We start from the raw sequence: 144,179 nt of genomic DNA, 5'->3' as shown, positions 1-144,179 counted from the left end.
TTTCCTAAAGCTAACGCATGGATTCATTAGCCCATACAACCCCTGTTGACTTAGAAAGAGTTCATGAAAACTGGGTAGCTGCCCACTCAGAAATCATCACCGAAATTGTATTAGAGCTCATGCATGGATTCATCAGCGCATACAACCCTTGTTGACTCAGAAAGAGTCAAGGAACACTAGGTTGTTGCGCACTCAAAAATCATCATGGAAACTGTTTCCAGAGCTGAAGCAAGAATTCGACCTCGCGCATTGCCATTGTTGTCTCAGAAAAAGTAAAGAAAAACTACTTCGCTGACGGGATAACCTAGGGGAAAGAAGGGGAATGATGCCACATGGGTGGTTGTGGATCAACTGACAAAAATCTATTTTGTTTTTACCTATGAAAACGACTGATTTGGTGGATAAGCTAGCAAAATTATATGTAAATGAAGTAATTAGACTTCATGGAGTGCTAGTGTCGATTATATTGGATTGGGATCCAAGGTTCACATCGAGATTATGGCCTAGATTAAGATGAGCATTGAGGACAAAATGGAATCTAAGCACAACATTTCATCCTTAGATGGATGGTCAATCTGGAAGGACCATTCAAACTCTTGAGGATATCCTAGGCTCTTGTGTGCTGGAGTTTGAAGGGAACTAGGAAGATCTCTTGCCATTGGTGGAGTTTACTTATAATAATAGCCATCAAGCTACTATTGGTATGGCTCCATATGAAGCATTGTATGCAAGGAAATGTCATACCCCAATTTGTTGGGAGGAAGTAGGGAAAAAAAAAAGGGGGAAGCTTTTGGGACATGAAATGGTGCAACTGACAACTAACAAGGTTAGGGTGATCAGAAAGAGGATGAAGGTCGATGCCCACTCATAAAGCATCACCGAAATTGTTTCCAGAGCTTACGCTTGAATTCGACAACATAAATCACCTCTGATCTCTACAAAAGAATCAAGGAAAACTAGATCGCTGCCCACACATAAATCATCACCGAAATTGTTTCCAGAGCTGACGCATCGATTTGTCAGCCAACACAGCCCCTGTTGAATAAAAAAGAGTGAAGGAAAACTGGGTCGATGCCCTCTTAAAAAGCATCACCGAAATTATTTCCAGGATTCGACGATGCACACATCCTCTATTGTCTCAGAAAGAATCAAGGAAAACTAGGTTGCTGCCCACTCATAAAGTCATCACCGAAATTGTTTTCCAATGCTAGCACATGGATTCCTCAACCTACACAGACCATGTTGAGTCAGAAAGAGTCAAGGAAAACTGGGTCGTTGCCCACTCAAAAATCATCACCGAAATTGTTTCCACACTTGATGCATTGATTCGATAGTGCACACAACCTTTGTTGTCTCAGAAAGTGTAGAGGAAAACTGGGTTGCTGCCCATTCATTAAATCATCACAGGAAATTGTTTTCCAATACTAGAGTATGGATTCCTCAGCCCACACAACCAATGTTGACTTAGAAAGAGTCAAGGAAAATTGGGTCGTTGCCCACACAAAAATCATCACTGAAATTGTTTCCAGAGTTGACGCATGGATTTAACAGGGCACATAGCCCCTGTTGACTTAGAAAGTGTCATGGAAAACTGCATCCCTGCCCACTCAGAAATCATAACTAAAATTGTTTCTAGAGCTAACGCATGGATTCGACAGTGCATAGAGCCCCTGTCGACTTAGAAATAGTCAAGGAAAACTAGGTCGCTGCCCACTGAGAAAGTGTCACCGAGATTAGTTCTAGAGGGACGCATGGATTTGTCAGTGCACACAAACCCTGTTGTCTCATAAAGAGTCAAGGAATACTAGAAATCATCACCGAAATTGTTTCAAGAGTTGATGCATGGATTTGTCAGCCAACACAACCTCTGTTGACTCAAAAAGAGTCAAGAAAAACTTGGTCGCTGCCCCCTCAGAAAGCATCACTGAAACTGTTTCTAGTGTTGACACATGGATTTGGCAGGGCACACAGCCCTTGTTGACACAAAAATAGTCAAGGAAATATGTGTTGCTACCCACTCAAAAATCATCACCGAAATTGTTTTCCAGTGTTGATGCATGTATTCATCAGCCCATATAACCTTTTTTTTACTCATAAAGAGTCAAGGAAAACTGGGTCGCTTCCAAGTCAAAAATCATCACCAAAATTGTTTCCAGAGTTGACGCGTGGATTTGACTGTGCACAAAGCCGCTGTTGTCTCAGAAAGAGTCAAGAAATATTTTTCCAGTGCTGACGCATGGATTTGTTAGCCCACACAACCCCTATTGACTTAGAAAGAGTGAAGGAAAACTAGGTTGATGTCCAGTCAGAATACGTCACTGAAATTGCTTCTAGAGTGACGCACGGATTCATCAGCCCACACAACGCATGTTGACTAGGAAAGAGTCAATGAAAACCGGGTTGCTGGTCACCTAGAAATCATTATCGAAATTGTATCCAGAGCTAATGCATGGAATCGGCAACGCACACAGCCCATAGAAAAGGAAATTTGGGTTGCTGCCCATTCAGAAATCATCACCAAAACTTTTTCTAGAGCTGACGCATGGATTTGATAGCACACATAACCTTTGTTGTCTCATAAAGAGTCGAGGAAAATGGAGTAGCTACCAATTCAGAAATCATCTACAAAATATTTTTCCAATCCTGACGCATAGATTTGTCAACCCACACAACCCCTATTCACTCAGAAAGAGTCAAGGAAAACTGGGTCACTACCCACTTAGAAAGCGTCACCGAAACTATTTCCAGAGTTGACAGACCAATTCGTCAACCCTCGCAACCCCTGTAGACTAGAAAAGAGTCAAGGAAAACTATGTCGCTGCCCACTTAGAAATCATCACTTAAATTGTTTTCCAGTGCTTGCACATGGATTCGTCAGCCGACACAACCCCCGTTGACTCATAAAGAGTCAAGGAAAATAGGGTCGCTACCTACTAAAAAATAATCACCAAAATTGTTTCAAGAGCTAACATATGGATTCGATAGCGCACATAGCCATTGTTGCCACAAAAATAATCAAGGAAAACCGCGTCACTGCCCACTCACAAAGCGTCACCGAAATTGGTTCCAGAGCTGACGTATGGATTCGACAACGCACACTTCCCTGTTGTCTCAAAAAGAGTCAAGGAAAACTAAGTAGCTACCAACTCAAAAATTATAACCGAAATTGTTTCCAGAACTGACACATAGATTCGTCAACCAACACAACCCCTGTTGACTTAGAAAGAGTCAAGGAAAACTGGGTCGATGCCCACTCAAAAAGCATCATCAAAATTATTTCCAAAGCTGCCATATGAATTTGACAGCCACACAATCCCTTTTGACTTAGAAAGAGTCATTGAAAAATTGGTTGCTTCCCACTTAGAAATCATCACCAAAATTTTTTCCAAAGCTGACACATGTATTAGTCAGCCCACAAAACCCCTATTGATTCAGAAATAGTCATTGAAAACCAGGTCGCTACCCACTCAAAAAACATCACCGAAACTAGTTCCAGAGCTGACGAATGGATTCGTTAGCACACATAGCCCCTGTTATCTCATAAAGAGTCAAGGAAAATGGGGTTGTTACCCAATCAAAAATCATCATTGAAACTATTTTCAGAGCTGTCACATGGATTCGATAACGCATACAGCCTTTGTTGTCTCAAAAAGTATCAAGGAAAACCAGGTCGCTGCCCAATCAGAAATCATCACCGAAATTGTTTTCAGTGCTGACGCATGGATTCGTCAGCCCACACAGCCCCTGTTGACTCATAAGTAATCAAGGAAAACTAGGTCACTGCCCACTCATAAAGCATCACCGAAACTAGTTCTAAAGTTAATGCATGGATTCGTCAGCGCACACAGCCCTTGTTGTCTCATAAAGAGTCAAGGAAAACTGGGTCGCAGCCCACTTAGAAATCATCACCAAAACTATTTACCAATGTTAACACATGGATACGTTAGCCCACATAGCCTTTGTTATCTCATAAAAGGTTAAGGAAAACTGGGTCGCTGCGCCCTTAGAAATTGTCACTGAAACTATTTCCAAGGCTGACAAATGGATTCGATGGCGCACTCTACATCTATTGTCTCAGAAAGAGTCAAGGAAAACTGGGTCACTACGCACTTAGAAACCATCATTGAAACAGTTTCCAGAGCTGACGCATGGATTTGACAGCGCATACTTCCTTGTAGTCTCAAAAAGAGTCAATGAAAATTGCATAGCTTCCCACTTAGAAATCATAATCAAATTTGTTTCCAGTGCTGACGCATGGATTCATCAGCCCACGCAGCCCTTGTTAACTCAGAAAGAGTCAAGGAAAACTAGATCGCTGCGCACTCTGAAATCATCACCGAAACTATTTCCAGAGCTTACGCATGGATTCGTCAGCGCAAATATCCCCTGTTGTCTCATAATGAGTCCAGGAAAATTGGGTCCCTACCCACTCAGAAATCATCACCGAAATTGTTTACCAGTGCTGACACATGGATACGTTAGCCCACACAACCCCTGTTGTCTCATAAAAGGTTAAGGAAAACTGGGTCCCTGCTCCCTTAGAAATTGTCACTAAAACTATTTCCAAGGCTGACAAATGGATTCGACGGTGCACATTGCATCTATTGTCTCAAAAAGAGTCAAGGAAAACTAGGTCGCTGCGCACTCAGAAACCATCACCGAAATAGTTTCTAGAGCTTGTCCTTTTCCCAAGGCCACAGGTGGAAGACAGTTTGTCTTAGTAGCTGTGGATTATTTTACTAAATGGGTTAAAGCAGAAGCTCTAACAAAAATAACCACTAGCAAAGTAGTTTTTTCTCTTTTAGAAAAACATCATATGCCATTTTGAGCTTCCTAAAGTGTTGATCACAAATAATGACATACAATTCAATAACCATCAAATAAGAGAACAATGCCAAAGACTTCATATTAATCAACATGTTTCCTCAGTATCACATCCTCAGACAAACGATCAAGTTGAATTAACTAACAGAGGTCTATTGAGTGGACTGAAGAAAAAGATTAAGGAAGCCAAGTTAGATGGGTAGAATTGTTGAATGGAATTTTATAGGCCTATAGAATGATCCAAAAGACATCTACTGGCGAAACACCATTTCTCCTCATGTATGGAACATAATCTATGATTCCAGTTGAAAATCAGGTGTCCAAGTCATCGGGTAATTCATTACACCACAACAAGCAATGAACAAGGTATTAGAATTAATCTTAATTTTCTAGAAGAATCATATATAACAGCTGCAATTAGGAATGAAGTCTATAGACTTAAAACCACTCAGTATCATAATCTCAAGGTTAAGAATAGAAAGTTCAAATATGGAGATTTAATACTCAAAAAGTTAGAGGCCACGAATAACAAAGAAGGCAAAGGAAAACTACCCTCGAAATGGGATGGTCTTTTCAGAATTATAAGAGTGATCAAGGCCAGCACCTACCATTTATAGGAAATGGAAGGTAAAAATATTCTTCATGCCTGGCAGTCAGATCATTTAAAAATGTATTATAATGCATAGGAATGTAACTTTTCATGTATGAATATTTTTTTATGTTATATGTACTAATCTCCAAGGTATGGATGGAGTCTTTCTAGTGTTATATGCACCAATTTCTAAAGGATGGACGTAGTCTTCTCAATGTTATATACATATTTACTTACTAGAGACGATATAATCTCTCTAAAAGTAACAATCCCAACATGGTGTTGTACAAACAAACAATTAAGAATTGTCCCCAGAGAAAATAGAACATTAAAGAGGGCCAATAACCATAGAGTGCGAAAATATATGTTATTATTATATAATATCCGCTAGGTATGTAAACACCTTCCGCCTTTTATCTTTAAAGGGTGATGAGACACTTATTGGTAAATTGTCAACTCCACTCTTTTAAGCCTTTAAATGTAAAATAACATATTAAAGGCTTGAGGGGCAACTAATGAGCCAATTTGATTTATTTATTGTGAAGGTATGGATTTGGCACATATGTCGAACACAAAGCACTTGGACTTGGCAGTTAACTTAGTCTAAGGTGGTGTAGGTGCTTGTATGCCAGACTTAGTATGCTTGGACTTGGCTGTATGCGAAGTCCTAAGTAGTGTGGCTTTGGCACACATGCTAAACCCAATACACTTGGACTTAACAGTTATTTAAGTCCAAGGCGTTTGGACTTGCCACTACGCCAAGTCCATGGTAGCATGGATCTGGCACGCCTACCAGACCCAATACGCTTGAACTTGGTGGCCAGCCTAGTCCAAGGTAGCATTGGTATGACATGTATGCCAGACTCAATACACTTGGAAACGACAGTACGCCAAGTCCAAGGTAGCGTGGGTTTGGCATGCATGCCAAATAGAATATGCTTGGACTTGATAGTGCATTGAGTCCAAGGTGGTATGGGTGTAGCATGCTTGCCTGACCCAATACGCTTGGACTTAGTAGTACGCCAAGTCCAAGGTAGTGTGCCAAACCAAATATGCTTGGATTTGGCAATGTACCAAGTCCAAGGTAGCATAGGTTTGACATGTATGCCTGACCTAATACGCTTGGATTTAATAGTGCGCCAAGTCCAAGGTAGCGTGGGTCTAGCATGTATGCCTGACCTACTATGCTTGGACTTAATAGTGCGCCAAGTCCAATGTAGTGTGGGTCTATAACGCATGCTAGACTCAATACACTTAGACTTGATAGGTAGCCAAGTTTAAGACGCTTGGAATTGGTAGTACACTAAGTCCAATGTAGCATGGGTCTGACATGAATGCCATATCTAGTATGCTTGGACTTGGCATTTAGTGAAATCCAAGGTGCTTGGGCTTGGCAATGTGCCAAGCACAAGATAGCGTAGGTGTGGCACACATGTCAGACCCAAAGCAATTAAACTTGCCAAACAGCCAAGTCCAATATAATTGTTGTCCTCCTATGGCGTATCTAGAGGAGTAATCGACTAGTCTATTTTGTTTTTGACGTCTTAAACTCTACTCTCTTTACTAGCTAATTGACGTCTTAAAATCTAGTCTCTCTACACATTTTTAGATGTATTGGAGTCCTTAAAGACCCATTATATTCTTATAAAGTAGAGATATTTAACCCCCCCTTACAGTACCATCAAGAAAATTACATTGCATGCCTTTCTTTTTTATATAAAGACAAGAATTATAGGCTATAAGTACATCATCTTAAAAGCTTTTTAAGAAAGATTCACTCTTTTCCAATTCTCTACTACTTGGATATTTTATAAGACATTGACTTTATTATTAGAGGATCTTAAAGCTCTCCTAATTTGGATTGTTTCTCTTATAAGTATTCAAAACCATCTTAATGAATTTAGAATTCTTTTAATTGAGAAGAAATCCAAATACTTAATATATTAATCAATTACTATCTCAAAACACCAAATAACCTTTTATTTTATTTTATGTTTCTTTAGTTTTAAACATCATCACTTTCAACACTAAGGAGAATTAATGTTTTTTTCTTAATTAATATGTTAAAATAAGAGAATCCTTTGAACAAGTTAAAAGGTCATATATTCAAGTATAAAATAAAAATAAACTCACGAGTGAGCTTGCTTTATGTACATATGCTGGATCTAATTTAAAGATGGGTTTTTTTTTTCATTTTTTTTCCTACCTTTAAAAATATTTTCAAAATCTAGTGTACTAATAAGCCTAACCTATAACGTGTCAACTATAATCAAATCATAAGCCAACAAAACAAAAATTTCAATGGCCAGGCTCATAATTTAATTCTCCTAAAAACTATGCGGGGTTGTCTAAGCAAGAATATAGTTTGGGGAATTTATTGATAAAGCATCGAAACTTGAGGGAGAAAATTGAAATGTGTGTCATATATTTTTTATGTCAGAGATTAAGATCGACCTCTCAAATTGCCAGCTCCTAAGAATTCTCAATCTGCAAGAACGAAAGAAGACTCTCTCTCTCAGAGCTTCTTTCTCATGATCGAGAAATTTCCCAATTCAGAAGTTACAGGTTATGTCTCTATCCCCTTTCTTTCTTTGTAAATCCTTTATTATTGTTGCTGAATTTGCATATATCACAACATCTGAAGGGCCGGAAGAGAGGAGAGGAGAGGAAATGGGGGCGAAATCAAAATCTGAGAAATTTTCTGCAGAATTTGTAATCGGAGGAGCGGCAGCAATAGTATCAAAGAGCGCTGCAGCACCAATTGAAAGAGTGAAGCTTTTGTTGCAAAATCAAGGAGAGATGATTAAGAGAGGCCAACTCAAAACACCTTACACGGGGGTTCGTGATTGTTTCAAAAGGGTTTTTAGAGAAGAAGGTCTTTTTTCGTTTTGGAGAGGTAATCAGGCCAACATCATTCGATATTTCCCTACTCAGGTTCTTCTCTTTCCTTCACCATCTTTTTCATTGATACTCACTTTTTCTTTCTTTTTTGAATTTAATAGATATAAAAGACAATGTAGAAACCTTTCTTACCACAAAACCCAACATACTCCTTACACTTCTGTACTGTGAGGCTTGAACCTTCTTTTGACAGTTGATACTTCAAAGTTAAAAGGGCAGCAATTTTATCAAACTTCTATTAAGTTTGGGTTTATAGCTATAATTATCATACTTAAGTGCCCCATCTCTGTTACTCGATGCTCATACTTTAATTTAACTAACTCAAACCATAAGAGGTTATGGCTCAGTTTGATAGCTAGTGGCAGTGTAATGGACTGTTACACTAGATATATCTTGGAGGAAGGGAATTTTGTGCTTTCTGAAAGCTTATGACTGCTGGTGGCTCATTTGTTGAATGAAAAGACTCAAGTCTGTTCTCTTTCTAACTATGACTGATGTATATTTTTGAAATTTGATCAAACTCTTTACAGTTTGTTTAAATGAGTTGAGTTGAGTTCAGTAAAGTTTATGGTTTCTGCTTCCTTGGTGTGGTTTTATCCAATAAAGATATAAAGTGCCTCCATGGTGTGGATGAGATTCTTTGTGTGAAGAGGCAGGCCTGTATGATTATAAATAAGCCATGGATAAGAACTGCATCCTTCAACTGCATTTGGTATTCGATGTTCTGCTATTAGACATTCCTCCTGTTCTACCATGTGAAAGTGATGCAATGGGCCTCAAAGAAGAACCTCCATAAAATCCTTTTCAATTTAACCAAAGAAGCTATATTCTCAGAAAATTGCTTAATTGTTTGCAAGGATAAAATGGTATCCAGAAGATTGATGAACCGAGGGGTTTTACACCAAATAGATACTGTTTTAGTTTTCATTTCCCCAAACTGATTCTATTTTAGTTATTTTTATAGCATTACATGCACATTCTAAGATCTTCTTAAGATGACTGAATTTTGATTTTTCCAGTTTGTCTGTCTTTTAGATCTAAACTGTGTTTGGGTTTCCCTGTTATTCTTTTTTTCAGCAGGTCATCGTGCGCATCTTGTTTTAGTTTCTCCATTTTATTGCTGAAGCTTAGACCCTAATTCTTCGATGAGCATCTTGTATTTCTTAAAAAAATGGCAATATAATCCTGCATAATTCCACCCTACCCAACAATCAAGCATTAAGAGATTTTCAGATGCAGATACTTATCACCAAAGATCCCAAACATATCATACGATTCTCTCTCTTGAAAATACACACTTTCCATACTCAAGACTACTTGACACCAAATTGAAGAAGAAAAAAGACCTCATAACATCATTTCAATTTTCTGTATCATTGGTTTTTAGATCTTGAGATCAAAACAGGCTTATCTTGCCATTTATACGCTAATTAGTAATCACTATTGTTTAATGCTAAGTTCATGTTTGAAATTTTATACACTGAATTAAAACACTTTAAGCATGACTGCGTTAACTTTTGTTTTATGGTTGTGCTTGTGACTACTGAAATACCATATGCAGCTTTGTGCCAAACATTCATATCAAAAGGATTGAGTGATTTAATTGTTTTCTACTGAAGTTTGCTGACTTGCACTTTTGTTTAAGATTTTTCTTATATCATAGTTTCTTATTTGCAATTTATGTTCCTGTCTAATTTAATTACTGAGAGATGTTCGATTATCCATAGGCTTTCAATTTTGCATTCAAAGGTTACTTCAAGGGCCTTATTGGATGCTCAAAAGAGAAAGATGGTTACATAAAGTGGTTTACCGCAAATGTTGCTTCTGGAAGTGCAGCTGGGGCAACAACGTCATTGTTTCTGTATCATTTGGATTATGCACGTACCCGTCTAGGAACTGATTCTAGAGAGTGCCCGATAAATGGTCAACACCAGTTTAGAGGGTTATTTGATGTATACAGAAAAACTTTGTCAAGTGATGGAATTTTAGGTCTGTATAGGGGATTTGGGGTTTCAATAATGGGAATTAGTCTTTACAGAGGCATGTATTTTGGTATCTATGACACCATGAAGCCAATCATTTTGGTGGGATCTTTTGAGGTAACACATCTGCCTTTGCTTGTGGACCTAGCTAGGGTGTTCTCTGTTAGAAAATGGACTTGATTTTCATGTCACCTTTGAATTTTAACTGTGTTTCTAGATTTTGTTACATGAATTGATTTTTTAGCATTGCAGGATCATTAACATGTGGTGCTAGATAGTGTCCGTGCTGGACATTAAAATTTTTAATGAATCATGATTCCAGGCATCTGATTGAAAGCTATTGGCAAGTTCTTCATAAAACCTCATCATGCTCAAAACATCTAACTCTTCAGTGGGTTTATTTCCTGATGACTAGTAATAATTCTGCTTACAGTTAACATATCTATGAATTTGAGGGTGTACATGTGATGCTATTTCTTGTCAGCTCATGTAATTAATTACATCTGAGTACTATGCTTATTGTTGGTGTATTTTTCAGGGGAATTTCTTTGCTAGTTTCTTGTTAGGTTGGAGCATCACCACTGTTTCTGGAGTCTGCGCTTATCCCTTTGACACTCTGAGACGGAGAATGATGCTTACTTCTGGAAATCCCGTAAAGTATCGCAACTCCATGCATGCTTTTCATGAGATCATTCGTCTTGAAGGTTTTCAAGCACTATACCGAGGAGTTACTGCAAACATGCTTGTTGGAGTGGCAGGAGCTGGAGTACTTGCTGGGTATGATCAGCTGCACAGAATTGCAGTTAGATATGGCTATGTTTTGGAACCACGCCAGAATACCATGAAGTAATCCTTCGCATGCTATTTGTACACTGCTGTAGCCTCATTCGCTGATTCTCATGGTAAATAGTCATTGACAATTTTGAGAAGAAAAGGATAAAATAGGGGGGGAAAGATGCTTGTAAAATAGACCAGTGAAATTGATTTGTTGTTCAGGTTTTGCCCTGAACGCCTATGGAATATGAAGGGATAGCTTCCATGATCATCATCTTGAAAACCAAAATGAGCCGAAGGGGAAGACAATGGCCTGGATTAAACTAAAGGATCATATGGTTCCATCAATGTAATAAATATATCAATCATTCAAATTTTAAGGTCTTGCTATTCAAGGCTTAATGGCCGAAGGGAAGAAACTGTTGGCCCCACTTTTTAAAGAAATCCAGCTGGACCTTTTATTATTATGCATTCATGTATATGATATGTACGAGTTATGTTTATATATTGGACATTTGATATATATAATTTATATTTTATTCATAATTTAATATATATAAGTTGATTTTTTATCTCATTTTTAAAAAATTCAAAAAAAGCAAAACCAGTTCAGAAAAATGAGTTTTCAATTCATTTTTGTCTTTAACATGATTGTTTTTGTAATTTTCAATTATTATTTGTTCTTGTTGATTTCTTTTTTTTAAAATAAAATTTTAAAAAATATGTTTTTATCGAATCTACATAAACATTATTTTTTCAAAAAATTCAAAATACAAAAAAAAGATTAAAATACAAAGAAAAAAAACAAGGGGCTGAATTTGTAAAAAGAAAAATTAGAGATCAAAGTGAAATTGAATAGGAAATCAAGTAACTGAAAAGAAGACAAAATTTATAGGTTATAAATAAATAAGTGAATTATAGAGAAAATAAAGGGGCTGCTTTATATATAAAAAAAAAAAATCTTATTTATCATCTTTTCCACCAAAACCCTAACTTCTATAAATATTTTTAGAAAATGGAATGTGAAAAAATAAACTCTAAAAAAACAATATTCATATTCTTATACCTTTCTCTAATAATAATAATAATCCATGACTTTATTTTTCGCTCTCTCAATCCAAAATTTCTTTCTTTGATTTATGTCACCTTTAATTTTTTAGAAACCTTCTATGAAAGCCTGTAATTAATTGAAACTAACAACCTCTGCACCATCTTCAATCAGAGAGAGAGAGAGAGAGAGAGAGAGAGAGATCTTAAAAATTTTCTCTAACCTCTAAACCATGCAAGATCATTGTCATATTTCTTCTCTTGAAGAATCTACACACCCATATAAGCCCAATGACTGAAGAACCTCATTGTGAGCCAATCTTAAAGTTAGAAACTAAACTAGTAGAGCGAGAAAAAAACTATCATAGTTTTCCTATGTCAAAACTCCCCCACTTGTGGGAGGTGGCCTACACTGCCAGTACATAAAGAAGGAGGACGACCTGACACATCCTATGATCTCCTCCAAGTGTTGATCAAACACTAGTGGCATGTGGAACAATGTCCTTGTTATTATCTAATTTTTGATAAATTTTTGAAAAAAAACCAAAATTAGTAGAAAACCAACAAAAAAACTCAAAAATATATTTTTGATGTATTTGAATCGATTGCGGTGACTTTTCAAAAGAATTTTTTTTAAAAAAAATTACATTCAATTTTGTTTTAATGATCTAATTTTCAAAAGAAAACTTGCTCACCAAGTAACATATTTTTTTAATTAAATGGTGTATAATCAATTCTCTTAATGTAATGATTTTTTTTTTTAATTTTTTCTTCAAGTTAGTAAATGAATAGTTGTGATTTATTCTTAAAATTTAATAATTAGTTTTGGTTTGTTTTGCATTCAAGCCAAAAAAAAATATTCACCTAAATAAGTGGCGAATACAATTGAAGGGGGGATTTAATTAAGGGGAGAGAGGAGAGGAGAGAATTCTGGGACGAGCATTAGCCTAAAAGAGAGGAATTAGTTAGAGAGGCTAAAAAACAAAACACCAAACCCGTGAGAGTGAAGATAGAAAAATAATTCACTCTACATCTAAAACCACAAGCCACGGCAGCAAGGGCATTACAAGCATTTCATCCAGCTCCTTCAGCCCGCGCCCCCTCACCACCCACCAAAATCCAGTGGTGTAGCTTTTCCAGCAGTGCAACTTCTTCTTGCACAAGAGCCGTGAGACTCCAGCATTCCAGCCCTAGCAGCTCTTCCAGACCGTGAGCAGCAACATCCAGCAGTCCTTCATTGAAGCAGCTGCACATGATCTTCCAACACGAGCGACTTTTTCTTCTCGGTACAGCACTATGAGCAGCATGTCTGCAACTTGGCACCATGAAAATCCAGCAGCCCTCCATTGAAATAGATGCACCATCAACTCGGTATTTGATGTTGTTTAACTGTTTTGATGTGTTTAAATTTTTGTATTTTGACTTATTTTATTTATGCTTCCGTATATTTTATCATGCCCATATGTATATGTTTTCATGCATCATTAGTTTAGTTTTTATATATCACTCTATGATGAGCACATGGAAACTTCAGGTTAGGTGAGGGGAGTAACGACTTACCCTATGACTTTTAGTTAGGGTTTAAGTTTGTGAAACCATCCAGCTCTTTGTCGAGTGCTTGTACTGGTAGTGATTGATATACGAGCTATCCCTCTACCTATGAGCCCTCATATTGCCTTCACAAAGGTGATCATTGGGACAATAAGAGATCTATATTAGAGACCAAGTAGTAAACCTACCATATATCTCATGTAAAAGGATTAGAACCAGCTTTTAGGATGTATGCTCCCTACACATTGTTTTGCATCAAGGTAAGCCCTTCTTGAAAAATCTTGAATTGAAGATTTATGGGTGACATAATGACCATCACTTAGGAAATTTTTGTTGTAGAGTTCGGGCAAAAATCAAAATTCTTATTCATTGATTAGTACTTAAAAGTGCATTTTTATTAAGGTTTTATATCATCATTTTGCACTTGAAGTACCAATAACTCCTTAACTAAATCATGTTTTATAATAACAAGTCCGATACTATAAGATACCTTTAATTTATGGTAAATATTCATCTTAAATGTAGGCCTATCACATAAATCAAAGGATTGATTGAGGAGTTTAACTATTGAAATTGAGAAGACAAAAAGATTAGAAAAGAGATGCTGGTTCAGTCCAAATTAGAACATTGTTCAATCATTGGATCATAATTGGAGTTGTAGAACTTGGATTTATGTCTGCTCTATATGGATGGAAAGATAAGACATAGGCCTAAAAAATTCATAGGATTCCAAGACCTAATTCTGTTGTTTGGAAGTCCAAATCTTAGCAACAATAGAGAAGTCAAAATATGTCCTGCAACTCAGACACTGTTAAATGTTCAGCCCATATCTCAAGTTCTAGAAGTCCAAATGACCTCATTCTTGTTTTGTTGGAAAGCTGAGACAATTCCCTAGAACTTTCATGAAGACTATCTATTCAAATTATGATGTTAACAATGACGTTTTCAGTAGACAAGAAGATAAGAATGGTTAGCAAGTCAAGAGGTGGCCACCCACTCAACAATTAGTCATCAAATCAATAGTTCTGAATTTTGGCCTATAAAAGGAGGTATTTGTCATGCATTTAGACATCTTAGTGTTCAGATCAAGAACATGCTCTTGCTCTCTTTCTTTGTATTTTGTAATGTTCAAGTTTTATTTAATATTATATTAATCTCTTGTTTATGCTTTTCATTTCCTTTCTTTTACTTATATAATTATATTCTTATCTTGTTTATTTATGTTTCTTTCTTTCATTATGTTTAGCTAAATTTATTATCTCAAGGTGAAAAGGTTACACTAATGGTGTAAGAATAAGTATAATATAAACTCAACATGGATTTTAATGCTTGATACTAACATGTTTTATATTTATTGTGTTGCTCACTCTTAATACCTTACTTGTTAAATGGTTAATCTAGATTTGTGTTGAACAACCCTTGGTACAACAAATACTTGGCAATTTCATAGCCCAACTATATGGCATAACTGACACCTGCGTTATGAAAGGAACTTGATTTGTTGTTAACATAAGTTATCACCATGAATACCTGATAATATTTACAAGTATTGGCATTACTCGAATAAGATAATTAATGTAATCATGTTAACAATTTATAATCCGATTGGAACCTCCTTTGTGTGTGGTTTCCAGTTGAGTAATAAGAGTTTATATTATACTTGTTTGAAATACCATTAGTGGATCCTTTAACCTTGACAATTGTTTTTATCATTGTTTAATCCTTATATCAATATCACATCTCAAAGCTCTCTTCAACTTATTATTGTTGTTGTTGTTTTTATTTATAATTTATATAGTTAACCTCATTGTGGTTCGACCCCGGTCTTGCTGAGTTGTTTATTACTTCGACACTCCTGCACTTGGGAGAAGACATCAATCTTTTGGTCGTGTCATTCATCAAACAAGCATTACGACCATATGTCACCCTTTTAAGGGCAAGTTCATCATATAAAAACATGTTCATACATTTGACATGCATGTATCGTTACATGCATATATCTTTAGAAGGTACGTAGGTTCCTCACCTAAGGTTTACAACACCTGAATGAGAGAAAAGATAGAAAACAAAGAAAGGGCTCAGATAGAGGCTCATTATCAAAAGGAAATTAAAAGCATCAAAGGTGAAGTAGCTAGACTCATAAATCTGCTCAAACAAGCATTGAGTTTCTGTAAACACCTAAAAAAGAAGAAGAAGAGAGAACTAAAGCCGAAACAACTCTACCAATCGCTACCAATTTCTGAGTCAACAGCGGCACAGGTTTTGGCTACCAATTTTTGAATTGGCAGTGGCACAATTGGCTGTTAATTTCTAAATCGACAGCGTCGTAGTTTTGCTGCCAATTTCTGAATCGATAGCATAAAAGTTTTTGACTACCGATTTCTGAATCAGCAGTGACATAGTTTTTGGCTGTCGATTTCTGAATCAGCAATGATGTAGTCTTGCTGTCAATTTCTAAATTGGCAGTGGCAAAGTTTTTGGCTGCAGATTTTTGAATCGACATCGACGTAATTTTTATTGCTGATTTTGAAATCGACAGCGACAATGTAAGACCTAACAAAAATTAGAATTGGACTAGCCTATCCTAGGGGTGAATGGGAATAGAAACCAACCCAAGATAACCTAAAAGAGGGGTAAGGACAACCTTGGTCCAAAACACCCCAGCACACTTTGGGGGCTATAAATACAAGGAGACAGAATCAGAAAAACTAAGGCTTTGGATAGCAAACATAGACATGCTATGCTGATAGAGCATCAAAGAGGGGGCCTACATTTCAAACCAAGTAAGGATGCATTCATGTCATCTAACCTTAAAGTATTGCATAAATATTTTTAAATTTTTATAGAAAAAATCATCAATGAAATCCAATAAGATTTTGAAGAATTTGAGTGGATAAAGAAAGAATTATTGAGCTAATGATATCAAAGGATCATAGTTTTGACCTTGGAATAAGATGAAGATGAGATAAACCTTACCATTATAAAATTCTCAAGAAAATAAGAAGATCAACCCTGCCATCAGGAAGAATCTTCAAGTTAACCCTGTAATTAAGAAGCACCAGGTTTTCAAATCCCATGATCGGGAAGTATCAAGTCAACCATGCAATTAAAAAGCACTGAGTTTTCAAACCCCACGATAGAAAAGTAACATACATTTTGGTTCTGGTAAAAGGAGATTGTTAGATTCGGATCTCAGGTTAACTTAACCGAAGACATCATTTTGATTCTGGTTAAAGAAAATTGCTAGATTGGGATTTCAAGTTAGCCGAACCATTGTTTACATTTGAATTCTGGTTAAGAGGTATCGCCAGATTAGGATTTTAGCTTAACCGAAATGTTTTTTTAGATTTTTTTGTTCTGGTTAAAGGAAATTGCTAAATTGAGATTTCAAGTTAGCCGAGTCATTGTTCATATTTGAGTTTTGGTTAAGAGGGATCGACATATTAAGATCTTAGGTTAGCCGAATTGTTTTTAGATTTTTAATTTTGATTAAATAAAATTGCTAGATTAGAATTTTAGGTTAGTCGAGCTGTTGTTTAGATTTGTATTCTAGTTAAGGGAATCACCAGATTAAGATTTTAGGATGACCGAGGTGTAAATAGTTTGGTCGTAGTTCTCTTTAAAAAGGATTGCTACGAAAATAAAGTTTTAGGCCAACCGAACTAGAAGCTTTGAGGAGATTAGCTTTGGAAGAACAGTTCGTTTGTCTTTACAAAATTTATAGAGAAAAGACTTTTTTTGAATAGGGTAGGTCACCCATGAAAATAAACCAGTTTTTGAATTTCTGAAAGGGAAGGTCACCTATGAAAATAGACTAGTTTCTGAATAGGTATGTTGCTCATAAAAATAGACCAGTTTTTAAATTTTAGAAAAGGGTAGGTTGCCCGTGAAAATAGATTAGCTTCTTAAAGAGGAGGTCACCCATGAAAATAGATTAGTTTTTAAATGTTAGAAAGGGGCAAGTCGCTTATGAAAATAGATCACTTTTTGAATGGGTAGGTCGCCCGTGAAAATAGACTAGTGTGTGTGTGTGTGTTTGGGTAGGTCACTCATGAAAATAGACTATTTTTCTAATTGCAAAAGAGACAGCTCACCCATAATAATGAGATAATGTTTTTTTAAAAACAAATTCTTTGGATGAGTGCATCACCTAGCAAGCGGGCCAGACTCATTTTTCAAGCTCACTATACAAAACATTAATGAGGTTTTGCTTCGTAAACAATGTAAAGAGGAAATGTTTGTTGCTACCCAATTTTGACCAAATTTTTAATAAATTTTTGAAAAATAAAAAATATAAAAAAACAACTAAAAATCAAAAAATATATATTTTGATGTATTTGCATTGTTTGCAACATCTTTCCAAAGAATGTTTTTTCAAAAATACATTTAATTTTTTTTAGTGATCTAATTGTAATTGTGGAAGGGTGAGGATCAATTTGAAAATTGAAAACCTCTCACCAAGCAACCCATTTTTTTTTAATCAAATGGTCTACAATCAATTCTCTTAATTTAATGGTCTATTTTTCTTTGTTTTGTCTTCAAGTTAGAAAATGAATAATTATGATTTATTTTTGAAATTCAATGTTTAATTTTAGTTTGTTTTATCTTCAAGCCAAAGAAATTTTTTACCTATTTACATACATTTAAAAGGGGGGATTTGAGGGGGGGGGGTTTGGGAGGAGCATTAACCTAAATAGAGGAATTAATTAGAGAGGTGTAAAAAAATAAAAAACCAAAGAAAAACACCAAACCCGTGAGAGTGAAGAGAGAAAAATAATTCACTCTTATTTCCCAGCACTCTTCCTCCAACCACCACAAGCCATGACAGCAAGGGCATCACAAGCATTTCCATCCAGCTCCTTCGGCCCCCTACGCCGTAAACAGCAGCAGCGGTAGAGGTGGTTATCCTTCTGCACCAGCGACGACCAAACCAAAATCCAGTGGTGTAGATTTTCCTCCTCCAGCGGTGCAACTTCTTCTTGCACAAGAACCGTGAGACTCCAGCATTCCAGCCCCAGTAGCTCTTCCACACTGTGAGCAGCAACATAGCTCCACAACACCGTGAACATCCAGCAGTCCTCCATTGAAACAACTGCCCATGATCTTCCAACACTAGCGACCTTTTCTTCTCGGTCCACAACTATAAGCAGCAAGTATTCAACTCGGCGCCGTGAAAATCCAGCAGCCCTCCATTGAATCAAATGCACCATGACCTCTATTAAAGCACCAGCAGCACCTTCTTTGTTCCAGTTACAAGTCCTCAGTTTAGCACCATGCTCCACCAGCAACTCTTCCTCCTGCACCAGCAATATCCAGCAAGCAGTCCAATAGCATTTTCTCTATTTCCAACACTTTGTCTTCTCCTATTCTAACTGAACACAGCAACGACAGCACAGCAGCTCCCCAGTGCAACTTCTTCATCTCCAGGAGCTTCAACCGTGGACTACCACCAGCCCCAGCCCCTCTTGGCTGAACCACCACCATTAGCAACGATTTCCCGAAACCAGTAAGTGCAACCGTGACATTCTAGCGTAGGTAACCTTCATCTTTGTCATGTTTCTTTTGCATGTTGTTTTGATGTAAATAATGTAAGTAGTGGTGGGAGAATGGGAATGTGGGGAATGCAGACGCGGTATGGCTTTTTTTTTTGGGTTTAATGGGTCATGGCATGTTGGGCTAAATGCAGGCAATGTTTCGTTTGTGCAAATTTTACAAGGAAGAAGAACATGTTTTAGTTCTTTAAAAAGCTAGCAAAAAAAAAAAAAAAAAAAAAAAACGAAAAAAAATTATTATTTGAAAATAAAAAATATGTTTTATTAAATCTCTTAAAAATATAAAAAATTATATTGTTAAGTATTTCCATATGAAAATTTAAAATATATATTTGCATGCATTTTGGGATTTACTGACTAATTTACTAAATCCATGAGAATTTAACCAATATTTCAATAATCAAAATTTTAATTCATGAGAATTAATGGTTAATATTCTGGTATAGAACACTAGACTTATATGTGAGATTAGTATTTTAAATATCAGAAGTTGACTAGAAAATTCTCGGAATTATTCTAAATATTCATCAATTTTAATTGAGAGTATTTCTCACCATAATACACAAATTACAAAAAAATATTTTTATAAGAGTTTATTTAGATACTCGAGCCCATAATAAATTCTCAACACCAAATTTATTCATACGAATAAATCTCAATCTTAAACCACAGATAGACTACCGATTAAAAAACCATCAAAACCTCTAAATCACATCAAACTACACAAAGCAACTTACCTCAAGTAGGGTGCAATGAGGGTGCTAATATCTTTTCTAGCCACAATCAGTCCCTTACCTTTGAATCTCTAATAAAATCAGTATACCCGGGTTTTCTGGTGGCCTTGAACTAAACAACTAGGTGGCAACTCCAACGACCCCCTTGACGTCGTATATCGATGTGCGATAGTGCCAAAGCTCACAACTCCCTCCTAGCATTTGGCAACCAAATACCACACTAATTTAATTTTTCCAGTAGTATTGTGGCACTATTTCAGCCCCTTTTGGTTATCATGGATCATCCTAGAAGTTCCTTTTGAAACCTCTCTTAAGAAATTATCTTACTTTATTGTTAATTTTTTTTATGTGTTTTAATATTGAGGTTTTGAACAGGCAATGTTAATGGTATGAGTACTAATTTAATACATTCTCTTATAAAATCTTCATAAATACTCATCGTTCATAGTCCAAATCAATTTCGGGTTCATTAGCCCTTACCATAACCATTAATTGTATATTAGTTTAAATATGGATTTATAAATATTAAATTTCAATCTCAACAAGTATTATACCAATTATAACTCATCCATATATTTGTTTTTCTAATCTCAAATGTTTTCTTATGCCCATTTATGGCTTTTTTATATATTTTTTTCATAAATATTTCTTATGCCTATTTATTGCACATTCATATACTTTTGCATCTCAACCCACCATTATGACCGATTCAAATATCACATATAATTATGAAGAAAAAAATATATTAAATTCTATCTGATATCTCTTATTAAATTCTACCTTCACGATCAATTCAAATATCACATATTAAATTCCGCCATTGTGAACAATTCAAATATCATATATTAAATTCTACCATTACAGATTCTAAACACCAAAAAAAGAAGAAAAAAAGAAGTTAAGTCGAGATGACTCCACCATTACTGTCGATTTCTGAATCAGCAACGACATAGTTTTTGGTTGTCGATTTCTAAATCGGCAGCGACGCAGTTTTTGCTGCCCATTTCTGAATCAGCAATGAAAAATTTTTTGGTTGTCAATTTTTGAATCGGCAAAGACACAGTTTTTGGCTACTGATTTCTGAATCGACAGAGACATAGTTTTTATTGCCGATTTCTGAATCAACAACAATGCAGGCATGCAGTTTTTGCTATCAATTTTTGAATAGGTAGCGATGCAGTTTTCACTGTCGATTTCTGAATCAGCAACAATGTAGTTTCGCTGTCAATTTCTATCTCAGTTTTCGGTTCTGATTTTTTATTCGACAGTGACATAGCTTTCGCTGCAGATTGCTAAATCGGCAACAACTGAGTCTAATTAAAATTTTAGGAAACAAACCAGATTGTCTTAAAGATCTAAGAGGGAGGGGTAAAACTGGTTTTGGACAGACCAAAACAGGGACAAGAACACATCTAAACCAACCTCAAACACCCCACCTTATTTAATGACGAGTATAAATGCAAGGAGAGAGAGAAGGTGACCCTTCCTCTTCTCAAAGCTGTTTGCAGCAACGACATGTTGCTCTTCTCTTCCTCCTTCCCAACAGAAACATAACCAAACCAGCAGATAGTGCCTTGTGAATGTGTGAGGGAGAGTTGAGATCCTAAGAGAAGATTGGACAGTTGCCTAGAGGGAAGGGAAGAGGGGCCAAAAAACATGAGAGGAAGAAGGAGGAGAAGAACTAGCAGGAGAAGAGAAAGAATACTATCAAACCTTCCCCAAACGTATTTAGATTTGAAAGGTATGGGCCATGAAACTCCCTTTCTCTTGTTCTTACGACCCAGAACCAAAAATGAAGAAGAAGACCCTAAGAAAATTGACATAAGACCTAAGCTAGTTGTGAAGGAAACTAAAATTAACTAAAAGGACAAGGAAACAGAAATGAAATGAGGCTAATTTCCAGAACATCAAACAAAGAAAAATGTATAAAAGGGAAAGAACAAATTATGGTAGAGGATCAGTCTTAGCTATGGGGTTGGACAACATGCATGTGTGTGTTATACTGGGATTTATTGAAAGATTATATGTTGGAATCGATGGTTTCAATGTGTTTGTTTTGCTAGAATTTGATGAAAGATTATGTGCTAGAAATGATTATTGCATGTGTGTATTCTATTGAATTTAGTGACAATTTATGTGCTAGGATTGATTATTGCATGTGCATGTGTGTGTTCATGCTGAAATCATGTGACCTTGCTGGAACCTAATGAAAAATTATGTGTTCTGCAGCAAATTTGTGATTCGCTATCAAAACTGAGTTGTCTGCAGCGAATTAGCATTCGCTACCTAATTGAGTGTTCTACAACGAATTTATGATTCGTTGTCGAAGTTGTATTGGTTACAATGAATTTATGATCAGGTGCTGAAATTGAGTTGTTTGCAGCGAATTAGCATTCGTTGCCGAATTTTGTGTGCTACAGTGAATTTGTGATTCACTGCCAAAGTTGAGTTGTCTACAGCGAATTTGTGATTCATTGCCAAAGTTGAGTTGTTTACAGCGAATTTTTGATTCACTGCCAACACTGAGTTCTCTGCAGCGAATTAGTATTCGCTGCTGAATTGTGAGTTCTGCAGCGAATTTGTGATTCACTGCCAAAATCGAGTTGTATGCAGTGAATCAGCATTCACTGCTGAGAGTGTGTTGACTGTAGTGAATTAGCATTCGCTGCTGAAGTTGAGTTGTTCTGCAATGAATCAGCGTTCGCTGTTAAAACTGTATTGACTGCAATGAAATTGCGATTCGCTGTCTAAATTGAGTTCCATGCAGCAAATTAACATTCGTTGTTAAAAGTATGTTGGCTACAACGAAGTAGCATTCGTTGTTGAAATTGAAGTGCCTGCAGTGAATTAGTTTTTGTTGCCGAGCTGTGCAGCCTATAGCAAAGCAGTTTCGCTACCGAATTGTGTGGTTAGTAGCAAACTAGTTTTCACTGCCGATATTCTACAATAGAATCCCTAGTCATAAATAATTTAAATGCTTGGAACAATTTCATTGTATGAAGGTGTAAAATGTGGAACACTTGAATGTGGACATATGGATTCTTAAAATAAGTATGATGATGAATGTGATTTGAGGATGCAAATATATTGATTTGGCATTGATGTCTTAGGTGGTGTGGCCGGGATTGGACCATCATCAGAACAAGGACAAATTGTAGATGGAACAGGTAGGTGGTTTCTACCTTTTTCTCTTATGATGTTTATGTTTCGAAATGATTTACTTATGATGATATTTTATTAAATCCTTGTTGAATGAAGATACAACAATGGAGTGTTTGATTGAATTCTTGATGATTGTTACGACCATGAAATGTTGATCAAGTTATTATTAAATGTTGAAACAATAATGAAAATGTTAATGTTCTGAAATGATCTGTTTCAGATGGATATATTATTGTGTTGTGATGAATATTAAACCGACTATGAGATGTTGATTGGGCTATTATGAATTCGGATTGCTGATGAATGGTAGTATGAGTATTACAAAGGATCTACTGTTGTATTTTATTGGATGTAATTGTGACAAATAGTTGTATGAGTATTATGAAGGATTTATTATTGTGTTTATTGAATGTTAAACTATTATGAAACACCTGTAAGAGTATCATGAAAGGTCTGCTATTATGTTGAAGTGAATGTCAAGTTGTTATGAATCGTTTGAATGAGCAATTCAAGGGATATTACCATGTTATAGTGATTTCATAAATCACCTCTGGAACATTTGATTGGATGATGATTAGCTTTGGCTAATGGCATCCAAAGGGATGTCCGGGACATATGATTGATTAGCTTCGGCTAATGGCATCTGAATGGATGACCGGGACAAATAAATGATTAGCTTCGGCTAATGGCACCCGAAGGGATGACCGAGGCATCCGAATGGATGACCGAGACAAATGATTGATTAGCTTCGGCTAATGCCATCTGAATGGATGAATGAGACAAATCATTGATTAGCTTTGGCTAGTGGCATCCGAATGGATGACAGAGACAAATCATTGATTAGCTTCAGCTAATAGCATCCAAATGGATGGTCGGGACAAATAAATGACTAGCTACAACTAATAGCACCCTAAGTGGATGACTGGGATAAACAAATGATTAACTATGGCTAATGGCATCCAAAGTGGATGTCCGAGATGAATAAATGATTAGCTTCGGCTAATGGCATCTGAATGGATGACCGGGACAAATAAATGATTAGCTTCGGCTAATGGCACCCGAAGGGATGACCGGGGCATCCGAATGGATGACCGAGACAAATGATTGATTAGCTTCGGCTAATGTCATCTGAATGGATGAATGAGACAAATCATTGATTAGCTTTGGCTAGTGGCATCCGAATAGATGACAGACACAAATCATTGATTAGCTTCGGCTAATAGCATCCAAATGGATGGTCGGGACAAATAAATGACTAGCTACAACTAATAGCACCCTAAGTGGATGACTAGGATAAACAAATGATTAACTATGGCTAATGGCATCCAAAGTGGATGTCCGAGATGAATAAATGATTAGCTTCGGCTAACGGCATCCGAATGGATGACCGGGACAAATGAATAACTAGCTTCGGCTAATGGCATCCGAAGGATGACCGGGACAAACCATTGATTAGCTTCGGTTAATGACATCTGAATGGATGACTAGGATAATAAATGACTAGCTACAGCTAATAGCATCCTAAGTGGATGACCAGGATGAACAAATGATTAGCTATGGCTAATGGCATCCAAAGTGGATGTCTGGGATGAATAAATGATTATCTTCAGCTAATGGCACCATAAGTGGATGACCATGATTTGCTAATGGCACCCTAAGTGGATGACCAAGATGAATAAATGATTAGCTTCAGCTAAATAAATGACTAGCTTCAGCTAAATAAATGACTAGCTTCGGCTAATAGCATTCTAAAAGTGCATGTTTATCAAGGTTTTATATCATCATTTTGCACTTAAAGTATCAATAACTCCTTAACTAAAACATGTACTATAAGATACCTTAATATATGGTAAATGTTCATCTTAAATGCAGACCTATCACATAAATCAAAGTATTGATTGATGAATTCAACTACTGAAATTTTGAAGATAAAGAAGGGTGAAACTTAGAAAAGAGATGTTGGTGCAGTCTAAACTAGAACACTGTTTGGTAATTGGGTCATATCTCGAGTTTTAGATGTCCAAATGATCTTAAATTTTTACACAGATTTGGTAAAACATAGGCCTACAACTTTCATGTGGACACCAAGATCTAAGAAGGCCGTTTTCAAGTCCAAATTATAGTAACAACGGAGAAGTCTGAATCTATCTTGCAACCCAGACATTGTTCCGTGTTCAGCCCGTATCTTGAGTTCTAGAAGTCCAAATGACCTCAACTTTTTTTTCCTAGAAAAATAAGAGAATTTCCTAGAACTTTCATGCGTACATATGGTTCCAGTTCTAATGTTAGCAATGACGTTTTATTCAGACAAGAAGATAAGGATTTTTACCAAGTCAAGATGTGACCACCCACTCAACAATTATTCATCAAATCAATAGTTTCAAATTTTGGCCTATAAAAGGAGGCATTTTCCATGCATTTAGGCATCTTGGTGTTCAAATCAAGATCATGCTCTTGCTCTCTTTGTATTTTGTAATGTTTAAGTTTTATATGATGTTATATTAATCTCTTGTTTATGCTCTTCATTTCCTTTTCTTGATTTGTATAATTATGTTCTTATCTTATTTATTTATATTTCTTTCTTTCATTATGTTTAGCTAAATCTATTATGTCAAGGTGAAAAGGGTACACTAATGGTGTAATAATAAGTATAGTATAAACTCAACATGGACTTTAATGCTTGATATTAACATGTTTTATATTTGTTATCTTGTTCACTTTTAATACTTTGCTTGTTAAATGGTTAATCTAGATTTTTGTTGTATAACACTTGGTACGAAAAATACTTGGCACTTTCATAGCCCATACTATATGGTATAACCGACACCTGAGCTATAAAATGAACTTGATTTGTTGTTAATTCAAGTTATAATCATGAATGCCTGACAACATTTACAAGTATTAGCATTATTCGAATAAGACAATTAATGCAATCATGTTAACAATTTATAATCTGATTAGAACCTCCTTCGTATGTGGTTTTCAAGTTGAGTAATAAGAGTTTATACTATACTTGTTTGAAATACCATTAGTGGATCCTCTAACCTTGACATTTGTTTTTATAATTGTTTAATCCTTACATTAATCTTCCATCTCAAAGTTCTCATTAACTTTTTCCTCTTCTTCTTCTTCTTCTTTTTTTTTACTCCTACTACTACTACTACTACTACTACTACTACTATTTACATTCTTGTTATATTTTATATACATTAAGTATGCTCTGTGTTTGATCAAGGATCCTAACATTATTGGTCTTGCCTTGTTCATTCACATCAGAAATCTGTTTATATTATATAATATATCTCTTTGATCTTTTCATAAAATCAATATATAGGCTGGAAACCTGTAACCCGATCTTTTAGATCATTCTCAAGTATAACAATGCCACGTACTAAGTATTATTATTATTATTATTATTATTATTATTATTATTACTATTACTATTACTATTATTGTTATTATTGTTGTTATTGTTGTTGTATTGTTATTTATAATTTATACAATTAACCTCTCTGTGATTCGACCCTGGTTTTACCGGGTTATTTATTACTTCAACACTCCTGCACTTGAGAGAAGACATCAAGCTTTTGGTCATGCCATTATACTCAAACTTGAAATCAGAAAAATGTTAATGGGAATTCGGTATACTTAGCTTAAAGGTATATTTAGGTTAATATTGATCGAAGGGAGTTAATGGATAAAAGTTGGCATGAATTTGTTGTTAATGTTGAAAGGGGTGTGTGTTTGCGTGCTAATAAGATGCTATCGTGATGATAAATAAATGTATTGTAATGAGAAAATGAAGTTAAAGCAAGGCTTACAAACTTAAACATGTATGAATGAACATATATTCCATGTTTAAGATTTAAATAATATGAACGATAGTCCTAAAATCTAAATTTGTATATGTGACAGATGAATAGAAATAAATGTGAAATTAATGGGTAAATAAAGAAATCAAAAATTGCCTAGATGGCTAAAATTTTCACAAGTGAAAAAAGAAGAAAAATGTTATCATTCTATATGAAAACTACATTAACAATTCATGTTAAATGATGATGCAACATATATAATAAAGGTTGGAACAAATAAAGAAGTGAATTAATGTGTAAAAGTATTCTCATAACAAAAATTGATTTAGAACATTGATATTTAAAAGGTTGTTGTTATGTATGAATGAGAAAATGTTATGGTGTTAATTAAAAATATATTTGGGATAGATGAATAAACATGGGAAATACAACTGTAAACATGAAGGGGTTGTGTTTGCTTGTGAAATTATCATGATTTAAAGGTTATGGATTATATTGAATATGGAACTAGGATGTAGGTCTTGAATCAAATGAATGAGTTGATAATGAGTTGAAATCTTGTTGTCATAAGGGGTTTTGAGAGCGAGATTGCAGTCTGGAGCAGTGGAAATGTTGAAACTTTTAAGTAGTTTGCACCTTATTTTATGCAACCATATTATTTGATTGCTTTACCCATAATTACCTAGTATTTTCCCTATATTTTATATATAAAATGCATTGATATTCCCTGTTTTATGTTTTGAAGGCATTTTTGGATGTAAGATTCAAAAAGAAGTAAATTGGAGGTAATTGACAGATTCGACCTTCAATTGATGTTTTGTGTAGAGCTTGAGCTCTAGAGGTCGAAATGAAGTGATTCCAATGGCATTAGAAAGCTTACATCCATATATTTATGTACATGTATGGCATGAAAAAAAAGATAGAGGATCGAGATCGCAGCCTTCAAAGACAAATCTCACATTCTGCTAGTATTGACCTTTGGCCATTCTGACTTGAATATCTTGAGCTAGAGAAATCCATTTGATGCAAACTCAAAGATTCCTGACTTGAAGACCTATCATCATGCCAAATTCTAGCATACAATGAGCTCATATGAAAGAAATATGATTTTTCTAAGATGCCACATGAATTCTACCAGCAAATAGATTTTGTGAAAAAACAAGTCCAAATTACTTCCCAAAGCATCCAAACCGACATCCAAATCTTTATTTCATCAATTTAGCTCCTCTAAGTAACAAGTCAAAGCTTGAAGATTTTAGAAAAATAATTATTGAACTACTTAAATGTAAATTGTCTACCTAGGAAATGACTATTTTGTAGAAAAGGGATTAGGGTTTCCTAGGATATAAAATGAAAGAGAGAAAGTTAAGAGAGGGCAGCTAGCCATGAGAGCAAAAACGCCCCTTTCCTCCACAAACCTGAAATCATGCATTTTTCTTTCTTTTTGATTAGTTGTTTAATAGATATGCAAGGCTAAACTCTTTTTCTTATGTGCAAGGACACAGAAACCTTCGGATTTCAAGAACTATAAGATTTATTTTACCTTTTGTTTTTAGTTTATATGATGAATAAATAAGTTTGTTCTCCTATGCTTATTTTCTATGATTGTTTATTTTAATTGTTAGAGAGGACTCTAAGTTATTATTGTGACAATTTATTGCTAAGTTTGCTATCAAAACCAGAGTTATGGTAAATAAACTTGTGAAAGAACTGAGATTAATAAATTATGGGTGATCCAGATTAGTAATCTTAGGAAGAACATTTGATCGATTGAATCAAACATGGACCGTGGACAGTTATGTTATCTAAATTAATCCACTCATCTAGTTTTTAAGGCTGCTATTAAATTAAATTAATAGCGCGGACACTGTGGTTATTTGATTGTTAAGATTAATTATACAATGGATCTGTTAACTAATAAACATAAGAAAATATAGATGTTCGGAGTATAAATTGACGTTATGTTTTAATAATCAGTTTGGATTTCTGTAGGTGGATGTTTACTTGCAACCAAGGTTTGTTTTTCTTGATAAATTTTGTTTTCTTTGATTTAGCATTGATTGTTTCTTTCTGTTTACTATAGCCATAGATAACTTCACAATTTCCCCCCTCTTCAATTGCACATCGTATAGCATAAAAATCTGAACTAAAACTTCCTTGTAGGATCGACCCTTTGCTTTCTCTATACTATCTTATTTATTTAAGTTAGGGTAATTAATTTGTGCTACCACGACATTGTAAAAAATTCTGGCGTCGTTGTCGAGGAAGTGATTTTTGTGCTGTGATTTTTATTTGTTGTGATTGTTATTTATTTTGTTGAAAAAAAAAGAAAGAGAAACATTTTTTTTTCTTGTGACGGTACTATACAATACGATACAATTACTGTTCAAAACTAATTTTTTTTGCTTAAAGGGAAATGACGTTCTATATAGGACTAGTGGCCTCTGGCCACTAGTCAAACCATAGGCTAAATTCCATTGTTTTTTAGGGTTTTAGGCAGTTTTTTGTTTTTAGCGTACGATTTTCGTTCAATTTGTACTAACTTTAATCTCTTATATGGTTGGTTTCTTTTGAGTTTTCTTGGCAATTTACGCTTATAACCCGTTCTACTAACCAGAGACAAGTGCATATAGATCTTGAAATAGAGAACACTTTACGAAGGTTACGAAAAGAAGCTCACGTCAACACCATGGTTGTTGCACGACAACAGACACTCAAGGAGCTCGCTGCTTCTAACATAGAGAATCAACCATTATGCTTAAACATGGACAACAATGTCAACTTCAAGCTCAAGTCTGGTTTTATACTAAAAGTATTTCCCAGCCTCTCGAGACGCCAACATAAGAAAATAAATATGTGGTATTCAACAATCTCATGACGAGACACTCTCCGAGTATAGGGAAAGATTTGAAAAACTATGCATTCAATGCCCTCATCATCAGATACTTAATCAGCTACTCATTCAATATGTCTATGAAGGACTAATGCCTACTAACCGCAGTATCATTGATGCGGTAAGTGAACGAGAATTGGTAGATAAGACACTTAAGGTTGCATGCCAATTGATCTCAAATATGGTAGCCAACTCCAAACAATTTGGCACTCATGGAGACTTCCCAAGCAAACGAGTAAATGAGGTAAGTATTTTTAACCTTGAAAATAAAGTTAATGAGCTTACTTTTTTTGTGTTATTTGGCTTGTGGAAATGTACAACAGGTGAAAGTTTGTCGCATATGCTCCTTATAAGGACATGCTTCGGATATGTGCCCAACAATGCTTCAGATAATGCAGTTGATTGAGCATTCAATGGACAACCCCAGCGTAAGTATGATGATCTCTTTTCCAACGCGTACAATCCTGGATGGAGAGATCATCCAAACTTACACTATAGAAACCTGCATCAACAAGGCAATCAAGGCCGATAGTTCCATAGATTTCAACCCCAACAGAATTATCAAGCGAGATAGCCCCCTACATTAATAAATTTCATTGTTATAGGTCATCAAATAATGATCTTCATGAGATGATGAAAACTTTGGCTTTTAACAAAGTGACCTTGTAACAAAATGTCATGTCTTTGCAATAGGAAACAAGGTCAAGAATTTACAACTTAAAGAAGCAAATGGAGCACGTAGCTTTAAGTGTAAGGAAATTAAAGGCATAAATGAATGGAAAGTTGCCCTCCCAAGCATTGAATCCAAAAAAAAATGTTAGTGTGATCACACTGCGAAGTGGGAAAGAACTTGAAGAGCAAAGGTCAAAACAAACTGAAATGGAGGAAGAAGAGGAGATAGAAACTAAATTGAGTATAAAGAAGAAACATCCTCTTCTTTCACGAATTGAAAAAACAACCAACACTCCAAAGGTAAGTACTAACTCATTGAATTCCAGTTTTAAAACAATTCCACCCTTTCATTTGAGTTCTTCTAAGTCTAAGAAAGAGGATAATAAATAAGAGATTTTTAGAGGTTTTCAAGAAAATGAAACTTAACATTCCTTTGATTGATGCTATCAAGCAAATTTCCAAGTATGCCAAATTCTTGAAGGAGTTATGTACTACCAAGAGAGCCAAAAAGCTAAAAGGCCATGAAATTGTAAGTACAGGTGAAGTTGTATTCGTTGTTGTTCAAAACAATATGCCTTTGTAGCAAAAGGACCCAGGGGCATTTACTATCCCATGTGTTTTTGGTAATGCTAGTTTCAAAAGGGCCTTGTGCGATTTAGGTGTATCCATTAGTGTTATGCCTAAACATGTTTATGATCCTCTTAGTCTTTAGCCTTTGAATAAAACTAGCATTGTAATACAATTTGTGGATCATAGCTTTGTTTACCTACTTGGTGTGATAAAAGATGTCCTAGTCAAGATTGATAGTTTGGTCATTCCATGCGACTTTTCTATTCTTGATATTGAACATGATTCTTGCGATTCATCAAACAACACTCCTATATTGTTTGGGAGACCATTCTTGAAAACTGCCAATACAAAAATTGATTATGGTAAGGATATTTGTCCATAGAATTTAATTGATTGTGGTAAGATTGAATTTAATTTTCATGATGCAATGAAATATCCTTACAACAATGTTTATTCTATCACATGTTATGACCAAGTTGATAAGTGTGTGCAACAAGTTTTTGATTTTGATTATAAGGATGGATTAAGCATGGCTTTGAGCTATGGCTATGATTTTATCAAGATATAAAAGATGGAGAGGCACATGTGTGTTCCCCAAAACGTGCATGAATCAACATGATGGTAATGTCTTTGTTGATTTAGTATTTTCATATAAAAAGCTTTTGTCATCTATTTTATAGGCCCTGAGTTAGAGTTGAAACATTTGCCTGATAATTTAAAGTATTTATTCATTAGAGACAACAATACACTTCCTGTTATCATAACAAAAGGTTTGACAAGTGCGTAAGAGAAAAAACTTGTGAAGTTGTTGTGCGATCGCAAAACAATCATTGGATGGACTTTAGTCGGCATCAAGGGCATTAGCCTCTCGATGTGTATGCATCTCATATTATTAGAAGACAATGCAAAACCAGTGAGAGAAATGCAAAGGAGGTTGAATGCACCTACGATGGAGGTAGTGAAAGCTGAAAATTTGAAATTATTAGATGCAAGAGTCATTTTCCTCATCACGGACAATAAATGAGTGGCGCCTATCCATGTGGTGCCCAAAAAGACATGAATCACATAAAGCATGGACATGCGATGTGTCGAGCCAATGACATAAAACAAAAGTGCTTATTGGGAGGCAACGCAACACAAAAAGAAAAAAAAATCAAATTTTCTTTCTTTTTCCCTTATCTTTTATTTTTTGCATTTTACTTTATTTTTGTCATTCTCTGATATTCCTTTTCTTTTATTTGAACATTTAGGACAATGTTGTGTTTAAAGTGTGGGGGTATTAAGAGAATTTCGGTTTTCTTTGTTGTTTTTCAAAAAAAATAAAAAGTCTTAGTTTTATCTTTTGAACTCCCATTGGTTTATGAGAATATGAATATTATGTATGAGAATTAGTGAAGAGAGATGAAAATATAGATTGAATGAATAAGTGCGCATGCAAGTTTTAAAGTTTAATTAGTTTAGGGATTGACTTTGAAAATATACCATGTTAACTTTATAGGATTTTATCAATGCAAGCTTTTGAGCCTTTAATATTATATTCTTTGATTGTGCATTCTTTCAATGATATGTATCTCTATAGCTTACTTCATATCTTGTTGAGATTACATTCACATTACATGTGTACATGAAGATGATAAAGGCATTAGGAATTTTAACCACTTAAGCCAAAAAGCCAACCTAAAGCATATTATTCTTAGTTAGTTCCTTTTGAGCTTATTTATCTTTTCTTTGCTTTACCCATGTGTAAGCCTTAACTTTTTATATGTTTTCCTATTCCTCTAGCCAAGGATTAGTAGAGCATATACTTGTTGATATCTCATGGATTATGGTTGGAAATTATGTTAAAAGAAAAAAAAAAGTGATGCTTGATGAAAAGATGGGCAAAGTTGCCAAAGGTGAAAGAAAAAAAAAAAGAATATAAAAGAAAAGTGTTCCTTTGTGTTCTTAAGATTTTATGTTGATGGAGCTTGAAATCAAAAGAAGTTAAGCATTGGTGATTAAAGATGAAAATTTTGTGTGCTTGATGGGATATCTTGTTTCAAAAGATCAAAAAAAAAATTTAATGCTTTATTTCCTTTGATTTTAGCCTTTTCTTTTCCTTTCTTTTACCTCACCTTAACTTTAGCCCTATTACAACCAAAAAGTAAGATCTTTTGATTCATGCATTACTTGTAATATTTTAGTAATGGAGATGAGATTGAAAAGCAAGCTTATGGTGGAACATATTCATTGATTGAATTTGAGAGATCTAAACACGTAAGCCCTAAACACATGTGTTGGAGTGTATATCAATGAGAGGACCTATTACTTTGTCATGACATAGATTTCATTTAAATCCCAATGATTAATTGAGTTTTGAAGTTTGCATGTAAATAAATTCATGAAAATTAATGTTCTTTATCCTTTTTTATTGTATTCTTATTTATAATGTTTGTACTCTTGGACATTGATAGGAGATTAAGAGATTAGTCATAGTTATTTTACTTATTTAATTTTAGTTTGATTTCATTTATCCTTTCATGAGGACGAGCAAAAGCTAAGTGTGGGCGTATTTGATGCAACCATATTATTTGATAGTTTTACCCATATTTGCCTATGTTTTTATATATAAAATGCATTGATATTTCTTGTTTTATGTTTTGGAGGCACTTTTGGATGTAAGATTCAAAAGGAAGTAAATTGGAGATAATTAACATATTCGACCTCTAATCAATGTTTCATGCAGAGCTTAAGCTCTAGAGGTCAAAATGTAGTGATTCTAGTGGCATTAGAAAACTTACATCCATACCTTTCTGTACATGCATGGCAAGAAAAATAATAAAAAAAAAAAGATAGAGGATCGAGATTACAGCCTTCAAAGACAAATCTCGCATTCTACTAATATTGACCTTTGGTCATTCTGACTTGAATATCTTGAGCTAGAGAACTCCATTTGATGCAAACTCAAGGATTCCTAACTTGAAGAGCTATCATCATACCAATTTCCAGCATACAATGAGCTCATATGAGAGAAATATGATTTTTCTAAGATGCCGCATGAATTTTGCCAGCAAATAGGTTTTGTGAAAAAACAAGTCCAAATTACTTTCCAAAGCATCCAAACCAACATCCAAGTCTTTATTTCATCAATTTAGCTCCTTAAATCACAAGTCAAAGCTTGAAGATTTTATGTAAGACTATTTTTTTTTTTTTAGGAAAATAGTTATTGAACTACTTAAATGTAAATTGTCTACTTAAGAAATGAGTATTTTGTAGAAAAAGGATTCGGGTTTCCTAGGATATAAAATGAAAGAGAGAAAGTTAAGAGAGGGCAGCCAGTGATGAGAGCAAAAAGGCCACTTTCCTCCATAAACCCAAAATCATGCATTCTTCTTTCTTTTTTATTAATTGTTCAATAAACATGCAAAGCTAAACTCTTTTTCTTGGCTGCAAGGACACAAAAACCTTCTGATTTCAAGAACTGCAATATTTATTTTACCTTTTCTTTTTAGTTTATATGATGAATAAATAAATTTGTTCTCATATGCTTATTTTCTATAACTGTTTATTTTAATTGCTAAAGCGTACTCTAAGTTATTATTGTAAACAATCTATTGCTAAGTTTGCTATAAAAACCAAAATTATGGTATATAAACTTGTAAAACAACTAAGATTAATAATTATGGCAGATCCAGATTAGTAATCTTAGGGAGAATATTCGATCAATTAAATCAAACATGGACTGCGGATAGTTATGTTGTCTAGATTAATCAACTCGTCTGGTTCTTAAGGCTGTAATTGAATTAAATTACTAATGCGAACACTATGGTTGTTTGATAGTTAGGATTAGTTATACAACGGATTTGTTAACTAATTAACATAAGAAAAGATAAATGTTTAGAGTATAAATTGACGTTTCGTTTATATGATAAGTTATGATTTCTATAGGTGGATGTTTACTTGCAACCAAGGTTTGTTTTTCTTGATAAATTTTGGTTTTCTTTTATTTAGCATTGATTGTTTCTTTATGTTTACTATAGCCATAGATAACTTCATAATTCCCCCCACCCCCCAATTGCACATTGTATAGCATAAAAATCTTAACTAAAACTCTCGCGTGGAATCTACCTCATGCTTGCTCTATACTATCTTGTTTATTTAAGACAGGGTAATTAATTTGTGCAACTACAACATCACAAAATTATTCTACCTATTGATTTTTTTCTACTTGCAAAACTACAAATTCTTTAAATGTGTGTGTGTGTGGTGTTGATAAGGAATGAGAATTTTAACTAGTTACTTTTAGAGGAGCTAGTGGCATCGGTACGACTGACATGCCAAGTTATTATTGAACAATTTAGGGAAGAACTTGATAGTTATGTATAGGAATAACATTATGTGGTAGTGAACAAAATGTTTGTTTTAGATAATAAGGTGAAAGTGTTAAATATAATTGGGTTGTTTTCATTGAATTATATGTTAGAATAAAAGATTAATTTGATTAGCTAACCTGTTTAGGGATAGTGGCATCAACGAGGTTGATAACCGAGATTTTTAATTTGACTAGTGATCTATTTGGGGCTAGTGACATAAACGAGGTTGATGACCAAGATGTTTAATTTGGCTAGCTAACATTTTTGGCGCTAGTGGCATCAACTAGGTTGATGACCAGGATGTTTAATTTAACTAGCTCATTGTAAGGGGTTAGTGCCATCAATATAATGGATGACTAGAACATTAAATTGACTAACTATTATATATAAAGTTAGTAGCACTTGGATATGTGTCTATCAAATGTTGTAATCAATAATCATAAGGAAAGATATTAGTGCCAGCGTAGTTGACACATTGATATTATTAAGGGAAATTGCAAAAAAGTTAGGAAATTAAAGGAAGAGACAAGATAAGATAAATCAAAGATTAAGCTGATGGCATAGATGAAGTCAAATTAAGTATAAAGATGATAAAATTCTAGTTGATTTTTGAGTTCCAGAAATAATGAAATTATACAAAGAGCTTTAAATGAAAAGAAGAAGTTCTAGAAGATAATTATTAGCATCATGCTTTACATTTTCATTTCCTTTATTAAATGTAATGCATTATAAATGTTAAATTGTTTATTTTAGGTACTTCACAATTGATTTCAAAGAAATATGTGGCATATGGATATTATATCTTACATTTGGCATAAATAGTAAATACTATATAATTTATTATTCTAGATTGTAAGTAAATAGATTTATAGATTTATGTTTGTGAACTAAGTGATGTTATTTCTATTACATATGCAATAGCTAGTTAAGGTTTATTTAGTAGGTATAACATTATCTATAAACTTTAATGTAGATTTTCCTTATTAGTTGTTTATTTTTTTAAGGTTGAGTTTAACATCAATGCTTATATGATATGAGGAAAATCTTATGGAGATGATGTTGGGATAGTGAAATATGATCTAGGAAGGTGAGATGACATGACCAAAAGATTAATATATTCTCCCAAGTGCAGGAGTGTCGAAGTAATAAATTACCCGGCAAGACCGGGATCAAACCACAAGGAGGTTAATTGTATAAATTATAGACAACAATAATAAAACAACAAAAATAACAAGAACGACAATAACAATAATAATAGTAGTAATAATAGTAATAATAATAAAGAAGTTGATGAGAACTTTGAGATGGAAGATTAATGTAAGAATTAAACAATGATAAAAACAAATGTCAAGGTTAGAGGATCCACTAATGGTATTTTAAACAAATATAATATAAATTCTTATTACTTAACTAGAAACCACATACAAAGGAGGTTCCAATCGGATGATTTGTCATTAATAGCTCACTATAAATTGTTAACATGATCATATTAATTATCTTATTTAAGTAACACCAAACTTTTAAATATTGTCGGGAATTCATGATGCCAACTTATGTTAAAAACAAATCAAAGTTCCTTTCATAGCACACGTATAGGTATTACCATATGGTTAGGCTATGAGAGTGCCAAGCATTTGTTGTACCAAGTGTTATACAACACAAATCTAGATTAACCATTTAATAAGGAAGGTATTAAGAATTAGTAAGATAAAAAGATAAGACATGTTAATATTAAACATTAAGGTCCATATTGAGTTTACACTATACTTATTCTTACACCATTACTGTAACCTTTTCACCTTGACATATAATAAACTTTGCTAAACATAATGAAGAAGAAAAATATAAATAAACAAAATAAGATACAAGTTAACTAGGTAAAGGAAAGGAAATGAAAAGCATAAACAAGATATTAATGAAAGCAAAACTTAAGAATTAAAAAATATATATAAAGAGAGAGAGCAAAAGTAAGTTCTTGATCTGAACAACAAAGCTCTAAATGCATGACAAATGCCTCCTTTTATAGGCCAAAATTTGGAACTATTGATTTGATGACTAATTGTTGAGTGCGTGGCCAACTCTTGACTTGATGAAAATCCTTACCATCTTGTTTGAATAAAACATCATTGCTAGCATCAGAGTATAACCACTTGTACCATGAAAGTTATAGTAAATTGTCTTATCTTTCCAGGAAAAAAAAATTGAGGTCATTTGGACTTCTATAACTCGAGATATGAGCTGAACACTGAATAGTGTCTGGGTTGCAGGACAGATTTGGACTTCTTAGTTGTTGCTATAATTTCGACTTGAAAACGATCTTTTTAAATCTTGGACACCACATCAAAGTTGTAGGCCCATGTCTTACCTTTCCATCCATATAAAGTTATAACATTTTGAGTTTACACTATACTTATTCTTACACCATCAGTGTAACATTTTCACCTTGACATAATAAACTTAGCTAAACATAATCAAGAAGATAAACATAAATAAACAACATAAGAACATAAGTATAGTAAAGGAAATGAAAAGCATAAACAAGAGATTAAGGAAAATATAACATGAAATAAAACTTAAACATTACAAAAATATAAAGAAAGAAATAAAGAGCATGATCTTGATATGAACAACTAAGATGCCTAAATGCATGGCAAATGCCTCCTTTTATAGGCCAAAATTTGAAACTATTGATTTGATGACTAATTGTTGAGTGGGTGGCCAACTCTTGACTTGGTGAAAATCCTTATCTTCTTGTTTGAACCAAACATCATTGCTAGCACAGAACTAGAACCACCTGTACTCATGAAAGTTATAGGAAATTGTCTTATCTTTCCAGGAAAAAAAATTGAGGTCATTTGGACTTCTAAAACTCAAGATATGGGCTGAACACTGAACAGTGTCTGGGCTGCAAGACAGATTGGGACTTCTTCGTTGTTGCTATAATTTGGACTTGAAAAAGGCCTTTTTAAATCTTGGACTCCACATGAAAGTTGTAGGCCTATGTCTTACCTTTCCATCCATATAAAGTGATAACATTTTGAGTTTACACTATACTTATTCTTACACCATCAGTGTAATATTTTCACCTTGACATCATAAACTTAGCTAAACATAATCAAGAAGATAAACATAAATAAACAACTTAAGAACATAAGTATAGTAAAGGAAATGAAAAGCAAAAACAAGAGATTAAGGAAAATATAACATGAAATAAAACTTAAGCATTACAAAAATATAAAGAAAGAAATAAAGAGCATGATCTTGATATGAACAACTAAGATGCCTAAATGCATGGCAAATGCCTCCTTTTATAGGCCAAAATTTGAAACTATTGATTTGATGACTAATTGTTGAGTGGGTGGCCAACTCTTGACTTGGTGAAAATTCTTATCTTCTTTGTTTGAATAAAACATCATTGCTAGCATCAGAACTAGAACCATCTGTACCATGAAAGTTATAGGAAATTGTCTTATCTTTCCAGGAAAAAAAAATTAAGGTCATTTGGACTTCTTAAACTCAAGATATGGGTTGAACACTAAACAGTGTCTAGGCTGCAAGACAGATTCAGACTTCTAAGTTGTTGCTATAATTTGGACTTGAAAATGGCCTTTTTAAATCTTGGACTCCACATGAAAGTTGTAGGCCTATGTCTTACCAAATCTGTCCAAACAATTGAGGTCATTTGGACATCTAGAACTCGAGATATGATCCAATTACCGAACAGTGTTCTAGTTTGGACTGGACTAACATTTCTTTTCTATGTTTGGCCATCTCTTTGTCCTTTCAATTTCAATACTTAAACTCATCAATCAATCCTTTCATTTATGTGATAAGCCTGCATTTAAGATGAATATTTACCATAAATTAAAGGTACCTTATTAGGTTAGGGAGGCTACGAAACCAAACTTATCTATATTTTTATTTATTTATTTAATTACATTTATTATCATTTTTTTTTTTTGAAAATTATATATTATTCATTTTCCTTAGTTGTTACCTTTAACAAAAGAACATAAATAAAATGTAATAATCCAATGTGGAACCCACAATCATAAGTTAAAGTATGTGTGAAAATAAAGGTTTAAGAATAAATTTTAAATGAGTATATGAGCAGAGCCAATTGATAATAATGCGAGAGTTTGTAAATCTAAAAATTTCAAGATAAGTATTTGATAGACCTTGTTATGAATATTGCAAATAACCATTGGAAAATATTTACTAAGATGCGTCTCAAGAGTCAATAAAATTCTCCCTTACTCTACCATCCTAGTAATAACAATTTTGTCAAATGGTTTTAATAATAGCAAAAACAGTTAGTAATTTTTTTTTTTAATGTCAACTACTAGCCTCCCCCCCAACCAAAACAAGACATTGTCCTCAATGTCCTAAGGTAGAAACATGGGGTTTAGAAGACTTCACCTAAAACAACGAACATTGACAAACCTGAAACACACTTAAATAAATATAAGAAATAACAAAACAAAATAATATGCTATTAACAAAACCAAAAGACATAAGGTTTCACAAACGAAGGCTCAAATCCAATTTAAGCTTTTTACAGCTTTCCGTACTTGACCAATTTATGCGACTTATGGAGGGATCAATTGCAGGGATGAAAGATTGTAGTTGGTCAATCAATTGTTCAGCGGTAGCAGCAGAGATTATGATTTGTCGTGCTGATAATAGAAATTGTTGTTCCACAGCTTGATCAATAAAAGACAACAAATTATCATAAAAACCATTAACATTTAACAAACCTATAGATTTATGATGAATGTACAGTTGGGCCCAAGAGGAAATATGAAAGATCTTTTCCAATGTGCCCAAACCACCTGGTAAGGCAATGAAGGCGTTAGCATGGTTAAACATTGTATTCATTCGATCAGACATTGTGGAGACATGTAGTTCCTCTCCAATTGTTTTTCCAATGATGTCCCCTTTTGCTAAAGCTTTGGGGACGACCCCCAAAACTTGACTACCTCCTAAGAATGCAGCTATTGACACACTCCCCATTAAACCAAGGTTGTCTCCCCCATATACTAAATGAATCTTTCTCTTAGCTAGTATTTGACTAAGATGATTTGCAAATTCTACAAACTCCTTTTCTTTCCTAGGACTAGATCCACAAAAAACACAAATATTTTTTATTTTAAGAGTTGAGGATCCTGCCATTTCAAGACTTGTCTATGCTTGTAGAATGTATGGGTTGAGTAAAAATGAAAGGAAGAAGAAGGTTTTATAGATGAGAAAAAAGAAATGCAATCATATCACCTATATGGAAGCCAACTGAAGTCTCTCTCTCTTTCTTCTTATTTTTTTTTTTGTTCTTTTTTTTTTTAAAAAAAAACATGTGTATGTACAGGTAGTTGTGATTGTGGCTCACATCTTCCCTTGGTTTTACGTCCAAGAACGGCTTAAACGCCCTCTATGGTTCGGGGATAAGCTTCTCATCCAGTTTTCTTAAAAACTAGTCAACAAGGTCTTTTTATTAGTCAGATTCCCAACACTATGATGAGCATGTTCTTTATGAAAATTAAGCCATAAATCATGAATTACACGATGCACATCTCCAGTGTGATGAGACTTAAGAGTCAATAGAAGATTATCTAAAGACTCTATGTTTTGAAATAAATCCCACCTTTTGAAAATTTTCACAGGTTTTGCAGAATGCATATGAGTCCTTCAACATGATGGGCCAGTAAAATCCACTTTGTAAGATTTTTGCAGTCATCTTTTTTGACGAGAAGTGATCCCCACATGCGTTAGAGTGACAAAATTTAATGGCACTACTTAACTCATTGTCAGGAACGCATCTTTGAAATATTTGATTAGGACAATATTTGAATAAGTAAGGGTCATCCCAATAAATGTTTTGCATGTCGCTCAAAAACTTTCTTTTACCTTGGTTATCCAAATGAGCTGGGAAAAATCCTGAAGCAAGAAAATTGCTATTTTTAGCAAATTAAGGCATTGAACTAAGAGAGGGTAAAGATTCATCAGGAAAGTAATCATTGATTGGTGTGATGTCGGATGTCTAATATATTGTCAACTTTGACAAATGATCCGCAACAACATTTTTTGTGCCTTTTTCATCATCAATTGCTTCTTGTTTGGTCATGGCATGAGGAAATGGAAGTGCTGGTGGGGAATCAGTCTTTTCTTTGCAATGTTTAGATTCAACCCCTTCCTTACCCTCAGAGATTGACTCATCATCTTTCTCACAAGTTTCAAGACTGGGTTTTTCAATAGCCTTACCACTTCGAAGAGTGATGACTGATTTGACTTGATCCATGTGTTGACTTCTGGAACTACTTGCATTTGCATTGTATTTCCCCTTTGGATTTTGCTGTGGTTCAGATGGAAACTTACCATTCTCTTGAAAACTAAGAGCAGATGTGAATTTTGCAAGAGCATCTTTAAAGTCTATCATGCTTTGAGCAAGTTGAATGTTGATTCTCTCTTGCTTTTTAATGAATGCATGCAATGTTTCCTCAAGATTTATTCTAGAAGGTGGAGCATAATTTGGTGCATATCCATGAGAATTTTAGAAATTATAGTGTGCTTGAAATGGTGGCTTAAAAGTTTGTGCATTATTGTTATCACTCTTCCAACTGAAATTTGGGTGATTTTTCCAACTAGGGTTGTATGCTTGCGAGTATGGGTTATGATTGGGCCTTTGGAAACTATTTAAAGCATGTGCTTGTTCATAGAGCCATTCCTTAAAAGAAGGCAAAGTTGGATAGTCATTGGTTGCATGTTCATTTGTTTCACTGATTTGACACACAATGTCTTGAATAGATTTTAATTGACCATTATTTTTACATTCAAGTGCCTCGACTTTTCTAGCTAAAGATGCAAGTTTGTCATGGAGGTCATGATATTGCCTAAGGTTGTACATACCTCCACTAGATGTATGAGGTTGAGTTTTACCCGGTGCCTTATCAGTGCCCGTAGTGTCCTAATTTTGAGCATTTTCAGATAGCAAGTCTAGGCCTCCATTGCTTCATTGGGGTCTTTTTCTTCAAAAGTTCCATTGCACATCAATTCCACCATTTGCCTATCTTTAGGTATTAAGCCTTTATAAAAATGTGAAACCAATCTCTATGTTTCAAAATCATGATGAGGGCAAGTATTAAGCAAGTCTCGATACCTATCCCAATATTGGTAAAATGTTTCTCCTGGTTTTTAAGTGAAAATGGTGATTTATTTTTTAAAAGAGTTTGTTTTGTAAGATGGAAAAAACTTCTTTAAAAATTGTTGTTGCATTTCATCCCAAACACAAATGGATCATGGTCTCAAATTTTATAGCCATGTTTTAGCTTTATCTTTTAAAGAAAAAGAAAAAATCTTTAATCTGATGGTGTTTATGCTACAATTTGAGTCATGATAAGCATTACAAACTTGTTCAAATTCTCTCAAATGCAAGTATGGATTTTCTAGATCTAAGTCATGAAAAGAATGTAAAAGTTGAATAATACCTGGCTTAAAATTAAAATGAGATACATCAGGAGGAAAAAATATACATGATCGCGCAATTGTTCTTGTTGGATTCATGTAGTCTCTAAGTGTTCTAACCCGATTATTCTCATTATAAAGCTACTGATACTCTTCAGCCATGTTTTCTTAAAAAGATGAGGATACCCTACAAAGTCTATCATTTTATGTATGTGACCAAACTCTCATGTACGTGTAAGAAGAGAATAAAAAGAAAAAAAGAAAAAGAAAAAAAAAAAAGAAAAGGAGATAAAACACAAGAAACAAAAGTTAGATAAAAGAAAAGTGAAAGGAGAAAAATATAACAAAATTTATAATTTGTACAGAAATTTACCTCCCTGGCAACAGTGCCACAAACTTGATACGATCAAAAGATTGATGTCTTCTCCCAAGTGTAAGAGTGTCAAAGTAATAAATAATCCGGCAAGAGCAGAGTCGAACCACAGAGAGGTTAATTGTATAAATTATAGACAATAATAATAATACAACAACAACAACAATAACGATAAAAATAACAATAACAATAATAATAATAATAATAATAATAATAATAATAATAATAAAGAAGAAGAAGTTGATGAGAACTTTGAGATGGAAGATTAATGTAAGGATTAAACAATGATAAAAATAAATGTCAAGGTTAGAGGATCCACTAATGGTATTTCAAACAAGTATAATATAAACTCTTATTATTCAACTGGAAATTACACACAAAGAAGGTTCCAATTGGATGATTTGTCATTAATAGCTTATTATAAATTGTTAACATGATCATATTAATTATCTTATTTAAGTAACACCAAAATTTTAAATATTTTAAGGAATTCATGATGCTAACTTATGTTAACAACAAATCAAGTTCCTTTCATAGTACAGGTGTAGGTTATACCATACGGTTGGGTTATGAGAGTGCCAAGCATTTGTTGTACCAAGTGTTAAACAACACAAATCTAGATTAACCATTTAACAAGCAAGGTATTAAGAATTAGTAAGATAAAAAGATAAGACATGTTAATATTAAACATTAAGGTTCATGTTGAGTTTACACTATATTTATTCTTACACCATTAGTGTAACCTTTTCACCTTGACATAATAAACTTAGCTAAAAATAATGAGGAAGATAAACATAAATAAACAATATAAGAACATAAGTATAGTAAAGGAAATGAAAAACATAAACAAGAGATTAAGGAAAATATAACATGAAATAAAACTTAAACATTACAAAAATATAAAGAAAACAAAATAAAGAGCATGATCTTGATCTGAACAACCAAGATGCCTAAATGCATGGCAAATACCTCCTTTTATAGGCCAAAATTTGAAACTATTGATTTGATGACTAATTGTTGAGTGGGTTGCCAACTCTTGACTTGGTGAAAATCCTTATCTTTTTGTCTGAACAAAACATCATTACTAACATCAGAACTTGAACCACTTGTACTCATGAAAGTTATAGGAAATTGTCTTATCTTTCCAGGAAAAAAAAAATTAAGGTCATTTTGACTTCTAGAACTCGAGATATGGGCTGAACATTGAACAGTGTCTGGGTTGTAAGACAGATTTGGACTTCTTCGTTATTGCTATAATTTGGACTTGAAAATGGTCTTTTTAAATCTTTGACTCCACATAAAAGTTGTAGGCCTATGTCTTATCGAATCTTTCCAAAAACTTGAGGTCATTTGGATATCTAGAACTCGAGATATGACCCAATTACCGAACAGTGTTCCAGTTTGAACAGCACTAACATCTCTTTTCTAAGTTTGACCATCTCTTTGTCCTTTCAATTTCACTACTTAAACTCATCAATCAATCCTTTTATTTATGTGATAGGCCTGCATTTAATATGAACATTTACCATAAATTAAAGGTATCTTATATTATTAGATATGTTATTATAAAACATGTTTTAATTAAGGAGTTATTGATACTTCAAGTGCAAAATGATGATATAAAACCTTGATAAAAATACACTTTTAAGTACTAATCACACCCCCTAACCAGCTTATTACTAGTTCCTAGTAATCAAAGCGTTAAAATAAAAAAGTAATTTGCAAACACAAAGCAAGGCATTCATCATTCAACTTCAATTAATCTATCCAAATAAATAAACTCTATTTAACTTCATATATCTACTCAATACCTCTTAAATAAAATATTAATAATCCTTTCTTTTTATGTGCTCAATGTATGAAATCATAGATAATGAGTAATGAGGCTTTTATTGAAAGAAAACAATATTTTGTTCTAATGTTTAAGGTTAACTTCCTTGGGTTGAGATTATTATCTTTTTTTTCTTAATATATATTCATATAACTTAAAACACAATGCATTTTTAACCCATGTAACAAGCTTTTGGCTAATGACTCACAGACTAGTTGGTCTTAGGGCATTAGCTGTTGAGACACCCCTACGAATATTAAAGGTTCATGTTTTTGGATTTTTATTGTTTTTTTTTTTTTTTTCAAAATTGTTTCCAGAATAGGGTAAAAAATTGGGTAGCAACATGATGAATTGAACCTAAAATCAAATATTATACATTGCAAAATTATCATATGACAATTTAGTCAGCAAAACGTCATTAAATCTTTTAACATTTTCAACACATGTTAATACACCTTCCATCATATCAGAACATTTTTATTAATTTTATAGTCAACCTTTAATATTCATTCCTCTTAGATGTTTAATCATCTGATGAATTTGTTCTCTTAATCATTATTTGAACTCCATTGGGTAAACCAAATTAATCCCACCAGGTCTATTATATTGATGCCTTTATGTTTATTCAAGTAACTAACCATTATTTTACATACAATATATACATTTTCCTTTCTTATAATTTTTTTCACACCAAAACTTACTAAATGCCATCAATCCTTTAACACTCATAATCACCCATAACTTAGGTCAACAATATATGCCACTACCATTTAACCCGGTATCATTAGCATCTACTTTCTTGATACTAATTAATATATGCCGATACCATTATTCTGTTATCATTTGCAATCACTTTTTGGATACTAATCAAATACACACACACACTAATACCATTTAACCTGGTATCATTAGCATCCACTTTCTGGATACTAATCAACTTGCTAAACCATTTCTTTACTAGTGTAACTCCACTGGCCTCGTCAGGCTTCATGGCTAGAGTTGGTCATCTAATCCATATGGCTGACAATATCAACTAGTGATATCAACCCTTGTCTTGTTCCGAGAGATTAACCATTTCCATCAATCATATCACCGACAATGCCAACAAAACTTGTTGGTATTATTATTCCCTCGCTTACCTTATGAGAATAACCATTTTCATCTTTCTTTCTTTTCTTTCTCTTTATTTAATTCTTTCAATCATTTTCCATGAGTTTACACATTTCAGGGAAATCACAAATAAAATAAGTTAATAAAGCAAATAAATACACCAAGGTGTGGAACACCTACCTACAACGTGTGACGTACTCGTACATGTCTCGGGATTTGGTCTAGTTACTAAGATACCCCCTTTCAACACATGATAAACTCATTATCATTAATTTTATAAAATTAGGAATTATGCCTAGGTTCCAAAATACTAATTGCTAATTTAATTTAATTTAATTCTTAATCAAATTAGCCCAACCAACCCCTAACGTTGTTTAGTGTTTTGATCATAACCGAAGTTTTAGAACTCATTTTTGGTTGTGTTTTATCTCTTGAGAAACATAAGACATAAATATAAAACTTTTATGAAAGGAAGAAACACCCATTTCTGGCATTTCCAAGCCTAAAATCACTCATTACAGAGTACACATAATTTGTCCAGAAGGTTTTCGTTAAGACCTTTCTTTAGTTTAACTCATATCTGGAGTCTTACAACTCTAAATTACACAAGACTGGTTTCATTTGAACGCTAACTAATTAATACTTAAAAGTGCATTTTTATCAAGGTTTTATATCATCATTTTGTACTTGAAGTATCAATAACTCCTTAACTAAAGCATGTTTTATAATATCATGTCTAATACTATAAGATACCTTTAATTTATGGTAAATGTTCATATTAAATGCAGGCCTATCAAATAAATAAAAAGATTGGTTGATAAGTTTAATTACTAAAATTGATAAGATAAAAAAAGGGTTAAACTTAGAAAAAGAGATGGTGGCTCAATTCAAACTAGAATACTATTGAGTCATTGGATCATAACTGGAGCTGTAGAACTCGGATTTAGGTCGAGATATGACCCAATTACCAAACAGTGTTCTAGTTTGGACTGCACCAACATCTTTTTTCTAAGTTTGCCCCTCTCTTTGTCCTTTCAATTTTAATACTTAAACTCATCAATCAATCCTTTCATTTATGCGATAGGCCTGCATTTAAGATGAACATTTACCATAAATTAAAGGTATCTTATATTATTAGGTATGTTATTATAAAACATGCTTTAGTTAATGAGTTATTGATACTTCAAGTGCAAAATGATGATATAAAACCTTGATAAAAATGCACTTTTAAGTACTAATCATAAAGCATACCTAAATCCAAGATCTACAACTTCAGATATGATCCAATTACCAAATAGTGTTCTAGTTTGAACTGCACTAACATCTCTTTTCTAAGTTTGGCCCTCTCTTTGTCCTTTCAATTTCAATACTTAAACTCATCAATCAATCCTTTCATTTATATGATAGGCCTGCATTTAAGATGAACATTTACCATAAATTAAAGGTATATTATATTATTAGATATGTTATTATAAAACATGCTTTAGTTAAGGAGTTATTGATACTTTAAGTGCAAAATGATGATATAAAACCTTGATAAAAATGTACTTTTAAGTTCTAATCACACCCCCAACCAGCTTATTACTAGTACCTAGTAATCAAAGTGTTAAAATAGAAAAACAATTTGCAAATTCCACAAAGCAAGGCATTCATCATTCAACTTTCATTAATCTATCTAGATAAATAAACTCTCATTAAATCCATATATCTGCTCAATACCTCTTAAACAAGATATTAATAAACCTTCTTTTTGTGCTCAATATATCAACACATAGTTATGAGACTTTACTTGAAAGAAAACAAATTTTTTGTTCTAATGTTTAAGGTTAACTTTCTTGGGTTGGGATTATTATCTTTTTCTTCTATATATATATTTACACACACACACACACAACTTAAAACATAATGCATCTTTAACCCATGTAACGAGCTTTTGGCTAATGACTCCCAGACCAGTTGGTCTTAGGGCATTTGGTGTTGAGACACCCCTACGAGCTTAGCAACTCGGGTTGCAGATACTGATACGTAGATAGTGCAATGTTTGATTCCCTTAAGCTTTTCTCCTCAACCCATGTAACAAGCGTTGGGCCAATAGCTCCCAAGTCAATTGACTTTAGGTTATTAAGTGTTAAAACACCTATTCGAACTTAATTGCTTAGGTTAGGGAGGCTACGAAACCAAACTTATCTACATTTTTATTATCATTATTTTTTTGTTTTTTTTTTTTTTTGCAAATTATATACTATCCCTTTCCCTTAGTTGTTACCTTTAACAAAAGAACATAAATAATGTAGTAATCCAATGTGCAACCCAAATTCTTATGTTAGAGTGTGTGTGTGAAAATGAAGATTTAAGAACACTTGTTAAATGAGCATATGAGCAGAATCAAGTGATAACAATACGAGAGTTTGTAAACCTGAATATTTCAAGAAGTATTTTGATAGACCTTGTTAAGAATGTTTACTAAGATGTGTCTCAAGAGTCACTTTAACAAAAGAACTCATTTTACTATGTCATCCTAGTAACAACAGTTTTGCAAATAGTTTATATAATAGAAAACACAGCTAGTAACAAAAAAACACAATAATAACACCAAAAGACACAAAGTTTTTACAAATGAAGGCTCAAATCCAATCTAAGCTTTTTACGATTTTTTTAGTTGACCAATTTATGCGACTCATGGAGGGATCAATTATAGGAATGAAAGATTGTAGTTGGTCAATCAATTGTTCAGCAATAGCGGCAAAGATTATGATTTCTCATGTCGAAGATGTTAGAAATTCCTGTTCTACAACATGATCAAGAAAAAACAACAACTTATCATAAAAATCATTAACATTTAATAGACTTATAGGTTTATGGTGAATGTGTAGTTAGGCCCAAGAGAAAATATGAAAGATCTCTTCCAATGTGCCCAGACCACTTACTAAGGCAATGAAGGCATTAGCATTGCATTCATTTGATCAGACATTGTGGGCACTTGTAGTTCATCTCCAATTGTTTTTCCAATAATGTCTCCTTTTGTTAAAGCTTTGGGGACGACCCCCAAAACTTGACTACCTCCTAAAAATACAGCTATTGACACCCCCCATTAACCAAGGCTTCCTCCGCCATACACTAAATGAATCTTTCGCTTAGCTAGTACCTGATCAAGATGATTTGTTGATTCTGAAAACTCCTTTTCTTTCCCAGGACTGGATCCACCGAAAACATAAATATTTCTTATGTGATGACTTGAGGAACTTGCCATTTCTACACTTCTATATTTGATGAATGTATAGGTTGAGTAGAAATGAAGGGAAGGAAGAGAAGAATTTATAGATGAGAAATTGAAAATGCAATCATACCACCTATATGTGGGCTAGCTGTAGTCTCTATCTCTCTCTCTCTCTCTCTCTCTCTCTCTCTTTTAAAAGTATATGTATGTATAGGTAGTTGTGATTGTGGCTCACATCTTTTCTTGGTTTTACGTCCAAGAATGACTTAAACACCCTCTATGGGTCGGGGATAGGCTTCCCATCTATTTTTCTTAAAAACTGGCAAACAAGGTCTTTTTTAGTCAGATTCCCAAGACTATGTCTAGCATGTTCTTTATGGAATTGTGGCCATAAATCATGAATTGGACAATGCACATCTCCATTAGGGTGCGTCTCAAGAGTCAATAGAAGATTATCTAAAGACCCCTTACTCAGGCCATCCTTAATGAATTATATTTTATCTTCATAATTTATAGATATCATTTCTAAAGAACAACATGTCACATTACAAGTCCATCTGACACATCTATGTTAGACTTTCAGTCGTTTTGCACGATGTTTCTTCGTAAAAGTGCTTTTACTTGTTCCATGCATGTATAAAATGAAACAATTGAAGGACTCACCTGATAATCGAACCTTTGCTTCAATCAGCCAGCGAATATATTAAGGAATTCCATTATTCATTAACAACCTCCATCTTGCACATCTAGCATGGTAAATTCTTGTAATCGCATTTTGAGGCAAAGCGGGAAAATACTTTTTCAATTTTTCAAGAGTGGTGTCCATTTTCAAATGAGAATTAGTGGAGATATTCAAAGAAAGGGGAAAGAACAAAGAATTGCACAAATATATATACAGATATCAGTTATCATGGAAAATTAAAAGAACCGACTTAAGAGTCACGGAGTACCGTTATCCACCATTTGACCAAGGTGAGAGAGACTAGCAAAACAAAAGTCACACCAAAAAGAAACATAAAAACAATATGAGAAAAAGAAAATCAATCTTTATATACATGATCACTCAATTCAATAAAGTCATATTCAACTAAAAAATTATCAAAGTAAACTTTCAAACGATATCCATTTACCTTGAAAACATTGTCATTCTTTGGATTCTCAATATTAGAGGCTCCATATGGATACAAATGTTTCACAATAAAAGGACCGCTACATCTTGATCTTAGTTTTCCAGGAAATAAATGGAGTCCAGAATTATAAAGCAAGACTTTTTGACCAACATTGAATGTTTTTCTCAGTATTTTCTTGTCATGAAACTCTTTGATTCTTGCTTTATGAATTCTTGAATTTTCATATGCATCATTTCTTATTTCCTTAAGCTTATTTATTTGTAATTTTCACAGCTGACTAGCATCATCAACGCTTGAATTGAAAGCCTTAATAGCCCAATAAGCTTTATGTTCAAGTTCTACAGGCAAGTGACAAGGTTTTCCATAGACTAGTCTATAAGGTGACATACCTAATGATGTTTTATAAGCAGTTTGATAAGCCTAAAGAGCATCATTAAGTCTTCAAGACCAATCTTTCTGATTAGGGTTCATTATTTTCTCCAAGATCTGTTTGATCTCCCTATTAGTAAGTTCTACATGTCCACTCGTCTAAGGGTGATAAGGGGTGGCAACTTTGTGTGTGATTCCATATTTCTTCATTAAAGACTCAAATGGCTTGTTGTAGAAATGTGTTCCACCATCACTTATCATGGCTCGAGGGATTCCAAATCGACTTAAAATATTTTCTTTTAAAAACTTTATCACTGTTTTGTGATCATTGTTTCGACTTGGAATTGCCTCTATGCATTTTCAAACATAATCTACTGCGACTAATATGTACAAGAAACCAAATGATGGAGGAAATGAACCTATGAAATCTATACCCCAACAGTAAAAAATTTCAATGACAAGAATAGGATTTAAAGACATCATGCGACATTTTGAAATAGATCCCAACTTTTGACAATTTTCACAAGTCTTGCAGAATGCATGTGAGTCTTTGAACATGGTGGGCTAATAAAATCCACTTTGTAAGATTTTTGCAGTTGTCTTTCTTGATTAGAAATGACCCCCACATGCCTTAGAATGAGAAAATTTAATGACACTACTTACCTCATTGTCAAAAATGCATCTTCGAAATATTTCATCAGGACAATATTTGAATAAATAAAGGTCATCCCATTAAAAGTTCTTCACTTTATTCAAGAACTTTCTTTTGTCTTGGGTACTCCAATGAGCTAGCAATTGTCTTGAAACAAGAAAATTAACAATATTAGCAAACCAAGGCATTATAGAGACATAAAATAAAGATTCATTAGGAAAGTAGTCTCGATTGGTGTGATGTCAGATCTCGAATCGGTTGTCAATCTGGACAAATGATCTACGACAACATTTTCGGTGCCTTTCTTGTCTTTGATTGTGATATCAAATTCTTGAAGTAACAAAATCCACCACACCAATCTAGCCTTAGAATCTTTCTTAGAGAGAAGATATTTCAATACTGCATGATCACTAAAAACGACAACAGGTGAGCCAACAAAATAAGATATGAACTTGTCACATGCAAATACTACTGCAAGTAGTTCTTTTTAAGTGGTAGTTTAATTCATTTAAGCACTATTTAAAGTTTTACTTGTATAGTAAATCACATAAGGTTTCTTATCTTTTTTTTGTCCCAAGACAGCACCCACGGCATAATCACTAGCATCACACATTAGTTCAAAAAGTAATGACCAATCAGGAAGTTGAATGACAGGAGTAGAAGTAAGCAAGATTTTAAGTTTAACAAAGGCTTTTTCACACTGTTCAGTCCATTCAAAAATATTTTCCTTTGTTAGAAGGTTACACAATGGTTTATATATTACACTAAAATCTTTTATGAACCTTCTGTAAAAATCAGCATATCCTAAGAATGATCTAACATCTTTAACAAATTTTGGTGTTGGTAAGTTGGCAATTAACTCGATTTTAGATTTGTAAACCTCAATTCCTTTCGATGAAACAATGTAACCAAGTACAAGGTCGTTCGTTACCATAAAGTGATATTTTTCCTAATTCAGTACAAGATTCTTCTCTTCACACCTATTTAAAACCTTTTCCAAGTTAGTTAAACAATCATCAAATAAATCACCAAAAACAGAAAAATCATCCATAAAAATCTCAAGGAAATGTTCAACCATATCACTAAATATCCTAAGCATGCATCTTTGAAATGTGGTTGGTGCATTGCATAATCCAAAAGGCATTCTTCGATATGCAAAAGTACCAAATAGACATGTGAAAGTAGTCTTCTCTTGATCTTCTAATGCCATTTCAATTTGGTCATAACCTGAATAGCCATCTAGGAAACAATAAAATTCATGACCTGCAACTCTTTCTAAGATTTGATACATGAAAAGTAAAGGGAAATGATCTTTTCTAGTCATTGAATTAAGTTTTCTATAGTCAATGCACATGCGCCAACTAGTAATAGTCCTAGTTGGAATTAACTCATTTTTCTCATTTGTTATCACAGTGACTCCAGACTTCTTGGGTACAACTTAGGTAGGACTTACCCATTTGCTATCAGAAATATGATAAATGATTCCATTATCTAGAAGCTTATTGACTTCATTTTTCACTACTTTCATATTAGGATTAAGCCTTCGTTGCATTTCTCTAGAGGGTTTAGCATTTTACTCTAAATAAATCATGTGTGTGCACATCAAAGGGCTAATTCCTTTTATGTCAGCTATAGTCCATCCTAATGCATTTTTGTGCATTTTCAGAGTCTGTAATAACTTACCTTCTTGACGTGCATTAAGTTTGGAAGAGATTATTACCAGAAAGGTTTCATTTTCTCCCAAAAATAAGTATTTAATGTTGAATGGTATCGGCTTCAAATCAGGTTTTGGTGGTTGAACACTTGAAGGTACGAACTCAATTGATCGTGGTGACAATTCTTTAATTTGTGGTCTCCAATTCTTTGACTTTGATTCTTCCTGAAAATAGACCATTTGTAAATCGTCAAGTTCATCAATCTCAGTTTCACTGAAAGTGGTTTTGAAATTGATCATGAACTAATTTTTCAATAAAGTCCACTTCCTGTAAATCATTTTAATCTATAGGTTGCTTGCAAATGTTGAAAATATTCATCTTCATATCATGTTTCCAAATGATAGCTTCATCAGTCCATTCCTATAATTAATCAATGTATCAGAAGTTGTAAGAAATGGACGTCCTAAAATAACATGAATTGAATTACATGCTTCAACAGGTTGTGTATCCAAAACAACAAAATCTACAGGATAAATGAATTTATCAACTTGTACTAACACATCCTCAACTATTCCTCTAGGTACTTTTATAGATCTATCAACAAGTAAAAGAGTTCTAGAAATTGGTTTTAACTCACCTAGATTGAGACTTTGAAAAACCGAATATGGAAGTAAATTCACACTAGCTCCAAGATCAAGTAAAGCTCTTTCAATTTTATGTTCTCAAATAAAGCAAGAAATTGTAGGACAACCAAGGTTTTTATATTTCAAAGCATTATTTTTATGAAGAATAGCATTTACTTGTTCGGCTAAAAATACTTTCTTTTTCACATTCAGTTTTCTCTTCACAGTGCACAGATCTTTCAAAAATTTAGCATAGGAAAATACCTAATTAATAGCATCCAACAAAGGTATATTGATCCTTGCCTATTTGAAAGTTTCAAGGATTTCAGAATTGTGATTGACTTTCCTTTGTTTGGTCATGGCATGAGGAAATGAAAGTGTTGGCAGATAATCAGTCTTTTCTTTACAATGTTCAGATTCAACCTCTTTCTTACCCTTAGAGATTGACTCATCATCTTTCTCACAAGGTTTAAGAATGGGTTTTTCAATAACCTTATCACTGCGAAGAGTGATGACTAATTTGACCTGATTCAAGTGTTGGCTTCTAGAACTACTTGCATTTACATTGTATTGTCCCTTTAGATTTTCCTATGGTTAAGATGGAAACTTACCTTTCTCTTGAAAATTGAGAGCAGATGTGAATTTTGCAAAAGCATCTTTAAAATATGTCATGCTTTGTGTCGAACATCACCCGCGCAACGATCGGTTTTGGCGATTTTTTGTTGTCTTGTTTGATTTGGTTCTTTGGGAGTCGCCACCTAATATTTAATTAAAGGTTACTAGGAAACCTGGATATACTGGTCTTTGTTAGAGATTCAAGGGTAAAGGAATGGTTGTGGTAGGGAAGGTATTAGCACCCCTAGCGCACCCTACCTGAAATAAGTTGCTTCATGGTTTGATATGAATTGAAAATTTAAAATATTAATCAAATTTTTAAAGCTTTAATAAACCAGTTATTAAATCCCAAAATATATGTAGAAACGTGTTCTTACATTTTTCACGGGAAATACAACATGATTTTATTTATCCTTCAAATATTTAACCATATACAAATTAAAATATCTAATTATTTTTCCTTTCTTTTTGTATTTTATAATTCAAAAATATACATAAAAGAAAAAAATACAAACGCACACACACACACACACATCTCTTTTTCATTACTATGCTCATTCTATTACATTTTTCAGAATAACACAAACTAAAAAAAAAAACATTTAACAGAGATTTAAATACATGTTCAAACATCTAAAAATTACAAAAAGGTCCCTAAAGAGTCCAGGAATTGCAGAGTAGACCCTCAGGAACTGTGGAGTAGTGGCGGCGCGTTTCCCCACGCGCGGCCGTCACTAGTGGCGCGTGGGTTTACGTGTCGCCGTGAAATCCAGGGAGATTTGTAATGGCTTCCTTCCCTCTTCACCCTCTAGTCAGCTGTGAGCAGCGCCGTTACTTGCAAATCACCCAAAAACGCAACAAACCAGTCTGTTTTAATTTTGTTTTCAGATCGACTCCTCTTCCTTTTTTTAGATCTGTTCCACTGCAGATCTTTCTTTGGCTTACGTCTTCGTCTCCTTCACTTCAAGTGGCCGGCATGTAACCAAAGGTTGCTGGTCTATGGGCGCTGCTGAGTTGTTGCTGCCGCTGGAGGCTGTTCGACCGAGGGAGGGGGAGGCTTGTCCGGTGCTCTCTGGTTTCTCTGGCTGGCTTCGTTGTGGAGAAGAAAAGGTGTGCGGCTTGTGGGGAAAGGCTGGGTTCTGTAGGGGAAGAAGAGGAAATGAATGGGAGGGGAGAGGAGAGCATGGGCTGTAATGGCTGCTCTAATGTGTGGGAGATGGGGAATAGTGGGTGTTGTCTGTGAGATTATAAGAGCCAAAATCCTAAAGCAGTGGGCGGCTCTGTTTTTTTTTCAAAGGGAAGGGGCGACCAGAAGGGGAAGATGGGGACCAGTTCGTTTTTTGGAGGAGAAAGGGAAACTGGTTGTAGCCAAGAGAGGGAGGTTTCGGAGAGAGATGAAAGCTTGGGTTTTTTTCTTTTCGGGCGGCTACTCGGGGAGCCCGGTTTCTTCTTCAGGTTTCTTGTTTTTTCAAGGAAAGGGGGGGCGGCTGCAGCGTGGAGAAGATTAGGTTCTTTTAGGGTTTACTTTTCTTCTCCCTCGTGTAAATTTCTTCGTTAGTCAATTTTTTTCTTCCCCCCTTTTCTTTTACTGTAGACTAGTATTTATAGGTAAAAGTTTGCTATATTTTCAAACTAGTCCCTCAACTTTTCTTTTTTCTTTTTTCTTTTCATTCTTTTTTATAAATTTTGATTTTTTCTTATTTTTTGGTATTTTTGAAAGGGAGCAATATCAACATCAACTCAACAAGAAAAATCAGTGATTGTAAAATTTACATGTTAAAAGTTGAATGTGTTCAAAATACCTTTGAAAATTTAGATTCTTTTGAAATGACGTTGAAAATGCTAAAAATGATGCAAATATATCAAAAATAAATTTTTTAGGTTTTTTGTTGTTTTTTTTTTTTTTTTTGCTATTTTTTATTTTTCTGAAAATTTATCAAAAACATGAGTAAAAAATTGGGTAGCAACACTTTGAGCAAGTTGAGTGTTGATTGTTTCTTGCTTTTCAATGAATGCATGCAATGTTTCCTCAAGATTTATTCTAAGAGGTGGAGCATAAGGAAGTGCATATACATGAGAATTTTGAAAATTATGGTGTGCTTGAAATAGTGGTTGTGAAGTTTGTGCGTTATTATTATCACTCTTCCAACTTAAATTTAGGTGGTTTCTCCAACAAGGGTTGTATATTTACGAGTATAGGTTATGATTGGGCTTTTGGAAACTATTTAAAGCACAGGCTTGTTCATGAAGGCATTCCTTAAAAGAAGGCAAAGTTGGATAGTCATTGGTTGCATGTTCATTTGTTTCACAGATTTGACACACAATGTCTTGAATAGATTTTAATTGACCACTCTTTTTACATTCAAGTGCCTCGACTTTTCTAGTTAAAGATGCAAGTTTGGCTTGGAGGTCATGATTTTCCCTAAGGTTGTACATACCTCCACTAGATGTATGAAGTTGAGTTTTACCCGGTGCCTCATTAGTGCCTGTAGTGTCCCAATTTTAAGCATTTTCAGCTAGCAAGTCTAGGTACTATTGCTTCATCGGGGTCTTTATCTTCAAAAGTTCCATTGCACATCAATTTCACCATTTGCCTATCTGTAGGTGCTAATCCTTTATAAAAATGTGAAACCAATCTCCATGTTTCAAAACCATGATAAGGGCAAGTATTAAGCAAGTCTCGATACCTATCCTAACATTGGTAAAATGTTTCACCTGGTTTTTGAGTGAAAGTGGTGATTTGTTTTTTGAAAGAGTTGGTTTTGTAAGATGGAAAAAACTTCTTTAAAAATTGTTGTTGCATTTCATCCCAAACACAAATGGATCATGGTCTCAACTAGTAGTAGTAGTAGTAGTAGTAGTAGTAGTAGTAGTAGTAATCAAGAAGAAGAAGAAGAAGAAGTTGATGAGAACTTTGAGATGGAAGATTAATGTAAGGATTAAACAATGATAAAAACAAATGTCAAGGTTAGAGGATCCACTAATGGTATTTTGAAATAAGTATAGTATAAACTCTTATTACTCAACTAGAAACCACACACAAAGGAGGTTCCAATCGGATAATTTGTCATTAATAGCTCATTATAAATTGTTAACATGATCATATTAATTATCTTATTTAAGTAACACCAAACTTTTAAATATTGTTAGGAATTCATGATGCTAACTTATGTTAACAACAAATCAAGTTCCTTTCATAGCACAGGTGTAGGTAATACCATACGGTTGGGCTATGAGAGTGCCAAGCATTTGTTGTAACAAGTGTTATACAACACAAATCTAGATTAACCATTTAACAAGCAAGGTATTAAGAATTAGTAAGATAAAAAGATAAGACATGTTAATATTAAACATTAAGGTCCATGTTGAGTTTACACTATATTTATTCTGACACCATTAGTGTAACCTTTTCACCTTGACATAATAAACTTAGCTAAACATAATGAAGAAGAGAAACATAAATAAACAAAATAAGAACATAAATAAGATACAAGTTAACTAGGTAAAGGAAAGGAAATGAAAAGCATAAACAAGATATTAATAAAAGCAAAACTTAAGAATTACAAAAAATATAAAGAGAGAGATCAAGAGCAAGTTCTTGATCTGAACAACCAAGCCCTAAATGCATGGCAAATGCCTCCTTTTATAGGCTAAAATTTGAAACTATTGATTTGATGACTAATTGTTAAGTGGGTGGCCAGCTCTTGACTTGGTGAAAATATTTATCTTCTTGTCTGAATAAAATGTCATTGCTAACATCAGAACTGGAACCAACTTGACTCATGAAAGTTGTAGGAAATTATCTTATCTTTCCAAGGAAAAAACATTGAGGTCATTTGAACTACTATAACTCGAGATATGGGCTGAACACTAAACAATGTCTAGGCTGCAGGACAGATTCGGACTTCTTTGTTGTTGCTATAATTTGGACTTGAAAACGGCCTTTTTAAATCTTAGACTCCACATCAAAGTTGTAGGCCTATGTCTTACCTTTCCATCCATATAAAGCAGACCTAAATCTAAAATCTACAGCTCCAGATATGACCTAATTATCGAACAGTGTTCCAGTTTGGACTGCACCAATATTTCTTTTCTAAGTTTGGCCCTCTCTTTGTCTTTTCAATTTCAGTACTTAAAGTCATCAATCTATCCTTTCATTTATGTGATAGGCCTCCATTTAAGATGAACATTTACCATAAATTAAAGGTATCTTATATTATTAGATATGTTATTATAAAACATGCTTTACTTAAGGAATTATTAATACTTCAAGTGCAAAATGATGATATAAAACCTTGATAAAAATACACTTTTAAGTACTAATCATGAGATCAGGGATTGTGAAATGATTTTGGATGTACACAGGTTTATGTAGATAACTTGGTACCATTCAAGTATAGGAAAACTCTACTAAATTTTCAGTAGAATAATTAGTAATATATTAAGGATTGAAATATGGTATTGAAGATAATTGTGATTATGTGTATACATCTGCTTATGATGTGATTTTATGTATTAGATGGCCATAAAAAGTGAGGGCGTTACAGAATCTATCACATAGCCTTCATTCAAATGACCAACTTAAATCATTTTATCATATCCATCGTTATGGTTTATTGGCATTTACACATTGTTCTTTGATGTTGCAATCGATTATGATTTATCTGAGTCTATTGTTGTGGTCAATTTCAAATCATATAAAACTATCATCATTGCGATTAATTATACATCATATACACATTACCTATTGGGATTAATTACTAATCACATATAATTTATCGTTGTATATGTGAGAAGTATTATTTGAACACAAATTCAAACATTTATTTATTTAGAGTTATGTTGTATTTTTTTTGAATATTTTTACCCCAATCCACAAACATTCTCTTCGAAATAATTATTTTACCTAATTGAGGAATTTACATAATTTATCATTGGGCTTATATTTTGTGTATTGATTATTACTTTATTTCATCCAAGATTTTAGTTAATTTACTAGGGGTTTTCATCCTTAATCATAATAATTTTTTCCTTTTAGTTTATCATTTTTTTGGTTGGGGATTATTCTAATTAACATTGGTTTACTAGTTTGGGGCCAAGGATTTTTACAAGGTGAGTATTTTTTAGATGGTTACTTTATTGTCAAACCCAACTTGAAACCTACCCGAGCCTAACCTAAAATATATATTTATATTTATAGATATATTTGTAGAACATTTATATGTTTTAATACAATATATATATATATACACACACACGTACATATTTTCTTAGTCGATGGGTAATAGATAGGTTATGAGTATCAAGAAATCTATCCCGCAACTATCCATTGTCATCCCTACTTTTGAGTTTAAGAAGACTCTTGAAAATATTTATGTGATTTTAAAACCCAAAGTGCTCTCACAAATCTTTCTTTTAAAGACTCGGATAACTTTTGCAAATTTAAGTCCAAAGCATTGCTCTTACAAATCCGAGTCCTTTATGATTATTTTTTTTAAGTTTCAATTCTTAAGGTTTATCACTTCTCAACTTGACCACCTTTCAAATTTTTCAGTGTCCCATTTTTTGCCTTCTTTTTTAACATATTTTCAAGAAAAAGCAAACAAATAAAAAAAATAAAAAAAAACAAATGTATTCTCAACTCAATTTGGCCAATCCCCACCCATTTCATGATTTTTTTACCTTTTCACTTAAGGTTTCATATCAATGAATTTTAAAAAAAAATGATAAAAAATCACAAGAAAGAAAGAAAATTAAATCAAAGAAAAAAAAAGTTTAGAGAGTGGAATAATAATCAAGTAAGAATAGAAGGACCAAGAAATTACAACTAGGTGATAAGAAAGAATAAGAATATTATTAGATAAGGTAGTATAAAATATTAGTGAATGATAGAGAAAAAAAGATGGGTGCCAAAGAAATCTTAGCCATAAATTGGGGGGAAGAGAAAGAAAAGTGTGTAAAGAAAAATTTTGAGACAAAGGAAATAATAAGAGGACGTGAAAGAAAAAGGAGAGGAAATTTTGGAGAGGAAAATATGAGAGAAAAAGTGGGAGGAATTTTTTGAGTGAAAAAGAAGATTTTAGGGGAGAAAAAAAAAGAATAATTTTAAAAACCTCATGGCCATAAGAATTATTGACCTACCAAGCAGCCTCATCTTCGATGACAACAATCCCTCCTTCTTCACTAGCCATGACAACTCAACTTAACTTAACTCCACCGACGGCAATAGTTGCTCTCCTATTTTTCCAAGCATAGAAACCCATTACCCTCAACCTCTTTTAACCTAAACTATCCTTCAATCAACCTGTGATAGTAGCTTTGTACCACGTTGAACCAAATCTTAATCGGAAACCATAGCCATCAATTGAAAACTCTAACAATAGAAAAACTAACTCAAACATGAGCTAGCCTCTATGCTACAACAACACTCCAAACAAAAGCAACAACAATTGAACACGTAGAGAGAGAGAGAAAGAGAGAGAGAGAGAGAAAGGAAGGACAAAGAGAGAAACAAAGTTGAATGATGATAATCAATAAGAATCACCAAAAGATCCATCCATTATAGGTGCCAATTAGGTCTAGGGGTGTTCATGGTCCGGTTCGGTCCGGTTTTAACATAAAAATTCAACCGAACCAGAAAATATTATTCCTTGTTAGTATAACCCGAACCGAACCGAGAATCAGTTCAAACCAAACCGGTTTTGTTCGGTTCGGGTCGGTTTTTTAGCCTTACAAACCAGAAAAACCAAAATCAATCAAATAATTGGCTCTATTTTAGTCCAGATCCGTTCTCAAATTTCTTTTTTTTAGATCTGTGACCTCTGTCTTCTTTTTTCTTCTTGGCTGGCTGTTCTTTCTTCCTGCTGGTGACAGATCTTGCGAAGGTAGCTGAAGCTACGATTGAGATGTGAGTGGTTGTCCGGTCGGAGGGGATGAAGAGGTTGCTGGCTGCTACTGTTCGGCCACCGCTGGGGGGGAGCTTTGTCGCGTCTGTGCTGGTGAGGGAGACCGTGGCCTGCGGCCGGTGGAAGAGGGAAGATTTGTCAGCAGCGCTCTCGGTGGCTGAGAGAAGCACCGCTGGGAGGGAGAAGATCTGGTACGTGGCTGGTTGTTCGGGTGTGTCGCTGGAAAAGGAAAATGGAGCTGCTGTCTTGGAGAAGGGGAGAGATCGTGGCTGAGGGGAGAAGACCTGGGAGGCAAGGGGTGGCTGGAGAAGGAAATGGCCAGAAGGGGAAACGGCTGAGGGAAAGGGAAGAAGAAGATGGGGCTACGGTGGAGGCTGATTTGTGAAGGTGGGGAAGATCGGCTCGCGGTTGGTTGAAGGAGAAGAGAAAAATCCATTCCAACGGCTCTGGAAAATTATTGGTCTTTAATTTCTGCCATGTTTGGAAATAGTACAGTGACACGCAGACCCACAAATCCCACCTTTTGATAATCTAGAGATTGATTTCAGATGGTCTTGTATTTAATTATAGTCACTGGAGAGTAAACTTAACTTTAATGTTGACACATTCTGCTAGGCATTATAATACAATTTGTAGTTGGAGTAGATGACAAAAGAAAAGTTAGATTTTGCCTTATTTTCTCTGCCCACGCCTGCAAGCGTGCATGTGAATTTCCAGATTTCTAAAATGTAAAAAAACCACCCGGTCCGGTTTGGTCCGGTTTAATCGGTTTAAGCCTTTTAAAACCGGAACCGAACCAGACCGGGTGGTTTTTTTAATTTTTTTAATCGGTTTATTCAGTTTTTCTATCGGTTCGGTTTTTTTGGTTAATTTTTTCTTGGTTTTTTCGGTTTAATCGGTTGGTCGGTTTTTTTGAACACCCCTAATTAGGTCTATTGTAAGGTCAAGAGCTAAGAAAATTAAAGAGGAATTTAGTGGGCTATTTCAAGATATCTGAGCCTTATTTCCTATAAGACTTGCGAATTGGACTTATTTTCCTAATATATTATTTTATATTAATGAAGATGACTTTTGATTTGACCATTGGATTGGATTGAGATTTTTTCAAAATATTCTAAAGACTTGTTTTCCTATATGTATAAAATCTCATAATGGCCAAACATTAAGAAGGACTTACAATAAGGTCTAAAAGTTATTGTTTGAAATTTACAATATTTTCTTAGTTGATTTAGGATTTTTTTTTTCCCATTTTATTTAGAAATCTTTTGTTATTTTTTGTGCCTTTTTTAGGATCTTTTGCCTAGATTAAATATGGTTATTTAGCTTGTGTTTAGAGATGGATTGATTATTTATAAATAAAATTTGTGTAAGAGAGTTCACTCTTACTCTTGATTTTTCATAAAATGTTCAAAAAGAATTAGCAGATATTACTTCTTTGTGACATTCATCCTTATATCTTTAGTTTTTATTTCATTATAATCAATTGGTCAAAGTTGTCATCCTTTATACCTTCAGTTATTGGTTCATTATAATCAACGAATTAGGGTTTTTCTTCTAATAACTATGGCCTTTTAGTTTAGATAATCATTTATTCGAGTTCTTTTTAGCTTGATTTTAGCTTTCTTAGGTTACATTCAATTTTGATTATGGGTTCTAGGGTTCTTACCCTCCTGGTTCACATCATTGAAGTTATCCCTCATTGATCTCCTTTCACAGGTGATTGTGAGTCTCATCATTGATACAAAAGTGAAAAGGAGAAAGCAACATTCCTTATCTACCTCAAAACGTAGTCTAGTAGTGGTAACATGTGATTACCCGTGCCACCAATGTCAGGGACATATGAATTCATGTGCCAACATTATCTAGAATTGTCATTGCCATTATAGTAGCTCCTCAACCAACCCATCTACTCTCGAAGGTCAATTTAGGATCCAAAATTAATTTTTTACATAAAATTCAATATATTGTTAATTTGCATACGTATTATTATGGATGATTATGAAGAGTTTAAGTGTTGTGGCAACACTAGAGGTATGATGCCACCGAGAAATTTATATTTTTCGATGGAATAAGGCTAGAATCAATACCCTAAGATGGAGTTGGGATGATTGGGTTGCAATAGGTTTATCTGAGGCGTGATGGTTTGGTCTTAATGTGAAATTTATATGTTGATGTTGTTTTTTAATTGTTTGGTCTTGGTGTGAAATTTGATGTGTGTTAATGTTATTTTTGAATTATGAAATGTATGTGTTGATGTTTTTTTTCTCTAAATTTTTAATTTATGTGTAGGCATTTGATTTTCTTGTGTGTTTAATTTTCTGGCATGAAGTGTTTAATGTGTTGATGTATGAATATGCATCGTGAATGTGTTTAATGTGTTTTTAAAAAATATGATAAGAGTGTTCTTAAATAAAAAAAAAAGGAAAACATTAAAAATATAAAATAAAATGTGTGCTATTTTGATTAATAGTTGTTTTGTTCTCAAAAGAAATTATTTTGTTAAACATGAACATGAATTGATAAGTTGTAAGTTGTCTTTGTCAATATCCTTTCGATAATATATAAACAAAAATATTTCATTTTTGTTTATATATATATATAAACAAAAATGGAAGGTTACTTTTTTCATGTTTATTTGTAAATATGTTTTGATCATTTTTATGTGTTACAACATCCCTATTGTTGCGAGTAGACACGGGTTGGGTCAAAGTGACCCTTATTGGTCCAATGAGTTTGAGTTGTGTTGTTTGGGCCCATTTTGGATATGTTTAAAAGAGTTAGGCCAAAGCCCAGTTCTTACCATACATATGGGTCCAATATTTGTTTCACAAATGATCAAATTGACAAGTCTTATATTTTTAGACATGAACATCAATTTTTTCATGAATGGTCTTATCAATGAATCTTTAATTTTTGGAAGCGCAAGTCAAATGTTTCGCAAATGATCTAATCAATAAGTCTCTAATTTTTACAACACCTTTACACATCCAATAATATTATACATGGAATCCTTCACTACCTAGGAACCTTACCTCAAATCGATTTTGTAATGGTAGAATAAGTGAAACCATAAAAACAATAGTAGGTTAAGTGCTAACATATGTGTGATCTTTAAGCAAGATATCTTTTATGATGGGGTGGCTAGCACTTTATCTCTCAACCCAGTTATTTAGGTTCGACTCTCTATGTGCTGGTTAGCCTTGATTTCTCTAACATTTATTTTAGGTATAATCTTTCTAAAATATTATTGTAATCCACCCAGATCAGAAACCACAAAATCTCGTAATGTCTCCAATGTCAAAACTTGATCCATCATCAATTATGAAAACATAAACAATAATATTCTCCAAGAATCATTCATATTAATTATTGTAATAGGCAGTGAAATTTTAAAATAAAATTCCTTAATTAAAATCTAGGATTCATATAAAATTGATATAAATGGTAATATTTGAATGGAAAACATGATTTCTTAAATCTAAGGCTATAATATTACATGTAAGCAATTATTTAATTATAAACATGAACAATCAAATAGTATTGGAACTACCTATACTCTTAGAATTTTATAATTTTTATATTCAAATAATTATTATTTCTTCTTTTTTAAAAAAAAAATGAAAAAAGAAAAAAGTATACCTTAATCCATAACAAGTTATTTAAGAGAATAAATTCTAAAAGAATTTGATGAAGAAAATTATGTTTTTCTTCTGGGTCTCTATTATTTTCATAAATGTTTTAAATTAAATAAAATGTATAATTATACGGTAAAGAGATGATCAATTTTATAAATAGACTCCTTGTATATCACATATTTATCAAGTGTGCAATTATTAAATAAAAAACAAGTTCTTAAATTAATCAATTCGATTTTAACATTAATAACTATTTAAAAGCCTATTATCTCATTCACATGAAAAAGTTAAAAAAAAAAAGTGACAAATATTTTTTAACATAGTTAATAATAACTTGTTTCTTATAATTCAAAAAAAATTAATTACTCTGACACGATCAAAGAGTTGATGTCTTATCTCAAGTGCAAGAATGTCAAAGTAATAAATAACCCGGCAAGACCGGGGTCGAATTACAGAGAAGTGGACTATATAAATTATAAATAATAATAATAATAATAACAACAACAATAACAACGATGATGGTGGTGGTGGTGGTGGTGGTGGTGAGTTAAAGAGGACTTTGAGATGTAAGATATTAAACAATGATAAAAACAAATGTCAAGGTTAGAGGATCCACTAATAGTATTAGAAATAAATAACGTATAAACTCTTGATAAATAATCAACATGATCATATTAATCATCTTATTTACATAACACCATACTTATAAATTTTATCAAGTATTCATGATGCTAACTTGTTGACAACAAATCAAGTTCCTCTCATAACAATGATGTCGGCTGAAGACTATGAATAACCAAGTATTTGATGTACCAAGTGTTATACAACATAAACCTAGATTAACCATTTAACAAGCAAGGTATTAAGAATTAATAAAATAAAAATGATAAGACATGTTAATAGCAAGTTATTTAGGATATAAGTATTAAAGTTCATATTGAGTTTATATTATACTTATCCCAACACCATTAGTGAAACCTTTTCGCCTTGACATAATTAACTTAGCTAGACATTATGAAAAATATAAACATAAATAAACAATTTAAGAACATAAACATGATATAAGTTAACTAAGTATAGTAAAGGAAATGAAAAGCATGAACAAGAGATTAATGATTGCAAAACTTAAGCATTAAAAAAATATAAAGAGAGAGAGAAAGAACATGATCCTGATCTGAAAAACAAGATGCCTAAATGAATGGCAAATGCATCTTTTTATAGGCTAAAATTCAGAACTATTCATTTGGTAATTGATTATTGATGTAGTGGCCAACTATTGATTTAGTGGACTTAGTGGACAACAATACTCAAGCATTTTGGCTGGATCAAATGACATTGATGCAATTAAAATTTGGCAAAGTGTTCTTCATTAAAGTTGTTCTAAATTGTCTTGTCCTTCCACCCACCTATTTTTAGAGCATTTGGATCACTACAACTCGAGATATGTCTAAAATAATGAGTAGTGCAGCTGGTGGACGTGGTGGATAGCCCTCAAGCTCTTGTTTGGATGAAATGTCATTGCTACCATTAGAATTTGAGCATGTCTTCTACATGAAAGTTGTTGGAAATTATCTTTTCCTTCCACCCACCAAATTTCACATCATTTGGCCTTTCAAAACTCTATATATAGGTAAAATTTTGAGCGGTGTTTGGGCTGGATTGCAGGACAGATTATGACTTCTCTTTTGTGGCCAAACTTTGAATTTGAAAACGGCAAATTTAGGTTTTTCCCTATTCATTAAAGTTGTAGGCTTATTTCTTATATTTCCAACCAAATAAACTATACTAAAATCCAAGATCTATAGCTCCAGATATGACCCAATGACTAAACAGTGTTCGAATTTGAATTAAATCGGCATCTCCTTCCTAAGCTTAGCCTTTTCTTTGTCCTTTCACTTTTAATAGTTAATTACAACAATCAATCCTTTGAATTGTGAGATATACCTGCATTTAAAATAAGTATTTTCCATAAATTAAAGGTATCTTATAATATCAGACTTGTTATTATAAAACATGCTCTAGTTAAGAAGTTATTGATACTTCAAGTGCAAAATGATTATATAAAACCTTGATAAAAATATATTTTTAAGTACTAATCATACACTTTATAATTTTAAAAATTATTAGTTATTCTATATATGTTTATATTAATTCAGAACTTAATTCTTTTTAACTATTTCACATTAATTTTTATTTTATTTTAATTTTTGAAATAATAAATAAATAAATAAATAGGGTTAAAAGTTTGACAAGAAAAACTAAATTTGAAAACAAAATATTATTAATCACAATTGGTGGTGATGTGAACCCTATAATCACGTGGTTATGCAATCCATAATAAGATTGACAATAAATCCCAGAAAGTCAAAACAAATCTAATAGGAGTTTCACATAATAAAAACTTATTTCAAGGTACTAGCACTATTGAAATAAGACCCCCCACCCAATGAATCTCAATTTACAAACGAAAAGTATAACAAAAATGCTAAGAAGTTAGTTAATCTTTGATAAGTTAAATTTGTTCTTTGTCCCGACAAAGAAAATGTGTTGCATCACGCAAAACATTAGTTTATTTTATAAATTTATGGTTGCTAAAAATTTTAGCTTACAAAACCTTATATAATAGTTCAACGGGTAACCTTAATGGACCTAAAACTTGTGGGCTAGTATTTATCAACTTACAATAAACTCAAAGTATATTAACTAAGCTCAAACATGAAAAGAAAAAAAAAACAATAAATCTAATATGAAATAAATTTATTACACCTAATTAAACAAAATAACCTATAATAGATAAATTTTCTAATTTAAATAATGTAATGAATGAAATTTTCATCCTAAAAACACTAGGATTTTTGCTACCACCTTTAGATGTTAAGAATAAGTTAGAAAATTGATTTTTGAATTTGTCTTTCCTTTAGTTTCCTCATTTGTCAAAGATAATTAATTATAATTTTAAAGAATCCTCTCAAAACATGAAAACTCATATTGTCTTCTTTTAACTTTCTTTGAAGGATTAGGAACTCCCTAAAATTAGCTAATCAATTTGTTATTAAATATTATCAGTTATTTTTTTCTTGTATAGATAGGATGAATAAGAAGTTCTTGTAAAATAGAATTAGGAAACTCTCTATAATAAGCTAATCAATCTGTTATTAAATATCATCAGTCTTTTTTTTTTTTTTTGTAGCTAGGATGAATAATAAATTCTTGTAAAAAAAAAAGGATTTTGTAACATTAATGGATCTTTTTGATGCCTAGAAATTATATTGCAACCCATTAAAGATTCTTGTAGAATTAAAATTTTTTTAAAACAAGATGTCACATCCTTGTAGGAAAAAAAACTCTACCAAATACAAAGTCCACGAATAAAAAATAAATAAATAATAAAATTCATATAGCTTGTTTTGATATATATTACAAGACCTTCCCGAACTTCTATTGATCTGAAATTGTATCTCAGCATAGAACAATATATAAAAAACTCATGTTAAAATTTTCAACTCAATCCAATGATCAAGTTAAGAATTATGCTCGATAGTGTAAAACTGAATAATATAAAATTTTATGTCAAAATCTGAATTTGACCTTACTTCAATCATATTAGTGGTTAATTATAATTTATATTATTGAAATTAGTTTATCATAATTATAAAGATTAAATTATAATTAAGTTTTTTTTAATAAAATCTTATAGAAAGAGGATTTGATGTTTGAATTATCAACTCAATTCATAGTTGTGACTATAGGTCACATAAGGATACAGTACACTTAAGTCCAAACCATCAGCCCCATTGGACCATCCTATAGATAATAGCATCTGTAACATTGGCATTCTTTTTTATTTTTTTATTGACGTAGATATTCAGGTCAGCTTTTGTATACCTTAATTAATTTTATGAACCCTAAAATTAATGGTCATATAAACTTTTAGTGGCCATAAAAAAACTTAAACTCATGATTATTATAAAATAATTTTAAAACTAGTTAAGTTCCCTCTCAAGCTTCAAATCAACTCAACTCCCTTTGTATCTTAGAAATGGTTGAAAATTTTAGCCGAGAAACCGTGAGGATCATAATGAGAGAACGACCGACTTAGTTTCTGTATTAGAGACAGGGGCATTCAGAAACTGCTGCTAGGCGACAGTTGGATGAGATTTGTGAAGCCTTTTTAAATCGATCAGAATTACCCCCAGTAAAGAGGGTAATCGGAAGCTTAATATCATCATTTCTTCACAATAAAGACGCACGTCGACATGTCTAGTATTGATTAGGAAAGAGATTAACACCTGCAATCAACACATGTCAATATAAAGAATGGTTCACTTTCTTACGTCCATGGTACATTGCAGTTAGTCTTTCTATTTATGGATTTTATTACACAAGCAATTTAGTGATACATTACAATTATAGATACATAGAGATACATTACTATCATGGAACTGCTAGATAATTCCCAAGTATCAAGCAACCGATCCAACATTTTCGCTTCATCAGACAGAAAATGGATTTACATTTCCATACCCCCACGTCTTGGTGTATACAAATAGCGCAACAAGGAGTTGATTTGATTCTTTTATTCGTTGAGGTAGCGAAGCATCCAAGCAGGCAACAGTGCGTTGGCTCGATGTTGGATTGGAGTGGGTTCTTCCTCATTTCCCGTTGCCAGGTGGCTGCTACTGCATTGTATGATATGACATATCCTGCTTTAGTTTCTTAGCACGCACGGAGATGATGCAGAAACATAGCGTGCTTCAAGGTATTGTAGAACAATTATACATACATCTCATATTACATTTTACTGTATATTTTCTATGAAACACAGTGGTTCAAGTGTATGTCATGTACTACTGCATGCACATGAGAGAGAGAGAGAGAGAGAGAGAGAGAGAGAGAGAGAATAACCTTATGTTTAAGGGCTGCATTGGTTGTGGCCGAAGAATTGTAGATGAATCCAGGTCAGGATTTTGCTGCTCCCATGGTGCTTGTTGAGCTATTATTGCCTTCTCCTTTTCCTTGACCTAATTTCGATTCCAAAAATTAGATGCGCCAAAAGCGACCTAAATGAAGTGGTAGGCGCAAATTGCTTTTTGGAAAAGGAAGGGATTATCTTTTCTGAACATGCTATTGAAAAATGATAACATTCCATACCAACAAATTCCACGGAAACTTTTTATTTTAAAACTTTAATGGTGATTGATAGAGTCAATTAATAATAACTGAATGATTGTGTTAAATAAATAAGGCAGAAAGAAACCTTTTATAAGACCATGTATGGCACTATTAAAATAGTTATTTTATTTTATTTTTAGCTTAGTGAAAAAAAAAGAGTTAAACACAATGGAAAAAATATTTAAGGATATAACATATTTTAGTAAATCATAAATGGCATGTGTGACTCACGTATCAGAAATGATATCTACGACTCTCATGTCGCAATTGAGATCTAAGGGTTTTAAGCTTTAATTTTGTATGAAGCCACAAATAACATCTGTAAATTATGTGTCGCTTTTGACATCTACAACTCGTGATTCAAATGTCATTTGCAACACCATATAAAATTAAAACTTAGAGCCCTTTTCTTCCTCTTTCTTCCCCTACCCCCCTCCCCCCTAAATAGTTGCCCCTCCCCTTTCCCAACCATGAACGAGCACCCTCTCTCTCTTTATCCCTATCATGAAACACATCCAAAACACGACAAGATCACCTCGTCTCTATCTAGCTTGAAATCACCACTCCACTCTCTCCACCACAGGTCAAGCTATTTCCAGCCAAAACTACAACCATCAATTACAACCACCACCCACATTCTACACTTAGAGGTATATTCAACACTTTGTTTTTGTCAATTCGATATAATTTATGTTAATATATGTTAATATTGATTTAAAAAAAATATTAGGGTTTAAAATTAGAGACTTTAAGATAATTAGCTATGAAATACATGAGTTGAGTTAATAATTTTGTTATGATAGTGAAATTTGATTAATTTAGGTTTTCACTGACTAATTTGATGTTTTTAGGTATTTGTCACTTATGTTACCATTATGATTTTATTCATAAATTATAGACCTTGATTAACCTCATGATATTAATAAATTTGGTTCTGTTATGTTGTTTGGCAATTTCTGGTAGTTTTAGAATACTATGCTTCCATGGTGGTACCATTATCAATACCGAGATCACCTATAATGGAGAAAGTCATGAGTTCTTAATTGTTACATTAGATGTCTCCTAACAAACTATTTAGAATATTATGTAATCTACTTGGCTAGAATATGCTTGAAATAAAAGATGAAATTACTTGGAGGATATTGCAAACTAAGGTTAGTCAAGCTCATTATATCGGTGTATCAATTTGTAGTGATGGAAGTGTGAATTCAATGTTTGAGTTTTGAGCATTAATAGGATTAATATGCTAAAGCTCTACTTCAATAGCAGAACTAAACAAGAAAACTCTTCTAGTATGGAGTTGACTCGGGTTCCAAGTAACTGTTAGAGGATCACATAGGCATTATGAGCAACTGGTCCATATAGGTTAGGTGGTAATGCAAAAAGAAAAATATTTGTATAGAAAATTAATATGAAACCTTAGGTATGATATTTGCTCTATATTGCTATAGAGAATCTGAACCATGTGACGATGAAGATGATCATCACATTGATAGAGTTGAGGTTAGGGAGAAAGATAGGAAAGATAAGGATATTGAGTTAGTTAAGCCTATAAATCAATACATGGAACCTCCTTCTAAATTTGAGGTTGTGAGTGGGCATGACCAATACGGATGAAATAATTGGTCTAACAGTCGTAGGTATTCAGGCTTATCAGTTGATGAATTGGAGGTTTGACAATAATTCATAGACAAATCTGAATATATTATTGTAGTTAAGCGGTGGCATATCAAGAATTCATTATGAATTGATGAATTGAAGGTTGGACAAAAATTCATAGATAAAAATCTGAATGTATTATTATAGTTAAGTGATGGCATATCAAGAATTCATTGCAATACAAGGTTCATTGTTCAACTAAAACTTATGATCAGTTGCAATGCGTTTATAAACCAGGATGTAGATGGCATTTAAGTAGGGGATATCACTAGATGTCTAATTCATGGGAAATATCAAAATTAAAAGGGTTACACACATGTTGAAACCCTCTTGTTCTACAACGTCATCATCAAATTGACTTATATCTCATTGCTAAAGTGATATTGGAAATTGTGAAAAGAGATATAAGTATGAGTATTGCAACGATTCAAGGTAATTTGGAGAGGAATTGTGAACATGGCATCTTATATTGGAAGGCATGGATGGATAAGCTAAAAACATTAGAGCATTTATTTGGTATACACAAAGAGTCATTTCAAGACATGCCTAGAATACTACTAGCCATTAAAGATTAAAATCCATGAATAATCTTCACTTAGGGTCATAAAATGGTTACTAGCACTAAGACAATATTTAGTACAACATTTGGGGCATTTATTGCTTCAATTGATGGATTTTAATATTTTCATCCTTATATTAATATTGATGAAACTCACCTTTAAGATAAGTACAAGGTAAAGTTGTTTCAGTTGTTTATGATGCAATTAATAGAGTTTATCCATTGTGTTTTGCTTTTGTTGAAAAAGAGATAAACAATAATTGAAGTTGGTTTTTAGATTCGCTTTGTCAATATGTAATTAGTTATCCCACAGGGTTGTGTATTATATTAAATAGACATGCAGCGATTAAGAATTTCATAGCTCATATCTTTCCTGAACCTATTGCATATCATCGGTATTGTTCATGATACTTTGTTCGTAACTTCAACACCAGGTTCTAAAATATTACCTTGAAAAATATGTTGCATAGAATGTGTAAAAATCCTTCAAAACAAGGAGTTTGACATTTATATGATGATTTGGTGGAGACTAATAATACGATCAAAGCATGGCTAGAAGCTAAACCAACAAAGACTTGGACACTCTTATATGATTTTGGTGGTCGCCATTATGGCAATACAATGATGAATTTGTCAAAAGTTTTTAATAATATTTTAAGAACTATCCATGACATGCCTATATCAACTATAGTTCAATGCATACAACCTTTTCTGATGTAATAAACATTTTGTATAATGTAGAGCCGAAGTTGTAGAATTTTTAAGTATTGATGTATTGTGGCCTCAAAAAGTCTTATATGAATTGCTTGCTAATACGACAACTTCTAGATCACATATGGTAACTTTATATGATCTTACAATAGGTTATTTCAGTTTAAGATTCACAAATAACTGATGTTGCAAAAGAATTTTGAAAGACAATTAACATCAATGAAACAACCTGTACTTATGGTAAATGATAATTGTATCATCGACCATGTTCACACTTAATTGAATGTTGCACTTTACAAAATGTGTGCAATTTGTTGATGATTTTAACTCCTACTTGTCATACAAAAATGCACATAGTCAATCCTTGCCTGACATGCCATTGTGATATGCATATACTAGTCCAAATATATATGGATGTCCAACTATATGGTGAATGGATAAAGATCAAAGAAAATTCACTTGTCTGCATAATAAAATAGATGATAAGGAGGGGTGCTTACTAAATACATATGGTATATACGATCAAATAGGTCATAATAAAAAACTTTTCAAACTAGACAACACATGTTAATAGCTGTATTTGTTTCAAATTATGTAAACTTTGATTATTATTTTTAATTCAACTATATTGATGTTCAATTGTAATGCAATGCTAATAATGTTTTGTTACAAGACCTCCAGGGAGCTATGGTTTATACTAGAAGAGGTTCATCTATTTATAGAAGTGTCAACAAATAGGATCACTTGGTTATTGAGGCAGGTTTAAATGATAGGTCAATTATATATATATGTATGTATATATATATATATATATGATCAATATCATTCCAATGATATTTGAAGGTGAGAGGTCAAATCTTATTTTAATAACATTTTAAAACTACTTTAATTGATATTTTATTAACTAAATTTTAACTATTTAAATTATTTAAATAACTAAATTACTTGATTTTCATAGTGATGATCTTGTAACACCTTGACATCATACATTGATAGAGTTACATGAGTGTGTCCGCCTATTTGTTATTAAGGCAGGTTTTTATAAAACTAGTCAAATATGTATATACATCTTAATCATTCATTGATTGCAGTTTTGGTAGAGTGATGGAGGAGCAAGACACACTCATACTAAAGGACGTCGTTATGTTAACTGACCTTCTAATAGATGAAGCCCCAATAACAAGCAATTGACGGTTGACTAACAAAGATGTTTTATGTGATCGTTTATTAGAATGAGTATCTCAGCCAGTACTTACAGGGTTGAATCTATTAAATTGACATAATTGGACATAAATTTTTAGACCGCTCACTAGATGCGATATATTTTATGTGATCGCTTAGGCATACATAATACATATGTTTGGTAGTTTTATTTTCATGTTACTGCATGCAATGCAGTACCAGTGCTCTTTCTGACATTGCTTAAGAACTTTCTCGGTCATTCCTAATTATAGCTAGGGAGCATGCTTGCATATCTTTACCAATAACTATGTAAAGTTTTGTGTCTAAAAAAAAAACATATTGTTAGGTGTCTACTATTTTTCCTTGTATAAATTATTTTAATACTAACTTGATACTGTCAATGTTAATTAATATAGTTTTGGTTTTGAGAGCATATATTTATATTAAATGTCTAAAGAGTTAGGATAATAATATGTTGGACATTGTCACTTTGATGCTACTATCCATTTTATTCTAATTAATAATAAAATAAAATTGTTTCTAATCAATATGTTATTTATATAAATTGAATATAAAAAATATACTAAATTTGTGGCTTGTCATGTTAGATGGTGTGAGGCTAAACATTTTACGGTAAATCTATTAGGTATGAGTTACAAATTTATTTTGGTTTTTTATTATCTAAACATGGATTTTTTAGTACAAGTCAATAAAGTATACTATATGTTTAAATATTTTTTGGCTTGTGTTGTTTTATAAAAAATGTTTATTGTGCTACGGTCCCAAAAAACTCTAAATAAAAATATCTTTATCATACAATCATGTCTCAATTGAATTGATATGCAATCAAATCTCTCTTATTTTTATTTGTTTAAAATAAAAGTTTTAATATTAAAAATTATAAAAAAAATATTTGTTTTGAGGTTTTTGTTTTATCAGGCGATAACATCTTATGATTATATGGTATACAACTACGAAAATATAGGACCCATATTATTAATGTCATCCTTTTTTTTTTACTTTTTTTCCCATAAATAAGATATTAATACCTTTATAATTAAATTATCTTATTGTTACATTAATAACAATAAAAAAATTACGATGATGAAAGTATGTGATGGATGAGAGAAGAGGGTTTTTCTTTTTGTTTGTAAATTGTTATCCATGAAAGAAAAAAAAACCCACATAATTCTTTGCTTTTCAAAAAAACAAAAATATCATGTGTCAAAAAAAAATTAATATACATTAAGGGTCTTGTATTGTTTTTTTTTAGATTAACATGGATGTCCTGGTCAACTTTCGTGCACCTCGACTAATTCTATAAGTCTTAAAGTTAACGACTATGTAAATCTCCAGTGGTCTTGAAATTCATGAGACTCGAATTAGTGATTTTTAAGTAGCAAACTCAAAACCTTACTAATAAATTTTGTATTTTTTTATTTGTATGCAATGTATTCAATCGTACCTCGACAGAAACTAAACAAACATTTACTTGATGGTTTAAGGTTCATAAAGTTAAAAGATTAATAAAATTCTAAACATTTTATTTGAAGAAAAATAAAATTAAAACTCTTAATAAAAAGATTCTCACCTTCTTTGCAAGCATGTTGTTTTGCTCCTGGAGCGCCTTGTCCTGTAAAGGAGAAGGGATAAACGGTCTCTATAATTAATTGCACAATCCTATAATTTTGTACAGCCATCAAATTGAAAATAAAATATATAGACGTTAACAGCGTTGGAGAATAGAGCGAAATCCACTGAAACAAGTCAGACAAGATTAATCATTGAATTTGATTCACTTAATGCTATCAGCTGGGATATTTGAGAGACAAGAGGATCGGCCGGCCGTGAGTATTTTCAATCGTATCAATGCTTTACTTAGGCAGCTGCATCATGTTTACTTAGAAAACGGCAACTTAGTAGCAGATTCTTTAGCTAAACAAGCTTTGCATAGAGAAGAAGATTATGAGTTCATCTTATGATAAAAATAAATCAAAATAATTTTAAATTAGAAATATGTTGGCTAAAAATGATTTAAATTAACATGAAAATATATTTGGTAAATATAAGTTAGAACCACAAGTTAAAAAATCACAACTTCTGATTTTGATTCAAATTTTATATTTAAATAAAAAATTTTAAAAAAATAACTTAAATCAATTTATAAAAATCATAACCTATAGTGCTTCGATACAGTTGCTAAACTCCTATTATATTTCGCTAAAGCCATTATCTCATTGGCTGGCTAGTCTCTAGTCAAATCATTCTGATTCTCATAAAAAGAAATAAATATATAAATAAAAAGGAGACAAAAACAACTGACTATCTAGCTCTCTGTGGTTGGGAGGGTTTTTAATCCGGGATGTCCGGACCAGCTTGCACGCACTACAACTAATCTCCAGATTCACTGAACATCTTACAAGCCCAATGAGCATGTAAGGCACCGCGGGGATGATAGACGTACACAAGTGGGGCTTGAACCCTGGTATAAAAAAAGAGAACAAATTCCTTTAACTACTAGATAACAACCCCCGGAGGGTCTAAAGTCTTGCTCGTAAGTGGGCGAAGTTCCGTATTATTGTTTTGATTTCACGGAGGCAAGTTTTGGAAACCTCTCTCTTATGGAAGATAAAGAGGAGGACCTTGTGCTAGAGGGAGTTAGGGCTGAGGAGAGAACCCAATCATATAACCCATGTCTGGTTGGAAGATTTTTCACAGAAAAAATGGTGTAGATTTATATTTATTATATATAAAAACAAAAATATATTTTCATCAAATTTGATTTTTTTTTCAATTGAATACATAGATAAACTGTAATTTTGTAAACTTTATATTGAAAACAAGAAATTTTAAGCCTTTTGGCATCACAATCACATCCCTTTAAATTTCAAAAAAAATTATCAGCTACAATGTTACTATCATAAATTTTCCTTTGTAAACACCCTCTGGCAAGATAGCATAAAGAAGAAAACTTTAGTTAAATAACGCACTTAGTAAAAAATACGTGATGGATAATCGTGTTTTAAAATTAAAATTATGATTCGTATTTATATCTTTAAATAAAACATGAGAATATTAATTATGTTTTTTACCAAACTCCAAATTAAATCTCAATCCAAACCAAAACTTCTTTAACTCTAAACTTATCCCAAATTAACCCTGAATGAATTTAAAACCAATCCTAACTCAAAACTAATCTCAAACCATGCTATTTTGTAAATATTTTCTTTAACCCAATGTTATTTGGGTAAAATATTTTTTGAATAGTATTATTATTAAAAAAAATCATATATATATATATATATATATATATATATATATATATATATTACATGTAGGTTAATCCTTATCTTACTTGAAAGTCTGCTTAAAAATGTTGTTGCGATTGTTTTTCTAAGTATTTTTTTATTTAGAAATTTATTAAAATAATTTTTTTTTAGTTTTTAAAAAATTATTTTTGATTTTATATATTAAAATATTTAAAAATATCAAAAATATATAATTTATAAAAAAATTAATTATTTTTAAATATTTTAAAAATATAAAAACAAATAAGTATATGTAGTTGTGGACACCATGGAAAAAAGTATAGGCTTTCAGCCAGGTTTCTGACAACAAATTCAAAATCCAATAGCCCTTCACTGCATGCTATCTTGTTCACGTCCGGTGTAGGCAATCAAGCTAGCTAGAGACACGACATCTAAGCTCAAAAAAAATTAAATCTGTATTATATTATTATAATTGTGTATTCGAGAGTATAATAAAAATTATTTTTAAAAATATAATATATTAACATAATATTTTTTAATTTTTTAATTTTTTTTTTACATTAAAATAATTTTAAAATATAAAAAAAATTAAAAAAATCAAAATCAAAATATTGTTGTACCTCAATATCAAATAAAACATAATTAAAGAACAATCCAAGAATTGTGTTAATGTAAAATTCATAAAATACAGCAATTATTCTATCATAAACCAAGAGTATGTTTGGAAATATATTAGAAATTATTTTTTGTTTAAAAATATATCAAAATAATATAATTTTTTTATTTTTTTTAAATTTATTTTTAATATTAACACTTCAAAACAATCCTAAAAAACAAAAAAAAATAATTTAAAATTTAAAAAAAAATAAAAATTTTAAAAACATTATTAAACTGCAATGCCAATAAAAACTTAAAAAGTTGCATATAATTATATTATCACATTCATTCTTTTTTTTTTTCCCCAATTGCATCAATAATGCTATCACAATTAAAAAAAAAAAAACTATGCTATTTTTCAAAAAACAAAATTCCTGTGCTATTATCCTGGTAAATTTAAGCAAGCTAGTTTGTATTAAAAAAACTCTAAGATTCATCATCACTATACAATTAAATAAAAATCAAATTTAAATATTTAATAAGCATCTTATAAATAAAAATAAGAAGAAGAATATGGGTGTGCTCACAATTTAGAAGAATACTGAAAGCTAAAAAGGTAGAGACAATATTAAAGAACATCGTTTTGCTAGATTATTAAAACTTAGTCAATCAACTTTAGTGAAGCTTCATTTTTTTATATTTATTATTCAATTTTATTATGAATACATATAAACTAATTGCATCTCTTTCGAATCTGGTTTATCATTAGCTTTGCTTTAACAAGAACTTGTGTGCTTCAACTACATGAATCATGAGTTCTTACAAAATATGCCCTTTTAATCAGGATTCCAATTATTTCGATTGAAACAGTTGGAATAATATTGATTGATGAATGAAGTCAAGAAGAAAATGTGAAAAAAGGTTATATTTCATCCGAAAGTTCATAAAGTCAAGAAATATTAATAAGTTAGTTATTATCAGTCTCATCTTGCGAACTTTCATTATTAACGATCAAAAAAAGTTATTAATAAAAGTGCATCCTAGAAATACTTATTTATTTGTAATGTTATAGGTGTATCATGTATTAAAATTTATACAATAAGTAGGCTTAAGGTGATTTAAAGTTCATTATTGTTCAAACTCAAATTTGGCATCCATATTTTATTATAGCTATTATATAGACTTGAATATGAAACTGATCCAAAAGAGAAATCTAGGTTATCATCTGAGTGATTCAACCTTCAAGCCACCAAGCAAACCCGATCAATTATTCTTACTAAAATGACAGTGTTTTATACTCTCTTTTTTTACATGATATTGACCCAATTAGGTTTGGACTAGATTTGGCTAGATCAACGAGATCACATAAAACCACACCATGTTGAATAAGTTTGATAATATCATTGTCTTGTTCAACTATAATAGAAACCGGACCAAGGTCAAGCTCTAATTTCAGGTTTCTCGAGGCAGCCAACTGGGTTGGATCAAATTTAACAAATATTCAACTATTCTTTTCCTAACTCTTATGAACTATTATAATTGCTTTTGTTTTTTTTTTCTTTCATTCTAATTCCTAAAGTTCATTTGCATTTTTTTAGTTCCTCAATTTTATTATGGAGGGGTGAAATTGAGAAAAGAGAAACAAAGGAGCAAGAAGTCGAGAGAGATAACCTTTTAGTCATTCAGGAAAAAAATAATGTGAATATGATAGCCATGAAAATTCAAGTTTATTGATTTCCTTGAAAAACTCTTTAAATTACAAACCAAGATTGAATTTGGTTTCAAAATTTTGATTTTATTTTTAGAAGATTTTAAATATTTTTTAAAGTAGAAATTGATTTAAAGAGGTTTAGAAGGATTATTTGTAAGTTCTTTTTTTGTGGACATCAATATTTTGAAAATGTAAAAGGTGTTGAAAAAACAAAAAAAAAATCGAACATGCTCCATTCATTTTGTTAAGAAATATAGGGTTATTTCGTTTTATTTATTAAGAGTAAAATAATATTATTTTTTTCAATTTAGCCTATATATAATCTCTTTGTACTTAGATTAAACCCGTTCTTTTATATTATTGTGATCATGCAGTATCAATAAAACTCTATCCTCCTCCACTCTTAATTTTGTATTTCTCTTTATTTCTTTGGATTGTTTAACATAGTATCACGGCATGGTTTCATGGAAAGAGGCTTAATCTCATACACACCTTTGAGAAGATATTTGTTCAATTTTTACAATCTAGTATCTTGTTTTTCTTTCCTTTGTGTTCTGGTTTTTTTTTATTATTATTATTACCATTAAAAGATATGATTCACTTTAGCATGTGAGTATGAGGTTAGATAGAAAGATTATTCGTATCGAAGTTATGTAATGAGAATTTTTTTTAAAAGGTAAAAGGATGTGAGGATATATTAATGCAACTTTTATGATACCCATAAATACTGGTGAGGGTTATGTTACTTTGATAGATGTTTTGGAAGCAAACAATGTAAAAATTATTACTTGGATTAACAATTATGTTGAGCATTTCATAAGTACACAGTTTGCAAAGTACAAGACAATAAAGGGGGTTTGAGATCATCTACAAAGGTTGTTCACGTAATCAAATTTTGAATAACAATATCAATTAGAGAATGGCATACGAGTTCTTCACCAAAAAAAGATGAGTATTCAAGATTTTTATTCTGTTATAACAAATTTTTTGGATCAGTTGACTCTTATAAAATCAATAGAATTAAAGGCATATGGTGCTTATATTGCTCATAGAGAGTAGCAACAATTGGTACAATTTTTAACGGAATTTCAAAGTGATTTTGAAAGATTTAGAGGTTTAATTTTGCATCGTTCTTCATTACTTTTTGTTGACTCAATTGTCAATGAGTTATTGAATGAAGAAATACATCTTCAGTCTTATTCTTAAAAGAGAATTCTTTATACTTCTAATCCTTTTGTGCTAGTAGTACCTTCTAAACCATTTTCTAATAATTAGAATAAACCTTACACAATACTTGTCTTTGACGAATGTTGTTTCTGTAAAAAGAAAGATCATTGAAAGGCTTGATGTTCTAAGTTGAGACAATAAAATCAAGCTTGGAAGTCTGGCAACCAATCACAATCTAATGCTCATAGACCACCTCAAAGCTACAAACCATCACACACCACAATACAATAACAATAGTTTCATCAGGTCCTTTCACCGTTTCTAGTACTTTGGCCGAGCAATTTTAGAAGTTTCTCTCCTTACAGCCACAAGGTATGTTCATTTTTTTTTTCCTATAAGTTACCTCATAGTTCTTCAAGTATGTCACATTTTGAAAAAGTCTTGGATTCTGGTGCTTCACATCATGTCTTAAGATTCTTCATCATTTGTTTGTGTCCCCTTGGCCCTTAGCAAGTGTGGTTCTGTTGTCATACTTCACTTGTCTCCCCCTGATGTTTATTTTATTCTAAAACTTACATTGAATCTTGTTTTTGTTGGCTAGTTATTTGATTCTGATAATTATTGAGTCATCTTTTCCCCTTCTTTTTGTTGTGTACATGATTTGTAGTCTTAAAAGCTAATTGAGACGGATTTTAGAAAGAAGGGGCAATATATTTTGGATAAGTTAAAAGTTTCAGTTACTATTGTTGCTGCTACTAATGTTGATTTATCTTCTTTTCGTTTGAGTTTTTCTAGTTTTTATTTATGGCATTCTCGTTTAAGTTATATTTTGTCCTCTTTTTTGAGATTTTTTTGCATCCATATGAGTTATAGAAAATTTACAAACTTGTGATATTTCTAATTGTAGTGGATGTAAACTGACATAATTTTTTGCTTTACCTTTTAAGCGAAGTATTACGTTTCTTATTCTCCATTTGATTTGATTCATTCTAATGTATAAAGACTTTCTTCTATTGCCACAAAAAAGGTCTCAATATTATGTTTTTCTTTATTGATGATCGTACTCATTATTATGGGGTTTATTTAATGAAACATTGTTCTCAATTCTTTGAAATATATACAACCTTTTGAGCTCTTGTCAAAACTCAGTATTCTGTTGTTATCAAATTTTTTAGGTGTGATTCGAGTGAAGAATACACCTCTAATAAATTTTGTGAGTTGCTTGTCTTAAATGGAATTATTCACCAAACTTCATGTATAGATACTCCTGAGCAAAATGGTGTTGCTGAAAGAAAACATTGGCACATTGTTAAAACTGCTTGTTCTCTCTTGTTGTCTACTTTTGTTCCTAGAGTGTTTTGGAGAGAAGTTATATTGACTATTGTAGATTTGATTAATACAATTTCATCTTCTCATATTTCAAGTTTTTCTCATTCTAAAAAGTTGTATAGGTATGCCCCTGATTATTCATTCTTTAGAATTTTTATTGTACTTGTTTTGTTTTTCATCCTCATGTAAAACACAGTTAGTTGTCCTTTCGATATGTTATTTGTCTTTCTTGGTTTTGGTGAAGGTAAAAAGAAGTATCGTTGTTTTGATCCAATAACTTAGAAACTTTATACGTCTCGTCATGTTGTCTTTCTCGAGCATATACTTTTTTTATTTTATTCCATCCATTTCTCATAACTTGACTAGATTTGATCTTATTTGTATAGATTCTTTTTATAAGAATTCAAATAGTTTATAATCTCAGGTTCTTAATACTTCACATACCTCTTCTAATGGTCGACCAATTTGTACTAATCATTTTGCAGGTACTGATACTTTATTCTCTGGTATACTTGAAGCTTCTTTTTTTATAGTCTCTCATGCTCTGTCTGAGATTGTGGATCCACCTCCACATCAATCCATATGCATTGTAAGTCTACAAAGTTACCAGATTTTGTCTATTCTTGTTATTATTCATTTTATATTTTCTTTTTAGCTTCTATTCATTGTCTCTCTGAATCTCCTTCCTATAAAAAGATAATTCTTGATCCTCTTTAGCAACAAGTTATGGATGAAAAACTTTATACTTTGCACAAGACAAATACTTAGGATTTGGTTCCTTTACCTTATAATAATAGTGTTGTTGGTTGTCGTTGGGTGTAATGATCAAGATTAATTCTGATGGATCTATTAAGCGATACAAAGTTAAATTGGTTACAAAAGGATACTCTTAATAATATGATATGGATTATAAGAAGACATTTGCTTATGTTGCAAAAATGACAATTATTCATACTCTTATTGCAGTAGTTGCAGTTCATTAGTGACATATCTATCAATTTGATGTTAAAAATGCCTTCTTAAATGAAGATCGTCAACAAAAAGTTTATATGGCATCCCATCCTAGTGTTTCACATAACTTTAGGTATGTTTGCAAGCTCAAGAAAATGTTATATGATCTTAAACAAGCATCTTTTGCTTGGTTTAAGAAATTTTCTATTGTGATCTCTTTGGGATTTGTTTCTAGTAATCATGACTCCGCTCTTTTTGTTAAGTAAACGGATGCAAGGCGTACCATTCTATCTTTATATATTGGTGACATAATAATTACTAGTGATGACATTGATGGTATTTCAATTCTGAAGACAGAGTTAACTAGACAATTTAAAATGAAGGATTTGAGTTCTTTACTATATTTATTGGGTATTGATGTAGCCTAATTATCTAGAGGTTATTTACTTTCTCAGTCAAAATATGTTGCAAGTATTCTTCAGCGGGCTAGACTTACTGATAATAAAACTGTAGATAATGAGGTTAATGCAAAGTATTCTTCTTTTGATGATTTACCTTTGTCAGATCCTACTTTATACTGTATTATTGTTGGGAGCTTGATATATCTCATTATTACTCGTCCAGATATTGCATATGTTGTTCATGTTATTAGTTAGTTTGTTGCTTCTACTACTATTCATTAGGCAGCTATTATTTTTATTTTATGATATCTTCAGGGTATAGTCTTTTAGAGTATTTACTTTCATCCGCCTCTTCTTTGGAGGTGCGTGCATACTCTAATGGTGATCATAGAGGTGATCCCACAGATTTCAAGTCTATTACTGGGTTTTGTATCTTTTTAGAAGATTTTATTATTTCTTAGAAGAGTAAGAAACAAACTATTGTTTCTCAATCTTCAATTGAAGCATAAAATCATACCATGATATCTATTACCAAATAGATTATGTTGGTTACTTGCAGGTATAGAAATTTCTCTTTCTCATCTCACTCCTATGTATTGTGATAACAAGAGTTCTATTAGATTGCTCACAACTTAATTTTTCATAAACGAACTAAGCACATTGAGATCGATTGTTATCTTACTCATCATAGTCTCAAGCATAACAACATTACTTTACCTTTGTTTCTTTTTTTTTTTTTTTTTTGCAGATTGTAGATTTCTTTATCAAATCAGATTCTATTTCTCATTTTTGTTTTCTAGTTGGCAAACTATCGATACTTGTAGCTACCATATCATGAGTTTGAGGGGAGATGTTAAGAAATATATGGTTATTTTATTTTATTTATTAAGGGTAGAATAATATTTTTTTTTTTTCAATTTAACCTATATATAATATCTTTTATCTTTGTATTTAGATTAAACTTATTTTTTATATTATTATCATTATGATGCAGTATCAATAAAACCCTAAACTCATCTTTATTTATTTTTATATTTCTTTTTTATTTTTTTAGATTGCTTCACACACACACACACACACACACACATATATATATATATATATATATATATATATAATGTAAATCTTAGACCAATTGGCGTTGCTTGTGAGGCCTAGAAGCCCCACTTTTGGGATTGGCTTCTTTTTCAAAAAATTGTTTTTGTTTTTGTTGATTTAACATTTTTCTAGATTCACTGATTAATTCTTAAGCCTCATTTTTTTATATTCAACTTTATGATATTATTTATGATGTATTCCAAAAGATGCACTTCCTTAAAAATTTAGGTAGTTTAAAAATTACTTTTAAAATTGCAAAGTGTCAAAATAATAATAAAAAAAATACATTAAGACCTCGTGATCATAATTAAATTTTGTTTTGAAATTTATTATATTTGTATTTAACGCAACATATAATAATAGCTTGCAATAGATATCATTAAGAATTTAGACTTAACTTTCAATCAATGTAGTATGTTTGATTTATAAAAAAAAATTTAATCATTAAAAATCAAAAAGTTAAAATATTAATAATATCTAACAATATCTTAAATGTAAACAAACCAATCTTATTAGTTCGAGAGTTGTCCGTATTTAAAAGATTTAAAGTTTCAGATTTAAAAAATATTTACTTCTCATTATTAGAATATATGTTAGAATAAAAAAAAAGAATTAATTTTATTGGGCACTATTTATCAATTTAATATTCGTTATGTGAGAAAAGTATGTTTTATTTATGAGATTCGATCCTTAATAAATTTGGAAGCCAAAAAGTTATCCCATAAAAGCATGACGTGTTTATCAACATTGAAAAATTTGTGAAATCACTCGAAAAGTATAAATTCACTAACCAATTTACTCAAAAAAAAAAAAAAAAAGGCATTCACTAGGATATTCACTTAATGATTAATATTCCATCCCCATATATAATTTTAAAATTTAATCCTAATTAGTGAGGTTGGGACATATTCACTTAATGATTAAGCCAACCTCTAAGATATTGACAATGATAATCCTGGAAAAAACAAGATTCTATACAATCACAACATCAAACAACCTTCCAGTTGCTAGGAGAACACAAAAAATAAAAAATAAAAAAAGGATCAGCCAAGGATTACGTACCTTCTTTTGTAGCTCTGAAATGGATTCATACATCAACTGATTCTGCAAAATGAAATGGCAACATTGATCAATAACATGGTCCTAAATTATCGAAAAGTTCAAGCACGGACATTACCTTTCTTGATCTCACGTGCTTAAGTGCTGAATCAATCTGATGCTCCAAGTTTTGAAGCTCTTTGATGTTCAAGGAATCAAGATCTTCTCCCATGAAATGCCTGCATGCCAACATACATAATTAATGGTAATAAATTGGTCTTACTAGCATTAGTTCTACCAGAAGATTTGCATTTCATTTCAAATGTTCATACCTTTGGTTTCTTTGTAAAACATCTACCCGAGCTTTGAGCTTCGCATATTCCAAAGTCCAGCTACCCTGGAAACACTAATGTCATTTCCTTATATACTATATCATTATGACATGTTATTTTGTTGGTTAGATTAATTTTTTTAACATAAGAAAATATTTAGGTGTTTCTAATATTTTTCTAATAAAAAAAATTAACCATATAAAATTTGATTTGATGTGACTTGGTTACATTGATGGGTTCAAAAACAACTCTTATAACCGGTAAAAACATACTTAGTTTAACTCAAAATAAATATTTAAGGAGGAGATTTTTTTTAATAAATATTAAGATGATAACATATTAAATTGATTCGAATTAACTAGGGTTAACTTACCAATTCGCATACCTAATCATAAGATCAGGATAACCCCATAAAAAGCAAAAAAAAAAAAAAAAAAAGAATTGCAAAGCTCAATTCTAATAAATCCAATTGTAAAAGATGAAACTGAATAAAAAAAAATTGTTTAAAAAATGACCCTAAAAATAACCCGAATCAACTTTTCAAACATGTGATCTAAGTTATGAAACCGAAATAACCTTAAAGAAAATGAATTTAAATAAATTATGAAGCACAATTCTCAATTAACCTAATGTTGAATGATAAAACTAAAAACAAAATTAATTAAAAAAAAAACACAAAAATAACTCGAGTCAACCAAGGTTAACCTGTCAAACTCGTGACCCGAGTCATGAGATAATGTTAATTTTTAATCACGAAGATGAAATATAAAACGGATCAAAATAAAACACGAAACCTAATTCTCAATTAACCCAATATTAAAGTATAAGATTGACAAAAAAAATCAATTTAAAAATAAAAAAAAAAACTCGAGTCAGCTTGTTAAACCTACAAGTCAGGTCATGAGCATGGAGTAACCTTATAAAAAATAAATTTTAAAAATTCATGAAGTCAAGTCCTTAATAAACCTTGAAGGATAAAATTATATATATATATATATTAGAAGAAAAAAATTCAAATAAAAAAAAAAGAATATTATTTCAGTAAATAGTATTATGTAAAGAGGGGTACAATAAAACTCCCTCCTCCTTTAGTTTTTTTTTTTTTTTTAATTTCATAACCATATTATATTAAGACAAAATTTAAAAAAAGAAAAAAGAAAAAAAGAGAAGAAAATAGAAAGGGAAAAGGTTGGTATTCTATCTCATCTTCCAAGACATACCAAAAATTCCACTCTCTAGTTTTAATGATTTCTTTTTTCTAGTTATAAAAGAAAAGGTTTTGGATTCTTTTTCTAATATAATGAAATTTTTTCATTCAAAATTAAAAATATAATATCTAATGAATAAACAAATATATGAAATAATAGATTGTAAAAGTGATTATAGTTGATCAAATATTAAAATGAGAAGTTGATCTTTTCTTATAAGAAATAAAAGATATATACAAGAGAATGCAAGTATTTGATCTTGTGTTGCGAAGCATTTTTTAAATTTTTTGTTATTTAAAATATATGAAAATTAAAATGGATATTTGTAAGAAAGTCAATCATTTAAGTTTTATAAAAAAAATATTTTTTATTCTAAATTCACAAAAACATATATTTTTTTAACAGTAGTATGGTTTATTGAATAAGAACTGAAAGTAATTAAAATGAATATTCAAAAAACTTATAATGATTTGAAATTAAAAAAAAATGTATATGTGGTTAAAATCTTCTTTTTTTATTCACGTGTTTTTATTTCTATAAAAGCATGTTTTTGTTATTAGAAGCATTTTTTTAAAATAAAAACTTATCATAATCTTAAAATAAAGTCTTAATAAAAAAAATCATGAGATGTGAACGTATTAAAAAATTAAAATAGATATTTTTTTATATATATTGAATATTTATGAGCAATATTTTAAAAACATTTTGCACATTAGGTTTATGAATAATTATTCAAAAAATAATTATTAATATTATAATAAAAAGCTTGAATATTATTTAAAAACTTCAGTATAATTAGATAATTAATTAAATATCATTAAAAAAAAGTCTTATTATAAATTGAAAAAGCAATTAGATAGATGACATACATGGTTTTCAGGATCATCATTTGCAAGAAGTTGTCTCTCAGCATATGAATATCTTTCATAACGTTCAAGGATCCTCTCCATGCTGTTACCATATAAAACATGTACATTAAGAGAATTTAACTTTATCCGAATCCAAATTTTCGATGACAAGAGAATTAAAAGCACGAGACAAACAAAAAAATCGCCATAAAATTTATCCTTGATAACCATATGATACATTTACATTAAAAGAACATTTCTCTGTAAGTGTATCATATTTATCATGTACGTACGGGTTTGGATTTTTAATATGCTGTAATAACAATAATAATCTCAAGTTCAAAACCTATTAAATTCACTCTTTTAATTAATCAAATTTTAGCAGATGAACTCGTAAATTTTAAATTCTAAAGGCTTTTAATTAAAAGAATTTATTAAATAATAATATAAAAACACTCATTAAACTTTATCTAATTACTTAGTTTTCATTGTAATAATTGTTTGATATAATACTAAAACATTATAAATATAAATTCTGCTACCTACGTTTTTCTAATTAAACTAAAAGAATTTAGCATAAGATAATGATGTAGATAATAAGTTTCAAGTTTAAAAGATTATTTGTGTATTAAAAATTAAATATAAAATCTTTAATGTGAATTTGCCAAATAATTTCAAATTTTGAATTGAAATAAGATTAAATGAAAACCCAAATAAACTAAATTTATAATTCATTCATCTTCTATATCCTCAGGAAGAAAAGGAAGGCCACAATTTGTTGAAAGTAAAGTGTAAAGCATGACATATATACACAAATAAAAGATTCACAAAGAAGTTCCCAGGGAAGAATTCGACATGGTCCCAACAGGTTCTATGGCCTTCAGCACGAATAAAGGGCACAGCGAAGTCAAAAGGACATACATATTTCAAACAAAAAATTCAAACAAAAGATACACAAACCGAGTAATGCTACATGCAAAACCAAATTACAAATCTTTGACCGTTGAGACCGTTCTACGGTCTCACATGATTGTTGCAATTACAAGTGCTTAAATGTAAAAGCACCTGCAATTGTAATACAAAAAATCAACGCAAGAAATTAGTAGCAGCCTTGGCTTGTAAAGAGTATTAAGAATTTCCCCTTGGAACCAATAAATTCCATCTCCTTTTCTATTTATTAATCACTGGATTCTATTACGCTGTCGGCTTGAACCTCTTAGTTGAGAACAATGGATCGACACCATTGGTAACATTTCGTAAAAGTAGATGGAAATAGCAACAGTGGAAAAACGGTACAAGAGTTTTGTGGAAAAAACCGAAAGAGGACAAGTCTCTATATCTTATCATCTGATTATTGTCCCCTATCTATTCATTTGCCTCCTAGTGGCCTGACCATGCATAAGCAAAGAAATCAAGCATAACTATTCTCGACTTTGAAACTAAACTGATGTCAAATTTCCATCCAAATCGAACCCCACCTGAAGCCCGGTACCAGTTTGTACGTAGGAGCTCAGGCGACCATTAGGCCACCGTTGTTACTTGATGAACGCGCGGGGGGGGGCGGCGCTGGCATATCTTATCCCTCACTAGTATTAGAATGCACAGATAAGCCAAATCCAATTCCCGAACTGACGCCTGACAAGACTAGTGATGAATAATCCGGTTCTTATCAGGAGCTCTCTTTTTCCACACACGAGAAAAAGACAAACTGAAATCTGTATAAGCTGTTCAGAGAGAGGGGACCGGGCGAGGATGGACTGCTAGGGAAATGCAAACAACAAAAATAATCTTAATTACATTGTTACTCCTAAATCCTCTGGATAAGATGCACGATTATCCATCCCTGATTAACTAGAGGCTGATCGAGCATCAAATTGTTTAATACACAAATAAAAAGAGAGATATCGAAAACCAAAATTAATGAGTTGATTAGGAATTGGTAATCATTAGTTTAATTATGGTGGTAAATCACTGGCTGCTTTGGTTCAAACTTCAAACCTAAAGACATTGACTTTGCTAAGACAACATGTTAGAACATGAGGTCAAAATTTCATGTATTTGCACAACATCCTATCCAAGTTAGATCATATGTGTAACATGCAATCCAACCTTTCATTACAGCTCAGCACAAAATCAATGGTTTCAGATTCTATGATCTAAAGAAACATAAAACCACATATAAATAATCTGCGTCCTCCATCTGCATCTATTGCATTCATGTACAGTCTCGTTAAATTTCTTTTCTGTACAAAGTAACATGTTGCTTTGCATTCAGTGTACCTCAGAAAGCAGTACCCATAAAACTCACTACTCTCTCTCTCTCTCTCTAGAAATATATATATATATATATTATTCTAAGTATAACAAAAAAAAACAGAAATATATTCAGAAGAAGGGGAAAAAAAACACAGATGATGTATATTAAATCCCAAGATCCATGTACTGAATTGGTTTTTCCTTTTTCTCTCTCTCACGCACACACGCTCTCTACTGCAGAGACACACACATGTAGTAGTATTTTTTATTATCTTTTCTGCAGAAAAAACACAAGTAGATAATGAAACATGATCATCCCACAAACATTCACTGACAATTTAAGCATCAAAACCAAAAAGAGATGCTCACAATTTCTTTTTCATTTAGCACCTCATTGTACTATCTCGTTAAAACTAGAAATACGAGTATCAAGAAATAATAATACTATATGGAAAAGATCAGAAAACAAAACAAAGAATGATATACGAACTCAACACAAATCATAACTGTAAAGCACATAATCAGTGTTGTCCCAAACAAGCAAAAACAATAAACGTATTCAAATACTCAGAATGAGATTCACAGAGAGAGAGAATGAGATTCACAGAGAGAGAGAGAGTAGTGATAAAAAAGAATAAGCTGATGGATTGTACGTACCAGGAATCAGTAGCGTATTCAAAGAGCTTCCCTTTTGTGGAGAAGACAATCAAAGCAACCTCAGCATCACAGAGCACAGAGATCTCATGGGCTTTCTTCAACAAACCAGACCTTCTCTTTGAAAAAGTCACCTGTCTATTGATCTTGTTTTCAATTCTCTTCAACTGAATCCTACCTCTCCCCATACTATATACCAAATTTACACAATCAATTCAGCACGAGAGAGATCAAAGGAGTTTTATTTTATTTCTTTGGTATAATTTTCTAGTAGAGCTATCCAGGAAGCAGGTCTCCTTTTGTTTTATTTCCTGGGTAAACGCTCTTATTACACTGACGTTTGTGTGGGAGGGAGAGAGACACTACATACAAAGAGAAAAAGAAAAGTACGCAAACTACTTTGGGAGGGGAGAGGGAAAAGACATGAGTGGTTTTAGAAAACAAGTGTGGTTTCGTCAAATGCGTTGTCGATATTTCGTAGGCTGGAGGTTTACTGTTTTTGGAGTCTGCTTCACTTTTCAAGGATTCAAGCCAAAATGTCGCTATCATCCGTACATGGAAAATTATATTTTCTTATAGCTTTCTTAAAAAGAAAAGAAATTGCTTTCTTACATAGGTAAGGGTAATAACCTTATTTATTTATTTCTTAACCTGCAATAATCATTTCCATGCATTGGATATATTAGTGAATTGCAGGTGTCTGTCGCTTGACGGCGCTATTTCCTTCCCGTATTTACAGGTGTTATTATTTACACCACCCAGGACAGGTGTTTTTTTTCCTTAAGCATGTCAACACCGCACCTGCCATTCGCCATGAACCTAATGTGCTTTGCCTTATTCCGTGATTAGTCACAACGGGAAAAAAATCTATTTTTTTTTTAAGCTTTGGCTTAAATATCATGTTTTTGACCGAAACGCAAAAGTAGATTGAAGCTTATTGTGAATTAATTTTATAAGACCAGCTCTAACTCAAGTGCTAAAGGAAGAGTCAAAAATTAAAAAACAAAAATAATATTTTCATGCTCTAATAGAAAAGATAAACAAAATGTTATTTTAGCATTGCTCTTGTAAAAATATTATTTCTATACTTCATGTCAAAACATTAAAATACTATTTATTGAAATAGTTTTTTTTTTCACTAGATTTTTTTCCTTTAGATTTTTTAGCAAGTTCACCTAAGTTGACCCAGATTAAATTTTTTTATTGATTTTTTAAATTTCATCCTATAATATTAGGCTAATTAGAATCGTTTAGGTTGTTTTTAGACCCGTCAAGTCAACCGGGACATGTCGTGTTATTAAAATAGTTGTATCAAATATATTGAAATATAATTGACTCTTCCAAATGGCCTTTTACCATTAGAGTGCGTATAAGCAAACAAGAAAAAAAAATCATATACTATAAGATTTTACAGTTTTACTGACGGATCAAATCCGTTGGTATGAGATTCAGACTTCGTTGGTAATTTTTTTACCTACTAAATCACTGACGGAACATGTTCATTAGCATGTCTTTCATCAGTAATCCCACATTTCGTCCCTAAGTCTGTCGGAAAAAAATTACTGATTGTTTTACAAACGAAAAATGCGCACAAAAATAAAACTTTTCGCTAGAAATATATCGACGGATATATTATGTCGGTGATAGTGGCATATCTAGTCAATATTTTTCCACTCTTGGTACAATGCTAACGAACTCGATCCATCTATGAAGACGTCGATGATTGTGGTATTTTCAGTAAATATTTTTCAACTCTCAGTAAAATATTGACGAATATTATCCGTTTATAATCCGTCGGTAGAGTTTTTTAAAAAAAATTAAAAAATTATTTAGAATAAATAATATAAAATTATATAAATTAATAGTAAAAAAACCAATTATGCAAACAAAATTTTATTAAACATAAAAAAAAAGTTAAAAAATATTCATTACAAATTTAATATGTTTCCAAAAATATATTAAACTAGAACAATGGCGTAGTTGGAGGAGGAGGCTGGTTGTTTCCGGGGCCATGCGGCCAAAAAGAGGGCGCATATATATCACCCCTCTGTGATGTAATGTTCATGACCATTTGACGAAGTTGTTCATAATTCGTCGAGAGTTGCTCGTATTTTTCAGTAAGATGAGTCGTGTGTTGTTTCAAGGCCAAGATCTCCTCATATTGGATGCTCGATACTGATTAGAAGCTTCCAATGATTGAGACACTATGAGTCGTCTGCAAGTTATCAATTGTAGTGTTGGACAGCCCATGCACCTGATTTTTTTATCATGTCCACCAGACGATCCTACCTTCATCCACAAATCTGGATCGAAATTCGGATGGGTCGAAGGATCGTCCCCATATCTCTCCCTCAACCAGCTATTATAGGTCTCCTGAAAATAAAATAAAAAATCATCATATTCAATTCAATAAAAATAATAACTTATGAAATAAAATGGTTGAACGAACATACCACAAAGTGTTGATCGTGGTTGTCAACGAACTATTGCTCCCTACTTTGGCAGTCTTCACTCCACATGTGCGTCTCTACAAGTAGCTCCATTGGGCTCGACTTACGTCCAAGAGACGTAGCCTGTAAGAAAAAAAAAATTAAGTAACAACAAATTAATTAATGATATATTTCATTTAAATTAATCTGACCATTTATTTCGCATGTGTAGTAAACAAAACGGAGTTGTTAGTGTGCGTTGTCACCGAAACATGAATTTGCTGGTTCTGGTTGCCAGCACCGGACTGTGAGCGTTGTGTGAACCGCTCAGATGTCACATGCTCATTATGTTGCGGCCATATATCTCCCGGGATGTATAGCGATTTGAAATCCCTCCAAACCCCTACGTTGTTCCAGCCTTAGAGACCGTTATCTCTCATTTTTTTTTTTTTTTTTTGCCATTCTTTGTGCTATATACCAAAAATCACGCAACCTACTCCTATAGTGAAAAATTAGATTTTAAAACAAAAAAGTTTTTTTAAAAATATTGTATTGTTTTTTATGTTACTTAGTTGCCGCGTGATTTCTCTACACCCTCCTCACCACATTGTCAAATGCATTATCCCAGTCGAATTTGTGTTGTGTATAAATAATTTATTTAAAATAAAAATAATAATTTATTTACAATTATAATAATAATTTATTAAAAATAAGCTAGAAATTAGAAATTAACACCAACCTCAAAATTGTCAAACCATGCATCGATATAAGGTGTCCATTTAGTATGTCTGGAAACTTGACCCTATTGAAATAATGGAATCTCCATCGAGGATTAAACGTCGATGATATTACTTGAGCAACCTCAATGTTTGTGAACCTAAAAAAAAATTAAATTAATGAAATATTGATTAGTTGTTCATAAATTATGTTATAATTAAAAAAACTAAAACTTAAATAAACTTACATTGAAAGGTCATCTTTCCAATGTGCCTCATACTTGCGGGTGAATTGATTTCGTTGTGAAGGCACACTATCTCTGTGCTATTAAACCGCGTTAGAAGAGGCAACATCGCGTGTCGGCGCAGGTGCCTCTTCTTGATCGACACATATTGACATGTCATCCTCACTGCTAGAAGAACTAATTGTAACCATATGTAAGCGACGAGCTGTTGATTTCGTTATACACATCTACACAATTTTATACGAATAATTACATAATTAAAGTTGATTACTAAAAAAAATTCAACAGCACCTCCCCTATACTGGAGATTGGCCAAAGTTTTAAAACCTGCAAATATTGACAATGACCATAACCAATTGACCTCATTCAAAAATCTTATATATAACCTAACATTTATACAAATAACAATTAAAATCAATGGAAATAATTAAACACATTGTAATAGCCCGACCCAACATGTCGTATATTGTCTGTTTTGGGCCTTACTACCATCACAGTTTTGTACTTGGTGACGCGAGCACACTTCTGAGCCTGACGCCCTAAAATACGTATAACATATTAGCAACCAGCACTACTAATAAGGCTAGCTACCAAACCCTCACCCATCGATGTGGGATATTACAATCCACCCCCCTTAAAGAGCTCGAAGACCCCATTAGCACAACCAGACAGTCAATGAGGTTGGCTTTGATACCAAATATAACAACCCAGCCCAACATATCATATATTGTTCGCTTTGGGCCTTACCGCTCTCACGGTTTTGTTCTTGGTGATGCGAGCCCACTTATAAGCCTAATGCCCCAAAACGCGTACAAGATGTTAGTAACCAACACTACTAATAAGACCAGCTACCAAACCCTTACCCACTGACGTGGGATATTACAATGCACCCTCTTTAAGGAGCTTGACGACCTCGTCGGCACAACCGAACAGCTAGTGAGGTCGGCTCTAATACCAAATGTAACAGTCCGACCCAATATGTCTTATATTGTCTGCTTTGGGCTTTATTGCCCTCATAGTTTTATTCTTGGTGATGTGAGCTCACTTCTGAGCCTGACGCCCTAAAACACGTACAACATGTTAGTAACCAACACTACTAATAAGGCCAGCTACCAAACCCTCACTCGCCAATGTGGGATATTATAGCTTTTCTATTTTAAGTTTGTGATGTTGATCTTTTAAGTTTATTGATCTTATATGGTATTATTCAATTTGAATTGATTTTCTTTCAATTTCATGACCGGTTATGGCCAAGGTTAATGATGGATATGTATTCTCTAGGATATAAAAAAAACAATTTCATGCTATTATAATAGCGTTCCATTGGTTTTAATGTGTGACCAAATATTATTTATGTGAGGGTGCTACATAGAAGATATGATATATATGGCTACAAATATGGAACTACAACCCAAAAGAATGGTAGTTCACACTGTAAGTTCAAAATTTGAGTTTTTTTTTCATCACCGATGTTTAATTGGATGAAGGATAAGATTGTCCAAACTAAGCCAATTGTGAGTAATAAAACTGAGATAACTAAGGTTAAGAAATAAGTCTTCATCGATAGTAAAGGTAAATCTAATTGTCAACATTTTTTAATCATAATATTAAATTTGTTTTATTCTTTAGGAATAGTGATACAGTTCAAGAAAAGGGTTGAACAAGGAAATTCGGATTCTAGCATAATTGTCTACTGTCCAGTTTTACAATAACAATCATAATTCTCAATTCAATCATTGGATTTAGTTCAAAATTTACACAGAGTTTCTCGAAATATTGTTCTATGTTGGGGTAAATTTTAGGTCATTCAGATTTCAGGAAGGCTTTGCGATATACGTCATAACAGGATGTGCAAAGTTTATTAATTACTTTCTTTTGACTTGTGGACTTCTTATTCGGCAAAGATCATTTTCCTATAAGGCTGAGGTATCATTTTCCTATGAATAAACTTGTGTTTTGTGTGATGCAACAATTTATTTTATTAGGATAAAGAATGAATTGACTTATCAAGGTATAATTGACCTTGTGTTATCTTCATTATACTTCTCATTCGTGAATTAGTATTTGTTGGGCAAAGGTTTTTTATTTCAATAGTACTGACAAATTTCTATTATATCAGACTCTTATCTTACCTAATTTCTTTGCTTTACAGGAGTTATATCATCTACATTGTGGGTTACTTGACCACGTGATCAAGAGGTTCACATCATTTGGTATTAGAACTTGACTTAATTAATCAAGTTATATCCTTTTATTAATTTCATTTTTTTTTATCTTGTTCTACGTTAAATCTACTTGTTTCTAACCTTCCTTTTGTTTCGAGTTAGTTTTCTCTAGTCCTTATTGTCTTTTTTTTTTCTATCTAGTTTGAAAACTTAGAGTAAGAAAAAAAATACAAAGGGAGTATTACAATGAAGAGGAGGTATCTAAAAGAAAGGTGGTATCAAAAGGGAGAGGAAGAAATATATTGGTGTTTTTGATGAAAAATGGAAAGATCTATCCCAAAAATTTTGGGTTCTAATGAATGAATTTGATAAATTAAACGCATTATTCTATGAATGACAAGCTTCAGAGAGAGAAGAGCAACGCCACTAAAAGGATGAAAGATGTAAGATAAGAGCTACTACTTTTATACAAAATTATTGGAGGTGAGTATTAGCAAGAAAAAAGCTCTAATAGCTTAAATAAGAGGCTTGTGAAACATCTATTATACCTATTGGTGATTCTAGGATGAATCATCTTGAAGAGAGAGGGAATGATATGATCCAAGAAAGGGTTAAAGAATAAAATTCAGATTCTAGTGTAATTGTGCCTTTGTCCAGTTTTACAGCAACAATCATAATTCTAAATCCAATCATTGGATCGGGTTGAAAATTTACCTAGAGTTTCTAGGAATATTGTTCTATATTAGTGTAAATTTAAGGTCAATAAGATTTGGTGAAGGCCTATCAATTTACATCAGAACATGATGCATAAATTTTGTTATGTACTTTCTTTTGACTTGTAGTCTTTCTATTTAGCAAAGATTTTTTTTCTACAAGGATGTGACATCTTGTTTTTGGATTTATGAAATAAACTTGTGTTTTGTGTAATACAACACACTTTGTTTGCTGAGAAAAAGAATGAATTGACTTATCAAGGTATAACTGACCTTGTAGCATTTTCATTAAACTTCTCATTCGTGAATTGGTATTCGTTGGGTAAAGGTTTTTTTTATTCCAATAGTGTTAGTACCTTGAGATAAGTTTTCATTGTCTCACACTCCTATCAAACCTGATGTTTTGGCTTTTTAAGGGTTGTATCATCTTTGTTGTGCATTGCTTGACCATGTGATCAAGAGATTCACATAAGGTCACATAGCTTTTCAATAAAATAATAATAATAAAAACTATGATCTTGCATATCTATTGGGAGGTGGAAACCAAAAATGATAGCGATGATGAGAAAAAGCTACCATTTAAGGATACTAGTGATGACGAGGTAAAGAATCTGATTGAGGGTGAATCATTTGTGGTTAGGCTTTTATTAAGTGTTTAAGTAAAAAAAAGATAATATAGAACAATAAAAAGATCATATTTTCCATACAAGATGCAACATCAGTAATATGGTATATATGATTATGGAGGAGGGAGTTGTGTTAATGTAAGTAGTACTACTCTTGTGTAAAAGTTAAATTTACCTACTATAAAACATCATAGGCCATATAAGTTATAGTGGTTGAATGAGTGTGGGGGGAGTAAAGGTGAATAAATAGATTTTGGTCTCATTTTTTATTTTGAGGTACAGTGATATAGTTTTGTGTGATGTTATTCTTATACATGCAATACATTTATTTTTGGGGAGACAATAATAGTTTGATAAAAAGGTTGGACATGATGGGTTTAAGAATAAATATTCATTTATAAAGATGGAAAATCTACCATTTTTATATTGTTATCACTAAAACAAGTTTATGAGGATCAAATGACATTGAAAAGAGAGAGTAAAGTTGAAGGGAGTGAAAATGGTGTTTTGACCAAATACTTTGACATGAGAGAAAAATCAAATTATTAAGAGGAGAGAAAAGTCAGATTCAGCCAAGAGAGCGGAAAATAGAGAGTTGGCAATGACAAGAGAAAAAAAATGAGAAAAAGAGAAAATGGAGTCTTAAGAGAAAAACAAGGAAACAAATGAGTTTTTATGTAAAAGATAGTAAGGTCAAGAGGCTTTTTTATATTAGCCATCATATGTTTGTACTTTTTTTTTACAAAGAGAAATGTTTTAATACCAACAATCTTAATCCTTCTATTTCTAGTGTTGTTGTTTATTTATTTTAAGAATTTAAGGATGTGTTTCCCGAAGATGTTCCTAATGAGTTGCCACAAAAGAAATAAAATATCAAATTGATCTTGTACATAGAGTTGTGATTCCTAATTGTTTAGCCTATATAAGTAATTCCTAAAAAGACAAAGAAGCATCAAAGGCAAGTTGAGGAGCTGGTGGCTAAAGGGTACATAAAGAAGAGCATGAGTGCATGTGCAGTTCAATGTTACTTATGCCATAAAAGGATTGATATTGAAGGATATTTGTTGATTATCAGGCTATCAACAACATTACAGTAAAGTATATATTTTTTATTCTTAGGCTCTTAACACGACAAAAAGATTGATGTCTTCTCCCAAGTGTAGGAGTGTCGAAGTAATAAATAACCCGACAAGACCGGGGTCGAACCACAGGAAGGTTAACTATAATAATAATGATGATGATGATGATGATGATGATGATGATGAGAAGAAGAAGAAGAAGAAGATGTTAAAGAGGACTTTGAGATGTTTGATTAATGTGAGGATTAAACAATGATAAAAACAAATGTCAAGGTTAGAGGATCCACTAGTAGTATTTCAAACAAGTATAGTATAAACTCTTATTATTCAACTGGAAACCACACACAAAGGAGGTTCCAATCAAATGATTTGTTAACATGATTATATTAATTATCTTATTTAAATAACACCAAACTTTTAAATATTGTCAGAAATTCATGATGCTAACTTATGTTAACAACAAATAAAGTTCCTTTTATAGCATAGGTGTAGGTTATACCATACGGTTGGGCTATAAGAGTGCTAAGTATTTGTTGTACCAAGTGTTATACAACATAAATCTAAATTAACCATTTAACAAGCAAGGTATTAGGAATTAGTAAGATAAAAAGATAAAACATGTTAATATTAACACTATACTTATTCTTACACCATTAGTGTAACCTTTTCACCTTGACATAATAAACTTAGCTAAACATAATAAAGAAGAGAAACATAAATAAACAACATACGAATATAAGTATAGTAAAGGAAATGAAAAGCATAAACAAGAGATTATGAAAAATATAACATGAAATAAAACTTAAACATTACAAAAATATAAAGAAAGAAATAAAGAGCATGATCTTGATCTGAACAAGCAAGATACCTAAATTCATGGCAAATGCCTCGTTTTATAGGTCAAAATTTGAAACTATTGATTTGATGACTAATTGTTGAGTGGGTGGCCAACTCTTGACTTGGTGAAAATTCTTATCTTCTTGTCAGAACAAAACGTCATTGCTAACATCATAATTGGAACCAACTATACTCATGAAAGTTCTAGGAAATTGTCTTATCTTTTTAGGAAAAAAAATTGAGTTCATTTCGACTTTTAGAACTCGAGATATGGGTTGAACATTGAACAGTATCTGGGCTATAGGACAGATTCGGACTTCTCCGTTGTTGCTATAATTTGGACTTGAAAATGGCTTTTTAAAATCTTGGACTCCCATAAAAGTTATAGGCCTATGTCATACATTTCCATCCATATAAAGCAGACCTAAATCTGAGATCTACAACTCCAGATATGACCCAATTACCGAATAGTATTCTAGTTTGGACTGCACCAACATCTCTTTTCTAAGTTTGACTCTCTCTTTGTCCTTTCAATTTCAGTATTTAAACTCATCAATCAATCCTTTCATTTTATGTGATAGGCTTGCATTTAAGATGAACATTTACCATAAATTAAAGGTATCTTATATTATTAGATATGTTATTATAAAACATGCTTTAATTGAGTTATTGATACTTCAAGTGCAAAATAATGATATAAAACCTTGATAAAAATACACTATTAAGTACTAATCAGCTGTGTGACATATTAGATGAATTACATGGTTCGTATGTTTTTACAAAAATTGATTTGAAAACTGGATATCATCAAATTAGAATGGAAATAAATGATGAATGCAAAATTGCTTTTAAGACTAAATTTGGTTTGTATGAATTGTTAGTCATGACATTTGATCTTACCAATGCATCGAGTACACTTATAAGATTGGTGAATCATGAATTTTGTGCATTTATAGGCATGCAGGTATATGATAGTCTATTTTGATGATATATTGGTTTACAATAAAAACTTAAATAAACATGCTAACCATTTGTGTTTTGTGCTTAATGTTTTGAGAAATGAAAAATTGTATACCAATTTAAATAATTATACTTTTTGCATGGATAAAGTTATTTTTCATAGCCTTGTTAGTGCAAAATGTATAGAAATGGTGAAGAAACTTCATGAGTGTTTGGTGACACATAAAAAGAAAGAATGACCAAAATGAATCTAAAGCTAACAAAGGTCATAGGTACTTGGTTTCTGAACCTGGTGATTAGGTTTAGCTGCATATAAGGAAGGAAAGATTTTCATCCTATAGGAGATCTAAGTTGCATCCTAGAAGGAATGACTCATTTTAAGTTCATAAATAGGTCAGCAATAATTAATATAAGTTGGATCTTCGAGTTAAGTATAACATTAGTACTATATTTAATGTTTCTAATCCTTTCTTTTTAATACAGGTGATAGATTCAAGATCAAATCCTTTTGAGGAGAAGGTGGGTGAAGAGAATTAACAAATAACACCACAAAATCCATTACATATATTGATTGTTCTAATTACAAGGGCAAGATCCAAAAGCAAATAGGCATTCAATGAGTTGATTCAAGACATTTTGGCCGAGTAAGATTAAAAACTCCCTTCTAAAATGGCATCAAGCATGAAGTTGAGTTTAAAGGATGATTAAGCTTTGACCAATGTGATCCAAATAAGAGATGAAGTTGTTTAGCATATTTTAGAGCTTTACCACATATCTTTCTGTTAATGGTGATAACTTTCTATTCAACTAATGGATTGGGCTAAAATCTTTCTAGAAGATTTTAAAGGCTCTATATCCTTTATGGTATGAATTTTATTGTGATCAGACATCATAAATGCCTTTTGATGAGGCCTATAAGTTATTATATGGATTGGACTTTATTTATTAAGATTTTAGCTTTGTTATTTTATTTTAAAAGTACTTTTAAATGCATTTATATTTAGGTTTTAATTTCTTTCTAATATTCCAATAGGGTTTATCTTGTTAAACTATAAATACTTTAATTTTGTTTATAAGTTAGGAATATGGTTTAAAAGTTTTGATGAGTTTCTAACCGGTGGTCTATCTATAGCTTGAGGTGAAGATTTATTAATGTGAATAAATTTGGCTTTTCGAATTTATTATGGGCTCATGTGTCCAAATGAATTCTTATAGAGAGGATCCATGTAGAAGCCCTAACAACATTCACCTATAATGGAAGGCAAAATGGTTTTTCACAACTCGTGTGTTGTGATGAAAAGCTCTCCCAATTAAAATTGATGGATATTTAGAATAATTACAAGAATTTTCCGGTCAACTCCTAATATTTAAATACAAGCTGACTTGTAGGTCCAATATTTATACTAAAATATTGACCATTAGTTCTCATGAATTTAGATTTTATGAGTTATTGAAATATTGACCAAATTCTTATGAATTTAGTAAATTGTTTATTAAATAAAAAATGCATATTAAAAAAATTAAAACATGCTATGTATTTTAATTTTTAAACAAGATATGATTTTTTTTATATTTTTAAGAGATTTGACGTATGTTATTTAAAATAAAATTTTATTTTTAAAAGAAAGATTTTTTTTAATTATTATTATATATATTTTTATTTTTTTAGCTTGTAATTAAGAGAAAGGTACAACAGACTCTAATGCAATGTAATAATCCAAACCTGACTTTAAAACCCATAAACTCATTAGCCCAAAAAATCGCAAATATCATATTTGATCCAAAAACAAAAAAAAACCATCCCGTGTAATCTTGGATTATAGGATATGTTTAAACATAAACATAGCCCAAGCACACATCTTTACATTGAAGTCCAATTTACAGACCCACAACGCAGACCCACAACTCAGCCTAAAAGGGAAAAATAGCCCCAAAAAATGATTGGGCCCGACCTCCTTTTGTTCTTTCACAAGCTTGGCCCAAAAACATTATCTACTTGAAATGCATGTTATTTGGCATCAAAATGATAAACAACAGTTATTTTGCCAAGAAATTACATGCACAACATGCCTTTTTCTAGTTACAATCTTTATTCTTATATTAACATACCATTTCTAGTTTCATGCAGCAATCGGAACTAATCCTAAAAGAGCATATAACTTAAGGAAGTAGAAGAGAAACCTTACCTGGCGTCGGTCTGGTGTTGAAGCCAACCCGTCAGAGTGTTATTGAGCTGGTTAAACCCTTGCTGCCTGCGAGAGTTTGCTGCTACTCAGGAGACTCTACTCATGATTGAAGCTACTGAAGTGGCCGAGGAAAACAACCACTGCTACTTGAGAAGACGAGAGATAAGTTACAGGAAGGAGAAACTGCCATGGCTTGCTGTTGTTGTTGGAAAGGTGGTTGCCATGGCTGACTGAGGCTCACGGCGGACAGAGATGGCCGAGGCTGAGCTGCTGCTAATCCTGACCGAGTTGTGGATGAGACTCTCAGCTAGAAGCAAAGTTGTTGATGCTTGAGGATGGACTCCTACTGCTGTTGGCGTGAATGAAGCTCATGGTTGACAGAGGTTGCTTGCTGCTGAAGGAGGATAATGGTTGTGCTGGTGCAGAGCTGCTCTTCTATGAAGATTTAAATGAAACCACGAGCAGTTGGGGAAGATGTCAGTTGCTACACTGATGAGAGGGATCCGTTGCAGATCCGGCTGCAACGCTACACTTTGTTGCTCTTTCAAACAAATGTTGCAGGAGGATGCGTTTCACGACTGAGGTCACGGTGGTTGTGCTGGTATATGAACAAGCCGTTGTTGCTGGAGAATAAGAAGTCACAGTTGGCCAGGAGAGAAGAGTGATTAATTTATCTCTTGCTCTCATGGGGTTTGTGTGTTTTTAGGAGGTCAAGGAAACCTTTTCTGTGTTTTTGTTTGTTTCTTTCCTTCTCGTGTGAGTGTGCTGGTGGGTAGGAGAATGTTTTATGTTATGTGATTTTGTATGCTCTAATTAATTCTCTTTAAAATCCATTCTTCTTGTGAAATTCTCTCCTCAAATCTCAACCTCGCTTTTTGTGTGTGGTATAATCATATATTTATAAATAACTAAATTTATTATTTTTAATTATTTGGTCTTCAAAGTAAACTTGATGAACATGAAACTTAAAAATAATTTAGCCCCTCAACTTTTATCTATTTACTTTTAGTTTTCTTTTCCACTTTGATTTTTTTTATGTTTTGATTTTTTTGAAAAAAGATAACATCAACTTCGACTTAAAAAAAAGTGTTAACAACCAAACACATATAAAGAAAAGTCATTGCAAGTGATGCAAAGACGTCAAGAACATATTTTGTTTTTGAATTTTTATCGTTTTTTTTTTGTTTTTTTCAAAATTGTTTCAAGAATAGGGTAAAAAATTAGATAGCAACATGATGAATTAAACCTAAAATCAAATATTATACATTGCAAAATTATCATATGACAATTTAGTCAGCAAAACATCATTAAATCTTTGAACATTTTCAACACATGTTAATACACCTTCCATCATATAAGAACATTTTTATTAATTTTATAGTCAGCCTTTAATATTCATTCCTCTTAGATGTTTAATCATCTAATGAATTTGTTCTTTTAATCATTATTTGAACTCCATTGGGTAAACCAAATTAATCCCACTGGATCCATTATATTGATGCCTTTATGTTTAATCAAGTGACTAACCATTATTTTACATACAATATATACATCTTCCTTTCTTATAATTTTTTTCACACCAAAACTTAGTAAATGTCACCAATCCTTTAACACTCATAATCACCCATAAGTTAGGTCAATCATATATGCCATTACCATTTACCCGGTATCATTAGCATCTACTTTCTTGATACTAATCAATATATGCCGATACCATTATTCTATTATCATTTGCATTCACTTTCTAGATACTAATAAAACACACACACACACACACACTAATACCATTTAACCTGGTATCATTAGCATCCACTTTCTGGATACTAATTGACACGACCAAAAGCTTGATGTCTTCTCCCAAGTGCAGGAGTGTCGAAGTAATAAATAACCCGGCAAGACCGGGGTCGAACCACAGAGAGGTTAATTGTATAAATTATAAATAACAACGCAACAATAACATTAATAACGATAATAATAACAATAGTAGTACTAGTAATAGTAATAATAATAATAATACTCAGTACGTGGCGTTGTTATACCTGAGAATGATCTAAAAGATCGGGTCACAGGTTTCCAGCCTATATATTGAGTTTATGAACAGATAATAATAATAATAATAATAATAATAATAATAATAATAATAATAATAATAAGAACAACAACAACAACAACAACAACAACAATAATAAAGAAGAGAAGGAATAAATTAATAAGAACTTTGAGTTGAAAGATTAATGTAAGGATTAAACAACGATAAAAATAAATGTCAAGGTTAGAGGATCCACTAATGGTACTTCAAACAAGTATAGTATAAACTCTTATTACTCAATTGGAAACCACACATAAAGGAGGTTCCAATCAGATTATAGATTGTTAACATGATTACATTAGTTATCTTATTCGAATAAAGCTAATACTTGTAAATGTTGGCAGACATTCATGATTATACTTTTTTATTAATAGCTCATTATAAATTGTTAACATGATCATATTAATTATCTTATTTAAGTAACACAAAATTTTTAAATATTGTCGGAATTCATGATGCTAACTTATGTTAACAACAAATCAAGTTCCTTTCATAGTACAGGTGTAGGTTATATCAATAACTCCTTAACTAAAACATGTTTTATAATAATAAGTTTGATACTAAAAGATACCTTAATTTATGGTAAATGTTCACCTTAAATGCAGGCCTATCACATAAATAAAAGGATTGATTGATGAGTTTAAGTATTGAAAGTGAAAGGACAAAGAGATGGCCAAACTTAGAAAAGAGATGCCGGTGCAGTCCAAACCAGAACATTGCTCGGTAATTGGATCATATCTGGAGCTCTAGATCTCGGATTTAGGTCCATTTTATATGGATGGAAAGGTAAGACAAAGGCCTACAACTTTCATGCGGAGCCCAAGATTTAAAAAGGCCGTTTTGAAGTCTAAACTGAAGGAACAACGAAGAAGTCCGAAGCTGTCCTGCAGCCCAAACACTATTTAGTGTTCAGCCCATATCTTGAGTTCTAGAAGTCCAAATGACCTCATCTTTTTTTTGTTGGAAAGCTGAGACAATTTCCTAGAACATTCCTAAGGATTCTGGGCAAATTATGATGTTAGCAATGACGTCTTGTTGAGACAAGAAGATAAGGATTGTCACCAAGTCAAGATGTGGCCACCCACTCATCAATTAATTAACAAATCAATAGTTCCAAATTTTGGCCTATAAAAGGAGGCACTTACCATGTATTGAGGCATCTTGGTTTCCAGATCAAGATCATGCTCTTGCTTTCTTTCTTTGTATTGCTTATGTTTTGCTTTCATTAATCTCAAATTTATGCACTTCATTTCCTTTCCTTTACTTAGTTAACTTCTTTCTCATTTATGTTCTTATCTTGTTCATTTATGTTTCTTTCTTTTATTATGTTTAGCTAAGTTAATTATGTCAAGGTGAAAAAGGTACACTAATGGTGTAAGAATAAGTATAATATAAACTTAACATGGACCTTAACGTTGGATACTAACATGTTTTATATTTGTTATCTTGTTCACTTTTAATACTTTACTTGTTAAATGGTTAATCTAGATTTATGTTGTATAACACTTGGTACAACAAATACTTGGTACTTTTATAGCCCATACTGTATGGTATAACCGACAGTATGAAAGGAACTTGATTTGTTGTTAACATAAGTTAACAACATGAATTCCGACAATATTTAAAAATTTTGTGTTACTTAAATAAGATAATTAATATGATCATGTTAACAATTTATAATGAGCTATTAATAAAAAATCATCCGATTAGAACCTCCTTTGTGTGTGGTTTCCAGTTGAGTAATAAAAAGAGTTTATATTACATTTATTTTTAATACCATTAGTGGATCCTCTAACCTTGATATTTATTTTTATCATTGTTTAATCTTCACATTAAACTTACATCTCAAAGTCCTCTTTAACTTATTATTATTATTATTATTATTTGTAATTTATATAGTTAACCTCCTTGTGGTTCGACCTCGGTCTTGTCGGGTTATTTATTACTTCGACAATCCTGCACTTGGAAGAAGACATCAATCTTTTGGTCGTGTCACTAACATTCATATCTACAACTTTCATGAAGAAACAAGCCTAAAATGCCATATTTTTCAAGTTTTTATTTCATCTTAAAGCCAGGGCAAAAAATTGTCTAAATTTCTACTACATAAGAAAAAAAGTTTGACAAGTGACACGACCAAAAGCTTGATGTCTTCTTCCAAGTGTAGGAGTGTCGAAGTAATAAATAACCCGGCAAGACCGGGGTCGAACCACAAAGAGGTTAATTGTATAAATTATAAATAACAATAGAACAACAATAACAACAATAATAACAATAATAGTAATAGTAATAATAATAATAATAACAATTAGTAGTAATACTAATAATAATTATAATAGTAATAATAATACTAGTAGTAGTACTAATATTAATAATAGTAATAGTAATAATAAAGAGAGCTTTGAGATGTAAAAAAGATGTAAGGATTAAACAATGATAAAAATAAATGTCAAGGTTAGAGGATCCACTAATGGTACTTCAAACAAGTATAGTATAAACTATTATTACTCAATTGGAAACCACACATAAAGGAGGTTCCAATCAGATTATAAATTGTTAACATGATTACATTAGTTATCTTATTCGAATAAAGATAATACTTGTAAATGTTGGCAGGCATTCATGATTATAACTTATGTTAACAACAAATCAAGTTTCTTTCATAGCTCAGGTGTCGGTTATACCATACAGTATGGGCTATGAAAGTGCCAAGTATTTGTTATGCCAAGTGTTATACAACATAAATCTAGATTAACCATTTAACAAGCAAAGTATTAAAAGTGAACAAGATAACAAATATAAAACATGTTAGTATCCAATGTTAAGGTCCATGTTAAGTTTATATTATACTTATTCTTACACCATTAGTGTACCCTTTTCACCTTGACATAATTAACTTAGCTAAACATAATAAAAGAAAGAAACATGAATGAACAAGACAAGAACATAAATGAGAAAGAAGTTAACTAAGTAAAGGAAATGAAATGAAGTTCATAAACTTGATATTAATGAAAGCAAAACATAAGCAATACAAAGAGAGAAAGCAAGAGCATGATCTTGATCTGGAAACCAAGATGCCTCAATACATGGTAAATGCCTCCTTTTATAGGCTAAAATTTGAAACTATTGATTTGTTGACTAATTGATGAGTGGGTGGCCACATCTTGACTTGGTGACAATCCTTATCTTCTTGTCTGAACAAGACATCATTGCTAACATCATAATTTGCAAAGAATCCTCAGGAATGTTCTAGGAAATTTTCTCAGCTTTCCAACAAAAAACAAAAGAGGTCATTTGGACTTATAGAACTCAAGATATGGGCTGGACATTAAACAGTGTCTGGGCTGCAGGACAGCTTCAGACTTCTTCGTTGTTCCTACAATTTGAACTTCAAAAAAGCCTTTTTAAATCTTGGGCTCCTCATGAAAGTTGTAGGCCTATGTTTTACCTTTCCATCCATATAAAAAGGACCTAAATTCGAGATCTAGAGCTCCAGATATGATCCAATTACCGAGCAATGTTCCGGTTTGAACTGCACCAACATCTCTTTTCTAAGTTTAGCCATCTCTTTGTCCTTTCACTTTCAATACTTAAACTCATCAATCAATCCTTTCATTTATGTGATAGGCCTGCATTTAAGATGAGCATTTACCATAAATTAAGGTATCTTATAGTATCAAACTTGTTATTATAAAACATGCTTTAGTTAAGGAGTTATTGATAGTTCAAGTGCAAAATGATGATATAAAACCTTGATAAACATGCACTTTTAAGTACTAATCACTAATCAACTTGCTAAACCTTACCTTTACTAGTGTAACTCCACTGGCATCGTTAGGCTTCATGGCTGGAGTTAGTCATCCAATCCATATGTCTGACAATACCAACTAGTGCTATCAACTCCTCTCTTGTTCCGGGAGATTAACCATTTCAATCAATCATATCACTGACAATGCCAACAAAACCTATTGGTATTACACTATCAGAAATTCGCTTAATAACAACGGATTTATCGACGGAATATTTCTATTGGCAATTTGAGGTCAAAATTACCGACATACATTTTTCGTTCATAATTCGGTCGGTAACTACCGACAGACATACACCTTTTTTTTTTTTTTAATCCTGAACTTTCCGTCCGTAATTCGGTCGGTAACTACCGATGGAATAGAAGGTCTATTCCATCGGTAGTTACCGACCGAATTACGGAGGGAAAGTTCAGGATTAAAAAAAAAAGGCGGGTGGCTGACGTGAATGTTTTGGTAGGGAGGTTTTTTTTTTATGGACGCAAAAGGACGGGCCCGTACAGTGACGTGACTGGTTCACCGTTAAACTTACCGACGGGATCACCGATGGATTTGAAATGACTGATCCGTACGGTGACGTGTCTATTTTACCGACAGAAACACCGACGGATATTTCCGTCGGTGTATCCACCAGAAAAAGTTAATATAATTCCCTGCTGCCAACCCTCTCCTCCCCTATTTCTCCTTCTTCTTCCTAATCCCAACTCTCCCCATCTGCAATCAGCCAACACCCAAGCAAAAATCTCCCTTATCTTAGCACAACAAGTTATATTTCTTGAAGTTTCGTGGTCACAACATCCGTGTTTTGATTTTCTGATGGATTTTATTAATTTTTGTAAGTAATTCTCGTTTTTTAAATTTTAACATTTAAATGTCAATTTAATTTGTTGTTTTTCTTAGTATATGTATGTTTTTAGTAGATGTACATGTTTTATTGTTATTTCTGAAAGAAATTAACTTGTAGTATATGAATGTATAATTTTATACATATTATGGTTTGTTTTAGTTTTTGCAATTAGATTGTGTTTGTTTGTAAATCGTTTAAACTTTATGAAATTACCGAATTACATGTGCTGTTTTAAAATAATGAATAGCTTGGTTAATGGGTTCGTTTTAAGTTTTATCAATGGTATTGCGGTGTGGTAATTTTCGTAAATTTATATATATTAATTTGTACGTATGGACGTTAAATAAATTATCATAATGAATATTTAATATTTATGAGAAGTTGTGATTGGTTCGTTGGATAATCTCGAGGTAAAGTAATATTTTTGCAAGTTTATTTACCTAACTTAGTTAATTAATACATGATGTCATCATAATTTTATAGAGGTTCGATATATATAAGTCATGGATGATCGTTCATGGATGTATCGAGATTCATCCCAAAGATTGCGGAGGATGGATTATTGTAACGGGGTTCAGGGTTTTATTAATTTCACAACATCTATTCCCAGAAATTTTACTAGAGGCGGTATAAGGTGTCCATGCATGAAGTGTCAAAATAAAAAGTATTTGCATCCAGATGTTGTAATGATGCATCTTCTACATAAAGGGTTTATGAAGAATTACCAGTGTTGGTATGCACATGGAGAAGTATTTGTTAGTAAGAGGAGAATGAGAGAAACGGTGGTTGGGTCAACTTCTAGTGCTAGCAACGTGCATGAAACGACAAATGACAACACTAATCCTTACAGAAATATGGTTATGGATGCAATGAGAATAAATCAAGGTAATGTCAGTCAATGTCCAATTGTAGAAGAAGAACCTAATGCAGATGCAGCTAGGTTTTTTGATTTATTGAAAGATTTTGATGAACCATTATGGGATGGCTGCACAAACCACAGTAAATTATCGGTCGTGGCACAGGTGTTCACCATCAAGTCAGATCACGGGCTGAGTGAGGCCGGGTATGACAAAATTATTGAATGGGCAAGAAGCATTTTACCTGAAGGGAACAGGCTGAAAGAGAACTTCTATGCTGCGAAGTCTATGATGAAACCCCTTGGTTTAGGATACCAAAAAATTGACATGTGCCCTAACTTCTGCATGTTATGCTACCTTGAAAATGCTGAGATGACCAAGTGCATGACATGCAGGCATTCCCGTTATAAACCCATAACTGGCATGGAAAAGACTCTAGTGGCCTATAAAAAACTTAGATACTTCCCGATCACACATAGAGTGTAGAGGTTATTCATGTCACCAAGGACTGCTGAGCACATGGCATGGCACCAAGCACATGATGCGATTGATGGTGTGATGGTGCATCCTTCTGATGGCAAAGCGTGGAAACGCTTTAACAGTGTGCATCCTGACTTTTCAGCTGAATCAAGGAATGTGCGTCTTGGGTTATGTACAAATGGATTCAACCTATTTGGGTCATTTGCTACTCCTTATTCTTGTTGATCGGTTATACTCACAATTTATAACTTGCCACCGGGAATGTGTATGAGGCCGGAGTTCATGTTTTTATCTACTGTTATACCCGGCCTAAGCAGCCCGGGCAGAATATAGATATTTGTCTTCGGTCGTTGATTGATGAGTTGGCGCAGTTGTGGTCCTTCGGAGCTCTGACTTATGATATATCGAGGAAATAAAATTTCCTTATGAGGGCGGCTTTGATATGGACTATCATTGATTTTCCAGCTTATGGAATGCTTTCTGGTTGGAGCATGCATGGGAAACTCGCATGTCCATACTGCATGGAAAACAACAAGGCATTCACGCTAGCAAACGGAGGTAAAGCTTCTTTTTTTGACTGTCACTGTCGCTTCTTGCCACTTAATCATAGGTATAGAAAGAACAGAAAAGATTTCTTTGTTGGTAGAGTTGAAAAAGATGTTGCATCCCCGCATCTTTCTGGTGAAGAATTGCATGATGTTGTATCCGAGTACGGTAACATTGTGTTTGGCCTTCAATCAGGTAAACAAAAGTTTCCTGGTTTTGGTTTGACCTATAATTGGGTAAAGTGAAGTATCTTTTGGGAGCTTCCTTATTGGAAGACCAATCTGCTCCGCCATAACCTTGACGTCATGCACATTGAAAAGAACGTGTTTGAGAACATTTTCAACACCGTCATGGATGTGAAGGGGAAGACAAAGGACAACATCAAGGCTAGATTGGATATAACTTTATACTGTAACCGTAAAAATATGGAGTTGGTTTATGATGAGTCACGAGTCGCAAAACCAAGGGCAAGCTTCATGTTAGAGAAAAACGCACAACTGCTAGTCTACAAATGGCTTAAGAGTCTGCATTTTCCGGATGGACATGCATCGAACATATCAAGGCTAGTTAATATAGAAGACTGCAGATTGTATGGAATGAAGAGTCATGATTGCCACGTGTTTATGCAAACACTCATCCCATTAGCTTTTCGTGATTTGTTGCCAAATGAAATATGGGATGCACTGACGGAGATCAGTCATTTCTGCAGAGATATATGCTCCAGCAAGTTGAATGTTGAGCACATTGCGAGGCTTCAAACGAATATCATCGAGACACTATGCAAACTTGAGATCAAGGTTGTCAAAAACGCTTTTTTGACACGACACAGAACATTCAATTTAAACTCGACTCGTAAACTCGAATCGTAAAATCGTAAAATCAGAAATAAATTTTTTTAACTAAAATTGTAAAATCGGAAGTAAAATATTTTAAACAATACAAATGTCCAAACATATTAAAATACATAATTGAAATAAAACTAAAATAAACAATACAAATGCCTCCACTAATAATTTTCTGACAAAACTTGCACTGCACTTTTCTTGAATTCTTGTCAACATCTATGCCATATTGCCATCCCATGTCAAGTCTATTGCCACTTGTATTTTTTTTAGAAGCCATGTATCCTACAGTTCAATACATTATTCACAATGAGAAAGCTACGGGTATGCTGCAAACTTTGTAGCAATCACAATTCACAGTGTCATTTCGCAGAATGACACAAACAGAATGCAATTAGTGACAACCATTCAACCAAAACAGCCTTGGTGTCAATCACAAATTCACAATGAGAAAGCTACAGCCTACGGGTATGCTGTAAACTTTATAGCAATCACAATTCACACTGTCATTTCGCAGAATGACACAAACATAATGCACTTTATGCAGATTATAAAATGAGCTTTAATATCACAAAGGCACAACGCCTCCTTTTCTGTTGGGAATTAAGCTTTCAATGCCTTTTATGCAGTTCAAGCTTCACAAAATGGCAATAAATTCAATGATCACAAGATGGGTATCAGGAATGGGGAGAATCACAGAAATCAAAAGCACGGTTATTCATCAAGCCCGGTGATCAAGTCACAGCAAAGCAAGCAACATCAAATAGAAAAAAATTCACACTTCACACTTCACAAATTCACACTTCACAGTTCACAGATTGCAGAACTTCAGCATGCCCAATTGCCCATTGTCCAGATCAAACCAAAAAAAATTCCCCCGACAGAAGCAAACCACTTAATTAAGCAAGATCACAGCATACCCAAACAATTTTTTGTCTCTAATCACTTAATTAGACAGAAAAAAAAACAAAGCTTGGGATTGAGAATCATTGCTTACCTTCGTCTGGGACTCTGGACGACGTCTACGACTTTGGACGATGGAGGCAAGGAGAGTGTGAGACAAGGAGTCAGGGACGATGATGAAGTCACAGACTCACAGGTGAGGAGTCTAGGGGACCATGGGGTGACCTTGAGACAGTGACGAACCGACAAAGTCGCAGGACTCAGGAGGGTGGTCGCCTGGTCGGGGACTTGGGTGGGAACTGGGAATTGGGAAAGAAAATAGATTAGTTAGTGTTATTGCCTTAAATTCCTAATGCCCTGAGCGGCTGAGCCCCTGAGTTAAAATCTGTTTCATTTCTAATTTTCCATTCACGCCGCGTGACATTGCATCTAACTCGTGGAATCGTAACGTTTTTAACGATTTTGTGCGATTTTACGGTTTTGTGCGAGTTTGACCTGGTTTTGTGCGAGTTTGACCATTTTTGAGTTTTGCTTCCGGTTCAACACGTTTTGCTGGTTTTAACTCGTAAAATTGTACGATTTTACGAGTTAAAACGTGTTTTTAACAATAATGCTTGAGATGATATTCCCTCCATCATTTTTTGACTCAATGGAGCATCTCCCTATACATCTACTGTTCCAGGCAAAAGCTGGAGCACCGGTCCAGTATAGATGGATGTACCCATTCGAACAGTTAGATATTACAGTTGCAATGTAATTCATATATAAAAGTATTTTCTATGTTTCTCTTAATTGAAAATACTTGAATTGTAATGCAATGCAGGTACTTGTTTAATCTCAAGAAAAAGGTTAAGAACAAGGCGTATGTTGAGGCTTCGATATGTGAGGCCTATATTGTTGAGGAGATCTTAACATTTATCTCGTACTATTTCAAACCTCATCTGAGAATAAGAATCAATCGCGTTCCATGGCATGATGATGGCAGTGAAGTGCCTTCCAATGGGAACTTGTCAATATTCTCCAATACTGGACGACCCACACCTAAAAATGCCGTAAGAGGAAGATATTTGTCGGAAATAGAATTCAAACAAGCACACAACTACGTTCTATTTAGCTGTGATGAGCTGAGACCGTTTATTCAGTAAGTTTATTTATGTGTAATACTAATTAAACTTTGTCAGTAATATACTATTAATTATATATTATAATATCATACACTCATTATCACTTGCAGGCAGCATCAATAATATTTGCTCTCCAATAACTCACAGCTGACCGAATCCCAGATATTTCAATTACAAGATGAACAATTCGCCACGTGGTTCAAAACACATGTAAGAACTATTACAAACACATTCTAACTGCAAAATTACTGTACGTATGTATGTCATAATGAGATTCAAGTTCATTTACTGTTTATTGATGTACATAAAATATATACAAGGTTTATCAAATGGGAAGGAGTGCGCCTAAGTCATTGTCTTCACTAAGCCTCGTGCCTGCAAGAAAAGTTAAGTGCCACAACGGGTATTTTGTCAATGAATATGTATTCTATACTGAAGAATACGGGCAAGGAAGAAAGACATACAACTGCGGTGTTTGTGTTAAGGGATCCACTAGTAGTGAGTTAGAAGTTGACTACTATGATAGATTAGAAGAGGTCGTCGAACTGCAATATCATAGCGAGCAGAATAAAGTGTTTTTATTCAAATGCTATTGGTATGACACGACTGATAGAGGAATCAGAGTTGATCCGCACTATGGTCTAGTTGAAATCAACTCAAAAGGTAGACACCGCAACATAAACGATGTCTTTGTTTTCGCAAAGCAATGTCAACAAGTTTATTACACATACACCCTTTCATTTAGAAAGGATCGATCAAGAGTTGATTGGTTGTCCATTGTAAAAACGAAACCACGGGGTCGTGTCGAGGTTGTTTAGGATGAGAACAAAGACACAAGTAGTGTGCGAGATGAAGTCTTTCAAGTTAGTGGGTTGGTTGAACCATATCGAGTTGCTCCTTCGATTGAATTGGAAGAAAATTCAAATTTTCATGTTTCCGATGATATTCTTGTTAATGTTGACGTAGAGGAGTTGAACGTTGTTTTGAGCTCTAGTGGACAAGCAAATGTCGATGAAGAAGATGATATCCATATTAAAGAATACGATGAAGATGATGACTATTCAATTGATGACGAAGAAGAAGAAAATTCTAACTAACTATCAAAACGAAGCCCTGTGTAAAACCCTTTTGTTCATGTAATTTACATCATGGATGATATATTTTGTAACACGAAATATTTTCCAGCTTATTGTATTTTAAGCATTGTTGCTATTGTTTTGTGCGATGAACAGTTTATTATTCAAGTTTTTGTGGGAAGGTAAATAAGAAATACAAACACAACATTTCTTGTACATTGAACAATCACTAACGTCAATACCGACGGAACACCGTCTGTTGGCATCTCATAGAGAGTTTGAAAATAATTATAGAAACATGCCACAATCACCGACGTCCATACCGACGGACCACCGTCCATCGGCATCTCACAGAGAGTTCAAAAATAATTACAGCAAAATGCCACAATCACCGACGTCCATATCGACGGAACACCGTCTGTCGGCATCTCACAGAGAGTTTGAAAATAATTACAGCAAAATGCCACAATCACCGACGGTAATACCGATGGACCACCGTCCGTCGGCATCTCATAGAGAGTTCGAAAATAATTAAGCAAAATGCCACAATCACCGATGGCAATACCGACGGACATATTCCGTCGGTAATTTGTCGGTGGGACACAAATACCGATGAAAATACCGACGGAATGTGCGAATTCCAAAGGGTGCACATTAAATGCATCTCTGACTAGGTGTTATTCCCAACAGAATTACCGAAAGACCTCGAAAATATGGAGCGTAATTAAAAATTTCGATGCGAAATTCAAAAATCACCGACGGATTTTTGATCTGTTACCGACGAATTTAAATAAAATAATAATAATTTTTTATTTTCGTCAGTGAATCCGTCGGTTAAACCGCCTTATATATTGCAGCACCCGCCCCTTCGGTTCATTTTTTCTTCTCCTCCGTTTTTCACCTCAAAATTTTGATTTTTTTCCTCTCTTCATTCCTTCAAGCCTTTCACCTAGAATCTCTTGCAAGATTTGTTGTTGTGAATCTTCATCACATTAAAAGATATGTGTTTTCTTCTATTTTATTTTATTTTATTTTATTTTTAGTTATTTTTATTTTTGTTGTTTTGGTGTATTTTTTTGGAGTGTAGATAAAGTTTTGAATTCAGCACATTATTAAGGTATGTATATTTCTTTCCTAAAGTCTATAATTTTTTTTTTGAATTTTTTCAATATTTTTTATTGTTGTGTTGGCATAATTGTTATTAGTTAATTTGTTGAATATTTGTTGTTAATGTTGAATTTAACTTAGAATTAGTAATTGAATATGTTAGAATATTTAGTAATTTTACTCTATTATTGCATGATTTGTGTTTAATTATTTCCATTTATTTTAATCGTTAGTCTATAATTTTTTTTTTAATTTATTGAATATATTTTATTGTTGTGTTGCCATAATTATTGATTAATTTGTTGAATTAATATTGTTAATGTTGAATTTACCTTATAATTAGTAATTAAATATGTTGGAATAATTGGTAATTTTACTCTATTATTGCATGATTTGTGTTTAATTATTTCCATTTATTTTAATTGTTAGTCTATAATTTTTTTTTTAATTTATTGAATATATTTTATTGTTGTGTTGCCATAATTATTGATTAATTTGTTTAATTAATATTGTTAAATGTTGAATTTACCTTAGAATTAATAATTAAATATGTTTGAATAATTAGTAATTTTACTCTATCATTGCATGATTTGTGTAATTTTTTCCATTGATTGTAATTGTTAGTCTATAATTCTTTTTTAGTTTATTGAATATATTTTATTGTTGTCTTGACATAATTATTGATTAATTTGTTGAATTGATATTGTTAATGTTGAATTTACTTTAGAATTAGTAATTAAATATGTTGGAATAATTAGTATAGATTGGGTCAATTGGTTGTGGCTATTGTGAATATTTGCAGGTTTGTGGATTTGGGTAGTATATAGTATAGGGGAGGTGCTGTCGAATTTTTTTTGACATTTGCATTTTATTATACAATTGTTTATATAAAATTGGGTAGATGTAGAGAATGAAAACCAGAGCTACTCGTTCACGTTCGGTCGCAGCAAGTTTGTCTAGCAGCGAGGATGCTATTTTCTTAGATGCCTCTCAAGAAGAGGCACCTGCACCACTTGCGCCGTCAACCGATGCTGCCTCTTCCAGCACTGGTTCACAGCGCAGATGCGGCGTGCCTTCGCAGCGGAATCAATTTACCCACAAGTACGAGGCACAATGAAAGGACGACCTTTCAATGCAAGTTTGTTAAGGTTTTAGTTTTTTTTTTAAAAAAAATTTAAAACATAATTTATGAAGTAATCACTATTTCATTAATTTCATTTATTTTCAGGTTCACAAACATTGAGGCCGCCCGAGTAATATCATCGACGTTTAAATCATCAATGGAGATTCCATTGTTTCAATGGAGTAAGATATCAAGACATCCTGAATGGATGCTTCAAATCAATGCATGGTTTTCCAGATTTGAGGTTAGTGTTAATATATAATTTTCAGCTTATTTTTAATAAATTATTAATATAATTGTAAATAAATTATTATTTTTTTAAAAAATTAAATTTTTATACACAGGATCGATTTTGCTGGGGCAGTGAACATAACATTGTTGTGAGGAGGGTCTGGGAAAATCACGCAGTAACCAGGTAAAATCGAAAACAATACAATTTTTTTTTTAGAAAAAAATTTATGTTTCGAAATGTAATTTTTTCTTGTGTGAAGTAGGTTGCGTGATTTTTGGTACGAAGCCCAAAAAAGGACAAAAAAAACAGCGAGGGATAGGGGGTTCCAAGCTGGAAAGATGTTGCGGTTTGGAGGGATTTCAAACTGATATACATCCTGGAAGATATATGGCCGCACTATCTTCAGCACGTGACGTGTGAGCGGTTCACACGAAGCTCATAGTCCGGTTCTGGCAACCGGAATCGGCCAATTCTTGGCTCGGTGACAACGCACACCGGTGGCTCCGTTCCGTTTGCTGCACATGCAAAACGAATGGTAAGATTAATTTAAATGAAATATTTTGTTCAATTAATTTGTTAATAAATTGCAAAACGTTTGTTGTTAATAAATTTTTTTCATTATAGGCTACATCTCTTAGACGCACGTGCAGAGTCAAGGCCGCCAAAAGGGGGCGCAACAGTTCGTTTACATCTGTGCTCAACATTTCGTGGTATGTTTGTTCAACCATTTTATTTTGTAAGTTGTTATTATGTTTATTGAATTGAATATGATGATTACTTTTTTTATTTTTAGGAGACTTATAATAATCGGTTGAAGGAGAGATATGGGGACGATCCAATGACCCATCCGGAATTCGATCCAGATTTGTGGATGGAGGTTGGATCGTCAGGTGGACCCGATAAAAATTGGGTTTACAGGCTCTCTAACACTACAGCCGATAACTTGCGGTCGACCCATAGTGTTTCAACCGTCGGGAGCTCCCAATCTAAGGAGTTTGTGGCCTTGCAGCAACACACGGCTCAGTTCACTGAAAAGTACGACTACCTATCAGAGTCATACACACAACTCAAAGAACAACAAAGAGTGGAGTCTGAACAACAAAGAGTGGCCAACGAACAGCTTCGCGAAATGGTCATAAACATGTCACAAGGTGGAACATGTGCGCCTAATTCTTTTTGGCCGTATGACCAGCAGCCTCCTCCTCCTCGACCCTTATATTAATTTTTAATACACATTATTTCCCTTTAAAATTTATTTTAGTAATTTTTTGAAACACATTCATTTTGTAATGAATATTATTTAACTTTGATTTTTTTTTTTATGCTTAATATGAATTTTATTTGCATATTTGGTTTTTATTACCATTAATTTATATCATTTTATATTATGTATTCTAAATAATAATAAAAAATAAAATAAAAAAAATTACAGAGGGATTTACCGACAACATTAATCCGTCGGCATTAGACAGTAGCCGCGACCATCACCAACAAATTTCCAGACGGATAAATTCGGTTGGTATTTTCATGACTCACCAATAGATTTACCGATGGAATAATTTCGTCGGTATTTTAACTTACCGACGAATTGACAGACATATATATTCGTTCGGTGTTTCAACAATTCACCGACCAATTTACCGACGGAAAGTAACTGTCGGTGACTTGTGATATCACTGACAGATTAACGTTCGTCGGTATTTTTCTAGCGGGAAACTTTTTTTTTTGCGCCCAAATTCTGTTTGTAAAACTGTTGGTAAATGGTTTTTTTTTTCTCGACCGATATAGCGATGGAATGTGGAATCACCAACGAAAGGTAAGTCGACGAACGTATTCTGTCGGTAAGTTAGTCGGTAAATAAGTTACCGACGTACTCTCAAGCATGTTTTATAATATCATGTCTAATACTTTAAGATACCTTTAATTTATGGTAAATGTTCATCTTAAATGCAGGCCTATCAAATAAATAAAAGGATTGATTGATGAGTTTAACTACTAAAATTGATAAGAGAAAGAGAGAGTTAAGCTTAGAAAAGAGATGGTGGTTTAGTTTAAATTAGAATACTATTAAGTCATTGGATCATAACTGGAATTCTAGAACTTGGATTTAGGTTTGCTATATATGGATGGAAAGCTAACACATAGGCCTAAAAATTTCATGAGTCCAATATTTAAAAAAGCCATTTTCAAGTTCCAATTGTAGCAACAATGGAGAAGTCCGAATCTGTCCTACAACCTAGACACTATTCAGTGTTCAACCTATATCTCGAGTTTTAGAAGTCCAAATGCACTGATTCTTTTTTTGTTAGAAAGCTGAGAAAATTTCCTAGAATTTTCATGATGAAATCTGTTCAAATTCTAACATTAGCAATGATATTTTGTTCAGACAAGAAGATAAGGATTGTCACAAAGTCAAGATATGGCCACCCACTCAACAATTAATTATCAAATCAATAGTTCCAAATTTTGGCCTATAAAAGGAGGCATTTGCCATGTATTTAGGCATCTTGGTGTTCAGATCAAGATCACTTTTTTTCTTTATAGTTTGTAATCTTTATTTTTATTTTGTATTATATTAATCTCTTGTTTATGCTTTTCATTTCTTTTACTATACTTAATTAACTTATATTATGTTTATGTTCTTATATTGTTTATTTATGTTTTTCTTCTTCATGATGTTCAACTAAGTTTATTTGTCAAGGTGAAAAGGTTTCACTAATAGTGTTAGAATATATATAATATAAACTCAACATGGACTTTAATGTTTATATCCAAGAAAGTTTGGTATTAACATGTCTTATCTTTTTATCTTATTAATTCTTAATACCTTGCTTGTTAAATGGTTAATCTAAATTTGTGTTGTAGAACACTTGGTACAACAAATACTTGGCACTTTTATAGCCAACCGTGTGATATAACCTACACCTGTACTATGAAAGGAACTTGATTTGTTGTTAACATAAGTTAGCATCATGAATTCCAACAATATTTAAAAATTTTGTGTTACTTAAATAAGATAATTAATATGATCATGTTAACAATTTATAATGAGCTATTAATAAAAAATCATCCGATTAGAACCTCATTTGTGTGTGGTTTCCAGTTGAGTAATAAAAAGAGTTTATATTACATTTATTTTTAATACCATTACTGGATCCTCTAACCTTGATATTTATTTTTATCATTGTTTAATCTTCACATTAAACTTACATCTCAAAGTCCTCTTTAACTTATTATTATTATGATTATTATTTGTAATTTATATAGTTAACCTCCTTGTGGTTCGACCTCGGTCTTGTCGGGTTATTTATTACTTCGACAATCCTGCACTTGGAAGAAGACATCAATCTTTTGGTCGTGTCACTAACATTCATATCTACAACTTTCATGAAGAAACAAGCCTAAAATGCCATCTTTTTCAAGTTTTTATTTCATCTTAAAGCCAGGGAAAAAAATTGTCTAAATTTCTACTACATAAGAAAAAAAGTTTGACAAGTGACACGACCAAAAGCTTGATGTCTTCTCCCAAGTGTAGGAGTGTCGAAGTAATAAATAACCCGACAAGACCGGGGTCGAACCACAAAGAGGTTAATTGTATAAATTATAAATAACAATAGAACAACAATAACAACAATAATAACAATAATAGTAATAGTAATAATAATAATAATAACAATTAGTAGTAATACTAATAATAATTATAATAGTAATAATAATAATAGTAATAGTACTAATATTAATAATAGTAATAGTAATAATAAAGAGAGCTTTGAGATATAAAAAAGATGTAAGGATTAAACAATGATAAAAACAAATGTCAAGGTTAGAGGATCCACTAATGGTACTTCAAACAAGTATAGTATAAACTCTTATTACTCAATTGGAAACCACACATAAAGGAGGTTCCAATCAGATTATAAATTGTTAACATGATTACATTAGTTATCTTATTCGAATAAAGATAATACTTGTAAATGTTGGCAGGCATTCATGATTATAACTTATGTTAACAACAAATCAAGTTTCTTTCATAGCTCAGGTGTCGGTTATACCATACAGTATGGGCTATGAAAGTGCCAAGTATTTGTTGTGCCAAGTGTTATACAACATAAATCTAGATTAACCATTTAATAAGCAAAGTATTAAAAGTGAACAAGATAACAAATATAAAACATGTTAGTATCCAATGTTAAGGTCCATGTTAAGTTTATATTATACTTATTCTTACACCATTAGTGTACCCTTTTCACCTTGACATAATTAACTTAGCTAAACATAATAAAAGAAAGAAACATGAATGAACAGGACAAGAACATAAATGAGAAAGAAGTTAACTAAGTAAAGGAAAGGAAATGAAGTTCATAAACTTGATATTAATGAAAGCAAAACATAAGCAATACAAAGAGAGAAAGCAAGAGCATGATCTTGATCTGGAAACCAAGATGCCTCAATACATGGTAAATGCCTCCTTTTATAGGCTAAAATTTGAAACTATTGATTTGTTGACTAATTGATGAGTGGGTAGCCACATCTTGACTTGGTGACAATCCTTATCTTCTTGTCTGAACAAGACATCATTGCTAACATCATAATTTGCAAAGAATCCTCAGGAATGTTCTAGGAAATTTTCTCAGCTTTCCAACAAAAAACAAAAGAGGTCATTTGGACTTCTAGAACTCAAGATATGGGCTGGACATTAAACAGTGTCTGGGCTGCAGGACAGCTTCAGACTTCTTCGTTGTTCCTACAATTTGAACTTCAAAAAAGCCTTTTTAAATCTTGGGCTCCTCATGAAAGTTGTAGGCCTATGTTTTACCTTTCCATCCATATAAAAAGGACCTAAATCCGAGATCTAGAGCTCCAGATATGATCCAATTACCGAGCAATGTTCTGGTTTGGACTGCACCAACATCTCTTTTCTAAGTTTAGCCATCTCTTTGTCCTTTCACTTTCAATACTTAAACTCATCAATCAATCCTTTCATTTATGTGATAGGCCTGCATTTAAGATGAGCATTTACCATAAATTAAGGTATCTTATAGTATCAAACTTGTTATTATAAAACATGCTTTAGTTAAGGAGTTATTAATAGTTCAAGTGCAAAATGATGATATAAAACCTTGATAAACATGCACTTTTAAGTACTAATCACACCCCTCAACCAGCTTATTACTAGTTCCTAGTAATCAAAAGTGTTAAAATAGAGAAACAATTTGCAAGTTCCACAAAGCAAGGCATTCATCATTCAACTTCCATTAATCTATCCAGATAAACAAACTCTCATTAAATTTATATTCCTGCTTCATACTTCTTAAACATGATATTAATAAACCTTCTTTTTATGTGCTCAATATATGAAAACATAAATGATGGGGCTTTTGTTGGAAGAAAACAATATTATGTTAAAATGTTTAAGGTGAACTTCCTTGGGCTGGGATTATTATTATTATTACATTTTTTTTCTTTTCTATTTTTTTTATTTATATTCACATACAACTTAAAACACAATGTATCTTTAACCCATGTAACGAGTTTTAGGCTAATGACTCCCAGACTAGTTGGTCTTAGGGCATTAGGTGTTGAGACACTCCTACGAGCTTACCAACTCGGGTTGCAGATACTGATACGTAGATAGTGCAATGTTTGATTCCCTTAAGCTTTTCTCCTCAACCCATGTAACAAGCTTTGGGCCAATAGCTCCCAAGTCAGTTGACTTTAGAGTATTAGGTGTTAAAACACCCCTTCGGGCTTAATTGATTAGGTTAGGGAGGCTACGAAACCAAACTTATCTACGTTTTTATTATCATCAATACTATCATTTTATTATTATTATTATTATTTTTTTGCAAATTATATACTATCCCTTTCCCTTAGTTGTTACCTTCAACAAAAGAACATTGATAATGTAATAATTAAACGTGTAACCCACAATCATATGTGAAAGTCTGTGTGTGAAAATGAAGGTTTACGAATACTTGTTAAATGAGTATATGAGCAGAATCAAGTGATAACAATGCGAGAGTTTATAAACCTGAATATTTCAAGAAGTATTCTAATAGGCCTTGTTATGAATTTTGCAGATAACCATTAGAAAATTTTTACTAAGATGCGTCTCAAAAATAATTCCCCTTTACTCTACCATCCTAGTAATAACAGTTTTGCCAAATGGTTTTTTTAAAAAACAAAAATAGTTAGTTGGTTAGTTTTTTTTTAAAAAACTACTACCCTCTCCCCCCAACCAAAACGAGACATTGTCCTCAATGTCCTAAGGTAGAAAGATAGAGTATAGAAGACATCACCTGAAACAATGAACAATGACAAACCTGAAACACACTTAAACAAATATAAGAAGTAACAAAACAAAATAATATACTATTAATAAAACCAAAAGACACAAGGTTTCACAGATGAAGGCTCAAATCTAATCTAAGCTTTTTACGGCTTTCCTTAGTTGACCAATCTAGGCGACTCATGCAGGGATCAATGAAACAGATGAAAGATTGTAGTTGGTCAATCAATTGTTCAGCAGTAGCAGCAAAGATTATGATTTGTCGTGCTGAAGATGTTAGAAATTCTCGTTCCACATCTTGATCAAGAAAAGACAACAAGTTATCATAGAAACCATTAACATTTAACAAACCTATAGGTTTATGGTGAATGTGCAGTTGGGGCCAAGATGAAATATGAAAGATCTTTTCCAATGTGCCCAGACCACCTGGTAAGGCAATGAAGGCATCAACATGGTTAAACATGGTCTTCAGTCGATCAGACATTGTAGAGACCTGTAGTTCCTCTCCAATTGTTTTTCCAATGATATCCCCATTTGCTAAAGCTTTGGGGACAACCCCAAAAACTTGACTGCCTCCTAAAAATGCAGCTATTGACACACCTCCCATTAACCCAAGGCTGCCTCCCCCATACACTAAATGAATCTTTCTCTCAGCTAGTACCTGACCAAGATGATTTGCTGATTCTAAAAACTCTTTTTCTTTCCCAGGTCTGGATCCACCAAAAACATAAATATTTCTTATGTGATGACTTGAGGAACCTGCCATTTCTACACACTTCTATATTTGATGAATGTATGGGTTGAGTAGAAATGAAGGAAGGAAGAGAAGAATTTATAGATGAGAAATTGAAAAATGCAATCATACCTCCTATATGTAGGCTAGCTGTAGTCTCACACACTCTCTCTCTCTCTCTCTCTCTCTCTCTGTATTAATTATTTATTTTGAAAAAGCATGTATATGTACAGATAGTTGTGATTATGGTTCACATCTTCCCTTGGTTTTACGTCCAAGAATGGCTTAAACGCCCTCTATGGGTCGGGGATAGGCTTCCCATCCAGTTTTCTTAAAAACTAGCAAACATGCTCTTTTTAGTTAGATTCCCAAGACTAAGTCGAGCATGTTCTTTATGGAATTGTGGCCATAAATCATGAATTGCACAATGCACATCTCCACTAGGATGCGTCTCAAGGGTCAACAAAAGATTATCTAAAGACCCCTTACTCAGGCCATCCTTAATGAATTGTATTTTATCTTCACGGTTTATAGATACCATTCCTAAAGAACGACACGTCACATTACAAGTCCATCTGGCACATCTGTGATAGACTTTCAATTGTTTTGCACGATGTTTCTTTGCAAAAATACTTTTAATTGTTCCAGGCATGTGTGAAATGAAAGAATTGGAGGACTCACCTGATAATCAGACCTTTGCTTCAATTAGCCAATGAATATCTTTAGGAATTCCATGATTCATTAATAACCTCAATCTTGCACACCTAGCACGGTAAGTTTTTGTAATCACATTTGGAGGCAAAGCGGGAAATTACCTTTTCAACTTTTCAAGAGTGGTGTCCATTTTCAAATGAGAACTGGGAAAAACAAAATTCAAAGAAGGGAGAAAGAGCTAAGAATTGTACAAATATATACAGATATCAGTTATTTGGGAAACTGAAAGAACCAACTTAAGTCCCGGAGTACCGTTATTCGCCATTTGACCGGGGTGAAAGAGAGACTAGCAAAACAATAGATACAACAAAACACAAAACAATGTGAGAAAAAGAATCAATCTTTATATACAGGATCACTCAATTCAATAGAGTCATTTTCAACCAAAAAATTATCAAAATAAACTTTCAAACGATGCCCATTTACCTTGAAAACATGGCCATTCTTTGGATTCTCAATGTCACAGGCCCCATATGGATACACATGTTTCACAATAAAAGGACCGCTCCATCTTAATCTTAGTTTTCTAGGAAATAAATGGAGTCGAGAATTATAAAGCAAGACTTTTTGACCAACATTGAATGTTTTTCTTAGTATTTTCTTGTCATAAAACTCTTTAATTCTTGCTTTATGAATTTTCAAATTGTCATATGCATCATTTTTTATTTTCTTAAGCTCATTTATTTGCAATTTTTGCAGCTGACTAGAATCATCAAGGTTTGAATTGAAAACTTTAATAACCCAATAAGCTTTATGTTCAATTTCCACAAGCAAGTGACAAGGTTTTTCCTAGACTAATCTATAAGGTGACATACCTAATGATGTTTTATAAGCAGTTCGATAAGCCTAAAATGCATCATTAAGTCTTAAAGACCAGTCTTTCCTATTAGGGTTCACTGTTTTCTCTAAGATTTGTTTGATCTCCCTATTAGCAAGCTCTACTTGTCAACTTGTCTGAGGGTGATAAGGGGTGGCAACTTTGTGTGTGATTCCATATTTTTTCATTAAAGAATCAAATGGCTTGTTGCAGAAATGTGTTCCATCATCACTTATCATGGCTCGAGGGATTCCAAATCGACTCAAAATATTATCTTTCAAAAACTTTATCACTGTTTTGTGATCATTGTTTCGACTTGGAATTGCCTCTATCCATTTTGAAACATAATCTACTGCGACTAATATGTACATGAAACCAAATGATGGAGGAAATGGACCCATGAAATCTATACCCCAACAGTCAAAGATCTCAATGACAAGAATAGGATTTAAAGGCATCATGTGATATTTTGAAATAGATCCCAATTTTTGACAATTTTCACAAGTCTTGCAGAATGCATATGAGTCCTTGAACATGGCGGGCCAGTAAAATCCACTTTGTAAGATTTTGGCAGTTGTTTTTTTTTATGAGAAATGACCCCCACATGCCTTAGAATGATAAAAGTTAATGACACTACTTACCTCATTGTCAGGAATGCATCTTCAAAATATTTGATCAGGACAATATTTGAATAAATAAGGGTCATCCCAATAAAAGTTCTTCACTTCGTTCAAGAACTTTCTTTTGTCTTGGGTACTCCAATGAGCTGGCAATTGTCCTGAAACAAGAAAATTAACAATATTAGCAAACCAAGGCATCGTAGAAACAGAAAGTAAAGATTCATCGGGAAAGTAGTCATTGATTGGTGTGATGTCAGATTTCAAATCTGTTGTCAATCTTGATAAATGATCTGCAACAATATTTTCGGTGCCTTTCTTGTCTTTAATTATGATATCAAATTCTTGAAGTAACAAAATCCACCGCACCAATCTAGTCTTAGAATCTTTCTTAGAAAGAACATATTTCAATGCTGCATGATCACTAAAAACAACAACAGGTGAGCCAACAAGATAAAACCTAAATTTATCACAAGCAAATACTACTGCAAGTAATTCTTTTTTAGTGGTGGTGTAATTCATTTGAGCATTATTTAAAGTTTTACTTGCATAGTAAATCACAAAAGGTTTCTTATCTTTTCGTTGTCCTAAAATAGCACCCACGACATATTCACTAGCGTCACACATTATTTCAAAAGGTAATGACCAATCAGGAGGTTGAATGATAGGAGCAGAAGTAAGCAAGTTTTTAAGTTTAACAAAGGCTTCTTCACAATGTTCAGTCCATTCAAAAAATATTATCCTTTGTTAGAAGGTTACTCAAGGGCTTAGATATTACACTAAAATCTTTAATGAACCTTCTATAAAAACCAGCATGTCCTAAGAATGATCTAACATCTTTAACAGATTTTGGTGTTGGTAAGTTGGCAATTAACTCGATTTCAGATTTGTCAACCTCAATTCCTTTTGATGAAACAATGTGACAAAGTACGATGCCGTTTGTTACCATAAAGTGACATTTTTCTCAATTCAGTACAAGATTCTTCTCTTCACACCTGCTCAAAACCTTTTCTAAGTTAGCCAAACAATCATCAAATGAATCACCAAAAACAAAAAAATCATCCATAAAAATTTCAAGAAAACGTTCAACCATATCACTGAATATGCTACGCATGCATCTTTGAAACGTGGCTGGTGCATTACATAATCCAAAAGGCATCCTTCGATGTGCAAAAGTACCAAATGGGCATGTGAAAGTAGTCTTCTCTTGATCTTCCAATGCAATTTCAATTTGATTGTAACCTGAATAGCCATCTAGGAAACAATAAAATTCATAACCTGCAACTCTTTCTACGATTTGATCCATGAAAGGTAAATGAAAATGATCTTTTCTAGTCATAGAATTAAGTTTCCTATAGTCAATACACATGCGCCAACCAGTAACAGTCCTAGTTGGAATTAACTCATTTTTCTCATTTGTTATCACAGTGACTCTAGACTTTTTAGGTATAACTTGTGTAGGACTTACCCATTTACTATCAGAAATAGGATAAATGATTCCATTATCTAGAAACTTAATGACTTCATTTTTCACTACTTCTTTCATATTAGGATTAAGCCTTCGTTGCATTTCTCTAGAGGGTTTAGCATTTTCCTCCAAATAAATCTTGTGTGTGCAAATCAAAGGGATAATTCCTTTTATGTCAGCTATGGTTCATCCTAATGCATAGAAACAGAAAGTAAAGATTCATCGGGAAAGTAGTCATTGATTGGTGTGATGTCAGATTTCAAATCTGTTGTCAATCTTGATAAATGATCTGCAACAATATTTTCGGTGCCTTTCTTGTCTTTAATTGTGATATCAAATTCTTGAAGTAACAAAATCCACCGCACCAATCTAGTCTTAGAATCTTTCTTAGAAAGAACATATTTCAATGCTGCATGATCACTAAAAACAACAACAGGTGAGCCAACAAGATAAAACCTAAATTTATCACAAGCAAATACTACTGCAAGTAATTCTTTTTTAGTGGTGGTGTAATTCATTTGAGCATTATTTAAAGTTTTACTTGCATAGTAAATCACAAAAGGTTTCTTATCTTTTCGTTGTCCTAAAATAGCACCCACGACATATTCACTAGCGTCACACATTATTTCAAAAGGTAATGACCAATCAGGAGGTTGAATGATAGGAGCAGAAGTAAGCAAGTTTTTAAGTTTAACAAAGGCTTCTTCACAATGTTCAGTCCATTCAAAAATATTATCCTTTGTTAGAAGGTTACTCAAGGGCTTAGATATTACACTAAAATCTTTAATGAACCTTCTATAAAAACCAGCATGTCCTAAGAATGATCTAACATCTTTAACAGATTTTGGTGTTGGTAAGTTGGCAATTAACTCGATTTCAGATTTGTCAACCTCAATTCCTTTTGATGAAACAATGTGACAAAGTACGATGCCGTTTGTTACCATAAAGTGACATTTTTCTCAATTCAGTACAAGATTCTTCTCTTCACACCTGCTCAAAACCTTTTCTAAGTTAGCCAAACAATCATCAAATGAATCACCAAAAACAAAAAAAATCATCCATAAAAATTTCAAGAAAACGTTCAACCATATCACTGAATATGCTACGCATGCATCTTTGAAACGTGGCTGGTGCATTACATAATCCAAAAGGCATCCTTCGATGTGCAAAAGTACCAAATGGGCATGTGAAAGTAGTCTTCTCTTGATCTTCCAATGCAATTTCAATTTGATTGTAACCTGAATAGCCATCTAGGAAACAATAAAATTCATAACCTGCAACTCTTTCTACGATTTGATCCATGAAAGGTAAATGAAAATGATCTTTTCTAGTCATAGAATTAAGTTTCCTATAGTCAATACACATGCGCCAACCAGTAACAGTCCTAGTTGGAATTAACTCATTTTTCTCATTTGTTATCACAGTGACTCTAGACTTTTTAGGTATAACTTGTGTAGGACTTACCCATTTACTATCAGAAATAGGATAAATGATTCCATTATCTAGAAACTTAATGACTTCATTTTTCACTACTTCTTTCATATTAGGATTAAGCCTTCGTTGCATTTCTCTAGAGGGTTTAGCATTTTCCTCCAAATAAATCTTGTGTGTGCAAATCAAAGGGATAATTCCTTTTATGTCAGCTATGGTTCATCCTAATGCATTTTTGTGCATTTTCAGAGTCTGTAATAACTTACCTTCTTGATGTGCATTAAGTTTGGAAGAGATTATTACTAGAAAAGTTTCATTTTCTCCTAAAAATGAGTATTTGAGATTAAATGGTAATGACTTTAATTCAGGTTTTGGTGGTTGAACACTTGAAGGTATGGGCTCAATTGATTGTGGTGGCAATTCTTCAATTTGTGGTCTCCAATTGCATGCCTTTGATTCCTGAAAGTAGACCGTTTGCAAATCATTAGATTCATCAATCTCAGTTTCACTGAAAGTGGTTTGAAATTGATCATGAACTAATTTTTCAATAAAGTCCACTTCCTGTAAATCATTATCATCTCCAGGTTGCTTGTAAATGTTGAAAATATTAATCTCCAATGTCATGTTTCCAAATGATAGCTTCATCAGTCCATTCCTATAATTAATCAATGCATTAGAAGTGGCAAGAAATGGATGTCCTAAAATGACAGGAATTGAATTACATGCTTCAACAGGTTGTGTATCCAAGACAATAAAATCTACAGGGTAAATGAATTTATCAACTTGTACTAACACATCCTCAACTATTCCTCTAGGCACTTTTACAGATCTATCAGCAAGTAAAAGAGTTACAGAGGTTGGTTTTAACTCACCTAGATTGAGACTTTGAAAGACTGAATATGGAAGTAAATTCACACTAGCTCCAAGATCAAGTAAGGCTCTTTTAATTTTATGTTCTCCAATAAAGCAAGAAATTGTAGGACAACCAGGGTCTTTATATTTCAAAGCATTATTATTCTGAAGAATGGCACTTACTTGTTCGGCTAAAAAGGCTTTCTTTTTCACTTTTAGTTTTCTCTTCACAGTGCACAGATCTTTCAAAAATTTAGCATAAGAAGGAACGTGTTTAATAACATCCAACAAAGGTAAATTGATCCTTACCTGTTTGAAAGTTTCAAAGATTTCAGAGTTGTGATTGACTTTCCTCTGTTTGGTCATGGCATGAGGAAATGGAAGTGCTGGCCGGGAATCAGTCTTTTCTTTGCAATGTTCAGGTTCAACCCCTTCCTTACCCTCAGAGATAGACTCATCATCTTTCTCACAAGGTTCAAGAATGGGTTGTTCAATAACCTTACCACTACGAAGAGTGATGACTGATTTGACTTGATCCATGTGTTGGCTTCCAGAGCTACTTGCATTTGCATTGTATTGCCCCTTTGGATTTTGTTGTGGTTGAGATGGAAACTTACCTTTCTCTTGGAAACTAAGAGCAGATGTTAATTTTGCAAGAGCATCTTTAAAATCTTTCATGCTTTGAGCAAGTTGAGTGTTGATTATCTCCTGCTTTTCAATGAATGCATACAATGTTTCCTCAAGATTTCTTCTAGGAGGTGGAGCATAAGGAGGGGCATATCCATGAGAATTTTGGAAATTATGGTGTGCTTTAAATGGTGGTTGTGCAGTTTGTGCATTGTTGTTATCACTCTTCCAACTAAAATTTGGGTGATTTCTCCAACCAGGGTTATCCGTTTGTGAGTATGGGTTATGGTTGGGTCTTTGAAAACTGTTTAAAGCATGGGCTTGTTCATGGAGGCATTCCTTAAAAGAAGGCAAAGTTGGACAATCATTTGTTGAGTGTTCATTGGTTTCACAAATTTGACAGACAATTTCTTGAACAGATTTTAATTAACCACTCTTTTTCAATTCAAGTGCTTCAACTTTTCTAGCTAAAGATGTGAACTTGGCTTGGAGGTCATGATCTTCCCTAAGGCTGTGCATACCTCCACTAGATGTATGAGGTTGAGTTTTACTTGGTGCCTCATAAGTACCTGTGGTGCCCCAATTTTAAGCATTTTCGGCTAGCAAGTCTAGGTACTTCATTGCTTCATTAGGGTCTTATCTTCAAAAGTTCCATTGCACATCAATTCAACCATTTGCCTATCTCCAGGTGTTAAACCTTCATAAAAATGTGGAACCAATCTCCATGTTTCAAAACCATGATGTGGGCAAGTATTAAGCAAATCTCGATACCTATCCCAACATTGGTAAAATGTTTCTCCTGGCTTTTGAGTGAAAGTGATGATTTGTCTTTTGAAAGAGTTTGTTCTGTGAGATGGAAAAAACTTCTTTAAAAATTGTTGTTGCATTTCATCCCAAGCACGAATAAATCCTGGTCTCAACTTTTGTAGCCATGTTTTAGCTTTATCTTTTAATGAAAAAGGAAAAAGTTTTAATCTAATGGTGTTCATGCTATAATTTGAGTCATTATAGGTATTACAGATCTCCTCAAATTCCCTTAAATGCAAATATGGATTTTCTAGGTCTAAGCCATGAAAAGAAGGTAAAAGTTAAATAATGTCTGGCTTAAAATTAAAATGAGATGCATCAGGAGGGAAAACTATGCATTAGGGTGCACTTATTCTTGTGGGATTCATGTGGTCTCTAAGTGTTCTCATACGGTTATTCTCATTATTCTCATTATAAAGCGATTGATTATCTTCTTCAGCCATATTTTCTGAAAATGATGAGGATACCCTACAAAGTCTACCACTTAATGTACGTGACCAAACTCTCATGCACGTGTAAGAGGAGAATAAATGAAAAAACAGAAAAGAGAAGAAAAAGAAACAAAACAAAACAAAAGAAACAAGAGTTAAAAAAAATGAAAAGTGAAAAGAGAAAATAAAATAAATATTATAATTTATACAAGAATTTACCTCCCCGGCAACGGCGCCAAAAACTTGACACGACCAAACGCTTGATGTCTTCTCCCAAGTGTAGGAGTGTCGAAGTAATAAATAACCTGGCAAGACCGGGGTCGAACCACAGAAAGGTTAATTATATAAATTATAAATAACAATACAACAACAATAACAACAATAATAACAATAATAGTAATAGTAATAGTAATAGTAATAGTAATAGTAATAGTAATAGTAATAACAATTAGTAGTAATACTAATAATAATTATAATAGTAATAATAATAGTAGTAGTAGTACTAATATTAATAATAAAGAGAGCTTTGAGATGTAAAATTGATGTAAGGATTAAACAATGATAAAAACAAATGTCAAGGTTAGAGGATCCACTAATGGTACTTCAAACAAGTATAGTATAAACTATTATTACTCAATTGGAAACCACACATAAAGGAGGTTCCAATCAGATTATAAATTGTTAACATGATTACATTAGTTATCTTATTCGAATAAAGCTAATACTTGTAAATGTTGGCAGACATTCATTATTATAACTTATGTTAACAACAAATCAAGTTCCTTTCATAGCTCAGATGTCGGTTATATAATATAGTATGGGCTATGAAAGTGCCAAGTATTTGTTGTACCAAGTGTTATACAACATAAATCTAGATTAACCATTTAACAAGCAAAGTATTAAAAGTGAATAAGATAACAAATATAAAACATGTTAGTATCCAACGTTAAGGTCCATGTTAAGTTTATATTATACTTATTCTTACACCATTAGTGTACCCTTTTCACCTTGACATAATTAACTTAGCTAAACATAATAAAAGAAAGAAACATGAATGAACAAGACAAGAACATAAATGAGAAAGAAGTTAACTAAGTAAAGGAAAGGAAATGAAGTGCATAAACTTGATATTAATGAAAGCAAAACATAAGCAATACAAAGAGAGAAAGCAAGAGTATGATCTTGATCTGGAAACCAAGATGCCTCAATACATGGTAACTGCCTCCTTTTATAGGCCAAAATTTGGAACTATTGATTTGTTGACTAATTGATGAGTGGGTGGCCACATCTTGACTTAGTGACAATCCTTATCTTCTTGTCTGAACAAGATGTCATTGCTAACATCATAATTTGCACAGAATCCTCACGAATGTTCTAGGAAATTGTCTCAGCTTTCCAACAAAAAAAAGATGAGGTCATTTGGACTTCTAGAACTCAAGATATGGGCTGGACATTGAACAATGTCTGGGTTGCAGGACAGTTTCGGACTTCTTTGTTGTTCCTACAATTTGGACTTCAAAATAGCCTCTTTAAATCTTGGGCTCCTATGAAAGTTGTAGGCCTATGTCTTACCTTTCCATCCATATAAAATGGACCTAAATCCGAGATCTAGAGCTCCAGATATGATCCAATTACCGAGCAATGTTCCGGTTTGGACTGCACCAACATCTCTTTTCTATGTTTGGCCATCTCTTTGTCCTTTCACTTTCAATACTTAAACTCATTAATCAATCCTTTCATTTATGTGATAGGTCTGTATTTAAGATGAGCATTTACCATAAATTAAGGTATCTTATAGTATCAAACTTGTTATTATAAAACATGCTTTAGTTAAGGAGTTATTGATAGTTCAAGTGCAAAATGATGATATAAAACCTTGATAAACATGCACTTTTAAGTACTAATCAACAAGCAACTAGATGTTTTCATACACCATAACATCATATGACACATTATACATAAATTTCATAACAATTATGTAAAACCTGACAAAATTTAGCCAGGCATGGCAAATGTCTCCTTTTATAGACCAAAATTTGAAACTATTGATTTGATAACTAATTGTTGAGTGGATGGCCACATCTTGACTTGGTGACAATCCTTATCTTTTTGTCTAAACAAAATGTTATTACTAATGTCAAAATTTGAACAGATTTCATCATGAAAGTTCTAGGAAATTTCTCAGCTTTCCAACAAAAAAAGAATAAGTGCATTTGGATTTCTAGAACTCGAGATATAGGCTGAACACCAAACACTGTCTGGGATGCAAGACATATTTGGACTTCTTCATTTTTGCTATAATTTAAAATTGAAAATGGCTTTTTAGAATCTTGGACTCCCATGAAAGTTGTAGGCCTATGTCTTACCTTTCCATCCATATAAAGCAGACCTAAATCTGAGATCTACAACTCCAAATATGACCCAATTTCTGAACAATGATCTAGTTTGGACTACACTATCATCTCTTTTCTAAGCTTAACCCTCTCTTTGTCTTCTCAATTTCAGTAGTTAAACTCATCAATTAATCCCTTGATTTATGTGATAGGCCTGCATTTAAAATGAACATTTACTATAAATTAAAGGTTTCTTATATTATTAGATATGTTATTATAAAACATGATCTAGTTAAAGAGTTATTGATACTTCAAGTGCAAAATGATGATATAAAACCTTGATAAAGATGCACTTTTAAGTACTAATCACACCCCCCAACCAGCTTATTACTAGTCCCTAGTAATCAAAGCGTTAAAATAGAAAAACAATTTGCAAGTTCCACAAAGCAAGGCATTCATCATTCAACTTCCATTAATCTATCCAAATAAACAAACTCTCATTATATATATATATATATATGCTTCATACTGTTGAAACAAGATATTAATAAACCTTCTTTTTATGTGTTCAATGTATGAAAACATAGATGATGGGGTTTTTATTGGAAGAAAACAATATTATGTTCTAATATTTTTCTAAGCTTAAACTTCCTTGGGTTGAGATTATTATCTTTTTTTTCCTTTATTTAATATATATACATATAACTTAAAACACAATGCATCTTTAACCCATGTAACGAGCTTTAGGCTAATGACTCCCAGACTAGTTGGTCTTAGGGCATTAGGTGTTGAGACATCCCTTCGAGCTTACTAACTCGGGTTACAGATACTGATATATAGATAGTACAATGTTTGATTCCCTTAAGCTTTTCTCCCTAACCCATGTAACAAGTGTTGGACCAATACCTCCTAAGTCAGTTGACTTTAGGGTATTAGGTGTTAAAACACCCCTTCGGGCTTAATTGCTTACGTTAGAGAGGCTGCGAAACCAAACTTATCTAAGTTTTTATTATCATCATTTTTTTTGTTTTTTTTTGTTTTTGCAAATTATATACTATCCGTTTCCCTTAATTGTTACCTTTAACAAAAGAACATAAATAATGTAATAATCCAATGTGCAACCCACAATCATATGTTAAAGTGTGTGTGTGAAAATGAAGGTTTAAGAATACTTGTTAGATGATTATATGAGCATAATCAAGTAATAACAATGCGAGAGTTTGTAAACCTGAATATTTCATGAGAAGTATGTGATAGACCTTATTATGAATATTGCAAATAACCATTGAAAAATGTTTATCAAGATGTGTCTTAAGAGTCAATAAAATTCCTCCTTACTATGCCATCCTAATAACAGTTTTGTCAAATGGTTTTAATAATAGCAAAAATAGTTAGAAGTTTTTTTTTAATGTCAACTACTACCCTCTCCCCCCAACCAAAACGAGACATTGTCCTCAATGTCCTAAGGTAGAAAGATAGAGTATAGAAGACATCACCTGAAACAACGAACACTGACAATCCTAAAACACACTTAAACAAATATAAGAAATAACAAAACAAAACAATATGCTATTAATAAAATCAAAAGACACAAGGTTTCACAGAGGAAGGGTCAAATCCAATCTAAGCTTTTTATGGCTTTCCTTAGTTAGCCATTTCATGTGACTCATGGAGGGATCAATTACAAGGATCAATTGTTTAGCAATAGCAGCAGAGATTATGATTTGTCATGCCGAAGATGTTAGAAATTCTTGTTCCACAGCATGATCAAGAAAAAACAACAAATTATCATAAAAACCATTAACATTTAACATACATGTGGGTTTATGGTGAATGCGCAGTTCGGCCCAAGAGGAAGTATGAAAGATTTCTTTCAATGTGCTCAGACCACCTGGTAAGGCAATAAAGGCGTCAGCATGGTTAAACATTGCATTCAGTCGATCAGACATTGTGGAGACTTGTAGTTCCTCTCCAATTGTTTTTCCAATGATGCCCTTTTTTGCTAAAGCTTTAGGGATGACCCTAAAACTTAACTCCCTCCTAAAAATACAGCTATTGATACACATTACCCTAAGGCTCCCTCCCCTATATACTAAATGAATCTTTCTCTTAGCTAGTATTTGACCAAGATGATTTGTGGATTCTATAAACTTTTTTTCTTTCCCAGGATTGGATCCACAAAAAACACAAATATTTTTTTATTTTAAGAGTTGAGGATCCTGCCATTTTAAGACATGTCTATGCTTGTAGAATGTATGGGTTGAGTAGAAATGAAGGGAAGAAGAAGAAGGTTTTATAGATGAGAAAAAGAAAATGCAATCATATCACCTATATGGAAGCCAAATGTAGTCTCTCTTTTTTTTTTTTTTTTAAAGCATGTGTATGTACAAGTAGTTGTGATTGTGGCTCATATCTTTCCTTAGTTTTATGTTTAAAAACGGCTTAAAAGCCCTTTATGGGTTGGGGATAAGCTTCCCATCCAGTTTTCTTAAAAACTGGTCAATAAGGTCTTTTTTTTAGTCAGATTCCCAACACTATGATGTGCATGTTCTTTATGAAAATTAGGCCATAAATCATGAATTGCACGATGCACATCTCCACTGTGATGAGACTTAAGAGTCAATAGAAGATTATCTAAAGACTCTCTATGTTTTGAAATAAATCCCACCTTTTGAAAATTTTCATAGGTTTTGCAGAATGTATGTGAGTCCTTGAACATGGTGGGCCAGTAAAATCCACTTTGTAAGATTTTTGCAGTTGTCTTTTTTGACGAGAATTGATCCCCACATGCCTTAGAGTGACAAAATCTAATGACACTACTTACCTCATTATCGGGAATGCATCTTTGAAATATTTGATCAGGGCAATAATTGAATAAGCAAGGGCCATCCTAATAAAACTTTTGCACGTCGCTTGAAAACTTTCTTTTGTCTTAGTTATCCAAATGAGCTGGCAAAAATCCTGAAGCATGAAAATTGATATTTTTAGCAAATCAAGGCATTGAACTAAGAGAAAGTAAAGATTCATCAGGAAAGTAATCATCGATTGGTGTGATGTTGGATGTCAAATCTATTGTCAATTTTGACAAATGATCCGCGACAATATTTTCAGTGCTTTTTTCATCCTCGATTTCTTACTGTTTGAAAGTTTCAAAGATTTCAGAATTGTGATTGCCTTCCCTTTGTTTGGTCATGACATGAGGAAATGGAAGTGCTAGCGAGGAATCAATATTTTCTTTGTAATGTTCAGATTCAACCCCTTCCTTACCCTTAGAGATTGACTCATCATCTTTCTCACAAGGTTCAAGAGTGGGTTTTTCAATAACCTTACCATTGCGAAGAGTGATTTGACTTAATCCATGTGTTGGCTTCCAGAACTACTTTTTTTTATTATTATCAAAATGTAAGTGTATTAATAGATCAAAATGAAACAGTGCTAGAAACCAGTAGGTGAATTATACAGGCATATACAAAAACAGGAAAAAACTCCCTAAAGACATAAATCCTAAAATAAACAACCTAACCTAATCTATAACAGAACATAACCTACAGATAGATAAGGTCTATACAAAAACAGGGAACAAGCTCCTTGGAAACATAAATCCCAACATAAACAATCCTAAACCATAGCAGAGCATAATCTGCAACTAGAAATCCCAAAATGCCAACATGGCCAAACGCTGAGAAACAACCCGAATAACTCTAACAGCAACCAAGAAGAGGCTGACACACCAAGAAACATCTTGTGGCACCCCATGTTAAAGAAGAACTCAACCAACACACCATAAAAAACCACAAAAGCTCAAAACCAGAACAATTAAACAATACCCAATTCAAGCCAGACATCCAAGCTAATCAACCGAGAACCACAATATAAAAACAAAACACAAATAAACTATAGTCAGTACCAGCAATAGGTGTATAAGTAACTATCTTCAAGCAAGATTTCCTTTGACTCTTACGCGATGGGATACCATGAACAACATCAGATGGCAAGCCTTTGCTTCACATCATATGATTGTGCTTAGCAACAGGAATAGTCTTAGGTTTGCCATTTCCAGTTGTGTTAGACCTAGAAGAATCGTCAGAGAGTGTGATAACATTACCACCCGAAGCATGGTGTGTTGCCTGCTAAGGAGGAAGCTCCCTGCAAGTAGTGTCACATTTCTCAGTAACCTCCCTATTGAGGATAGTGTGCACTGCAGCAACTTGTTCAAAGGAACTAATATCATTATATTAATGCTGGGGTGATATATCGTGCTGAGGAGATAGCTTGGGTCTTTCCCCCCCTGAATAGCTTCTCGACTCTCAAATATCGCCCTACAGGATTGGGGCAACAGTGTCCTGAGGGATGACCAGTATCTTCAGCAGAATATCTAAGGGGAGAGGCAGATGCTCGCTTTATCATCCCAGGAATAAAAGTACCCTCAGGCCCAGAGTTAAGCTTCTGACATATATTGCTGGTATGACCAAGCATACAACAAATGGAGTAGAATGACACGACCAAAATCCTGATATCTTCTCCCAAGTGTAGGAGTGTCGAAGTAATAAATAACCCGGCAAGACCGGGGTCGAACCACAGAGAGGTTAATTGTATAAATTATAAATAACAAGACAACAACAACAACAAAAATAACAATAATAACAATAATAGTAGTAATAATAGTAGTAGTAGTAGTAGTAATAGTAATAATAGTAATAATAATAATACTTACCTGAGAATGATCTAAAAGATCGGGTCACAGGTTTCCAGCCTATATACTGAGTTTATGAAAAGATCAAATATATATATATATATATATATATATATATTATAATATAAACATATGTAATAATAATAATAATAATAATAATAACAACAACAACAACAACAATAATAAAGAAGAGGAGGAAGAAATTAATGAGAACTTTGAGTTGGAAGATTAATGTAAGGATTAAACAATGATAAAAATAAATGTCAAGGTTAGAGGATCCACTAATGGTACTTCAAACAAGTATAATATAAACTCTTATTACTCAATTGGAAACCACACATAAAGGAGGTTCCAATCAGATTATAAATTGTTAACATGATTACATTAGTTTTCTTATTCGAATAAAGCTAATACTTGTAAAAGTTGGCAGGCATTCATGATTATAACTTATGTTAACAACAAATCAAGTTCCTTTCGTAGCTCAGGTGTCGGTTATACCATACAATATGGGCTATAAAAGTGCCAAGTATTTGTTGTACCAAGTGTTATACAACATAAATCTAGATTAACTGTTTAACAAGTAAAGTATTAAAAGTGAACAAGATAACAAATATAAAACATGTTAGTATCCAACGTTAAGGTTCATGTTAAGTTTATATTATACTTATTTTTACACCATTAGTGTACCCTTTTCACCTTGACATAATTAACTTAGCTAAACATAATGAAAGAAAGAAACATAATTGAACAAGATAAGAACATAAATGAGAAAGAAGTTAACTAAGTAAAGGAAAGGAAATAAAGTGCATAAACTTAATATTAATGAAAGCAAAACATAAGCAATACAAAGAGAGAAAGCAAGAGCATGATCTTGATTTGGAAACCAAGATGCCTCAATACATGGTAAGTGCCTCCTTTTATAGCCCAAAATTTAGACCTATTGATTTGTTGATTAATTGATGAATGGGTGGCCACATCTTGACTTGGTGACAATCCTTATCTTCTTGTCTGAACAAGACGTCATTGCTAACATCATAATTTGCCCAGAATCCTCACGAATATTCTAGGAAATTTTCTCATCTTTCCAAAAAAAAAAGATGAGGTCATTTGGACTTATAGAACTCAAGATATGGGCTGAACACTAAATAGTGTCTGGGCTGCAGGACAGCTTCGGACTTCTTCGTTGTTCCTTCAATTTGGACTTCAAAACGGCCTTTTTAAATCTTGGGCTCCCATGAAAGTGTAGGCCTTTGTCTTACCTTTCCATCCATATAAAATGGACCTAAATCCGAGATCTAGAGCTCTAGATATGATCCAATTACCGAGCAATGTTCCGGTTTGGACTGCACCAGCATCTCTTTTCTAAGTTTGGCCATCTCTTTGTCCTTTCACTTTCAATACTTAAACTCATCATTCAATATTTTTATTTATGTGATAGGCCTGCATTTAAGATGAACATTTACCATAAATTAAGGTATCTTATAGTATCAAACTTGTTATTATAAAACATGCTTTAGTTGAGTTATTGATAGTTCAAGTGCAAAATGATGATATAAAACCTTGATAAACATCCACTTTTAAGTACTAATCACAGAATCGAGGCTTGTATTCATAGATGACCCTTTTCTTAATAATAGTTCCATTTGACATGGAGAGGCTGATAGAATGAGGCAAGTCTGCAAACACATTCACTTCTATCATAACTCGAGCAAAGGACACCCGAGACATGGAAAGAGTGAGGTCATCACATCGAATAGGTTTGCCAATAACACTGCTAATTTTTGACAAGCAGGCTGGTGACCAGCATTCCAAATGATGGTTTGGGAGACAAACCCGGACCAGCACAAATGACATATTTGGTTTGCCAAAATCAAAGTAAAGAGGCATCGACTTAATGACTAGTGGTTTACCCTGAATAGAGTAAGGGCCTTTTCAAAACACTCTACCCATATCAGCTGCAGAAGAGAAGTGGAAGACTAGTCAACCTAAATCATGGATGTGCAGAGTGACATTGCATTTCCATACATTTGCCATGAATTTCCCAAGAATAGTATAACCAGGAGTTTTACCAATTAAACATAATTTCCAAATGTCTTTAAGTTCACCGAAATCTTCAAGTAACAGAGAATATACATCATAATTATGAAATGAACAAACATGAGTAAGGTCAAGGCCAGAGGCATTGGTGGGCAATATAGTGACCTTAGGGCAATCTTTATCAATAAGAGATAGAGCAATACCCAAGGGGGAGGTAGAGAGGGGTGAGCCATATCCAGAACCACCAGGGAGAACGACGCTAGAAGAATACCCATTGACTCCACTAGCCAGTGGCAACTAAAAATGTGACGAGGTTGGTTAGGGACCAGCAACAACAAGAGCTTGTTGGGAAAAATTCATGTTATGTCCTACGAGTAACTTAGGACAACCATCTAAAGCTTGCCTAGCTACCCCGACCACAGAAGAGGATCCAGGGACATCACTGTTCATAGAATTTGGGGTTTTAGTGAAATATACCTTGTTAGTGACTGGTACCTGAGATACAGGAGGATGATGAGAAAAACCCTCTTGAGCCTTGATTAGAACAATTAGGGTTGATATGGGGGATCCCTCAATAGGAGATTGAGAGCTACGATTAGCAGCAGAGGATGGCCGTGGGGCGAGACGAGGACCATCCAACTAGGCATCACAAAGTAGCAATGATTTCTTCTTATATTTTCCCATAAATTAGGCATGTGACTTCCAAAACTACTTGCATTTGCATTGTATTGCCCCTTTGGATTTTGTTGTGGTTGAGATGGAAACTTACCTTTCTCTTGAAAACTGAGAGCATATGTGAATTTTGCAAGAGCATCTTTAAAATCTGTCATGCTTTGAGTAAGTTGAGTGTTGATTGTCTCTTGCTTTTCAATGAATGCATGCAATGTTTCCTCAAGATTTCTTCTAGGAGGTGGAGCATAAGGAGGTGCATATCCATGAGAATTTTAGAAATTATAGTGTGCTTGAAATGGTGGCTGTGAAGTTTGTGCATTATTGTTATCACTTTTCCAACTGAAATTTAGGTGATTTCTCCAACCAGGGTTGTATATTTGCGAGTATGGGTTATGATTGAGCCTTTGAAAACTGTTTAAAGCATGAGCTTGTTCATGGAGGCATTCCTTGAAAGAAGACAAATTTGGACTGTAAATCCTGAGAAAATCAAAGCTGGATTAAATTAAAGAAAATAAACTAAACTAAAAAGAAGTGGGGGCAAAATGAATACACTTAAAAAAAAATGGGGCCTAAATGCAAATAAGAATAATTATAGAGCATAATTACTCCTATTCTTACAAAAAAAAAAAAAACAAATCTAAAACTATCGTGAAGAAAGAAAAGGGGAAGTTTTTGTATCCTTTTTTACAAATCAAGAGAGAAACATAAAAATTTGAAGAACCCATCCAAGATTATGGGTTATAGGTAGAATAAACACTGGAGGGCAAGGGATTAACAAGAAAACAATTGAACAAGAAGAGAAGAGGGGAGAGTCGCCTGTCATTACAAAGAAAAGGAGGGATTGAGACCTTGATTCATACCGGGTAAGGTATTCTAAACATGTTCTTATGGGTCATTTTAAAGTCGAGTATAAATTGATGCCTGGATGTTAAATTATAAATTTGATTTCTATAACTCCAAATATAGTTAAAAATATGAGGAGAGGTCAGATAGTAACAGTTAAAAAATAAGACAGTAACAGTCTAAATGTTTTTTGATGAGAAATTTTAACTGTCTTAGAGGCAAAACTGGGTTCTTCTTTTCTTAGAGAACTTGTAGCCTCATGTCTTAAAAGGGAGGAGTGAACAAAATATGAATGTATGTTACCCTATTAAAATTGTTAGATATTTGTGTAGTTATAATTATGTGATATTCACCTTTCAATAATATGTATTTTTTTTTCCAGGATCATCGCTTGCATGACAAGAGTAGATCCTAGATTATATTCCATTCTTGTAATTTAGATTCTAGAGGGGTATACCCTTGTATTTTGTAAACATAAAAATGTTGGTATAACTTAATTTGTATAATTAATGTTTAAACTTGATTGAATGAACTTAACTCTGTAATTTATATAACCATATTTCATGACTATATATTTATATTTTCTTGTTTATCCATCCATAATGATATTTTGTTATATAATGTATATCATAAACATTGTGGTTGATAGTTGTGCGATTATTTGTGGAAATTAAAAACCTAGGATGATTGGGTTGGA

General features: G+C 32.8%; 2 protein-coding genes and 2 pseudogenes across 4 annotated transcripts; 1 reads left to right on the top strand and 3 right to left on the bottom strand.

Moving 5' to 3' along the window:
* The first annotated feature begins 7,709 nt into the window (after positions 1–7,709).
* Positions 7,710–11,544, top strand: LOC118049073 (ADP,ATP carrier protein ER-ANT1). The gene is made up of 4 exons (XM_035058958.2): positions 7,710–7,981; positions 8,061–8,350; positions 10,045–10,416; positions 10,838–11,544. Exons 1-4 carry the CDS (start codon positions 7,948–7,950, stop codon positions 11,147–11,149), a joined length of 1,008 nt encoding a protein of 335 aa, XP_034914849.1. The 5' UTR covers positions 7,710–7,947; the 3' UTR covers positions 11,150–11,544.
* A 39,257-nt stretch (positions 11,545–50,801) lies between these two features.
* Positions 50,802–56,928, bottom strand: LOC140954369 (uncharacterized; annotated as a pseudogene).
* Positions 56,929–69,270: 12,342 nt separating this feature from the next.
* Positions 69,271–91,517, bottom strand: LOC118049072 (agamous-like MADS-box protein AP1). Of its 3 annotated transcripts, none has more exons than XM_035058955.2 (8): positions 91,134–91,511; positions 88,242–88,323; positions 86,165–86,238; positions 85,972–86,071; positions 85,857–85,898; positions 75,863–75,904; positions 69,894–70,009; positions 69,271–69,667 (listed from the first exon to the last, which is right to left on the bottom strand). In XM_035058955.2, the coding sequence occupies exons 1-8, from the start codon at positions 91,316–91,318 to the stop codon at positions 69,565–69,567; spliced, it is 744 nt and encodes a 247-aa protein (XP_034914846.1). In that variant the 5' UTR covers positions 91,319–91,511; the 3' UTR covers positions 69,271–69,564. The 3 variants fall into 3 exon arrangements, with proteins under 3 accessions (XP_034914846.1, XP_034914847.1, XP_034914848.1); XM_035058956.2 differs by having other exon boundaries at positions 86,165–86,229; positions 91,134–91,508; XM_035058957.2 differs by lacking the exon at positions 75,863–75,904 and having other exon boundaries at positions 91,134–91,517.
* A 3,086-nt stretch (positions 91,518–94,603) lies between these two features.
* Positions 94,604–142,691, bottom strand: LOC140954368 (uncharacterized; annotated as a pseudogene).
* Between the last annotated feature and the right edge of the window lie 1,488 nt (positions 142,692–144,179).

Source organism: Populus alba, chromosome 12 (assembly GCF_005239225.2).
Source record: "Populus alba chromosome 12, ASM523922v2, whole genome shotgun sequence".
Classification (NCBI taxonomy): Eukaryota; Viridiplantae; Streptophyta; class Magnoliopsida; order Malpighiales; family Salicaceae; genus Populus; species Populus alba.
This window is presented reverse-complemented; position numbering and strand designations above follow the sequence as displayed.

Excerpts from the sequence above, each read along its gene's own strand:
- LOC118049073 (XM_035058958.2), top strand. The coding sequence starts at position 7,948 with ATGATCGAGAAATTTCCCAATTCAGAAGTTACAG. Across the intron at positions 7,982-8,060 it reads TCCCAATTCAGAAGTTACAG|GGCCGGAAGAGAGGAGAGGA; the intron begins GTTATGTCTCTA and ends CAACATCTGAAG. Across the intron at positions 8,351-10,044 it reads TTCGATATTTCCCTACTCAG|GCTTTCAATTTTGCATTCAA; the intron begins GTTCTTCTCTTT and ends GATTATCCATAG.
- LOC118049072 (XM_035058955.2), bottom strand. The coding sequence starts at position 91,318 with ATGGGGAGAGGTAGGATTCAGTTGAAGAGAATTGAAAACAAGATCAAT. Across the intron at positions 88,324-91,133 it reads GAATACGCTACTGATTCCTG|CATGGAGAGGATCCTTGAAC; the intron begins GTACGTACAATC and ends ATATGGTAACAG. Across the intron at positions 75,905-85,856 it reads TTTCAGAGCTACAAAAGAAG|GACAAGGCGCTCCAGGAGCA; the intron begins GTACGTAATCCT and ends TCTCCTTTACAG.